General features: G+C 39.6%; 1 protein-coding gene across 5 annotated transcripts; it reads left to right on the top strand.

Annotated features, from left to right (window-relative positions):
- The first annotated feature begins 42607 nt into the window (after positions 1-42607).
- On the top strand, positions 42608-120297 carry LOC149323975 (phosphatidylinositol 3-kinase regulatory subunit alpha). Of its 5 annotated transcripts, none has more exons than XM_089494877.1 (16): positions 42608-42748; positions 53578-54312; positions 89404-89496; positions 92681-92755; positions 95118-95249; positions 96398-96599; positions 96688-96767; positions 107035-107137; positions 107930-108028; positions 108149-108329; positions 109694-109819; positions 112055-112197; positions 112303-112479; positions 112581-112649; positions 113819-113989; positions 115110-120297. In XM_089494877.1, the coding sequence occupies exons 2-16, from the start codon at positions 53979-53981 to the stop codon at positions 115297-115299; spliced, it is 2175 nt and encodes a 724-aa protein (XP_089351003.1). In that variant the 5' UTR covers positions 42608-42748; positions 53578-53978; the 3' UTR covers positions 115300-120297. The 5 variants fall into 5 exon arrangements, with proteins under 5 accessions (XP_089351003.1, XP_089351012.1, XP_089351021.1 ...); XM_089494886.1 differs by lacking the exon at positions 42608-42748 and adding an exon at positions 43303-43462; XM_089494895.1 differs by lacking the exons at positions 42608-42748; positions 53578-54312 and adding an exon at positions 85099-85335.
- The last annotated feature ends 23882 nt before the right edge of the window (positions 120298-144179 follow it).

Here is a 144179-nt window from a genome sequence, read left to right as displayed (position 1 = left end):
ATCCAGCTTAAAAATGGCCATTGTAAAACCACCGATCAAAAAGCCCTCTCTTGACCCCCTGATGCATAATAATTATCAGCCTGTTTCGCTATTGCCTTTCCTGGGGAAGGTGATTGAGAGGGCAGTTGCAATCCAGCTTCAATCGATCTTGGATGATACTGATTATCTGGACCCATTTCAAACCGGGTTTTGGGCGGGCTATGGAGTTGAGACTGCCATGGTCGCCTTGGTTGATGATCTTCGTCTGGGCATCGACAGGGGTAGCATGTCCCTGTTGGTGCTCTTGGACATCTCAGTGGCTTTCGATACCATTGACCATGGTATCCTTCTGGAACGCCTGAGGGAGTTAGGAATCGGGGGCACTGCACTCCAGTGGTTCTGTTCCTACCTCTCAGGTAGATTCCAGATGGTGCAGCTGGGAGACGTGTGCTCCGATAAGAGGGCCCTTACATCGGGTGTCCCTCAAGGAGCCATTCTGTCTCCCATGCTATTCAACATTTACATGAAACCGCTGGGAGAGATCATCCAGAGATACGGGGCGCGGTGTTATCAGTACACTGATGACACTCAAATATGTTTCTCTGTGTCTCCGACTGATGCAGTGACCAGGGATGGCATCTCTCCTCTAGATGCCTGGGCTGGATGAGGGAAAACAGACTCAGTTTGAATCCAGAGAAAACGGAAGTGCTTGTGATAGGCTCCCCCGGCCCGGGATTGGATGTTTGTCCACCTGTCCTGAACGGGGTCACGCTCCCCTTGAAGGACACCGTTCGCAGTTTGGGAGTGCTTCTGGACTCGTCACTCCACCTTACATCTCAGGTAGATGCGACGGTCAGGAGCACCTGTTATCAACTTTGGTTGATACGCCAGCTGCGACCCTTCCTGGGCCCGGGGGACCTTGAAACAGTGGTACATGCTCTGGTAACCTCTCGTTTGGATTTCTGTAATGCGCTCTACATGGGGCAACCCTTGTACCAAACTCGGAAGCTGCAACTGATTCAGAATATGGCAGTAAGACTGGACACTGGAGCTTCCAGGGCCAGTCATATAACACCGGTACTTAAAGATCTACACTGGCTGCCTATTCGCTTCCGGGCGCAATACAAGGTGTTGGTTATTACCTATAAAGCCATAAATGGCTTGGGCCCAGGGTACTTGGAGGACCGTCTCTCTCCATATAATCCACCCCGCGCTCTCAGATTGACCGGGAAGCAACTCTTGAGAGTTCCAGACTCAAAATATGCCATGACAACGCAGAGGGCCTTCTCTATCTCGGCCCCAAAGCTCTGGAACTCGCTTCCCGGTGAGCTCCGCTCAGCCACCTCTCTTGACCAGTTCAAGAAGGAGTTAAAAACTTACCTGTTTCAACAGGCTTTTCCCTACCTCTCCCCGATGTAGCCCTCCCCTCTCTTACTGTTTTTGTTGTAGTATTTCGAGCTAGCTAGATTTTGTAATTTGTAATTGCTACTGCAATTTTTAATGTAAAGTTTTTGCTGTTTTTATTATGTCTTATATTGTACTGGTATGCTGTACTGGCATGTGTATGTAACCCGCCTTGATCATTGGAAAGGCGGGCTAGAAATAAATATTTTATTTATTATTATTATTAATATTTCATCATGTTCACATGAGGCAAGTCATACTGAGCAAATATATATATATATACACAATAAACACACACTCACACACACACATACACAATACACTTAGGGATAGGAAAATTTATTAGTTTAGCTTTCTTTTGCAATATTTTTAAAAGCCTTCAGTTCTTTCTTTCTCAAAGATAAAGGATTATTTAAATATAAGTATTAGTAAATTCTTCAAGAACAAGGTGAAATAAAATTCCCCCACATTAGCATCATCCCATCTGGACTCTTGGCCATTTCAGAGCTAGTGTCTTTTTGAGAAAATGGGAAAAGATGGAGAAAAAAAATAGGTTAGAACTGGGAAAATTGGGAATGGGTATGTGTTAATATATTTTCCAGGTTACTTTCAACTGAATTGAAACATAACATTCAAATACAATTTCAGTGTACCAGATCCCTTTGCAAACTCAAGAAATAAGTTTTTCAATCATGTTAAAAATATTTTTGAATATTCTTTCAGTCTTTATGTGTGAGTTAACTTTGTTGTGCTTCAAAATATTGTGTTGCTATTAGCCACAAACCATTGCAAACAAACAAAATGATATAACACAACAAAATGACAATTAATATAGACTCAACCAAAAAATGTAAGAGGATATTATCAGCCATTAAAAGTGACCTTGTTTTCTTTATATCCTGTGATCTCCCAAATCTTTATTGCTACTCAGCTGCTTGGGGGGGGGGGGGGGGCTGATCAATCATTCTATCATACCAGAGTAGCTATGCCACTGGAAGCTAGAGAAACTTTGCTTCTTGCCTACACATCATCCCTGGGCAACAATATATACCATTCTTTCACTCAGAGCAAGGTCCAAAACACACTGCAGAAATAATCCAGTTTGAGATGGCTTTAACTGCCCTGACTCAGTGGAGGTTATCAGACAGAGGAGCAAAGCGGATTGCTCCTGTCCTTAACCCATGGTATATGTGCGATCAGAGGGAAAATTATTACACCCCTCCATGCTTATCCCATTCTTCTACCGTCCATAAAGAATAATGGGCCTGTCATTTGGTATTAATGGAAGTTTCTGTAATACCAAATGATATGTCCATTACTCTTAATGGATGGAAGATTAACAGGATAAGCGTGCGGAGGTGTGATAATCTTCCCCCCGATCACGTAAATACCATGGGTTAAGGACATGAGCCATCCACTTTGCTCCTGTCTGATAATCTAGGGAATTCTGGGAACTGTAGTTTTGTGAGACATTTCGCCATCTCTGTCAGAGAGCTCTGGTGCCACAATAAATTACCATTCCCAGGATTCCCTAGCACGGAGCCAGGGAAATTAAAGCAGTCTCAAACTAGATTACTTTTGCAGTGTGTTTTGGACCCTTGTGAACATTGTTTGTCTTCTTTGGGAAAAGGAACTAGTTCCAAAAATATTTTTACTATTATTATTATTATTATTATTATTATTATTATTAACCTTTATTTATAAAGCGCTGTAAATTTACACAGCACTGTACATACAATCTTTTAATTAGACGGTTACATTATTAGGGCTATTTAGATGTTCAAGGAACAATTAAAGGAGGAGTGAATTGTGCCCATAAACCATACCCCAACACATACCCTGAGCATTACAGATCATGGTGGCTATTGAATATGGAGCTGATTCAGCAGAGGACAGGGTCACCATATTAAGCAAAGCAGTTTTTTTGAATCCTCATTGCCATCAAGGCTATGACACAGAAGGGGAAACTGAAAGACCTTATTACAGCCAATGTTCAACATGTTCCTTACATGTTAATTTCCCCTTTGCACAGCAACTCAAAATTAGAAATACTTTTGTAGCCACAAAGTGGCTCTTTTTGATTTGGCTCCAAAGCAGATTAGAAAGAAAGAATTAGATAAAATTGCCATGAATTATCTAAAAGTCTCAGAATATTACTTTGATTTTGGTGTTGGAAATTTTGAAATTTTCTTCTATTATTGTTTGTCATATTATTCGTTACTGCCTGTGATATCATTTTGCTGTGTTTTATATATTTTGTATAATTTTTAATATTTTAATGTATATGTCATGCAGTTTGGCCAGAACAATAAATTCACTGGAAGAAGTTAAATTTCCATTATCATGAATGCTTTCATGCTTACAAGAAGCTTCCAGTCTCCTAGTCTGTACCGGGCCTTAGTCCCCACATCTAGAAAACCATTAAGGTATTTTCTCCAGAGAATGGAAATAATATTGCATCAACACCAGCTTTATTTTTAAGCCCCGCCCCCCCAAAGGCTGGTTTACTCTCTCTCTCTCTCTCTCTCTCTCTCTCAATGGCCATGAATATTGTGTCATTTTACAGTAGTTCATGGTATTTGGAGTAATTGAGTCTATTCATCTGGTTTGTGGTCTTCCTCTTCTTCTGCTGCCTTCTACTTTCCCTAGAATTATTGTTCTTTTTTTCCCAGTGATTCATGCCTACTTATGATGTGGCCAAAGTACAATGATGTGCAATAAAAATGGATTTTATCGCACACCTCCATGCTCAGGCAGGAGGTATACCATCCCTGATCTGGACTTCTCCTGTACTTTGCAAAGAATGGGATTTTCCCATTCTTTGCAAAGTACAGGAGAAGTCCAGATTGGGTATAAGATGACTCCTGCCTGGGCATGGAGGTGTGCGATAAAATCCGTTTTAAAAAGGTTTCAGCCTGCGCCTGGCTTGGGAAAATGGCCAGTGTGATAAATCCCAATGATTATGATGACGGCAATGGCAATGACATCCATGTTATGTCCCATCCTTTTCATTTCTCTGAGACTCAAGGCAGTTTATAAAAGCTACAAAACAAAAATAGATACATGTTCACATCATGTAAAATTCATAATATAACTAAAACTGTCAGAAAGATTAAAGGTAATTTAAAAGTTGCAAAGTTTTAAATAAATCAAATAATACATTACATTTTTAAAGGCTCTTTCCCCATGAGCAATCAGTTCTCAAAGTCCCATTGAAACAAAAATAGCACCTGATTATGAAAGGATACTAAGGAGGTACCAGTTTAGCCTCTGTGGAATGGAATGCCAGAGTACCCACCAAGAATGTCCTCTCCCATGTTCTCATCATATGTGCCTGTGAGGGAGGTGGGATGGAGTGAAGGTCATCCCCAGAAGATCTGAAAACATGGGCAAGTTCCTTTGAGAGGATACAGTCCTTCAGATAACCTAGACCTGAGCCATGTCAGGCTTTATATTTCATAACTAGTACAATACTTTGAATTGTGAAAAAAATCTAAGAGAACTTGTCTCTGGATAAAGAGCCAGTTATGAAATGTAAAATTAATTAGTTCAGCACTGGCCATCATTTAGTGAGTTGACTAATTAATTCAGGAATTAATTTGACACTATAATTTCACCATCAGTAAATACCCTAAAGGCACTACATCCCATCTGATCTTGGAAGCTAAGCAAGGTGAGCCCTGATTAGTTCTTGGGTGGGAGCCGGCCAACAAATACCAGGTGCTGTAGGCTATATTTTGGAGGAAGGACCGGGCAAAACTACTCTGAGTACTCCTTGTCTAAGAAAACCCAAGAAATTCATGGATTTTCCATAAATCAACAGGCATCATGAAGGGGAGAAGGTAAATTAGTTAGGTAACAAATTAGTTTCATTAAGTTGCTCTCTTTAATCAGAAAGTTTCTGTAGTGAGATGGGCTTCTGCCACCAGACACTCAGATTTTTTTGGAGTTCTTTTACCATCATTGTGACACATTAACAGCTGTCCAGTAATACAGAAAGCATTCATGTATATTGGTGACTTTTACACTTTTTGCATTAAATTGGTCATTTGAGAAGCTGGGGAGAAATATGAAGGTTGAGAATCAACTGGTGAATGAATTTTCCAGTGTTAACTAACCGGCTTGTCCAGTCCTTATAGCTATGAGGAGAGATGAGTCATTCTTTCACACTTTGATTTTTTTTTTATTGCTTCAGCACTATAAATCCATCTTCCCCACTAGCCTCACCCTGGAGGGGTGCGCTTCAGGCCAGGAGCCCCATCTAACAAGTCATGGGGATCTGGATTGCTGGCCAAGGACAGTCTGGGTCGAATTAGTTATTTGTGGGCCCAGTTCTACCATTGGTTAGGAAGACATTAATGAATGAATGACTCCATTAACGAAAGAGCTGGAATGATTCTCTGCTATATATCATCAGCTGCATCATTTGCCACCAAAGAAGCTTATCTTATGACTGTAATCATAAGCTATTGCAAACCTCAATTTATTTATGCACTTACTGATAGTGTTCAAAAACAATGAGATTCACAGAAATATATATTCAGCAGATAATTCCCCCCCCCCCCATACACCTTTAAAGTCTGACAAACAATATAGCTTATTGGTCTTCTCACATATCTCTGTCACATAATCTCTACCTGTATCCTTGGTTCCACATGAGCTCTCTCATGAAGAGGTTCTTTTTTTTATAGGGGATGAATAATCATAGACTTTGCTTGGGAGTGTATTCCAATCTCATTTGACTCCTCTGAACTAGAACTTAATAGTGTGCCTTGCCAACTGAACAATTATTAGCTTTGTTCTTGGCACAGCCATACTATAGACATTTTTTGTTGAGGTCAGATGTTGAAGGCTTCCCTGTGAAGAAAGACAATGAGAATTTTCACATAGGAATTGTGCCAGAAGGCTTGCCATGGACCCTCACATTCACATAACTCCACATCCTCTGCATTAAGTGCATTAAGCAGACAGGGGATGAGGGTAGCAACCATTACTACAAAGAAGAAAATGCCTGTAGTATTCAGTTCTTGAGAGCATGTTCACCTCATAATTTTTCAAGTGATGAAATGTGGGCATAGGCATCCACATTTGGATTTTTAGCTCAGTGGGTTGTATTACTGCACTATTAGCCATCCTCAAACAGCTTTAGCATACTCTAACCTAGTAGTTCCTATAATGGCAGAATTCACATTTATTTTTCCTTTGCAAATGCATGTTCCCAAACTCACATTTGATGAGATATTGCAACAATGGAGTTTCATGGTAAAGATTTATTTGCAGAAATTCTACTTTAACTTACCCTGTAGGTGTTTACTTGTCCCATGCACTGGCAAACACAGTCTTCCAGTGGTACTACTCCTACCTGGATCTGTACAATAGATCCTGATGTACTGTTTATAAGGCTGCATTTTTAGGCTCTGCTTCATTTTAACTCTGGAAATATGGCTAGTCCATAGTGTGAAAATGTTAAGTAATGAATACCATTTTTAATTGATACTTCTTGTGACATTATGTATTACTTCCTCCATACTATGCTCTGAAACACTCAAATAAACTGGTTGGCATCCTAATATAAACTGGCTGGTGGTTGACATCTGATGGCACAACCACACTTATTAAAATGTCTTATTACATCTGACATCTGATAGCTCAATGTCACTTATTATTATATAGGAGATTATTAAAATGAAATGCTCCACTTTGGACTATGATTGTATGATTATTGGATGATTAGATGATGGTCTAGCTATTTTATTGTACTAATGTTAGCATTTTATTAACTATATTTTTATACTGTATTTTATTATTTTATTGATGTAATCCCACCTCGATCCGCAGGGAGAGGCAGGAAATATAAATAAAAAGTATTATTATTATTATTATTATTATTATTATTATTATTATTATTATTAAAAATGTTTGTCAGACTACTATATGATGTGCTATGTTACATAACTTTATGTATGACTGGCTATATAGCAGAAATACTAAGAAATCCTTTTACTGAAGATGCAGAACAGGACAATATAGCAGTAGTCTTCTACAGGATATGGACACTATGCAACTACACAATGCCCACACAGAAGAGTTAACTTGTGAAAACATGTCCTCAACAGAATTCCAGCCAATTATGACTGTTTGTTGAAGATGCCTTTATTAATTGCATTTTTCATTCTACCCTCCCCCCCCCCCAAAAAAAAAAACCTATGGGTCATTTTATCTTCACAATCTCATCTTATCTTCATAACTATCCTATGAAGAAGGCTACACCTGGAGATTATGAAGGATGGGTAAAGTTTAGAAGCTGGGTTTCCCTAGCCATTCTCTGACATTCTAAAACATTAAAAAAAAATCAGGCTTCCATGATCCATTTTCTTTATTCCCCAAGATTTTTGCTATATTCATGTATTTTTTGTAAAAAAAAAAAAAGCCTTAAAATTAGAAAAACATTAGAGTTTGATTGTGCCAACCATAATTTGTTCATCTCTCATACAAAAAACCTGTGATCCATCCATCCAAGACTCAGAGATATGTATTTACAAATAGCCTTCAGTATCTCTGTTAGTAGTGTGACACAATATCAAAGGTACAGGGCAGAGTTGCAGCCTTATCTTTGAATGCCCATGCCATTCCTTATTACTTTATTACAGTTTTTGTGGTATAACAGATAAAAAGTGACTAGTGGAGAGACGTGTTAGTTTGCATGTGCTTAAAAATATTAAACCAATTGCTTATGCTGGGCATTACAGATATTATGAAACTGGCAACTGAATTGTTAGAATGGTTTCCCTCCCACTTTATCTCTAAAAGAAAAATATTTGTGGTATGTTGAGCTCAGAGTATTGTCTTCGTGAAATATTTCTCCACAGTGCATGGCTGACTCCCTTACATTGCCACATTTTCTGTTCAGAATGACAGAAAAAATGCCCAAAGATTCTTATGTTCAGTACAGTCTTTCACATGCTTACTTGTAAGAAAGTCCTATTATATTTAAATGGATTTTGTCCTGAATAAGTGGAGTTAAAACTGTAGCCTCGGCCTCTACAGCTTGGGGTTGATTGGTTTGTAACAGGGAGAAAGTTGAGCAGTGGAGACAGAAGTGTTTTATATGTAGTCGTGCTTCTCAGCTATCTGATGCTGGAGACCACTTATATTTTTTCCCAGTGTGCCAAGGATCGATTTGTGCCAACAGGCTACACATGCATCTTTCTTCCCTGAAAACCTGCAGTGGACCAGCAGCCAATGGTTCAGGGACCAGCATTTGTCCACGGGTTACCGCTTTGAGAAGTATTGATCTATACTGAATGGCAGGATATGGCATAGCCAGGAATATAGACACATTATACTGCTGTTGCACTTCAACCCCACTTTAACTCTCATGGCTCCTTCCTATGGAATCCTGGACTTTGTAGTTTCATGAGGTGGTTAGAAGATTGTGCCAAAGAGCTTCAATGCTATGCAGTGGGCCCTTGGTATCCAATGGGGTTTGGTTCCAGGATCTCCCATGGATATCAAAATCCATGGATGCTCAAATCTCATAGTAAAATGAGTAGTAAAATGATGTACCTTATATAAAATGGCAAAATCAAAGTTTGCATTTTGGATTTTTTTTTTTAAGAAAAATATTTTCAAGATATGGATAGTTGAATCTGTGGTTGCAGAATTTATGGATACGGAGAGCCAACTGTAGTTTAGAGAAGTGGGAGAGTGTATACTAAGCAGCTCTACATATCCTAAGATTGCATAGTATGGAGTCATGATAGTTAAAGTTGTAGCAAACTGCTATATTTGTGCAGAGTGGATACAGTTTAGGTTGTAAGCATCTACATCAAGAGGAAACTGTCAGGATGAATGTCTGCATTTCCTTGAGGCAATATTGCTTGAGGGTGTCCCTGTCTAGGGCTACTATACTGGTGAAAGGGTGACCCTTCCAATACCCAGTCCAATTACAGAGAGAAGGACTCAGGGAAACAATTTATAAATCCCACTCATTCAGAATAAATGGACTACACATGGAATGATTTGGCATCGTGCTTCTTCATCTATCCTTTAGGTTAAAAAAAAAACTATTCCTCTGAAAAATCCAGAACCACTGGATTTTTTTTTAAAAAAGATGTTGGCTGCCAGTCCAGACCATGATAAGCTTCCAGAATAAATGGTTTAGGAAAAAATCTTCTAAACTTTGTTGGTGATTTACCGTAGGTCCTCTTGGCCTCCATTACACCTCCCATGCTTAAATTTGGCTGTTTTCTAGTAGAAATTCCAGGGAAATTCCAGTGTCATTTCAAGTTGTAACAAGAGCAGTGATGGAAATGGCCCCTCACACCTCTGCAGCTTTTAGTGAAAGTGATATGTGGTTTTTATCTTTAATATATAGGTGTCAAAAAAAACCCAAAAAGACATTGAAATGATGCAGCTTTTGTCAGACTCACATCTACTTAAAACACACTTATCAAAAAATGCCCATTTTTCCAACACTATCCCTTCCTTGCAAGGTTGGTACTAATCATGATAAAAACATGCACTGTCATCAGTCATTTGCAGTATTCCACAGCAATAATTTTTCTCCTACATTTTTGCTATCCATATAGTCATTTCCCGTCTACAAACTGTATTTTTGTTTGGAAGGGTTCTAAACCAAGTATCAAGTGGAATAATCTGAAAGAAACAAAAAAGAAAGGGGGTTATGCTCTTCCAGACCTGAAGATTTATTACTGGGCTTGTTACCTGGTATGGATCCAGAATTGGATCAAACTAGAGGAGAAAGAAGTTTTGGATCTGGAGGACATACAATTGAGATTTGGGTGGCATGCGTTTTTGAATTATAATATGTTGGAGAAAAATAGGGATTTCAATAACCACCCAATTAGGAAATCCTTGTTGACTATGTGGAAGAAGGTCAAAAAGCTGTTTTATTTCAAGATCCCGATATGGTCCTCACCTCAGGAGGCTTTTTTTTCAAGATGGCTAGGAAATTCAGATATTAAATGGCTTACTTATAAAAACAGTCTAAAAAAGGATCAGTCTGGAAAGGTGGAATTGAAATCAAGAGAGGCCCTCAAAGAGGAAGGGTTTAACCTACATTGGTTTAATTATTACCAAATCAAATCACAATTTGTGGAGGATAGTAAACAGACAGGAATCAAACCTGAATTTAATGATTTAGATATTATTTGTTGGCAAGCGGAAAAGAAAAAGATCTCGAAGTTATATAAACTACTACTTAATAGAATCCTAGAACAAGAGGTTGTAAAAGATTATATGATCAAATGGGCCCAGGATTTGGGACAAGTAATAGAATTAGAAGAGTGGCACAACGCCTGGAAAAAGACTAATGATTTCATAATAGCACAGGAACCAAAGGAAAACTTTTTAAAAATTATGAATCGATGGTATTATACTCAGTGGAAACTGAAAGTATTATATAAATTGAAACAGGGTAGCTGTTGGAGATGTGGACATGAAAAGGGGAATTTAATGCATATATGGTGGCACTGTAAAAAAATACAAAAGTTTTGGAGGGAACTCCATGAGATAATCCAACAAATATTTGGAATAAGTTTTCCTTTGGACTCTAAATTATATCTACTTGACATGACCTCGAGTCTTAAGAAACAGGGTGAAACTCTATATTGGAGAATAATTTTGTATTTGGTAACGGCAGCCAGAGTAGAGATCGCTAAGCTATGGAAATCAGATAGAATACCAACATGGAATAGCTGGATTCTAAAAGTAAATGATTATAGAGAGTTAGATAGATTATCATGTAATGTAAAGAATTATAGTAAAAAAAAGGAGAAAGGAAGAATGGGAGAAGGTAGTGATATCATGGGGAAAAGATTGGGATCTAAATGTATCATATATTGAAATAAGAAGGGAAAATAAGAGATTTGGAAAAAGGATTTATTGCGGGTAATTACATGATTACTCCTTCATTTAAAATTGTTATCTTGGCTATAAAATAGGTAAACAGATGAAGAATGGAAGAAACTCCCGCTATAGCTAATTTGTAAAGGGAAAACATTAATTGAAACTGACGTTATGTTTGAATTTAAGAAGGAAAGTTAGTATAGGCGTGCTAGAAGAGGAAATGCTACAGACATAATTATTAAATGAGAAATATTTTGGAATTCGTTTGATAACTTTTGATTGTGTTTCATTATAACATATAAGCAAGCGAAGAATATGGAAAGTAATTGTTATAAATTATTGTAATATGTTAATGTATAAGTATAATGTTATGGAAGCATGGGAATCGGAATATGTAGAAGAAATGAATAGACTCAAAACCCCAAATAAAGAAGGAAGTCGTTTTATTTGTTGAGTCGAAGGAAGCAAGAAGCCAGAAGAAGGCATAGGATAATATACACACACTCACAACGTGAGGAGTGTAATTTTTAGTCTTTGTTGTTTTTAGGTGTATCTAAAATTTCTATATTGCTTGCTGATTGTTTGTTGAAACTAATATTATTTTTAAAAAACTGTATCTGTGACAAATGTGACCTTTTTCATTTAAACAATGCCATCAGTTTAGTTTATTTATTCATACTAGATGACATTGATCCACAAAGCCCACAGTAATCAAATCTGAGTGCTATCATAATCTTCCTCTTCTTCCACATGTCCAGAATTGCAAACTCTCAAATTGTCAGCCCAGCCAAATGAAAATTTGCCAAGAGAAGTGGTGATCAACTGAATTCTCACACAGAAAAAAGGATGTCACTGAGGGTGGCCAGCCAACAATAGATCTGGCTGTGGTTCATTCAAAGGTTTGTCCCGAAGCTCATCACCACAGTGTCTCAAGACATGCATGCCCTTCAAATTCTTAAGCTCATGAGCAGTGACAAACTGGACTAAATAAGAGAGTCTGGACAGTGTTCAGGAGATCATTAACCAGTAGGTTTATGGAGCAACAAGACACATTGCCAATTGATCCTAGGAGAGTGAAAACTTCCTTCTTATATTGGATGTCAAAATATGCATTATGGCCAGAGTTTATAAAATTATTTGGAAGATGTAATTAATTAGACTTTTAGTTCAAGAGTCCTTAAAGTGATTATGTTACTGTGCTAGTTGTGACTTTTAAAAAGTTAACTCTTTGCTTTCTTGTTTCTCAAAATCAGCAAAAATATCTATTTCTTGTTTATTTTTTTAAAAGCAACTTCTAATCTTGTCCTGTCCACTCCATTGTCTTCTCAATATGCATATGAAAGCATGAGGCAAAGCAAAAGCCAGCACGTGATCCATTTAATATTCTCTCCCCATTAATAAATGGGGCCACTCCCTTGAAACTATAAAATAATTTAAAATTACATCTACACCATTATCTCTCAATGAGCCAGATTGTAATGCAATATAGTTAAACCTTTGTTACTGGGCAAAGGAACTAATTACAAGAAGTTACTGTATATACTCATGTATAAGTCTAGAAATTTTAGTCAAAATGTGACCCCCCAAAACCTGGATCGACTTACAATCAATGTAAAGACTGTACTTTAACTCTTATTTTAAAAAAGAACCATCCCCTGGTAAAAGGCAAGAGCATAATCTGTCCTGGAAACATTGAACATCCAGCTTTTAGTATGAGTTATACCTGCTGGAATTTTTAAAATTTCTTTGACATTGTTTTCCTTAGCTTCATCTAAAGTTTAGTTCCCTTGCTACATGCCCCTAAGTTTTACCCTCGACTTATCCTCGGATCATATCAAAATCCATAATTTTGGCCCCCAAACTTTCCCTTGATTTATATATGAGGTCAACTTATAATCGAGTATATACAGTAGATACACACACACACACACACACACACACACACACACACACATAATTACACCCAAGTTCTGATTCTGACAGTAGGTCTAGCAGAACCATTATGTACATTTCATATAATTCTCAGGCTAGATAGACTTGTTCATAATTTTAAGAACATAAGTCAAGGTGTGTTGGATCAGTCCCAAAGGCCATCTAGCCCAGCATCCTGTTTCTACAGTGGCCAAACAAATGCTTGTGGGAAGCCCTCAAACAGGACATAAAAGCAGTAGCCGTTGCTCATGCTCTCCAGGAAATGACAAACAGAAGTACACTAGCTCTGATAATGGAGAGATCATATATCCCAACCTTCATGGATGTGTCCAGTCCTGTTGAAGCTGCCCAAAATTAGTGTCCTCACTATTTACTATGCTGACTATGGCTGATGGGAGCTGGAGTCCAACAATATCAAGCCACAGGTTTCTTATAAATTATAAGTGTTTGTACTTAAAAAATTTAATAATACAGTTTGGACAGAGGTTACACTGACTAGCCTGTAATTCTTGGATTCCCTTTTCAGCATGGGGGTTACTTAGTGTTACATTTTCATGTGGTGCAGTCTAGAGGCTGATCTTAAGGACATGTTACATATATTTGTCAGGAGTTCAGCAATTTCATTTTTGAATTCTTGGACAGGTACCAAGTGACCCTGGGATATGTTCATTTTCACTACCATTGACCTCAGTTACACAGGCTCAGTTCATGAAGAAAAAAAACACATTAATTTAGGCATGGATATCTGCTGTGTGTACATCATTTACAGCAGGACAGGCTTCTCCTACATCAATATATTCATTTTCTCGTCCTAGCAAGATTCCTGTTTCTGATATATTCAAATTAATGCTGATGTTAGCATTATTAGCAACATGTTATTTTTTTAAAAAATGCATCTCTTATCATATTTCTTTTGTAAAAGTGTTTCTCTTCATTCAAGTTAGACTTCCAGCTTCTGAAGCAGGGACGTAGCCAGGATTTTAGGAAGGGGGGGGGGGGTCCAGACTAAGTGCCAGCATTATAATGGGGCTTGGGCGCGGCGGCGCAGCAGCACATACCATTCATTTTTCTAATGGAAGGGGGGTCTGGACCCCAAGAACCCCCCCCCCCTTGGCTACGTCCCTGTCTGAAGGACACCTTCCTTTTTTAATGATTTCCTTGACACAGTTTAAAAATGACTTCTTGGATTTTCTGGTATCTCTCCTGAAATATGGTATACACCTTCTGGTACTGTGGTTTTAATTAACCCTCCTGATTTTTTTTACTTTAAACCTCTCTTTTACCAGTGCCTTCATTTTAGAATATCTTCCTCTTTTGTAGTGAAAAGTAACTGCATTTGACTTCCTTGGTAATTTTCCACTCACATGTACATTTGATAGTCCTGTGGTCATAGTTTCCATTGTTTCAGCAAAACCCACATCACATACTAGATCCTGGGTACCTTTAGAGACGAAGTCCAAAGTTGCTTTTAGCACTCTTGAGACTATAAATATTACACTACACTGTTATAGTGCTATTATTCCACTTTAATTGCTATAGCTGCCTCCTGGGGTTTGTAGTTTAGTGAATCTCTGGCTGTGAATTCTAAATGTCCCTCCCTCAACTGCAAATCCTAGGATTCCACAGTGCAATATTGTCCTAACTGAGCGAAAGAAGTTGTAGCATAAGTAGACCAAGTCTGCAAAAGTTTATGTTACTATCCAATTCCTTTCACTCTTTTAGTCTCAAATGTGCTACAAGATTCCCTTGCATATTGATATTCCAGACCACCACAATTATGTCTCTGAATTCTAAACTGAAGGCTATTTTTCTCTTGGTTTGTTTCATAACCAACTGTTCTAGGCAGAGATTGGGTATTTAGAAATTTACCTTGTTGTAATTATTGACATATATATTCATCCAGTATCTGTGACATTAATTTATATCATCTTTTACTACAATTGTTTCTCCTTAGATTACCTGCTTAGATTACCATGACCACCATGAATATTTTGACTGGGAGGTGTGATAATATGTCCCTAGTCCTAGATTATTTTTGGGACCTTGTATTGTCACTCACAGTGACTTGATGGAGAAGGCTACTCCGTCTGATGTTTCATGTTTTTTTGACAATATGCCTTCTTTGACATACAGAATAACACTGTGCCTCTATGATCTTCCCTGTCCTTCTTGTAGAGGTTGTATCTAGAAATGTCCATATCCACTGGTTTCAGTATGAGCAAGCTTCAGTTATGTTCACTGTATCTGTTCTCCTTTAAAATCAAACATTCCAACTCTCCCATCTGAGCTTGAGTGCTTCTATCATAGGCATACATTATTCCAAATATCTTTGGAATAAGCATTTTCCCAAAAACCTTTGGCTTCTTTTTCTGGCCAGTTTATCATATGCTCATGGCTTATATTCTTAGTTGGGAATTTCAAAATAGATCATCCTTATTCCCAAAAGATTATTCAGTTGGGACCCCCCTAAATTCAGTTTTGAAACTGCTCAGCCAACCTTTTGATATTATGTGCCAGCTTGTTGTTTGTTGTGTTCCTTCAAATAATTTTCAAATTATGGTGGCCCTAAGATGAAACTCTTATTGCAATTTCTTGACAAGATTATTCGGAGGAAATTTGCCATTGTCTTCTTCTGAGGCTGAGAGAAAGTAACTTTCCCAAGGTCACCCATTAAATTTCTATGGGCAAGCAGGAATTCAAACCCTGGTCTCCCAGAGTCCTATTCCAATATGCAAACCACTATACCATGCTGCCTCTCTATGCGCTGGTAGTTTGATTCAAATAATAATTGAATGTATAATTGCTAATGAAAGAGCAATAGAGAAGCATTAGCCTTTCTGAATCACACAGGTAAGTTTTATTCAATGATACTCATAAAAATACCCTTTGCTAACAAGCTAGCTAACAATTCACCTGGACTTTCACCAGACTCAGGAACTTGTTTCAAATTTATATTCTGGTGATGCCTTTGGCCTTGAAATAGAACCATTGCCATACATCACACTCCAGCTGACTTGATGGGCTATATATCATTTACTGCGTATTCACTAATCAAAGTGATTAAGATATAACAAAATGGCAATTGAGTGTTGAAGAGGTATGAATAGTCTCTCCAGAACAACTGGAGTAGTCTTCCATGCTGTAGTGGGCTCTGTGGCCCTATCCTCCAGGCAGTGTGCCTTCTCTGCTTTCCCTGATGACTGAGGCTTTCAAATACCAAGAATTCTTTGAGACAGTTATTATCCACAGCCACTGCATTGCATTCATGGGCACGTATTGCTACAGGGTCTCCGTAAGGCACAGATAAGTAGTCTTTCAAAAAGTCATACCTATCTTTTCATTGTTCTTGCACTCATATTTTTTAATAGTCTCCTTCCTCTTCTCAGAGACTTTCCTCCACTCCTCTTCATCTTTATCTACCTCTACATTGTCCCTTCTATATTCGCTCCTATTGTTCCTGGCTATCCCCTTCTTAAATGTCCCATAGTCAATATCTCACTTCACACTCCACCCCACCTTACCTGTTCCAGAGGTGTAGCCAGTGCTGGATTTGAATGGCACCCTTTGCTGACATCAGAGCAAGGTATTGCATGTTCCCATGGTCCATAGCTAGCATCTTCTGCCTCTTTGCCACCCTGGATTAAGTCTGTTGAGACTGCCATAAGCCTGATGCTTCTCTCATCTTCATACATATGCCTACCCACCATGCAAACAAAAAATATTAAATGGAAATCTCTACAGGGAGAAATTGTTCCCCAAAAAATATTAAGTAGACATCAGTACTGAATGATTCTATTGCCAGCTTTAGCCATGGCATACACTGAGTACACTGATCTCTGTAGGCTTTTTTGTTAGTTTATCATGGATGACCTGAAAAAGTGCTGCTTGTAGCACAGATATCTAAACAGTAGATTTTTATGTCTATAACATTCAAACATACAAAAAATTAATTATAAATATAGTCCATGTATTATGGTGACTCTGTTGGCAGCAAAAGCCTTATTCGTTATTTTAGAAAAAGGAGAATCTTTGTTGTCATAGTTTTAGAAGCTTGAAAATAAACACAGATGTTACAATTACAGATAATGGCAGGAATTCTGTTGGTGCACTATGCTGGTGAAATGTGGGACTGGCAATTTTCCAAGGCAGCCTTCCAAAGTGTCTTTTGCTTCTATGACCCACTCAGAGAAAATAGGATGCTCAAGATCCAGCCGCTTCCATTACCAGATGGTAATGACTTCTCTCTGCCTTTCTTCAGTGCCTTTTTAATATTGCTATTGCTGTGCCCACCACCTACATCAGCAAAGTAATGCGGGCTAACAGGACCTAAGCCATTGTCTATAATCATTTTACAATATATTTACATTGATTCTACACATAAAATTTCATATCCATGTATTTTTTTATTTATTTACATTAAAATATTTATATCCCACCTTCTATCTGAAAATCTCAATGCAGCATACAATAAAAATGAAGTTACACCAAAAAAAACAATAAGGCTTTAAAGTACTGAAAACATAGAAAATAATTTATCACTTACAACAGGGATGGGCAACAATGAAAGACTAGGGGGCTGTATTAACACCCCCCATTGCACCCAGCCGCACAAAAAAAAGACCTCATATGTGCCCCAAACATCATTTGGGGACATGGGGGCATTGTTACCATTTGGTGGCATTGCTGCACCATTTTAGCCTCTGGAAAGGCCTTTTATAACAACAGGAAGTGACCAGAGGGCATTTAGGGGCATTCTTGATTTAATAAAAAAATTATCCTGGGGGCCACAAAAATGGCTCTGGGACTATATGAGGCCCACTGGCTGTATTTTGCCTTGTTGTTGTTGTGTGCCTACAAGTAATTTCCGACTTTTGGCAAATGTAAGTCAAACCTACCATGGGGTTTGGGGCTGAGAGTGTATGATTTCCCCTAGTGAGTTTCCATGGCCAAGTGGCGGATCAAACCCTGATTTCCAGAGCCATAGGAAATTATCGCACCCAGACTCGGGATCTAAAAGATGAAAATAGATTTCATTGCATGTACCTGTGTCTAGGCTGTAGGCAGCCCGTATCCACTTGGGCAGTCCATTTGCAACTCAGATTTCTCCCACAGCTTTTTTAAGAGCGAGATTTTGCCATTCTTGAAAAAGCCATGGGTGAAGTCAGGGTTACAGGTGGGCTCCCCAAGTGGATACAGGCTGCCTACAGCCCAGACATAGGGATATGCAATAACATCCATTTTCATCATTTAGATCCCGCAGCTTTCCCACCCGGATTCCTGGGTGCAATGATCTTCATTGTCCAACACTCAAACCACTGCACCATGTAGGTTGCCATTTTCCCTACCTTGACTTAAAACGAAACAACTGAAAAACCAATTAAAATAACTAAAAATAATGTCAATCATCGCATTATCTGAACATTAGATAAAATCAGTTAGGTCCCAAAAGCCATGACATCAGTATTGATTCCAATCAGGCCTGTTTGGAGGATATCTAATAACCAATGTGCTGTAGCACAGAAGGCATTCTGCTATCAGTGGCAATGATGTTCAGAAACAGTAAAAACAGTACTTTCCTTTAATATCTGTGCATATGTTAACACAATAATAAATTAATCCAATGAACACTTGCAGAGAAATTGCTTTATTTATTTATTGTGGTTTGGGTTTGGTCATTTGTTTATTAGATCAGGGACATTAAAAATAAAATGGATAAAACAAGTATCAAAAATCATCACATTTAATGCATTGAAAACTTTGAAAAATTAAAAGCAAACCACTCTTTTTTAAACAAACAAACAAACAAACAAACAAACCTCTGTGCCCAGGCAGCATAAAGCCACTTTTATTGTAATTTCTTCCACTGCCAAATAAAAAGAACAGCTTGTTAATGGAAGGTCAGCCAGGACTGGACCAGTCTAGCCTTGTTTGGAAAGAAGTCCCAGCAGGGCCAACAACACGGCCCTCTCTTATGTCCTCACCAAACACAAGAATCCATAGAGTTGAAAGATTCCTCATGGCCATCAGATCCAACCCTCTGTTCAATGCAGGATCACCAGCTAGAGCATCTCCAGCAGGTAACTGCCCATCCTCTTTTTTGAAGACATTCGGAGAAGATTCTTTCCAGTCTTTGTGAAGTATAGTCCATCTATACCCAGTAGTCCTTCATCTATGAAGTGAAGACAAAATCCAGAAGGCAAACCTATCCTGTCAACAACATCTGTGTAGCAAGTTGTTCACCTGCAGTATCTTCCTGTCCCTGTGTGATCCTTTATCTTTCACTGGTAGAACTGATGAGAATACTGCCTTTGTCTCCAAAGTCTTCATTTTCCTGACCAGGGCTTCATATTCCAAGGTGATCTGCAAATGTGTTATTCGCAGTGGTGGTCGCGCCCACATGAATCAGAAGAAAGGAGTACTGCTCTGTGTTCTTGTTCAGCTTCAGCAACTTTTCTGTGATATCCTGAATACATGTTTCAGGAAGACAGCACACCTCCTGATTCACCTTGTCCAGCTGGCACACAATTCCCTCTATACCCCTGAGCAATGAATCTTGTAACACTGGCATCTTTATTTTCTTCTTGCTTCAGTTAGTGGTTAGGTTGGCTTCTTCCCTGGCACACAGTGTCTCTTGCTGCTGCTCTCCTGTTTTCATCTCTTCCCCACAATTATTTTCAGGATGATGTAGGAAGTGATTTCTTAGCTAGAATGGTTCCAAATTCCTTGTGCAAATTTCTGCCTGCAAGGGTTTTCCCTCAGTTATAGCCCTCTCTGTTTCCATTGGCATTTTCTTCCTGTTGGTTTTGTAGGGTCATTTCTCCCTTGATTCTGTCCATGACGTCCTTCTGTTCTCTGATGTGTTGAAGATTCTCAACACATAGCTGCAGTGCATTGACCTTTTCTTCCAAGAAAACCATGAGTTTGTACTTGCTTCAAGTGTAGTCACTGAGGTTTTCTGGCAAGAGAACAGACATGGCATCCACGCTGCAGTAGACAATGACAGATCCTTCTTCACTCCTGAAATTATTTTTCCCACTTCTTTCAGACTGTAATAACTCTCACTGATACAACTGCACATAATGCAAGGCATGCATTGCTAGCCCATCCCATTGGCCAATGGTTCTAGGATATCTCACCTTTGATGAAAACGGAATTGAATTTGATTGACAACAACGGAGGCTCCATTTTAAAGCGGTACTGCAAATGTGAACTTCAGAGGGGCAAATTGCATCGATCAAGGTAAAGGGTAGTGGGAACTTTTTTCCGGGGAGATTCGGTATCGGCTTAGCGATTACAGACCAGATCTACCCAGGGCAAATGAGCAAGTGGGAATGGAGCCCTAGTGATCCACTGCACTCCCATAGTGACACCACTGGATCCTGTCTCTAGTGCAAAGCTCCCACCAACCTATCCAACCCCGAGGAAAGAAATCAGACTGCAGTCTCACCAGACTGCAAGTCTGCTCTTCTTCTCAACCATCTCGTGGCTTGAAAGGAGAGACTGGGGTGGTTGTTTGGTTTGCTCTGGGGAGAGGGGGAGAGGGGAGGAAAGGAGAAAGAAAAAAAAATCCTTGCACTGAAAGAGGGATGTTCCAGGCTTGGCTTGGCTTGGCTCTGCCCAGTGCTGTTTGTTTGCTGGGGCATATGTATACACTGAAGTAAAAATAACCCATGATGACACACACCACACTTACTGGAACCAACCAATCCTGACCACAGCTCCACACCAGAGCACCAGCCTCACACAGGATTATCAGGATTTGGGGGGAAAGCCTGGGGGAAAAGCTGAGTTTTAAAAAATCAGATTGAAGCCCTCTGAATGGCATTCCCTGTGGATTGCCTGCAAATCATTCAGAATGTCATGTAAACTTATAGCAAGTACGAGGGGTTTTGTTCAGCAGTATAGACAAGGCCCAAAACATAATTGTACTTTTATGTTCTTTCATGACAATTATCCAATTTTTTAAGGCAGCAGCAACATCTCTAGTCTATGCAGATAGAAAATTCATTTCCGTGGATGGCAACTATGACTGTTATTGGACCTTGGCTTTTGGAATATTTCTACCAATTTCTGCTTTCTTTTCATAATTGAGTCAAAGAGCTCCATCCGGATTTTAAAACTTCACTTTATCCCCAAGTGTTTATTGCAGTATCTATATATCCATGAGACAAACATCCCAATAGGTTTTCTGAATCACCTTGCTTTATACAATGTCTTATCTACATAAACCAGCTTGCTCCAATCTGTGCCACCTCTCAGATATGTTGGCCTACAACTCTGATGATCTCTAGTAATCACAATCATTGTCATCAGTTGGGAAAGTTTAGCATAATTTAACATCTGGCCACACTGATCAGCTCCTATCCCCTTTTATTGTTGTGCTTCTTTTAGCATTTTTTTTTTTTTTTTTTTTGAGGCCTGAACTGTGCAGTTGGATGCTCTTGACAAGTCTGAGCCTGTAAGGAAAAAAATCTTCTAGAACATGGCCACATAGCCTGAAAAACCCACAAAAAACTATGGATGCTGGCCATGAAAGCCTTCAACTTCACACTGAGCCTGTATCTTTAATTCTGACTTTGGCAATATGCCAACTCTCCAAAGGCCCTTAGATTTTGCAGCACAGGCTTTTAAAAATAGCACTCTTCATTGAGTGTTTTTAGGAATTAACTTCACAATGTTGCATAGGTCTATGCATCATATTGTTAGAAAAGCCAAAACACAGTTAATGTAACTGACATAGATAATCATAAATAAAATTTCCCTTTTACTTAGGAGACATTAATCAAGATCCTACACCATGCAGATGGAGTGTACCCTGGAGATCTGGGAAGGTGATTTTCCTGGCTCAAGAACTGCAGCAACATCTTGCTGGTTGCATCCCTCATGCACTAAATGGTCATGGAGGAATTCTCTAGCACTGGGATGTTACTTTCTGCATGGGGGAGGGATTGCAGAAGCAGATACTTAATGCCTCCTTTCATGATACACCAATCTACATGTTATACCAACATATGTCACCAACAGGATTTCCAAAATTTTCCCAACATAATATTTCTTTTTCATATTGAGGAGGGAACAAGCTTATTTTCTTCTGCTCCAGAGAACAGGACCCGGAACAATGGGTGCAAGCTACAGTAAAAGAGATTCCACCTCAACATTAGGAAGAACTTCCTGACAGTAAGGGCTGTTCGACAGTGGAATACACTCCCTCGGAGAGTGGTGCAGTCTCCCTCCTTGGAGGTCTTTAAGCAGAGGCTGGATGGCCATCTGTTGGGGATGCTTTGATTGAGATTTCCTGATGGCCCTTGTGGTCTCTTCCAACTCTATGATTCTAGGTATGTATCCTGGAAGAAGCAAATCACCCAAGTGTATTTATTTATGGAGAGAGGAAGGAGGAGGGTGGTGGGCATTTATTTTTTTTCTGAAGAAGAACTTTTTTTCTTTCTTGTACAGTACTTTTTAAATTCTTTTACTGCAATTATATTAAAGAAATATGAAATATTTTTCCTCTTTGTATGTCCTTCCTCAATGTGCATTCCTGTCCTCAGTTGCCCTGGTACTAAAGACAGTGGGACTAAAATGAACAGTGAATCCTGTGGTGGGAGAAAGATGGGATTATAAATTAAATAAATAAATAAATAAATATAAAATAACTAAACTGCAGACAAATACAGTGGGCTCTTGATATATGTGAATTTAAACATCCATACATTTAAACATTTGCAGATGGCAAGCCCCATTGAATTCAACAGGTGTGTGTGGATACAGCCACCATTATGGACGTGGCTACCAAGGATCCCCTTGTGGATATGAAGGGTGGATTGTCATTTCTTCCAGCATGTATGTTTTGATGTGATCCCTGTATTTGCAGGTATCTACGCACCTGCCATTAAGAACAATGGGACTTGAGGTCCTGCATTTGTTTTATCCATAGAGAAGTCCAGAACAAATCCACTGCAGATTTGAAGGGAAGACTGCAATTTCTTCCAACTCCCTATCTATAGATGTGATCCATATATTTTCAGGTATCTATGTCATTTGTGGAGAGCCAGCACAGTGTAGTGTTTGAGTGCTGGACTATGACTCTGGACACCAGAGTTCAATTCCCAGCTCAGCCACAAAACCCACTGGGTGACCTGGGCAAGTCACACTCTCTCAACCTTGGGGACAATGGCAAACCTCCTCTGAATCAATCTTGCCAAATAGGTTCACCTTAGGGTCACCATAAGTCAGAACGACTTGAAAGCATACAACAACATTGCTTTTTTAGAGAGGATACCTCTGTTGTGCCTGGAAAACAGGGAAGGCAGAGAAATACTTCCCCTTAAAGGGGGGAAAGTGGGCAGTATACTGTGAAGAAGGGAAGTGGAAAAGGCAAGGAAGATGATGCAGTGGTAGTGCCAGGTATGAGTAAGTGGTCACAGAGATGAGTAAGTGGGTTTCTATGATTGAGCCAGATTTCAGACCATATCCTCTCTAATCCTGTCCCAACACTCAAGCCACTATGCCATGCTGACTCTTAAACCACTACACCATGCAGGGGCATGTTAGTGGGGAGTTGTGTGTGTTTTGGGTGTTCCCCTCCCCTAATGTAGTATTTTTTAATTCATGTGGCCTATGGTAGGGGGTTGCCCGGTTGTTGCATTTTGTGAACCTGTGGTATTCTCTAAGCATCACCAAATTTCCTGCTCAAAATTAATGTGATATATGGCTAAAATACATGAATTGATATTAAGGGTACAATCTTATATTCAGTTCCATAAGGAAATGAAATATTCTTTTATGACTAGTTCAATCATTTGCAGTGATTTTGTTCTGGTGCTTACAGAACACTGTCTACTGAGGAGTTTATCACACGGGAGGAATTTCTCTTAATTTTGAATGAAAAGAAAGTGGGGCCAGAACGCATTCACATGAATTGGCTAGTTCAGCGAATTTACGTGAATTCAATTGCGTTCGAACTGACTTCCCATTGCCCCAAAATAGCTTGCCATTGCCCAAAATTGTGTGTGATCACCTCTCACGCAATAAGATGAAACCCCATGATTGCATTCGGACTGACTTCCCATTGCCCAAAATTGTGTCTGGTAGTCTATCACACAATAACATTAAACCCCATGATTGCATTTGGATTGCCATTGGATTATACTTCCAATTTCCCTTGTGTGATAACGTCCAGAGAGAGAGATAGAGGGTGGGAGAGAAAACCTGTTTCTCAGAATTTAAAATGTATCCACAATACAGACTGGAAAGTTACTTTGTTCAAAAACAATTATTTGTTGACCGGCTCTCCACGAGCGGCGGAGGGAGGAGCAGAGGGGAAGAGCCCAGCGCAAGCACCAACCCTCCACAGGCGGCACAGACGCGGAGCGCGGCGGGGCCCTTAAAAGCCCCAAAGCCAAAGCCTCAACACCGGCTCTCCACGAGCGGCGGAGGGAGGAGCAGAGGGGAAGAGCCCAGCGCAAGCACCAACCCTCCACAGGCGGCACAGACGCGGAGCGCGGCGGGGCCCTTAAAAGCCCCAAAGCCAAAGCCTCAACACCGGCTCTCCACGAGCGGCGGAGGGAGGAGCAGAGGGGAAGAGCCCAGCGCAAGCACCAACCCTCCACAGGCGGCACAGACGCGGAGCGCGGCGGGGCCCTTAAAAGCCCCAAAGCCAAAGCCTCAACACCGGCTCTCCACGAGCGGCGGAGGGAGGAGCAGAGGGGAAGAGCCCAGCGCAAGCACCAACCCTCCACAGGCGGCACAGACGCGGAGCGTGGCGGGGCCCTTAAAAGCCCCAAAGCCAAAGCCTCAACACCGGCTCTCCACGAGCGGCGGAGGGAGGAGCAGAGGGGAAGAGCCCAGCGCAAGCACCAACCCTCCACAGGCGGCACAGACGCGGAGCGCGGCGGGGCCCTTAAAAGCCCCAAAGCCAAAGCCTCAACACCGGCTCTCCACGAGCGGCGGAGGGAGGAGCAGAGGGGAAGAGCCCAGCGCAAGCACCAACCCTCCACAGGCGGCACAAACGCGGAGCGCGGCGGGGCCCTTAAAAGCCCCAAAGCCAAAGCCTCAACACCGGCTCTCCACGAGCGGCGGAGGGAGGAGCAGAGGGGAAGAGCTCAGCGCAAGCACCAACCCTCCACAGGCGGCACAGACGCGGAGCGCGGCGGGGCCCTTAAAAGCCCCAAAGCCAAAGCCTCAACACCGGCTCTCCACGAGCGGCGGAGGGAGGAGCAGAGGGGAAGAGCCCAGCGCAAGCACCAACCCTCCACAGGCGGCACAGACGCGGAGCGCGGCGGGGCCCTTAAAAGCCCCAAAGCCAAAGCCTCAACACCGGCTCTCCACGAGCGGTGGAGGGAGTATCAACAACTTTCTACTTTTTTTTTTCTCTCTTTTTTTTTTCTTTTCTCTGCTCTATAGAAAACATAATAGAACTCATTTGAGGGTGAAGGAAAGAAGAAGAAGGGGAAGGAGGAGGGGAGAGGAGGAGAGGGGGAGGAGGGGAGGGGGGAGAAAGGGAGGGATTTTTTTTCTCTTCTCCTTTTTTCTCTCTCTTCTCCTCTCTCTCTCTTCATTATATATTATCTCCACCCAAATAGTAAACAAATAATAATATCTCCTCTACTAGCCGCTCTATTCAAACAGCAAGGCGCAGCGCCTTTTTGTGTTCTGGGTAACCCCTCAACACAAGGAACGTAGCGAAGTATTGCTGTTGAGAAGTCAACAGTAAAAAGCCCAATCTTGAAGACTGGGCTCGGAGTCAATTACAAACTAGGTTCTTGGTTTGTTTGTTTGTTTGTTTCTTGGAAGATTAGAAGAATTTTTCTATCCCCTAGAAGGGGGGGGAAAGAAGGGATCTTTAGAATCCCAGAAGCTATGATCTCCTAGAATTAACCGACTTCACTACGAACTGCCACAAAGGGCACAGCTTCGCCTTAATTTAGTCTATGTGTATCTTGACATTTAGAGTGAGTGCAGTTGATAACTGGGGAGTGGGAAGCCTCAATTCTAACTTTCATTGGAAATCTGAAAATACTGGAAAATTTTGAATCCCTGTAAATTTTCTCATACTGAATACTTGTTTTTTTTTTTCTTTTTCTCTCTCTTTAATGTTAATCTAGACCCTGATCCGACGGTGTTTGTAAAGGTAAAGATTAGGAAAAGACAAAGGAGAGGAGGGATTAAATAAGGAAGTGTAAAGAAAAGTGCAAAGAAAATATAACAGGGAAAAAGGGACGAGGGGAGGAAAGATAAAGGGAAGGGGGGGGGGAGTCAACTTTAAGTATCCAACTAATTAAAGGATAAAGTGTGAAAACATGTTGACAGAAACTGAACCATCACAAATAATTTTATCAGAGGGACAAACAAAAGAACCAATAGCGACCCAAAATATTAACTCATTAATTCTAGAGGAAATACAAAAATTGAGAGCAGACATAAGGGCGGAAACAAGAGCCGAACTTAAATCCGAGCTAAAAGAATGGAGGGAAGAAATTAAGAAAGAAATACAGAATGAGCTCCAACAATTTAAAGAGGGCATTAATAATATCACAGAGGAGATTCAAGAGATTAAAGGGAAAATGCAAGATTTAGCAGGTGATACAGTGGTCTTAAAAGAGAAAACAGAAAATTTAGAGAAAGCATTACAAACTGAAGAAAATTCCAGAATTTCTTTGGAATTCCGATTAAAAGGGAAAGCGCTAAGAATCAGAGGATTAAAGGAAAAACAGGGTGAAGACCTAGTTGAAAGAATCATCCCTCCTCTAGCCGAGTTCATCAATTGGTTACCAGAACAACTCGATCTAGAAATAGATAAGATTTATAGAGTTAATTCTTGGGTTGCCACGAATAAAAATTTACCGCGGGACATTTTGATTCATTTCGTAAGGGAAAGAGTACGAGATCTTTGCATTGAGACAAATTATAAAAAAAAATTCTATTTAGAAGACCAAGAACTCCAGATATTTAAGGACCTACCAACTCAATTATTGAGGAAAAGGAAACCCTACTCAGATCTAACCTTTTACCTAAGACAAAGTAATATAAAATATAAATGGGCTAGAACAGAAGGAGTGATTTTTTCCATAGGGCTCCAAAATTACCAAATTGACTCCCCCCAAAAAGCTAAAGAGTTTTTGGAAACCTATCTGAAAAAAAATGAAAGGAAAAGATCTGAAGATAAAGACTTGAATGTAGAAGGGGCCAGTAGAGGTGATTCTGGGAAAGATCAAAAAAGATATACAAAACCAGCTAGAGAAAATATAGGTAAAAGGGCAAAGAAAAAAACCCCTAAGAAACAAAGCGAGTCTGAGGAATCTGAAGAAGGGGAAATAGAGGAGGACTCTGAGGAGTCAGGATCAGAATTAGAGGATTACCCATTACGAAATACAAAAGGAAGGGTTAAAAATAAAGGAAAGAAACAGGACAACGGAAAAAAGATAAGGAGAAAAAAGGGAAAGAGATAAAACTCTATCTGGAAAAGTAAGAGTTAATTTTATAAAGAAATTTTATTTAATTTCGTTTGGTGTAAAATGTCTTGTAAATTGATATCATGGAATGTGAACGGTTTGAATTCAAAATTTAAAAGAAGTAAAATTTTCCACTTTTTGTATAAATTTAAAGAGGACTTTGTCTGTTTACAAGAAACACATATTCAAAAAAAAGATACACTGGTGCCTCGGGATACGAAATGATCGGGTTACGAAATTTCCGGGATACGAAAAAGTTGGATTGGAAAAAACTGTTTCGGGTTACGAAAGATTTTTCGGGTTACGAAATTCATTTCGGCGCGAAATTCAAATGCCGCAAAGTGCAGCGATAGGCTTTCCAGGGCTAACGGAAAGCTAAGGGGGCTGGGTTAGGGGTTAGCTTTGGCGCGAATTTTGAATTTCGTTAGCAGCAGTGATTGGCTTGAGAAATCAAGCTGATCATCTGGATTGGCTAACGAAATTGGGGGGGTGGCCTGGCTTGAGAAACAAAAGCCGGCCTCCATTGATCTGCCTTCTTTGTCTGGCCTTGTGCACTGGAGAGGAAGAGTTTCTTCTGAACTCTTTGTTCCAGTGGAGGCTTGGACTTTTTCTGGCTTTCTGCCTTTGGACTTGTTCTGGCTTTCTGCCTTTGGACTTGTTCTGGCTTTCTGCCTTTGGACTGTACAGTACTGTACACTTCGGATCAAGACCTGCCATCAGGAATTTCTCTACAGGTAGGTGGATGGATTTTTACCTTCTTCTTGTGGGGTGAGACAGTGTGACCATGCTTTTGCTGTGGGGTGGTGGGGTGCTTTGCTCATGTTTTAAAAGTGTGCGGTGTGAGTTTTAAAAGTTTGGCCTTGGTCTCATGTGGGCCTCAGAGTGTCACCATAGGGTGGCATTTTCAGATTTTGGGTTTCTGGCCTTTGGGTTAGTGTTCTTGGGTGCTTTGGCCTTGGCTGTGATGTTTTCAAAGTGTGGGGTGTGAGTTTTAAAAGTTTGGCCTTGGTCCCATGTGGGCCAGAGAGTGTCACCATAGGGTGGCATTTTCAGATTTTGGGTTTCTGGCCTTTGGGTTTGTGTTCTTGGGTGCTTTGGTCATGGCTGTGATGATTTGAAAGTGTGGGCATCCATTTTTGCAAGTTTGGCCTTGATTTGATGTGGGCCAGACAGTGTGACCTTGGGGTTGCATTTTCAGAGTTTGGGTTTCTGGCCTTTGGGTTAGTGTTCTTGGGTGCTTTGGCCTTGGCTGTGATGTTTTCAAAGTGTGGGGTGTGAGTTTTAAAAGTTTGGCCTTGGTCTCATGTGGGCCTCAGAGTGTCACCATAGGGTGGCATTTTCAGATTTTGGGTTTCTGGCCTTTGGGTTAGTGTTCTTGGGTGCTTTGGCCTTGGCTGTGATGTTTTCAAAGTGTGGGCATCCATTTTTGCAAGTTTGGCCTTGGTCCCATGTGGGCCAGAGAGTGTGACCTTGGGGTTGCATTTTCAGATTTTGGGTTTCTGGCCTTTGGGTTTGTGTTCTTGGGTGCTTTGGTCATGGCTGTGATGATTTGAAAGTGTGGGCATCCATTTTTGCAAGTTTGGCCTTGGTCCCATGTGGGCCAGAGAGTGTGACCTTGGGGTTGCATTTTCAGATTTTGGGTTTCTGGCCTTTGGGTTTGTGTTCTTGGGTGCTTTGGTCATGGCTGTGATGATTTGAAAGTGTGGGCATCCATTTTTGCAAGTTTGGCCTTGATTTGATGTGGGCCAGACAGTGTGACCTTGGGGTTGCATTTTCAGAGTTTGGGTTTCTGGCCTTTGGGTTTGTGTTCTTGGGTGCTTTGGCCTTGGCTGTGATGTTTTCAAAGTGTGGGCATCGATTTTTGCAAGTTTGGCCTTGATTTGATGTGGGCCAGACAGTGTGACCTTGGGGTTGTATTTTCAGATTTTGGGTTTCTGGCCTTTGAGTTTGGGTTCTGGGGTGCTTTGGTCATGGCTGTGATGTTTTCAAAGTGTGGGATGTGAGTTTTGCATGTTTGGCCTTGATTTGATGTGGGCCAGAGAGTGTGACTTTGGGGTTGCATTTTCAGATTTTGGGTTTCTGGCCTTTGAGTTTGGGTTCTGGGGTGCTTTGGTCATGGCTGTGATGTTTTCAAAGTGTGGGATGTGAGTTTTGCATGTTTAGCCTTGATTTGATGTGGGCCAGAGAGTGTGACTTTGGGGTTGCATTTTCAGATTTGGGGTTTCTGGCCTTTGAGTTTGGGTTCTGGGGTGCTTTGGTCATGGCTGTGATGTTTTCAAAGTGTGGGATGTGAGTTTTGCATGTTTGGCCTTGATTTGATGTGGGCCAGAGAGTGTGACTTTGGGGTTGCATTTTCAGATTTGGGGTTTCTGGCCTTTGAGTTTGGGTTCTGGGGTGCTTTGGTCATGGCTGTGATGTTTTCAAAGTGTGGGATGTGAGTTTTGCAAGTTTGGGCCAGAGAGTGTGACTATGGGGGTGGGGGTGGTTTCCAATTGTGGCTTTTGCTCAGTGCCTGTGCCTTTTGTCCTTTTTAGGCTTGAGCTATGGCTCCCAAGAAAGCCACAGATAAAAGCGGCGGTGACAAAAAGAAGAGGGCTCCCTTGTCCTTGGAGGACAAGAAGGAAATCATCGCCAAGCATGAGAGGGGCGTGCGCTTGGGGGACATTGCCAAGGAGTATGGAAGAAACCCTTCGACAATTGGCACTGTCCTCAAGCAGAAGGAGGCCATCAGAGCCGTTGTGGCTCCTGCGAAAGGCGTGACTACGATTGCCAAGCAGAGGACACCAAAGCACGAGGAGATGGAGCGCCTGCTGCTCCTCTGGATTAAAGAAAAGGAGCGAGTCGGGGACACTGTGACCACCTCGGTCATCTGTGAGAAGGCCACCACCATTTTTGAAGACCTGGCCAGCAAGGAGGCAGGCGAAGGAACTTCTTCCCAGGAGGAGCCAGCCACCCCGGAATTCAAAGCATCACGTGGCTGGTTTGAAAGGTTCAAAAGGAGGAACGGGATCCACTCTGTCGTCCGTCACGGCGAGGCGTCCAGCGCAGACCACCAGGCCGCCGAAGCATTTGTCATCGAGTTCAAGGCCATGGTGGAGGAGGAAGGCTACGTCCCGCAGCAAGTGTTCAATTGCGACGAGACGGGCCTCTTCTGGAAGAAGATGCCTCGCCGCACCTACATCACCCAGGAGGAGAGTAGATTGCCAGGCCACAAGCCTATGAAGGACCGCTTCACACTTGCGTTGTGTGCGAATGCCAGCGGGGACTGTAAGATCAAGCCCCTGTTGGTGTACCACTCGGAAAATCCAAGGGCCTTCAAGACACACAACATTCAGAAGGACAGGTTGCCAGTGATGTGGCGTTCCAATGGCCGCGCATGGGTCACACGCCTCCTTTTCGTGGAGTGGATCAACAGTGTCTTCGCCCCGACTGTGAAGCGGTACCTGGAGGAAGAGGATTTGCCCTTGAAGTGCCTCCTCCTCTTGGACAATGCTCCTGCGCACCCGCATGGCCTGGAAAAGGACATCCTTGCTGAGTTCTCCTTCATCAAGGTCCAGTTTCTGCCGCCCAACACGACCTCCCTCTTGCAACCCATGGACCAGCAAGTCATTGCCAACTTCAAGAAGATCTACACCAAGCACCTGTTCAAGCGGTGTTTTGATGTAACGGAGAGCACACAGCTGACCCTGCAAGAGTTCTGGAAGCAGCACTTTGATATCGTCGTGTGCTTGAAGATGATGGACTTGGCCTGGCAGGAGATCACCAGGCGCAACCTGATTGCTGCGTGGAGGAAGCTGTGGCCTGATGCTTCTTCCTTGGAAGGGTCACAGACCGAGGGTGCTGAGCCAGGTGAAGAAGAAGAGGTGACTGAGATTGTCTCCATCGCAAGGTCCCTGGGACTTGACGTGGACAACGAGGACGTGGAGGAACTCATCGAGGAGCACAGCGAGGACCTGACAACAGAGGACCTGAAGGCCTTGGCGGCCATGCAACACTCGGCCGTGGATGAGGACGTGCTCCATTTTGACAGGGGCCAGGAGGAGGAGGCTGCGGGGGCATTTTTGCCAACGGCAGAAATTAAAGACATTTTGCGGCAATTCCACAATGTGTCTTCTTATGTTGAGAAGCATCACCCTGAGAAGGTGCTCACCAGCCATGCCATTGCCCATTTTGATAATGTCTGCCTTAGCCATTTTAGGAACCTGCTTAAGGCCCGGCAAAAGCAGACATCCTTGGACCAGTTCTTCACAAGAGAGGGAGAACCGTCATCCAAGAAGGGCAAAGGTGCTCAGGACCCTTAAAAAAAACACCAAATTTAAAAAAAAATGTTGTTAAAATGGTTAACTTTGTTAAAATGGTTAACTTTGTTAAATTGGTTGAATTGGTTAAATTGGTTGAATTGGTTAAATTGGTTGAATTGGTTAAATTGGTTAAATTGGTTGAATTGGTTAAATTGGTTAAATTGGTTTAAATTGGTTTAAATTTGGTTTTTTGGCTGCCCCTCTCCTCCTCCTCCTCCTCCTGCCTCACTCTGAGATGCCAGGACCAGCAAAGATAAGTCAAAACCTTTTTTTCTTTATCCTTTAGAAACTTTAGAATGGACCTGCATGTCATTCTTAAGCTCTTTAGTGCCTCAGGCAACTTGTATTGTAGGGTACTTAGCTTAATAGGCCTCTATTGTACCTTTGTTTTCACTTGCAGGTTCAGTCTGAGGTCATAGAACGCATTAGTTATTTTCAATGGAAAATGTGTTTCGGGTTACGAAATTTTCGGGTTACGAAAGGAATAGCGGAACGAATTAATTTCGTAACCCGAGGTACCAGTGTATAAGACTTTTAGAAAAACCTAAATTAGGGAAAGTATTTGTAGCTGCCAGTGAAAAACATAAGAAAAAGGGGGTGGCGACTTATGTAAAAAATTCAAAATCGGCAAAAGAGTTATTTGCAGATAAAGATGGCCACTACTTAGCCGTAGAAGTTGAAATTCAAAATGAAAAAGTTATGTTATTAAATGTATATGGACCACTTGATCACAAGTCCAAATTCTACAAAAAACTACATAAAAAAATCCTTGAGTATAATTATCTAAAAGTAATAATTGCAGGAGACTGGAACGGGGTTATAAACCCATTAGTAGATAGATCATCTCATAAGAGGAAAAAATATCAAGGGAAACTCCCACAAAGTGCATTGGAAATAATAAAAGACTTAAACTTAATAGATATTTGGCGAACATTACACTGGAAGGATATGGATTTCACCTTCTTTTCAAACAGATATAAATCTTGGTCAAGGATCGATTTAATTTTACTTTCTAAGATAATGTGCAAAGAGATACAAAAAACTGAAATATTACCTAGATTACATTCAGATCACTGTCCGGTGGAATTAATTTTCAATAAAGTTAGAAGGGAGTATTCATGGAAATTAAAGGAATATTTACTGTCAGACGAAGATACAGCTTTTAAATTAAAACAACAATTAAAATATTATTTCCAAGAAAATATGTCAGACAAATTGGAAATGCGTACTATTTGGGATGCGAGCAAAGCGGTGGCAAGAGGTCTATTCATCCAACAAGAAATTAGGGAAAAAAGGGATAGGGGAAAAATAGAGAGAGAATTGACAGAGAAATTTAAAAAAAATGAAAAAGATATTTTAAAAAATCCCCAAAATAGAGAATTAATCTTGGAAGGTAAAAGATTAAAATATCAATTAACCCAAAACTCTACAAAGGAACTACTAAATAAAATTAAATATATAAAACACTATCATTTTGAAAATGCGAATAAAACTGGGAGATGGCTTGCAAGAAGAATTAAGGAAGACAGAGAAAAAAATCTAATAGTAAAGCTAACATCTAATAAGAAAGAAGTAACACATCAAAAAGATCTAAAAGACGTGGTAGCAGAGTATTTTGAGAAGCAATTTCAGATTAAAGAGGAAAAGAGTAGCCGTCTACAGGACATTCTAGAGTTTTTGAAGAAAGATACGATCCCCCAAATCTCGGATAAAGCTAAAAAAGATTTGAATGCAAAAATTACTGTAGAAGAAATCGAGAAAACAATCAATAACCTAAAAGACAATAAAGCCCCAGGACCAGATGGTCTCTCTGCAAAATACTATAAAGTATTTAAAGAAATACTTTCAACCCCGTTATTTAAAACATTTCAAGAAATTGATTCTGGCAAATATCCCATATCTTGGGAAAATTCATTAACTACGTTGGTATTAAAAGAAGGCAAAGATCCATCCCTACTGAGTAGCTATCGCCCTATTGCTCTTCTAAACCAGGATTATAAAATCTATGCCTCAATTTTAGCTGAGCGTTTGAAAAAAATATTAACTGAATGGATAAACGAAGATCAAGCAGGTTTTCTACCTGGTAGATACTTAAAAAATAACATCAGAACGGTGTTGGGCATCCTGGACTTCTGTGAACAAAATACCAACCAAAGAGTAGGCATGGCCTTCTTAGATCTTGAAAAGGCCTTTGATATGGTAAAATGGGATTTTATGAAAGAGGTATTAAAGGCAAGTGGAATTCAAGGAAGTTACTTAAATCGAATTAATATGATTTATAACAAACAGAACTCCCAGATAATCGTAAACGGAGAGAGAACAAGGCCATGTAATATAAATAGAGGCACACGACAGGGATGTCCTCTTTCCCCGTTATTGTTCCTAATGGTGATGGAAATGTTAAATAGAAGAATAAGAGGTGATGCTTCAGTGCTGGGGATCAAAATTAATAATCAAATATACAAACTACGTGCTTTTGCAGACGATCTTGTAGTTTTCCTTGCAAATCCCAATCAATGTATAAATAAGTTACAAAAAATATTGGATGAATTTGGTGCAATAGCAGGATGTAAAGTCAATAAAAGTAAAAGTGGAATTCTGACTAAAAATCTATCACCCCAAGAGACGGAAGACCTAAACAGCAAATCAGAAATTCAAACTATAAAACAGGTTAAATACTTGGGCATAAGAATAACAGGAAAAAATTCGGAGCTATATGAAAATAATTATATTCCTACTTGGAAAAAAATCAAAGAAGACTTTAAGAAATGGAATAAACAGCAGCTCTCATTAATGGGCAGGATTGCATGTATTCAAATGTGTGTTTTACCCAAAATGCTCTTTCTCTTTCAAACATTACCTATACTGAATAATAAGAAACCGTTTCTTTTGTGGAATAAAGATATTGCTAATTTTTTGTGGCAGGGGAAAAGAGCTAGAATCAAGTTTAAGGTAATGTGTGACTGTAAGGAAAGAGGGGGTTTAGGTCTACCTAATTTGGAAATTTATTTTAAATCCTGTGCACTGACATGGATTAAGGATTGGATTCTCCTACAGGATAAAAAGATAATTGATTTAGAAAGCTTTAATTTAACTATGGGGTGGCACGCCTATCTGAATTATGAAGATTGTAAAGTAAAGAAAGAATTTAATCAACACTTCATTAGAAAACCACTTTTTAAAGTTTGGAACACCTATAAAAAATATTTCTACTCAAGACTCCCTGGGTGGCATTCTACCCAAGAAGCCCTTCATAAACATCAGAATATAAAAAGAAAGCAATGGTTATGTTACAAGGCTTTACTAATTAAAACCCCAGGAGGAGTAAGAATCAAAACAAGAGAAGAACTTGAGAATGAAGGAATTGTAATCCACTGGTTTAATTATAAACAAATTTTAGAAGAATATAAAAAGGATAAAGAAAAATATGGTTTTGAATATGAAGGGAATACTGTAGACAAAATATTGATAGGCGGGGAGAAGCATATGATTTCCAAATTCTATAAGACTTTATTAAAGATTGAGATGGAAAACGAAGTCGTGAAAAATAATATGGTGAAATGGATGCAAAATATTGGAAATAATATCTCTATGGATTGTTGGGAAAGATCATGGTTAAACACCCATAAGTTTTCAAAATGCACTAACTTAAAGGAGAATTATATTAAAATGTTCTTCAGAAGTTATTTAACACCCAGTCAATTGGCAAAAATTAAAAAATCCAATAATACCACCTGTTGGAAATGTAGAAAAGCTCCGGGCTCGTTTTATCATATGTGGTGGCAATGCAAAGTGGTAAGGAAATTCTGGAGAAATATATTTAGGAATATTACAAATTACATGCAAAGTAGTGTGCCTTTCACACCTGAATTATTTTTATTGAATATAATTGATCCTGACACTTTGAAGCTGAACCAAGACGATTCTAGTAAGTTAATTTACATGATAACGGCAGCCCGCATTGTTTATGCTAAATACTGGAAGAAATCTTATGGTCCCCCAGTTAAGGAATGGGAAGCAAAAATATATGAATATGCAGTAATGGACAACCTATCTATGCTATCAACTGGTAGAACTGTACAACAGTGTAAACGTAAATGGAAATTTTTGTTAGTTAAATGAGGAAAAAGAGATGTTACCTTAAGTAACATTTAAGACACTCGTACAATTGGAAAAAAAAAAAAGAAAGTAGATTATTTCTTTTATGTCTATTCTTGTGTATTGGAAAAATTGTTTGATTGAAGATTTTATTGTTTCATAAATGTATTTAATCATGTAAGAACAGAAAACTCAATAAAAACTATATTAAAAAAAATAATTATTATTATTTGTTGTGTAACATTACAAAGTCGCCCCCGTCATTATTTTGTTTATATATTTTTCCTTCCCTTTTTGAGGGAAAATCCACCTAAAAGAATGGCCTAAATTCTGGGGAAATTTCCTTCAAAAAATTTTTGTGGTTTTTTTGGGCCACAAAAAAACTATGGGTGCCAGCCATGAAAGCCTTTGACTTCACATTCCTTCAAGATGTCCCCAAAACTTTTAGCTTCCCCAAAGTATCAAGAAACAATTATGACTGAACATTATGCAAATGTGTCGATGTCTATGTGCCTTTAAGTCACCTGTTGACTTATGGTGACTCCATCAATTTCATAGAGTTTTCTGGAGAGGAAAAGTATTATCACCAGTAGTAATTTTGTGAAAAGCTGATTTTATTGGCCTTGTTACTCTGCAGAAGCAGCATGTTGCAGGTAGTTTTGCTCCTGTATTGTATTGCTTCTCACATACAGTCCATGGGCCCTGAAAAGTCAGGACTGTAAACCACTGGTATTCAGCTGCTGATTAGGACTCCTTACTAGTTTGCCACTTTATATTATATTACACCATCACTCACATACCCTCCAACTCTCCTGATTTGACAGGGATGGACTCAGTTGATCTTTTGCTGCTCCTGTTTCTATGCTTGGCTTACCTCAATTGTTGCAAACTGGGGCTGCATCTGCATTGTAGAATGAATCAATTTTGACACTACTTTAACTACTATGGCTCAATGGTGTGGAATTCTGGGATTTGTAGTTTTGAGTGACATTTAGCCTTCTTTGCCAGAGAGCTGCAGTGTCACAATAAACTACAAATTCCAAGATTCCATAGCCATGGTTGTTGAAGCAATGTCAAACTGCATTATTTCTGCAGTGCAGATGCAGCCTGGGTTCAAAGAGTAGTTTGTTCTCTGTTAACTCAGCAGGAGAGGCAGAGAGGTGAGGATGGAGTGGAGTTTTGCTTTTTCCATTTGGTTTACATGTGGTTGTGTCTTTTTAAAGGCTTTGCTATACATTCCAGGGTTCCTCTGCTTAAAATAGCTTGTGTTTTCTTATTAGTTAAGGAATTTGACTTCTTGTTACCTGGCCACACCCTTTTGACCACACTCTGTTGTTGCTCAGCCACCTGGATCCCAGTTGACATCCATGAAATGTTGAAACACTTGTTGTTGTTGTATGCCTTCAAGTCGCTTCCAACTTATGGCAACCCAAAGGTGAAACTATAATGGACTTTTCTTGGCAAGAATTGTTCAGAGGGGGTTTGCCTATGCCTTCCTCTGAGGCTGAGAGCATGTGACTTGTCCAAGGCGGGTTACAGACTGCCGAAAAGCGGCGGTCTGCTGCTGCCGCCGGTTGCAGCATCTGGGAACCGCAGCAGCCAAATGGCGCGGTTCCCGGACGCTGCAAAGAAGGAGCGCAAAAATCGCGCTCCTTCCTGGGCCCTGGATGTGACGCCGCGAGGCACTAGTCGTGCACTCACGGCATCATATCCAGGGCGCGACGTGCAGACGCAGAGCGTCCGCTACGTAAAGATGGCGGCGGCCGTGTGGAACAGCCGTCGCCATTTCGTACGGACTCAGTCCGTGCTAGGGTTAGGGGCGTCTGGAAGAGACGCCCCTTTCTAACCCTAGCACGGACTGAGTCCGTCCTAGGGTGCCCATCTGTAACGGGCCCAAGGTTCTCCAATAGGTTTCTATGGGATTTGAACCCAGGTTTCCAGGGTCCTAGTCCAATACCCAAACCACTACACCATACTAACTCTTGAAATACTATCACAATATAAATAATGGGTGAAAAAAATATGGTGGGTTGGAAAGAATGTGTTTGAGAGGTTTGTCTAAAACCTCAGATGGGACTCAGGGCCTAGATCAGAAAAATTATACAGTAGTCTATTTTGTCCAAACATTGCAACAAAAGCCTGCAGCCCCATATTGATATATGGCCATATCTGTTCTCTTCAAAATGGACCTGGACTTAAATAAAATATTATTTAACTTCCATATATTCCCTTTGGAATTTTACTGTCATGCAAAGCAATTTCTTTTCAGTATCTTACATGCATAGTGCCATTATCATGGAACAATTTGTTTTGTTGTGTTTTGTTTTTTAAATCCACAAAGGAAAAGGTGGAAGTAGTGCTCAGTTTCACCTGGAAAGGAAACAATGGCCAAGGAAGAGTATTTGACTAAAGTAAGGGCTGTGTGTAGAAGCCAGCATGGTGTGGAGGTTTGAACATTATGACTCTGGAGGAAAGGGATCAAGTCCCTGTACCCCCTAGGGTTGCCATAAGTCAGAAATAACTTGAAGGCACACAATAACAACAAAATGCACTTAAAGAAACAGCAGGGATGTTGCCAAAGGGGGGGATCTTGGGGTCCGGACCCCCCCTTCCATTAGAAAAATGAATGGTGTGTGCTGCTGCGCTGCCGCACCCAAGCCCCATTATAATGGTGGCACTTAGTCTGGACCCCCCCCCCCTTCCTAAAGTCCTGGCTATGTCCCTGGAAACAGCCATAAGTCTAGGAAAGCTCATGCTACCAACTTCTTTCTTTCAGTTAGTCTCAAAGGGGCTGCAAGATCCCTTTGCATGATAAACAACAACAATGATGAAGCGAGTGATGCTTCAAAAGCTTCCAACGTGTATTTGGCACATTTTTTGGTTGGCCCCATAAAGGCAGTGCTACCTTGTGGGTTTGGGATGCTATTGTGCTTTTTGCCACATAGCCAGCAGGGGTCCAAAACACAGCAGAAACAATCCAGTTTGAGACCACTTGACCTGCCCTTGCTCAGTGGTAGGGGACCCTGGGAATTGTAAGTTCATTGTGGCACCAGAGCTCTAAGACAGAGAAGGTGAAATGTCTCACAAACACTACAGCTGCCAGAATTCCCTAGCATTGAGCCAGGGCAGTTCAAGCGGTCTCAAACTGGATTATTTCTGCAGTGTGCTTTGGACCTCAGTGTCAGTACCAGAAGGTGATATCAACTCAGTTAAGTTGTCCTGTTGCAGAATTATCGCTAATTTCACCAGCATTCAAACTGTTACACCAATCTGCTGGCTGGCTGCTATTTTCCTGTGTAGATGGCCACTGTGTCCATTCCCCTTCCATGTCATAAAAAAACACACTAGACTTAGGCTATAACAGTCCAGAAGAAGGGGTAATTTAAATACTGTCCTGGGTAGTATGTAGAGAGATCTTGTAGCCCCTTTGAGACTCACTGAAAGGAAGAAGTGGGCAGCATGAGCTTTCCTAGGCTTCAATCTCCTTTCTCAGATGCATTTGGACACAAACAGAAATGCATCTGAGGAAGCAAACTGAAGCCTAGGAAAGTGCATGCTGCCAACTTCTTTGCAGCTCATGCTGCAAAAGCAGGGTCCCTGTTGAGATGCAAGTTGACTTTAAATTTCCTGGACTCTGAAAATCTCTTTATTGCCAGCATGGCCAGAAGGAGGAGGAGCTGCCTGCCTGCACAAAAGATACCCTCCCCAGTATAACATCTTTACTAAGGATTGAAACAACATGCAGGCATCTAATATCTCCAATTGTTTTGTTTTTCTCCCGTTTGGTTTGTGACACCTTGCCTGAAGAAGAAGCCCATGGAGCTTCGAACGCGTGCAACCAGTATATTGTGCTTTTTGGTTGACCAATAAAGGGATCACTGATGGATTTTTGTTTGCATTTGTTCAATGGTACCCTTGAATGACTTCTTTGTTTCAGTGAGTTTCAAAGGGGCTACAAGATCTCTCTACGTACTGATTCTACAGACTAACATGGCTACATCTTTGAACCCTCCTGGGTAGGATAGTGCAGCCCCTTTGAGACTCACTGAAAGAAAGAAATGGGCAGGAGGAGCTTTCCTAGACTGAAGTCTATTTCCTCAGATGCTTTTGGACACAAATAGAAATGCATCTCAGAAGGTAGCTCATGCTGCCCACTTCTTTCTTTCAGTGAGTCTCAAAGGGGCTGCAAGATCTCTCTGCAGATTGATTCCACAGACTAACAGGGCTCTATCTGTGAATTCTCCTGGGTAAGTTTGCAATCTAAAGCGACAGGATCCAGTGCAGGCACTGCTTTTGCCCTTTGCTCAGCCCTGAGGCATTTCCTTCACACGAATCGCCCCCCCCTTCCCACTTCCCACGCCCAGGAGCTCACGTCCTTCCCCTATGTCTCCTTGCAGTTCCTCCTCTGGCTTGGCCTGAAGGGAGAGGGAAGGGGAGGGAAAGAGGCAGGGGAAACTGGGGCCAGAGAGGCAGCGTGGCCTAGTGGTGTGAGCATCGGACTATGACTCTGGAGACCAGGGTTCACAGAACTGTAGAATCCTAGAGTTGGAAAAGACCCCAAGGGCCATCCAGTGCAACCCCATTCTGCTATGCAGGAACTCACAAGCAAAGCAGCCCCAACAGATGGCCACCCAGCCTCTGTTTCAAAGGAGGAGACTCCACCCCACTCCGAAGCCCCCTCCCCATGGCAAGTCACACTCTCTCCGCCTCGGAGGAGGGCAAGGGCACCCTCTCCAGCTGAAGAAACTGGCCAAGAAGACCCCTTTTGTCATTGTTGTGTCCAAAACACACTGCAGACATGATTCAGTTATACCCCGCTTGAACTGCCCTGGCTCAGCACTCAACAGGGAATTCTGGAAACTGTGATTTTGTAAGAGATTGAGCCTCCACTGTCAGAGCACTCTGGGGCCACAATAAACTACAGTCCCCAGGATTCCCAGGGCAGTTAAAGCCATCTCAAACTGGATTGTTTTAGACCTATAACGCCATCCTACCAAACTTTTCCACCACCACCCTTTTAATCTTTCCAACCTAAATGATAACTTCCTCTTTCCGCTTTTGTGAGCTGGTTGTCTATCTTTTCTACTTAGTCTATTTCAATGCCATGTTGTTAAGTATCTCCCATTGTTACTTATGAGTAATGGGTCTTTATTTTATTTACTCCTTTCCCCCCATTTCACCTTCTTTTGGAGTGGCAATATCACTATAACTTCTTTCCCTCTCTTTATTGCCATAAATCCAATCCACACTGCAGAAATTATCCAGTTTGAGCCTGCTTTAGCTGCCCTGGCTCAATGCTAGGGAATCCTGGGATCTGTAGTTTTGTGAGACATTTAGCCATCTCTGTCAGACAGCCCTGGTGCCACAATAAACTACAATTCGTAGCATTCCCTAGCACCGAGCCAGGGCAGTTATAGCAGTCTCAAACTAAGTTATTTCTGCAGTGTGTTTCTGACCCCAAACTTTGGTCCTCCAGATGCTTTTGGACTTCAGCTAAGACTTCTGGCAGCTGAAGTCCAAAACACCAGGAGGAACAAAGTTTGTGAATCCCTATTGCAATGTATTTGTAGAGGGATCTTCTTGTAGCCCCTTTCAGACTCCTCAGATGCATCTGAGGAAGTAGACTGAAGTCTACCAAAGCTCATGCTGACAATTTCTTTCTTGCAGTGCGTCTCAAAGGGGCTACAAAGGCTCTGTACAAACACATTACAAGAGGGATTCCCAAACTTTACATTCCAATAGTGTTCCCCAACTACTTATTATTACGGTATCATCATTATTATTATTATTTTCTTATATCCCGCCTTTCTCCCAACATAGGGACTCAAGGCGGCGTGCTCTTTAAAGGGACTTTTGTACTCCAGCTCCCAGAATCCCAGACAGCAGGCCAACAAGGCTGAGGCTTCTGGGAGTTGAAGTCCACAAAACCTCTTCTAGGGCACAGCTTGGAGGGGGGGGACGCCTGTTTAAATGTAGCCCCCTTTGAGACTCACTGAAAGAAAAACGTTGTCAGCGTGAGCTTTCCTAGACTAAAGTCCACTTCCTCAGATGCATGAGCTTTTTGTGGACTTCTGTCTGCTTCTTCAGATGCACCTGGGGAAGGAGAACGAAGTCTACCAAAGCTCATGCCGCCAATTTCTTTCTTTCAGCGAGTCTCAAAGGTGCTACAAGAGCTCTCTGCAGACAGATTCCAACAGTGGTCCCCAAACTGTGCTCTTTAAGGGATTTTTGGACTTCAGCTCCCAGAATCCCAGACTGTGGGCCAACGTGGCTGAGGCTTCTGGGAGCTGAAGTCCAAAGCCTCTTAAAGGGCCCAGTTTGGGGAGCCCCTTTGAGGCTCCCTGAAAGAGAGAAGTGGGCAGCAGGCGCTTTCCTGCAGTCTCCAGTCTCCTCCCTCAGAGGCTTGGTCACCCAGTGGCTGAGGACTGGAAGCCTGGCCTCCAGAGTGGAAACCACTCAGCCTTGGAGGCAAACCACAGCCACTCCAGCCAGCCATCAGCTCCATCTTGAGCAAGGCGGGGGAGGAGGAGGAGGAGGAGGAGGAGAGCCAAGGCAAGCCAAGCCCAACGCAACCAGGGAGGCGGGGCTTTGGGCCCCCGAAGTGAGGGAAGGCGAGCAAAGGCGAAGGAGACAGAGAGAGAGAGAGAGGCAGGCAGTCGCCAGAGAGAGAGCTCCAGCCACCGCCTTTGCGAAGCCAGAGAGGGGCTATTGAGGGTGAGTGGGCTGCCTTTGATTTTATTGGGGGGGGGGGGGTCTTCGCTTTGGTCCCTGCTAGGGCTTCTTCTCCCTTTTGCAGCCTCCCTTTTCCTGCAAAGCTGCAAAAGGGGAAGAGAAAGAGGAAAAGGTTCCCCCAGGTCCCTTTTTCCTTTCCCTGCCTGGCTTTCTGGAGGGAGGAAGTGCTGAGGCTGCAGCTACAGTGTAACGTCGGAATGTGGCTCTGCCAGCCAGCAGGGCAGCCTCAACCCCGGAGGCAGGGAGGGAGGGGGGTTATTGGGAAGTCAAGGCCCCCTTTTCGGTGTTGGGGGGCACCTCGGGAGAACCCGCGTGTCTGGGGCGACGGGGCCCCTCCCCAGCCCCAGGAGGACGCCCCCCTCCGAACAAAACTGCCCAGAGACTAAAGGAACCAACAGGAAAGCAGTGCCCCGGCTGCAGGGATTTCCCCTTGACTCCATGGCTGGCTTGGGATGGAAAAGCTCGCCCTTGAGGATGCAGTCTAGACATGGGGCATCCCTGCATGGCAGGCCCCTGGATGGACATGGCGGCATCATCATCATCATCGAATACATTTTATTTCTATGCCCGCCTCTCCCGCAGGACCCAGGCGACTTATGCTATCAAATAAAGAACCAATATCCAACGCAACATTTATTGAAATGCATTCTAATAATTTCCTCCCCCGACAATACTATCAGAAAACATCATAAACAGGTATTAAAACCATTAAAATAATCAAGCCAGTCAGAGCTGCTCAAGGAATTGGTGTGTGTGTGTGTGTGTGTGTGCGTGCTTATTTTGTGTTTGCAGAGACTGCACCTTGGGTTCCCTCGTTGAGGAGGTAAAAGAGGGCCAGGCCTCTTCAGGAGAGACCTCCAAAGGCATCCAGTCCAACCCTCCCTGCCACGCAAGCCAATGCACTCTCCAAGCTTTGTTTCCTTTTCCCATCTTTGCCTTTTTAATAATAATAATAAAATTCTATTTATATGCCGCCTCTCCCACAGGATTGAGGCAGTTTACAATACCAAGTAAAATACAATACAAAAGGCAACATATATTAAAATGCATTCTACTACTCCCCCTCCACCTATACTATAATAAAATATCATAAACTATTACCAAAAACCACAGACCATTAAAACCATTAAAATAGTCAACAGTTAAGCCAGTCAGAGACAGAGACAAGGGGCCTTGCTTTCTGAAAGGAGGTGGGATCCTGAAGAGTAGAGTTTCCAATTTGCAATGCAAGGTAGGTGAAGGGTGTCTGGTTGGAGCAGGGTTTCAATCCTGGCTGGGCTGTGGGTGTCCACCCGCTGGGTGACCCTAGGTCCACTGCAGAAATAATCTTGGAGACCACTATAAGTGCCCTGGCTCATTCCTACAGAATTCGGGGAACTATTTGTGAGACACTGAGCCTTTTCAGTCAGAGAGCTCTGGTGAGACAATAAACTACAATGCCTAGGGTTCTCTAGCACTGAGCAAGTGGTCTCCAACTGGATTGTTTCTGCAGTGTGTTTTGGAGCCTAGGCAAGCCAGGTTCTCTCAGGAGAATGACAATCTGAAGAAGGCGTGCCAAGAAAACCCCTGTGATGGTTGCCCCAAGGCATGCAGCAGCAACAAGGCAAGTGGGAATCCTAGAGTTGGAAGGGACCCCCAAAAGCCATCCAGTCCAACCCACTGCTACAGTGGAAAGACACCATCAAGCACTCCTTGTGACAGATGTCCATGTAGGGTCTGTTTAAAAAACCCCAAAGAAGGAGACTCCGTCACACTTCAAGGCAGCAGTCAGGAAATTCTTCCTAGTGTTGAAGTGGATTCTCTTTTTTTCCCTTAGCTTGGAGCTATTGCTGGCAAGAGTGCCTGTGATGGGGAAAAAACTGTTCTTGAGGGGGTTTTGATGCAATATCACCTTTTCTAAATGGGAATGGCATCCCTGGGTTTCATACGGGCAGCCCTACATGGCTTGGAAGCAAGTCTCTTAAGAAGTACCTGCTTATGGAATTAGTTTAAATTCTTTGTAGAGACTGCACATTGGCTAACTAATTGGGGAGGTAAAATGGTGCCAGGCCCTTTCAGCAGTAGAATTAGGATTGGAAGTTACTCCAAGGGTCATTCAGTCCAACTCCCTGCCATTCAAGAAGACACAAAGCCCCCCAACAGATGGCCATCCAGCTTCTGTTTAAAGACCTCCAAAGAAGGAGACTCCACCACAATCTGAGGGAGTGCATTCCTCTGTTGAACAGTTCTTACAGTCAAGAAGTTCCTCCTAATGTTTAGGTAGAATATGTTCTCCTGTAGCTTGAATCCATTGCTCCATGTCCTAGTCTCTGTAGTAGGAGAAAACAAGCTTGCTCCTTCCATATGACATCCCTTCAGTTATTTAAACAGAGCCATCTTGTCACCCCTTAACCATCTCTTCTCCATTCTAAACATACCCCGCTCCCTCAATTCTCAGTCAACTACCAAGCAGTTTTTATGCTTTGCAGAAAACATATTCCTTGGCTTTGCATTTCAAAGTGAAAATATATTTCCCATCTATCTTTGGTCCTTCACCCCTTCCCCAAAGTGCTTTTTATGGACTTTACACAGTGTCTGGACTGGGTGGTGAAGGTGGTGAGGAAGCCATAGCAAACTTATTTGTTTATTTTTAAAAGCAAAGCTTGAATGGCACTTCTTGGTCTAGACAGTGTGCAATGGCATGACTGAAGCAAGGTGACAGACTAGTGCATGCTTAAAGATACCTTGCTAAGCATTGGCACTAAAACCTCATCCTCAGGATTAGTGAATCATCCACAGAATTTAATTTAGAAAAGTGCTCCGCACCATTTTCCTGGTGGGAATTTTAATTATGCATGCACTTGCATTTTTCTTGCTAAATTCAAACAATGTACTATTAGTTCAGTGGCGAATTTGCTCATATTGGAAATTTATTTTGACTCTACACATACTGTCCTCATGTCTTTTTTTTTTCCTTGAAAAAAATCCCTTTGGTTTTGATTCCTCACTAAAAAAATGTAAACAGACTTGTACCACCCTGTTTTAAGTACATGAGGGTAAAAAACTGCTTTGAATATGGTGGGCTACATAGTTGTTGTGCAGTGTGTTGAATTTATGGCATGGGTATTTCATGTAGCTTGTCTCAACTGTTTTTTTTTTAGTAAAGAAATATAGTGAACTGTGAAGAGAACTTCTTGTGCTACTGGGAGCACTGCTTTATGTTTGTGCTGGTGCATACAGATGGCACTTTTTTCTTTTTCTTTTGGAGGAATAGCTCCCTTAAGTGTATTGTGACTTTCTTGGAAATTGGAAGTGTCTGGTTCTGGGGGAACAAATGAGTGGTTGAAGAATTTCAGCTCATGATCGGAAAAGTCTTGGGCTTTCCTCTTGCCAAATCCTTGCCTCCAAGTATTGGAGTCATTGTGTGTGCAGATTGTTCTGAGAACTGTGAGGCACCAGATTGGGATACAGATTCTGACCCAGAAAATCTTTGGAAAGCAAGCAGCTTCCATCACAGTGATTTTGGCCGTTAGGTGACCCTTTGGTGCATTCTTCAAGGGCTGTTTGAAACAGTGCAAGCTAAGTTTGCAAAGCGTGGGTGCTTTTAACCTTACCTATTAATACATGTCTGTTAGTCCATACAGCCATGGATTATTATTTTTTATTTCTGATCACTTCCTACATAGCTTACTTGAATTAGTTGGGTTTGTATGCGGACATCTTTGAAGCACTTAAGCTCCAGAGAAACCCTGTCAACCAAGTAATCTCAGAGGCTTAAACTCTTACTTGTAAGACATTTATCTTTAGCATGGGGCAATAAAACCATCTTGTGACTTTGAGAAAAAGGACATTGAGTTACTCATCAAAATGAATTCAAAGTAGTAAATATACTCGTACTGGTTAGAGTAATAATATCTTTATTGAAATAAGAGAATTGAAACTGACATCCTTATCACGCGTGGAACTAGAAGGAAGTGTATTGATTTGAATAGGTTTTATTCATAAATTTTAGTATTCAGATATCAGTTGTCCAAAGAATATGAGTCTATGTATGTCAGCTGCTAAATGCTCTTTGGGCTGTCTGTTTGCTTTTCAATGTGTACATATGTTCTATCTGTATTATCTATTTCTTCTGTTTGATAACTTCTACCTTGCAACTATTACCCAAGCAGAGTAGAATCAGGATGTCTGTGGAAAACATTTTAGGTGGTTTCACATTGATTTCAGTGAAATTTTTGAGCAAAGTGTACTAAGCCTTAAATTTGGATAATGAAGTGTCTGATGGTCGTAACACCATAGTAGAGCACATGCTCTGTATATATAGTACCTCAGTTCAGTCTCTGATATCTCCAGAAAGAGAGCTAAGAACAAATCTTATTTAAGTCTTGGGGAAATCATAGTTACAATAATCTATAATGCAGCCTTTTCCCAATTTAGTGACTTCCAAAAGTGTTGCACTGCAACCCTCATCATCCCCCGGCAACATTGTTCTTCATTAGGGTTATAGTGCAACATGTCTGGAGGTCATCTGGTCGGAGAAGACTAGTCTAGAGATATTAATCATTTTCAATCATTTTCAATATGTAGTAATGTAGCTTTATACCAGATATATCCAAAAGGAATCCCAACTCAGTATAGTGGTGTGAGTGGAACCAGTTACTTCTAAGAATGCAAAGGTGGAAAAAATAGATTGAATTGATAAATGTAATGCCAGATCTATTTTTCTACCTAACAAATCCAATTTTATGTTATTTAAAACACCATACTACACTCTGCAAGCCATATTTAGTTCTTATGAATAGGTTGTTTAAAGATTTTTGTAATTAAGCTCATTCTTGGTACAGTTTATAGTTTGATTTGCTGCAGTTTACATAAATGTAGTAGAGACAAAGGCCAGAATCCAGTAGGGTCATTCCACTGATAGAAATGTTTCCATCAATGAAAGTGGAAAGTGAATAATTCCCCATTCCCTGCAGCCCTCTGTAGTCCCTTAAATCCTCCCCAGAGGGTTGGAAGACTCCCAGGAGGACATTTTATTTCAGGCAACACAGAGGATAGCAGAATAGGGGAAGAAAGTCCCTTCTCACTAGTGGATATTCACTAGTTCAGCATTGGATTTAGGCCAATGTTTTGCTTTTGAATTGAATGTCACTGGTTGGTGTAATAAACTAGTAGTGCAAAGAGTAAATATAACAACCAGGTGGCTTTTGCTTTTATTGTGTAATGTGGAACTTCATGAAGGTGGCTTAGGAAGAGCCAATAGCACTTCTGTATTTCTCAAGAAGCAGAAAATTCATAGTGCATAGTAAGGTTTTATTACTGGAAAACTTCCTATTCTTAAACTGACTGGAGACAAGAGAGTGTTCTGTAACATATCACTAGCAGATATTCTTGGCTGTCGTGAATGCTGTGATTATTTCTGTATTGTTTATTGTGGGCGTATTGGGACATTTTGGATGTCTTGATGAGAGCCAACAGTTTGCTGTCCTGGGAAATAGTATTAACAAGCAGAGGTGATCTATGCAAGGTTTAAATTTCTAACACAACCTTACAGATGGGGGGGGGGGGGAGTCATAAATGCTTTGCTTTGCTGGGTGTTGGAAATATATTATTTCAGAGGGTGTGGAAGTTATCTTTATAATTTCAGTTGCATATAGAATTGAAATTATAAGGATGATTTTTAGACACCCTATATTTATAATTTGCGATTGAGAAGATTAATAATTTAATCACTTAACAAATCTAGTCTCTCTCTTTCTGTGTGTAGATTCTGAGGCTCAAATGAGTTGCTTCTGTTTCTTCACTATTGCCAAGTCACCTCTTTTAAATGTTAATATTGACTTAGTTTGTGCTCATGCAGGAGGGTGACTGTGTTGTTTCTCACAATTGGAAGAGGGGGAAATAAGCTAGACAGATTTTTGCAGTGTTTTGCAATTTGCCAGATACATTTATGGCAGCAGTGTCAGTAGACCTCATGTTCTTGTGCAGTTATTGAATAAATATTTCAAAGCATCTGGGACATTTGGAGAAGTGTTAATTTTCTAGTACATGTTGTGTTCATATTTAGTTGAATGCTGGCAGTGTTCCAGAGTCTTAAGTCAAGGTGTGTTTAAGTGTATTTGCTTTTTGTTGTTGTTGTTGCAGAATTAGGGAGGCAAAGAGTGCACATACAAGTGACTGAAGAACAATTTAATTAATACTTAAGGTGTGTTTTCCCTTCCATTTTTATTCCAGTTCCTGCTGTCCTCCTCTGCATAGGTGTGAAAGTTCTAAAATAAGTGTTGGTGAGCTTTCCACTTTAACAAATCTTTGGTTCCATGTTGGTATGTGCTAAAGTACATGTCATGTTAATTATTATATGAACACCTTAAGCTGTTTCCTAAGAACCTTAAAATAGATGGCTAAATTCCACAAATGCAATGGCAATGCAATATAAAATATTTAATTGCTGTATCTATGGAAAAATCAATATCCCATTTTATAAAAGCCAAAATAGACTGTAGTGTAGCACAGTGTTAAACATTTGACTAAAAAGTGAGTCCCTGGGCTAGTTCATGTTGTCAAATGTCTATGCGTATGTCATTGGATGTCTGTTTTTCACAATGCAAAATCGTACTTCTTTCTGTCTGAATCTCCAAAGAAATTCATTTTTGGCCAAGTAGATAGTTGTAGTTAAGCAGCAGAGGAAGAGTATTTTATGCTTTCATACATGACTATCAAATGCAGATCCAGATACATTAACAATTCACTAAAGACTACAGTTATCATTAAGAACTGTGGTTGGGTTTTGTGTGTGTGTGTGTGTGTGTGTGTGTCTTCAAGTCATGGCAGCCTTATGAATTTCATAGCATTTTTAAAGTCAAGGAATAGTAAGAAGTGGTTTGTCATTGCCTTCCTCTGGAATACAGCCTACAGCACCTGATATTTCTTGGAGATCTCTCATCTAAGTGCTAACCAGGGCTGCCCTGCTTAGCTTCCAAGATTAGACAGGATCTGGTGCCTTCATATATCACCAGGTATTGTCTTTTTGATAACATTGCAGTATTTGTGAAGTTGTTCTTGATTATAGAACTCCATGTTTCATTAGAAAACTTTATATTCTCTGTCAAAATGTTAGTAAGAAGTTGTTGTTTTTTTGTCTATGGGAAGCAAAGAAAAAAGGCTTTGTCAGTGGTAATGATCCTGTGTGTGGGATGCTGACATGTTAAAAGTCAACATTTTGTTGTTGTGAGATCATATTTTATTCCCCATGTTTCCACAGTATGCCATAATGGGAAATTCCAAAAGCCCTATTAGAAAGCATTTTGTCTCATTCAGAAGCCTGAAGTCCATCCGTCTTTCTACTTTACCTTGTTTTGTGTGTTTTCAAGTTGATGCATTCTCCATGTGCATACCATTAGGGAAAGGGATTATTGGGAGACGGGGGAGTTTCCATGAATCCTCTTGAAGTTCTGATCTGGTTCTCCAGAGGAGAAGAATGAGGCCGAAAGACCAAGGAAAAACACAGGGACATGGAAGCTAAGTATGACAGATGCCTTAACCTGTAATGTTTGTGCTTTTTGGTGCCTACAGTAGATGAATTTGTAAAAATCTTAGCTCTTTTTGTAAGATGAGAGATTTATATTGGTGGATGTAACTGGTTTCCCTAATCTCAAGAATATTGCTTTGACACCTGCCCAATTCTTCTGTGAGACATCATAAAATCACAGCATTTTGAAAATGGTGCTGTATGTTCCCATGCACGGGGACATAATTCCCATGCAATTTCAGGACACTGCACCTACCAAGGAACATCAGAGGCAACTGTTCTCATTTTTTCAGCAAATGCCTGGTTGGTGGACTATTAGTGATGTAATATGAAGAAATTATCTGCCTATAAATAATTTCACCCGCTAAAACTACACAACTCCCTGAAAAAAATTGTTCATAATGTTGAAATGTGTTCCCTTGTAAATAGGTGTATTCACTTGTCGGCAGAGCAATGGAACAATTAGATTTTTATGTGAATTTTGAGTTTTCTATAGCTGAAGGGTGAGTAATGGGAAATAATAAAACTTACAAGGTGTCTACTGTTCTGTACTGTTAGTAAGCTAATAATTAATGTGTGTACTGTATTTATACTATTTTCCAGCAGGATTTAAATCCCTAAGCTTGCCCTTTTCCCCCCCTCAGGTATAATTTTTGTGTTTACTACTTACCCCCGTGATCCAAATAGTACTCCTTTGGTGGCCTAGGTGTGGTAGCTGAAGTGTAATTACTTAAATCTCTGTACGTATGAAAGATGTAAGTGAAAGCTTTCAGAGAGAAATTGAAACTATACATAATGAAGTTTACCAAATAAAAATTGAAGACACATGGATGAAAAAGCAATGTTGCATCTCAAAAGGAGCATTCCAAAACAAGAAGGCATGCCTGGAAGGATGCCAAATGTTAATTTGACAAAAACACACCCAGAAGATCATAGTTTAATTGGCTTCACTCACTTCTGTCCTGAGCCTTAGGGAACATAATCAATAGGGAAAGGAACATTGACTCATGGGGTGTAGCAGAATTTTGCATTAGATGAATAGTGGTAAAAAAATAGATGAGATACAGGATACCAGCAAATCAACTGTTAACGTGTATTGCTAAAGTTATCATAGTACCATCCCATTACAGCAGATATGGAAAAACATACAAACCACAACACTCAACCCTCCACATTTGCAGTTTTCTTTTGCAGATTTTATTATTCATGGATTTGATTGATATGTTCTCTCTAGGAATCTCCAGGTCCTCCAGCGTGATTCTGCTAGAGATAGAGTTATGCTGGAACACCTAGAGTTTCCTAGAGAAAACACTTTTATGGGTATTTGTAGGTCTTCCAGCACAATTCTATAGTCAACCTCTAGCAGTTGTTGGCCACAGAGTTGCACTGGAGGACCTAAAGGTTCCTAGAGAGGTGTTGTCTCAGATTTTTTAAAAAAACTGGGTTTTTTTATTTGCAGTTTTTCCACTTTCATGGGGGTCCTGTGCCCTAAGCCCCAGTGAATGTGGAGGGTCCACATTATTAAAGGAGAGATTATATGTATGTATGCTTGTATGTGTTGGCAAGAGGGGTAGTGGAATTGTCCATTGTAGTTGATGATCGGTCTCAAGAGATGAAGTGTAAACTGGCTTGTATAGAATTAATCAAGAGCAAATATGGAGGGGTGAATACTTTTAGAGTGACTCTTGTACAGTACTGGTTTTTGTTTTGTTTTGTTTGGTGCAGCTACTGCCCTGGCTTCAGTCTGCTTACATTTAGAGAATGCCTGGATTTCAGTTGTTCAGTGGTTAAGGGATGAGGGGAAACAACACATTTTTAACAGGTTTGGCAATATCATTTTTAAAATAAAGAGAGTGGTAAAGCACATGTTTTGCAGATGGAAGGGCTCAGGTTCAGTCCCCAGCATCTTGAAGTGGGAGCAGATAATCCTGTTTGAAGCCCTTGAGATGATGTAAGTCACTGCCATGAATATTTGGCTAGCTGGACCAGTGTATAGTTGAGCATAAAGGCAACTTCCTGTATTTATATATAACACTCTTCCATCGTGTAACCAGTTAGAGTAAACTGCTCTGTAAAGATTATTCAAGAGGAAATGGCACTAAATGGAAACAGGGATGTTAATTCTATTGAGGATAATTGTGTGTATATATGTATGTATCTTCAAGTCGCCTGTTGGCCTATGATTCCCCCATAAATTTCATACACATTTTTAAAGGCAAGGAATACTCAGAGGTGGTTTTGGCAGTTCCTTTCTCTGAAATATGGCCTACAGCAAGCACCTGGTATTTGTTGGGCATCTGCCATCCAAGTACTAACCAGAGTTGACTCTGCTTAGCTTCCAAGATCAGACGGGATCTAGTGCCTTTAGGGTATTTTTACCAAAATGAGGATAATCATACTATGTTAAAATTCAAAGGCACAGCAGTGGTAGTCTAGATCCTACTGCAAAGGGATATTGTAGCACGATTGAGAGTAACTGTGAAAAAGAAGTTTGTAGCATAAGCCTTTGTATATGCATCTGCTGAAGCAGACTCAGTCTATAAAAGCTTATGCTTTTTCAGCTTCAGTATTTGATGAGGGCAATCATATCACCCCTCGGTCTTCTTTTCACCAAGCTGAAAAAGCCTTCTCCATCAACCTTTCCTCCTATATTTAGTTTTTTCATATTTCTTATCATAGAATTGCTTTAGATTAGTCTTATTTCTGCAGTAAATGGTGCACAGAAGGTGGTTGTGTAAAGGACACTAGAGTGCGGTGCAATCACAGAAAGTATAGAACAATAATTTCCTATCACTCTTAAAAAACAAGATTCACTGTAGGAGCATCATCTGTGTGTCCATGGGATCCTTACCAGAGCTGACTCTCCATTGCTATTGTCTGCAATCAGTTTTTAATCAGGCTTTTAATTGATTTGTGGCAGTGGAAATGTTCCCCTGGAAAATGGGTTGGGGAACCTGGGGCCCTCCAGATGTTGTTTTGTTCCAAAGTCATCAGCTCTAGCTAACATGGTCAGATTGATGGGCTTATTGTCCTATAGCAGTGGTTCCCAAACCTTGGTCCTACAGGTGTTTTAGACTTCAACTCTCAGAAGCCCCAACCAACTTGACCAACAGTCAGACTTCTGAAAGTTAAGCAAACTAAGAAAATATCTGAAGGATCAAAGTTTGGGAACCACTGTCCTATAGTACAGTATTTGGGAGGCACAAGATTCCTGTCCTAAAACCTAAGCTTACTATAGTGAAAGCCTTTAGTGATGATTGCAGAAATTGCACTAATCTTGTGTCTGAATGTTTTCTTTTCATAGGTAAAGTATGTGTGCAGAACTCCAGCGCAAAAGTGTTAAAACAAGTGAACATTTTGTGGCAAGTACATCAGAAGGAGGTTCAGCAAGGAGTAATATTCAGTCCACCTTGAAAAACTTTGTCCATAAGTGCCAAGCAAGCCTGAAAATGAACTAGCTGGGAGCCTATACATAGATAGAAGAGTGCATTCTTCTGCTTTTTCAGTGATTAAGTGTAAAGACTTGAATACAACATCAGTACAATCACAGCCTCTGGTGCTTTTCACATATTTGTGCTACGGTTTCATAACTGATATGTTACTTAGCTGGTTTAAAAGCTCCTTTAATTGTACATAGAGTAAAACCGAGTACCACTGTGTAACTGTTGTCCATTAATATAATTAAATGGTGAAACATTTGCCAAAATGAGTGCAGAAGGATACCAGTACCGAGCTTTATTTGATTACAAAAAAGAACGAGAAGAAGACATTGACTTGCACTTGGGAGATATTTTAACTGTGAATAAAGGTACTTTAGTTGCTCTCGGATTCAGTGATGGGGAAGAAGCAAAACCTGAGGAAATTGGTTGGTTGAATGGTTATAACGAAACCACTGGAGAAAGGGGGGACTTCCCAGGAACTTATGTAGAATATATCGGAAGAAAAAAAATCTCTCCTCCAACTCCAAAGCCTCGTCCTGTTCGACCCCTTCCTGTGGCACCAAGTCCTGGAAGAGTAGGAACAGACAGTGATCAATCAGGTTAGTAGAGTTTTGTCATGATGATTGTGGCTCAGAAACATTCTGTGTCTGGAACATTCATTGAAGTTTCATGTTGCTTGGGGGAGGTCATAGAAATTACTCCAAACTGATGGCTTTAAAATATTTATTTGGATCATATTTACTTTGAAAAAAGGTATTTTCCTGTTAGGACTGGAATTGGGTTCATATTGTCCTTGCCTATTAGTTGTCCTTCTTGTGAAGGTTTACTGTAAAATCCAGAATCTGAAATTGATTTTGGAAGTGCTTTAACACAGTTGTCATCATACTGTGTACTAGGAAACACTAGGGTACTTCAGTGAAGATGTCAGTAATGTATCACTACTAGAGAGGGACATTGTGTGCCCTAGGGCCCACTTTCACATCCGCTGGGTTTAGAGATCTACCTCTGTGCCCAAGAAAACTGACATGTTTAACAAGTCCAGGGGCTCTGCCAAGCAAGTTTATGTAGAAAATTTTGAAAACTGTTGCTCCGACACAATGAATTTCAACTTTTGGCTCAAATGTTTGATCAAGATGTTTTGGACTTCCACTCCCAGAACCAAATCCAACATACCCAGTGGTTGAATTCTTGGAGTTGAGCTCCAAAATATGCAGAGAACCATTGGTTCAGAACCATTGCTGTAAAGTGGTGTTCCATGGATTGGTACTCATCCTTGAGCCATTGGCTGCTGGTCCTTGGCAAGGTTCCAAGAGAGAGAAAGAGAAATTGTACTCCATGAGATTAAATATAGCTCCAGTCCCTGGCACTTGGGGGGGGGGGGGATGGGAATGTCCGTCTTCTGCATCAGATAGCCTCAGAAACACTGTTCTAAAGTTTAGAAGGGAAGTATTTTGAAAATAAATGCTTCAACTTAGAGTGACTGGCTATGAGCTATAAAGCTCTATATGGCTCAGGTCTAGGCTGTCTGGCAGCCTGTATCTCCCTATATGAGCCTGTCTGGGCCCTGAGATGAGGAAACATTCCTCATTCAATCCCACTACCATCATCAGCACAGTTGATGGTGATGCAAGAGAGGGCTCCCTGCCCCTAGACTCTGAAACTCCCAAAGAAGGCCACCATGACACCGTCATTGCTGTCCTTCCATTGGCAAAAAGTTTTTTTATTCTGTCAGGATTTTAAAACAGTTTTCTAATGAATAGAATAAGAATGCTGTATCGATTTAAGATGCACTGTTTTAATAGCTTTTTAAACTTTGTATTTGCAATTTTATTATTTGAAATGTAGGCTTAAATTGCTTTAATAACATGACTACGGTAGTTTGTTTACTTTTTCCATTGGAATATGTCTGTCTTTTAAAATTGTAAACCACATTGAGTCCCAAGTTCAGGAGGAAAGTGGGATACAAATAAATCCATCATCATCATCAACAGGTACAATAACTAAAAAAGAAGTAGGACTCATGGAATAATACCAGCATACCAGTGATGCTCACCCAGTCCACTGGTATTAATAAAAATCTATTTTAAAACCCACAGTGATAATGTTGGACTGTGTGCCACCCTATGCAAACACCACTTATATATCTTGGTATTTTTTTTAAAAAAATCACAAACTTTATTAGAATAAATATGACTTTTCAATGTAAATTTACTTGAATGATATTTTGCAGCAAATAGACTAGTGTGTTGTGAAGTTGAAGGCTTTCACGGCTAGCATCCATAGTTTTTTGTGGGTTTTTCGGGCCTCATAGCCTCTCAACCAACAGTATATCTATCCCACTCTCTTCCATACCAGCATTCTCTGAAGATGCCAGCCACAGATGCTGGCAGAACATCAGGAATAACCTCTTCTAGAACACGGCCTCATAGTCCAAAAACCCACAAAAAATGAATGCCAACCATGAAAGCTTTTGACTTCAAACTGGTAACAGTGTTTGTTTTTGCCATTTTCTATTGATTCCTGATTAAACCCTCACCCTGTCGTAGCACTGTTGTGTTAAATATCTATGTATGATGACAGGAAAGTGATCGATTTGTTAAGTGATCGATTGGAATGGAAGTGTATTGAATCGGGTAATTCTTAACTACGTAAACCTATATGCATCTCTCTTTTTTGATATTGTCCTGTGAGAAGGACATATACAGACTAATTTTCCCCCAGGCTTTGAATTGCTGCAGCAAATGTGTGAATTCTTGAAACGACAGGATGTGGCCAGTAATGTAGATCATTTCTACCTGATTATTACTTTTGAAAGATGGCAGGTGTTTAGGGAAGGGTCCAAGTGATTTGTGGGGTTTGCAGAGTTTTACCCTGCATGTCCCAGAGTTCCTACCCCCAGGCAGCATAGCAACCTTTGGCTATGTTGAGGTCCAAAAAAACCTGAATGTTCCCTAACTTTAAAAAAAAATCAAACACATATTACAGTTGTATGGGGTGTTTTACTACAAGGATATAGTATGTATGACTAAAGCTTAACTTGAAAAAACTTAGCCTGGGATCAGAATACAAACTATGGGTTCATAAATGTGATAATGTTAAAAAAGAAGAAGAAGAAGTAATGATTAAATGATGGCAACTGATGTTGCTTTCTGATTTAGTCTTATTCATTTGACTTGCAAGTTACTAGACCTCTAGCTGAGCATTCCATCAAAATAAACAAACAAATAAATAAATATGGAAAGCATTTAGATCTTGAGTCAGTGGGAAAATATCTTAAATACCACCACTATGGCTACTGACTGTTTTATTTATTATGGAGCCCTGGTGGCGCAGTGGTTAAATGCCTGTACTGCAGCCATTCACTCAAAAACCACAAGGTTGCAAGTTCAAGACCAGCAAAAGGGCCCAAGCTCGACTCAGGCTTGCATCCTTCCGAGGTCGCTAAAATGAGTACCCAGACTGTTGGGGGCAAATTAGCTTACTTGCTAATTAGCTTACTTGCTGTTCACCGCTATGATCTTTGAAATAGCAGTATATAAATAAAACAAATTATTATTATTATTATTTGAAGCATGTTTTTTTTAAAAAACAGGGGAAATTGGATATTATGTCCCTAGAGACTGAAATAGTTATTTTTTTAAACAATCCAAATGCATGTGAACGACAAAGCAGAAAGCATTCTATGCTAATAAATTATTGACTGCACATTAGAGTATCTTTTGAATAGAAGGGGATTTTGCCATAACACTTGCTCAACTGTATTTGCTTACATTTATATGGGGTGGTTTTAGCAGTTTCAAACTGCTCTGCATCAATACATGGAGAAGAACTTGGGGAAGTGAATTTTCTTGCTGTACTGTTGGGAGTCAAATAGAAAATGAAAACTTACTAGTACAGATCATGTCTCTGCTGTGGCTTTCACTGATGTGTTTACTGTGGTAGATTTTAAATAGACTTTTTTTTTATCATGAGTGTTCTCATAAAGAAAACAAGCTTTACTAGGGGGGTTTCGTGTATTTATCAACCTTACCCACTGCCATGCCTAAAAAGTAATGCAGTTTAACACCACTTAAACGGTCGCAGCTCCATCCTATGGAATCCTGGGATTTCTAGTTTCTTGTGGCACCAGAGTTCTCTCACAGGTGGCTAAATATATCACAAAACTACAAATCCCAAAATTCCATAACATTTTGCCATGGCAGTTAAAGCAGTGTCAAACTACATTAATTCTGCTGTGTAGATGCAACCTAAGAAATCTGACACTTTATTCAGTTCTCCTAACTTAAACAAGAATTTTTTTTAATATTTGTGTGCTTATACAATATCTTTACATTGTGTGCTGTTTTTGGGATACAAAGGCCTGTTACAGACTGCCAAAATAAAGCTGCTTCTGGTCTCTTTGGAGGTATGCTGTTTAAATGATGCATGCATCCTAAGAATCCAGAAGCTGCACCAAAGCTGCACTCCAGTGCTTAGGAATGGAGTGTGGCTTTGGCGCGACCTCCGGACTCTTAGGACCCATGCATCATTTAAATAGCATACCTCCAAAGAGACCCGAAGCAGCTTTATTTTGGCAGTCTGTAACAGGCCAAAGTTTTAACACGTGGGTTTTTTAAATTTTTATTTTCAAATAATTCTCTGTATTAAATTCCACTTGGGTTAATTCAAATTCACAGAACTGACACAGCATATATGTTGAATTCTATCCTATCTGAAACTGTTGAGTGGACATTCCATTTTAGATCACAGAAACTCCAGGTAACTATGGAAAATGGAAAATAATGATTTTATGAGAAGTCACTATGTTAGTCTGTTGCAGTGCCCCCCCCCCCCAGTCCATTAACCCTGTGAGTCTTGCAAACTGGACTATTACATTAGTATATTCACATTGTTTTGTGAATGGTCACAGTTAACAGTTTGCATATCCCTTTGGCTTTATCATAATTAACACAATTTGTACTACTTTTACTTCAGTCTACTCTGATGTCACTGCTCATTGTCCTTGTACCACACTTATCCACCCAGTTTACAGAACTCTGCCCACATGGGCCAACTAGTTAAGGGGAGAATGTCATGCATCTAATAAACTCAGCTATCTGGATATAAGTGGCAGAGACTAATATAAGGTTAGCTGAGTGGTGATTTTCTGCTTTCTCCTGGTTTCTGTTCTGCAAACATCTAGAAGAAGAATCATGTGATCTAGGGAGATTGTGTAGTTGTTTCAAACACCAGCATAATTTCTTCCAGCAATGCTGACGCTGATAGTGGAAGTATGTAACCAAATTATTTTCTCAGCCCATGTGATTTCTCTTGGTGGGGTTTATTAGAGCCATGAGGGATGTAAACAACAGGAAACGGCAGCCTTGCTGCTCTGCTGACATATTAGTCAGCTCTAAATCTCTCTAAATAGGATAAAAGCAAACCATAATTTAATAGTAAAATTTGGGGACATTCTCTAATGTTTGAGATGGTTCTGTTTTGTGTGTTGTACTATCATACTCCTGCCATTTCATGAAAGTTTGTGGGGTTGGAGATGAACTGTTGTTCCTATTTCCTGCATTTCTATATTTTCTGCCAATGATATGACATTTGTATTAAAGCGATATTGTGGCTGGCCTGTTCAAATGGTTGGGAGAAAAACCATCTCATAGTACAGTGCAGAAAATGTACAATTTAGCTTCATGAAATTTACAGCATATTTTTGTCTCCTCTCACCCACGCAGAATAACATCCAGACTTCTGCTGAATATGTTACGTATCCCAAAAAATCTGGCAGCTTTGTGTTTGGTTCCCCTTCTACTTAATAATAAATACAATAGCTTCAGAAGATAAGAAATATATTTGAAAAATAACTTTTAAAAAAATTAAAGAGGGGTGTTTTGTCAATGCTGCTTAGCTTCATTAGAGAAAAAACTGACATATTTTGCAGAGTGCACATTCTGCCCTATGCTGTTGGTTGTTGAAGGGTTGCTTTCATACAGTGAAAAATGCAGTTGGGGGCAATCTTCACAGAGTTTAAAATAATCCCTGGTAAACTGAGATGCTATTCATAGAAATAATATCAGGAGCTGTTACGTATAGCAAAGTACAGAAAATGTACAGTTTAGGTATACAAAATGACAACACACTCTACAACATTTTTAGATTCTCATTTAACTGTAGGAGACTTTGCAGACAGCTGAGAATTCTTTACTGATTTGATTTCCCCCCTACAAAGAACATGTGTTATTCTACTGCTGGAAAAAAGCAATATCATAGGGTTGGAAGAGATGAAAAGGGCCACCTAATCCAACCCCCCTGTCATGCAAAACTGTACGATAGAGACAACTAAAAGAGAGAACCCAAACCACAACTCCAGCAAGGTTAAAAGAGTAAAAATCCCCTATTATTATTATTATTATTATTATTATTATTATTATTATTATCCTTTATTTATAAAGCGCTGTAAATTTACACAGCACTGTACATACAATCTTTTTAATTGGACGGTTCCCTGCCCTCAGGCTTACAATCTAAAAAGACACGACACAAAGGAAGTGGTGGTGGGGAAGGGGCCTCTTTAGTAGGATAATGCATATAAAATACATAGCAATACAGGAAATGATTCAATAAAACAGACGACACATCTCTAGGCTGCATTCACACTGCAGAAATAATCCAGTATGACAGCACTTTAATTGTCATGGCTCAGTGCTATGGAATTCTGGGATTTGTAGGTTTTTGTGGTACCAGAGCTCTCTGACAGAGAAGGCTAAATATCTCACAGAGCTACCATTTCCAAAAGTTCATATCGCTGAGCCATGCCAGTTATAGTGGTATCAAACTGGGTTATTTGTGCAGTACGGGTACAGCCCTAGATTCAAGGGAGAATACTGTAACCTTCCGCAAAATACCCAGATTCACAAACCTATGTATTTATTCATTTACTGGAATAACTCACCCTATATCAAATGATGTTGGGGCAGTGTACAAGAAAATCAATTTCACAAGGCAAAACACACACACACACTGGGAAAGAATTTAAATAAATTGGACCATATATAACAACTTGACAAGTTAAAGAAGGCTCTTATGGTCAATTAAAACAGTTTTAAATTATTTAATACCAGAATGCATACGCAGGTTTCAATAAAACCAGTTAGTTCCCAAAAGCTGTGTTGTGACATTGTACCCAGGGGCAGAATTCATGGGTCTGGCTGCTGTTAATGGTCAAATTCTGTGTTTACTTGTACCTGGCCCCAGTTTCTCACCTGTGCACAAACACACAGTTTGTAGGGAGATGCTTATCTCACTGACACCATACAACAAAGACTAAACTACATGGGCAGTTTAGTGGATGATTAAATTTTCCAGAATGAATTCAGTGAGACAAAGACTCTGTCTTTGAAAGGCCTGTCCCCTCTACAGGTTAATCCCTGATAAGCTAAAGGAGCACTATGAGCCTGGACAAGTAACTGCCCATACTCAATAGAAGTGGAGGAAAGGAGAAGATAAAGAGTATGGAGGAAGGGAGAAGATAAAGAGTAGTAAACACTTCTGGCTATTATTTAATAACTTGATAGGTGCCAGTGGTCTCTTGAGGATAGGGTGGAAGTGGGTCACTCTTTTCTGCACATAACAGAGGGCCTCCAGTGTCTTCAAATTGTTATCCTATTTATAAAAACCTGAAACTATGGCCTGTTACAGACAGGTCAAAATAAAGCTGCTTCGAGTCACTTTGGAGGTATGGTATTTCAATGATGCATGAGTCCTAAGAGTCCCAAAGCCACACCAAAGCTGCACTCCAGTTCTTAGGACCGGAACGTGGCTTTGGTGCGGCTTTTGGAATATTAGGATGCATGCATCATTGAAATACCATACCTCCAAAGTGACTCGAAGCAGCTTTATTTTGGCCTGTCTGTAACAGGCCCAAGATTTTTTAATATTTGTAGAAACAGTAGCTCTGTATCAAATTCCACTGTACCAGAGAGTTACTGATATCCCCAAATCTATTGGAATTCTTTATGTCTCACAGGTACCTCTGGTGGGAATCTGGGAGAGAGCCTTCTTGGTAGTTACTCCCAATCTTTTGAACTAACTTCCAAGAGTGGGTAGAGTGGAGCCATTTTTGCTATCCTTCTTTGTTTTGATAGGCCTTTGAGAACTAATTGCTCATGAGGAAAGGGGCTTTAATACTGTGTTATATTACCTATATTTGTTGTTTTTCTTTCTACGTAATGATGTTTTACTCCTACTGATAGTTGAATTGTATTTTAACTTAGGTATGATGTGAATATTTGTCTGTTAAATGACAAGCAGCTTTGAGTCCAGGACTGGAGGAAAATCAGGATATATTAGTAGTAGTGATAATAGTAGTATTAGTAAATACAACAACAACAGGTATACCTGTGTACCTGTGAGGCCTATTAGACACTTTTAAAGTTTGTGTAATGGGCAAGTAACATTCTGCTCTATTTTCAAACTCATATTTTAATTTGGTGTTCTTGTTGGCCCCAAGACTGTCAAATAAAACTCAGCAGCTCATAAATTGAGATGTTGGTATCCTTTAATCAACAGCCTCATCCTGGACTTTATCCCAACATCTTTGCCCATTGACTTGACATAATGTATTTTTGTTGTGAGCTGTGGACTCCACAGTGGTGTTGTGTGTCTGGATTTTATTTATTTTTTTTTAAATATGGCTGGTTACTTCAAGCTGAAAGGACCAGGAGAAATAGGTCATTAGATTAGCATTTAAACTGTACACATTTTTCTTTCCCAAAAAAGAAAACCTTTCTGAAACAAATCCAAAATGGAAATGGCAAAGACTATCAGCATCAGTGAACATTTCAACAACATACTGGTAACATTTGAACAGCAGTTATTGAAATGTTCATTTCAAAGTTTATTAATTTTGGTATTATAGTAGTTCGAAGGAAATACATAATTTCAAAATACAACCAAGCTAAAAAAAAGATACCTCTGCAGGTGCCAATGGTTGTAATTGCCAATGTGTAAAAGTGTCATCAGTAATCAGCTTGGTAACAGCAGTTTTCAGAATCTGCATAGAGTGGTTTGTCTTTCTTATACCACAGTTCCTATTGCCTGTTTCTCACCTGGGCACTCTTAGACAAGATGCCCGCTTCATATCAGAGGAGTTCTCATAGGGTTAAACAGTTGCATTTTCCAGCACTATATGGGATAAGAACCATCTCTGTTTGCTAGCAATTAGTCATTCTGTCTGTCTCTTTGGGTGTGTCTCCCCTCTCCCTTTCCTTTTGGGGAGGAAAATGGGGCAATAGAGGTGGAAACAACCAAGCCCCTGATTACAGAGGACTATTTGTGCTGTGTGGGAATTTCTATTGTTTTCTCTTTTATTACTGTGTGAATAATTTAACGATGGAAAAAAGTCAGAGAGTGAGGTGAGGTGATGTGATTTGTGAGCAAACTAGTCATGGGGGGACATCACCTTTATTTGGATCAGCTTAATCTCTTTATTCAAACAGCATTTGTTAGAACTTGGGAAAACCTGGAATCTTGGAGGGAGTCAGGGTTGAGAATTCGGATTGTTTGTGATGGTGCCTGTGATGGCATCTTGTAGTGGGTTGGGGTGTCCTTTGGAATTAGAGATTAATTCCACTGGATCTTATAGGTTCAATGGAATTAACTGCTAGCTAGAAGAAAAAGAAAGGGTTACATAGAAATAAAGGTAGACAGAAGCAGAGGAAACATAACCTCTCTCAGACAACTTAATGTTTCAGTAAGTGTGTTGGTTGCTTGAACATAAGTGTGTGATAACAGGAGTAGACATACTTTCCAGTGTTCTTCCACTGTTATAGTAGGTGCTTCCCACCATCGTCCAGAGGATGGTAACAATGGTCTCCCATCCCTCAGAGGTTGCCCATCCTTGACATATACTAATTATACTATTAAAATGATACTTTAGAATATATATATATTCTACACAATCATTTTAATAGTAGAATTAGTAATTAGTATATGGCAAGGGTGGGCAACCTCTGAGGGGTGGAAGACCATTGTTACCATTCTTAGAGAGAGAGAGAGAGAGAGAGAGAGAGCATCCTGTGAGCTACTTACATTTCATGTATTAAGGTCTTACGCGGTGGTTCGCCATTAAGAACGTAATGGATAGTGGGAATTTTATTGTAATGGGACACTGTAGTCTTAAAAGTGAGCTGAGAAATATATTAAGGAAACAAGCCTCCAGTTAAAATTTTTGACTTTTCAGAGGTATGCTTGGTCACTATGTTAACCATTTTCTTTTAAACCTTACCAAATAGCTGACTTTTTAAAGATCTGCACATCTTACTTAGCTATGGAGCCCTGGTGGCGCAGTGGTTAAATGCCTGTATTGCAGCCATTCACTCAAAACCACAAGGTTGCGAGTTCAAGACCAGCAAAAGGGCCCAAGCTCGACTCAGGCTTGCATCCTTCCGAGGTCGCTAAAATGAGTACCCAGACTGTTGGGGGCAAATTAGCTTACTTGCTAATTAGCTTATTTGCTGTTCACCGCTATGATCTTTGGAATAGCGGTATATAAATAAAACAAATTATTATTATCTCATCTAAACTATTCTTCCTTCATGTTGGTAGCTAAGTGTGGTTTTTCTAGTGAGTGAGAAAAAAGAGGAGATGAGAAACTGAAAAATGTGTTCTGTACAAAGAATGCAAGCTTTTAACTTTCATTGGAATAATGTGTGCTTAAGATATTAAAATTTTCTATTTTGGCATATATTAGTGGTTTGCATTTGAAAATTTGCTTATCTACTATATAATTTTTCACAGAAAGCAAGAGAGAGAGAGGGAGAGAGATGCACAGTACTCCGCCTCCACAGTACAAGCAAAGCTGATGAGTTCCTCTAGCTGTTGTTTGACTCCACCTGCTGGTAAATCCTCATAGTACTAGAAATAGGTGAAATGCCAGATTTATAGACTGAACTGTAAAAAAAAAAAAAAAGAAGAACCTAGCATCTCCCTCTCCCCTCCCCCCGAATAAAACAAAAAACCTACTGTGAATTGAGTGACATGAGTGCTCTATATCTGCTGTATCAACTGGATCCAACCTAGCAATGGTAATGTTTGTTGGACTTAACCCCAAACCTTGTCAGTTTGTTTACTTTAGGACAGACAATATGCCTGTCTTAAAGTTTGTGGGACTCTGGGATGCTTAACTCCTTCCAGTTGAAATCAGGAGACACAATGAATACCGATATCCATTCTTTGTCACAAGCTGGAGTAGGTTAGCTGTCTCTCTGTTGAGGGTTATAAGAGAACACATTTATATTCTGCAACATATGATTGTTTGCAACTGCCAATCCCTTGCAAAGAAGTGATAATTTTGTACCAGTATGTTCTTAAATCTTTAAGGTCCTTTACATATACAGTACATAGTTTCTTTAAAAAAACACAGATGTCTGCAGTGCAGCTGGCAGCAAATCCTTTTCTATGTGTATTTTAGTTAAAATCTTGGGTCCATGATGAATTGCCATGAAATCAGTCTGAAGGCTGAAATCTGAGGAATTACTTTATTTTAATAGCTTAGAATGAAAAGGGCAAATTATAAATGCTTATAATTTAAGCATTTAACCATGGTTACAATGTATATCAGACATTACTGTAAATTGGAAGGAGTGATAACATTTGCTTTATTTCAGTAAATCAACTAAATTCAGTAATTTCAGCTAGGCCAGTTCATTTTTTATTTCAAAATAAATCTAGGACTAAAATAGAGTATCTCAAATTATTAGTGTTCTTATCTTGGCCTGTCCCAAATACATTCCCAATAAATTCAAAGGAATTTATAAAATCAAATAAAGTGAAAATATTTAGAACAACGCTCTGCCTGAAAGCTGACCCCAGATGCCAGCCTGAACAAAAGTCTCACAGTGCCTCTGAAAAGTGCTTAGTTTTTTTGGTATGCCTCCAAGAAGAGAGGAATTCCACAGCTGCAAGGCAGCCACCAAGAACTACTTTCTCTTCCTTTTTGTTGTTTAACTATTGCCAGAAACACATCAGTGGGGTTGCTTGGCATGTTGTCTGACTTCTATTTCATGGACAGAACCTTTCCATCCCTAGACAATATTTATTTTATGTGCTACATAAATACTTAATATGATTATTCCAGTAGCTAAACAGGGTTTGCATTGATTTACTTGAATATTTATTGAAAAGCCAATAAAGCATGTTTACGGTGTAATGTCCTGTCAGAACTATCTCCCACTGACTTCAATGGGACTTAAAAGTGGGAGTTATTCTCAGGTAAGTATGTATAGGGATCCAAGCAAAACACTATTAAATTGTGCCCCCCCCCCTTTTTTTTTTTACAGTCATGCTGAGACTCCACATTTTACAAGGTGTAGCCAGCATGGTGGTGCAGTGGTTAAATGCCTGTACTGCAGCCATTCACTCAAAACCACAAGGTTACGAGTTCAAGACCAGCAAAAGGGCCCAAGCTTGACTCAGGGTTGCATCCTTCCGAAGTCGCTCAAATGAGTACCCAGACTGTTGGGGGGCAAATTAGTTTACCTGCTAATTAGCTTACTAGCTGTTCACCGCTATGATCTTTGGAATAGTGGTATATAAATAAAACAAATTATTAATTATTATTATTATTATAGTGGTTTGACCATTGGACTTTGGCTCTGTAGGTCACGGTTTGATTCCTGCTCAATCATGGAAACCCGCTGGATAACCTTGGGCAAGGCACACACTCTCAGCCTCAGAAAAACCCTGATAGGTTTGCCTTGAAGAAATGACTTGAAGGCACACAACAAATCTAGTTTCACCACAGGACAGCCTGTAAACCTCGATCTCCCAACTGCTGTTCCTTCAGAGTGGAAGTCTGAACCACACTGCTTTATGTAAGTCCTCACCACTGCAGTTAGTATAGAAGTTTCACAACTGCTTGGCCAATAGCTTTACATCATGTACAAATCTTATGATGAATAACAAGCAGGTGAACAGTAGAGTTAGCACTAGTATGGTTGCTTACAATTATAAATAATATAACTGCACTGAATACTATAATTTTGAACCCAACCCATTATTTTGAGTCTCTGTATCATATTATATACAGTTCATATTTTTATCTTTTGACATTAATTAGGATTAAAAATATGATTTAGGTCTAGGACTCAAAAGAATAAAAGATCAAAATGTTCATTTCATTAGTTCTTAAAAGTCTTTAAATATCTGTGGTCTCTATATGGTTCTTTTCAATTTAATTGAAGTTACTGTTGAAGCAACAGGTTTTTTTGTGAAAATATTTTGTAATATAAAACAGACCTCTCAAGTGTTGTTCCTTTTTTTAAAAGTCATACTTCATTGAAGTTTAAAAAATGGTTTGTCCTAACATGAGTTGCTGACACACTTGCAGAACAATGAACATGCAGGGGTAACTGTGTTGGCCATTTAACAAATCCAAACAATAATCTATTAGTGATACCTTTACTGGCCAACCAAAATGGACAATATACTTGTTGCAAGCTTTCAAAGCTCCATGGGCTTTATCAGGCAAGATGTCACAAACCAAACAGAAGAAGAACAATGAAGTTCAGCTCTCACCCTTTCAGATGGGACATTTCCATTCTCCAGAGTCATGTTTTGTTTCAGAATTCACACACAGGTGAACATAAAAGGTCTGCATTTCATAACAGTCACTTCAAGTGTTTTAAACAGTGTCCCAGATTTTAACCATCTGCCAAGTACATTCAGAGGAATTATAAACCAGAAGTGATTTTGTGCACTCTGAAGGCAGACATCTGAGCAGGCAGCCTGCTTCATCACAGGAAGCCCAGCTTGCTTACAAAATGGGGGATCATATGGGTTGAGCCACATTTCCACTCTGGGTGAAAAGTGGTAAGAGACCATTTTTTTCACCAACGTAGAACTGACAGAAGATTTTCTCATCAAAGGTCTCTAATGTACAATGGCATCATTCAACAGATATACTATAGCTGTACCATCTCCCAATACTTCTGCAGTAAGTCAGTGAATAAGAAAATCAGCAGAAAGTGCCCCAAGAATGGGAAATTTGCTGACAAGAACCACTGTTGCATTCAAGTAACGTGTTTGGTTGTATGAATAAAGACTGGTGCGTCATTGGGAAAAGTTTCTCTCAGTGGGGACTATTTTATTGTTGTGATAGAAAACTGGCCCTCCAGTTAAAAGTAATAATAATTATGAAATTGATGGGTTCGCTGTAAGTAAACAGGCAACTAGGAGAGAGGCACATGCAGACACATCCCATTAATGCTAGGTGTTCCTGAAAATAAATTAAAACAGCTGTATCCCTTCAGGGTTTATATATATTTTCTAATTTGGGGGGTTTCCAACGAGTTTTTTTTCCCAGCTGGAAATAACAATGCATTATTTTTAGGGCACAGAGCTCACATTTATCCCTTCTTTTTTTTCTTTATGCAGAAAAGGAGGCCCAAAAACAAGTGAACTTGTGTTTGCTAGGCCTCAGTGTTATGTATACCCTTCTTGGGATGCTTGGAATACTCTCCATTTTATACCTACAAACATTCCTGTAGACACAGGGCAGTTTTTATCCCTTGAAATGCATTTCTTTTTCCAACTGCTCAGAAATCACCCCAATTGTAAGTTTTTATCTGGTTGCTGGCTTGCTTGCATCCCTGTGAATGAAATTCAAAGTTACAATTATAGAATCATAGAATTGGAAGAGACCACAATGACCATCCAGTCCAACCCCCTACCATGCAGGAAGTCTCCGTCAAAGCATCCCCGACAAATGGCCATCCAGCCTCTGTTTAAAGACCTCCAGGGAAGGAGACTCCACTGCACTCCGAGGGAATGTGTTCCACTGTCGAACGGCTCTTACTGTCAGTAAGTTCCTCCTAATGTTGAGGTGGAATCTCTTTTCCTGCAGTTTGCATCCATTGCTCCGGGTCCTGTTCTCTGGAGCTTCTGTCCCCACTTTCATGGAAATATGTCTTATTGTATTCAGCCAAACATATTTCTGAATATGTTTTCATGTGGCCAAAATTACTGTTTAAAAAGAAAGAAAGAAATGAAAGGACATTTGTGTTATTGACTGTGTCTTGATTATTACTCAAGGTACATTCCAGACTTCAGGTACATTGTGGACAAAGATAATCTATTTCAAACCCAATTCCTTTCCATAAAAGAAATAAATGCTTAATCCTACCACTGGTATTTGAAAGTGTTTGACTTTGGATCATTTGCTGGGAGTCAAGGATGATGGGTTGGAGAAAAGTATGCAAATACAGTACATGCGCCTGCGGCATGTGCGGATGTGTTTTACTCAGCTTCCAGAGTACACGGAAGCCATTTGGGGGGAGGAAACAATGGCGCGTTATTTCCTATGGGGCTTGAGCATAGGCGGATATTCCCTTATGCAGGAGGATCCAGAATGGATCTCCTGCATAAGGAGAGGGCCCACTGTACAAATATTACACACATTTGCTTGTTACTTGGGAATAGACCTCACTGAACTCAAGGGACATGTTTCTGAGTCATTGGAACATGTTTCTGAAGTCATAATGATGTTCCCATGCATGTTTCTGAATGTCTTTGAGAGAAGTATGCTAATTTGTTTGCATACTTAAAGTCTTAATAAAATTCTAAAAGAGAAATTTTTGCCCAGTACATACCTTCTTGAAGGTCTGGGCTGGTGGCAGTGGTCTTTCAGCTGGAGGGAAGCCGCAGCCCGCCAAACCCTGTGGCTTCCCACTGACGGAAAAAGAAACCGCAAAAAGCAGGTTCTTTTTATGCCGCATAACGTAAGTGCTTTGTGGCGTTGTGTGGATGCCACACGGCGCTTACGTAACAATGGCAGTGCCCATGTATACATGGCAGCGCCCATGTTGTTACATCGTCATAACATATTAGTGTTAGGGAGCGTGAATCATGGCTAACTATGGGCTGGAACAGATCAGCCTGAAAAGCTGGCTTCCGTGTGGCTTGGGGGCATGGTGCATAGATGTCACCCGACCCCAAGAAACCCAGAAGCTGCCCTGGCCGACCAGATGTGGGTTGCGGCTGGGCTGCCTCAGCCAGCTTTTTACCAGCCTGAATTTGGGCCAGCTCCAGGGCAGATTAGGGATGTGGTGTGTGGTTGCCATGGCTCTGGGGCGACCAGCTCTGGGGTGATGCCAATCCAACATTTTTGGGTGGTCTGTTCCAGCCCTTACTCACCATTTTCTTTGTTTTACTTTTTCATCCTCTTTGACATGCGCGTGTTTTCTAAGCCTTGCCTAAATCTGGTAATGTCCCATGTAAATTGTACAGCCACCATGTACTGTAGTTCCTTCCACATCTATCTAGCTTTTAGGGTGATCATCACAGTTATTCTTGCTGGAATTTTGTAAGTCCTACGGCATCATTTTCCTTTGCTCCATCCTTTACATCCTTTGTTATATGCCCCTAAGTTTGACCCTTGACTTATCCACTGGTCATATCAAAATGCATAGAGTTGGACCCAAAATCTACCCTTAACTTATACATGATTTGACCTATGGTCAAATATATATGGTACAACAAAACAGTAAGTGAAATTCAACCTAAAGTGAATGCAAATTGCTGCTATTTGAAACTTAAATAGTAATTGTTATTTCACATATGGTAACAGTAGCCCATATGTAAAATAGTTCATAAAGGAGAATTTGATATTATACTAAAAAACTTCCTGATAACATAATTATTGCACAGTGCGCCCTTTTTTTACGCGGGGGATCTGTTCCGGACCCCCCCCCCGCGTAAAAAAACCCACATGCTCGAGCCCCATTGAAAGTAATGGGGCTCATGCATGTGGCGGTGGTGTGGTGGCGCAGCGGCGCACATGTGCCTCAGGCGCACGCCCATTAATCTAAATGGGACACGCCGCCCCTTGCACCCCGCACGGCTTCCTCACAGCTTTCAGCATATGCTGAAAGCCGCGTATAGTGCATCCACGTATAATGTAGGTGCACTGTACTATGGGACAAGAAAACCTGGGGATGACAAAAGAAGAGGAAGAGCATTAAGGCATGGATAAGCATACTCTGCAATGGAAGACTTGTTGTTTGAGTTGTGTACTTCAGAAGAAAGTAGCTATCATTCTTATGAATAGTGTAGAACAGTGTTGCTTAATCTATCTGATGTGGGGAACCAGCAGTTACAGCACGCCCATGCCATACATGGGCTCACCATATGCAGACTTGAGGTCATGCGGATGGTGAGCCCTAATATGGTGAATGCGGCACATGCCTGTGGCATGCGCCGGACCGCCAAGGCACACCCCATTGAAATGAATGGGGGTTTATTCATTTGTGGAATTTGCCTTACGGAACGGAACAGCTCCCCATGTAAGGAGAGGGTGCACTGTATATTTTTGAAGTGTGGTAGGAACTGGCACCATATTTATGCCCATTGGCAATAATGGTTACTTTCTTTCCTAGAAACTCACCAGGGACCATCAGCCAATGGCTTCAGGACTAGCCCTGGTCCAAAGTCCACCACTTTGAGTAGCACTGGTGTAGAGAAAATGGCTGTAGAAAGATTATTCCCTCCTCAGCCACTAGCAAAGGAGATGGAAATAGTCAGGAAATTGAATTGATTAGCAGTAGAATCAGGACAAAAGAAAGGAAGAAGTATTTCGCTGAAGTGAAACAAACAGAATTATGGAATACATTGTCACAAGATGCAGCAACCAGATTAGAATGTGTTGTTTTATTTCTTTGCTTTATACTTTATGATTTATACTTTATGAGAAACTTCAGAAATGATTATATGCTTTTGAACATGTACCAGTCTCCAGATATAAATTGAAATGAAGTTCTTGCCAATTCAATCGGGTCAGCTGTTCCAAATCAAACATAATTTATCTAATAATTGTCTTACATAAGCAGTTTTGTAAAAAGCAAATAAAAGCATTATTTTCTGGAATAATAAACTCTGAGACTTGACCTTTCTGTGGGCTTCAGAGACTTGTCTGTTAGTAGGGGAAAGTGTAGAGTAACACAATGGTAAATAACAAGAGTTGTTTGTTTCTTTTAAAACAGAAATTTAGATTTAAAAGGCCTTTGTTCAGCCAAGAAGGGGCCTCCTCAAGTGCACTGATGCAGCATAGCAATGCTTTTAAAAGTGCTGTGTTTGTAACTTGCCTTCTACAGCTTATGAATTTTCACAGTTTCCTTTCTGGGACACTTTTTTTTGTGTGTGCTGACAGAACAAACCCATTCAGTTTGAACAATTTGCAGTCCTAATCTTAACTGCTAGGTTTTTATTTATTTATTTTTTAAAAAAACTCCATTCTGATGGGGGGGGGGACACAAATATTGCAATATTCAGCTAGAAGTTTTTAAGATTACTGTTTAGAAGAAAATGCCAGTTACCTTTGCCTACTTATTCTTCAAAGACCACAGACATCACACTTCTGTTTTTGTGTACACTGTTGGTGAAGATTTTTACAGTCTGACTCTGTAACATTGATTTAACAACTCCATGTAGTTTTCAGCAGGTCAGTGTTAGCTGATAAGGAACCTTGATCTTGTTGAGCAATTTGATGAAGTAAAGAAAAGGGCTGCCTAACAGTCAGGAAGACAAGGTGTTGGCTTCTGGACACGTGTCCTGCAAGCATGTCGTTGCCAACTATCCAGTAACCTCAGATGTGTGCAGCTGAGATAAATGGGGGCTGCAATTGTGTTGTCTCCAAAGGACTGACTGACTCATTTCCTGACTCTCCCAGTACTTCCCCAATGGTTACTGGTAAAGACAAGCTTTTCTTTTCCTCTGGTTTGCATTAGCCTTGGTCTCCGGATACTTACCTGTTTGCATTTGATGAGCTTGAATGCATCTAGGTAACTCAACTTGCCATTGGAAAAAAAAACCTGTTGTACGCTGCTTTGATTGCCTAGCAAAAAGCGGGATAGAAATAAAATTTTTATTTATTTTATTTATTATATTATTATTAAAAAAGAGAGTGCTCCCGACTTTGGTCCAAAATGTTACCATACCTGGTTAACTAAAGTAGACAGTTTGGAGCAGGCTTGTAACTTTTCTGTGTTTCACCAAGTGGTTTATTTATGATTTCATATCACTACCCCCACTCCACTGTGTAAATAATTTCTGGCTTGAAAAAGAATCATTTTGTTACCATCTCGAGCAAACATGAGTCCAAATGTAATCATTTCTCCTCCTTTCCCCATGTGCTTTTTTTCCTATTAGTGTTGCCTGATGAAGAAACCTGTGGTTTCAACAGCTTGCACAGAAAATTTTATACTTTTTGGTTATTATACTGAAGCTATTAACACAATGTATATCTTGCAATTAGTTTGTGTGATGTTTTCCTGTCTGATTGTAGAAAATTCTTAAAGCAGGCAACCCAGATGAGTGGCAGTTTATGGGATTTATTTTTAAAAGCATGCTTGAAATCTTGAATCAAGTTGCTGTGGCCATCTTTGCTCTCCACACCCATTCTAGATCAAATCTACATATACTGGTTCAAGTTTATTTTAATTCACTGCAATGAGATCAGCACTTGCTGATTTTATAAAATTTATTTATTTTTGTATTTTCGATGACTGTGCCACCCAAAATGATAAAAAAATATACCTTTGGGGTGGCTGGTATGGGGACAGCTGATATTGGGAAAGAAATAAATGTTGGTTTGCAAATATTTTAAAAATTTGAGCCTCTTTACTAACAGATGATAGTATAAATTGATTTATTAGCATAGAAAAGGAAAGATAATTATAGGCTGATCTAGGTTTTTTTTCTCTTCAGGTGTTTCCTCTAAGACCCACATTTTGAGTATCATAACTAAAGAAAAGAAACTGAATAGCTAACTTTTTAAAACTGTTGCCTTTTTCAAAATTTATAAGCGTAAACAAACTCTAGTTTATAAATGACAACTACTGAAATATGGCAACCAGAACTATTTTCTCGAAGGATGCTTTTAACTTGTTACTTTTTCTTCAATATTCTATATTTGTTCAGTATAGCTAAGAAAAGCTGCCATCTTCCTCCTACCAAGGTCATTAGCTAAATTCCTCATTAACCTGGGTGAAAACAGGATCAGACGTATAAAGATTATCTGGGATTTGATGTTTAACCTGGTTATTGGGAATCCTGGCTAAGAAAGTACTATAGAATAGTGCTGTAGTCTTAGAAATTCACATTGTTAGTAGTCTTTCAAAAGAAATCCAAGTTGAGATATTTATTGCCCCATCCATAAGCTACTGCTTGTTTCTTCTGTTACATACTATCTGACATGTCCTCCTTATCTATAAACAAGGTAATGCTGTGAAGTAGTGTATTGATTTTAATAATGTACTAAACATAAGTGAGAGTACTTGGTCATAAAAATCCATATTTTCTTCCTGCACATTACAGATTCTAAAGTCTGGTTTAGATTTTATAATCTATTTCTTAAGTATGGATCTCAAATACATGCACACGCACACACACATACACACAAGACTCAGCTGTAAAGGGCACAACACATTTAAAGGTTGTGTGTACCTTAAAAAAGCACAAGGTGGATTCTGTGGAAGGTCTGAGCTCAGCACCAAAGACAAGGCCTAGAATGGCATCCAGTGTTAATTTGGTAGTTTCCTGTAGTAACAGAATAATAGACACATTTGTTGTTTTATACATTTTCATAGGCTAGGGCTAACTTCGATGATAAGTGGAGTAGGTACGTATACAGTAATTTTTAGCTCATACAAATGCATACTACAATGTTGTTGTTATGTGCTATCAAGTTGTTTCTGACTTCTGGTGATCTTAAGGCCTTATCAGGGGTTTTCTTGGCAGGTTTCTTCAGATTGAGTTTGCCATTGCTTTTCTCTGAGATTGAAAGAGTGTGATAATAATATATTTGAGTGCTAGAGCAGTCAGTGCAATCATATATGTCTATTGGGAAGAAAATCTCATTGAGTTTGATGGCACTTATTTCCAGCTAATTAGAGTGGCCATTTATCATCTCAAGGAAAATATGCACAGATTTTCATACATATAGGTGCAAGTGTAGGGATACTCATCAGATGAGTTGTGTGCCTGCTCAGTCTGATGCCAAGGTGTTAGTATACTGATATTCTGCTTCCAAGCCCCTATTCTCCCTTCTTGGAGTTCTCTGTCTTTAAACTGCATTTGGATTGTACATCTCTTTAAAAAGGAAGATTCATATTGAAGACTGCTCTCTGTAGAGAAGGACTGTCCACTTTTTCATATGTTACTTATAGGACTATAACATAAGGGAAGTTCTCTTTTGGACACCAAAAATTAGGACTAGGAGTTCTTCTAAAAGATGCAACTTCTGCTCTGCTTGGCGAAGCTAGCATACTTCCTCTTCAAGAGCAGAAAAAAATCTTGTTTGAATTACTTGTCTATATCTGCAGATATACATGCATTCATCTTCTTGGAGAGCCTCTATTTAAAGACCTCCAAAGAAAGAGACTCCACCACTCTCTGAGGGAGTGTGTTCTACTATCAAACAGCTCTTACTATCAGGATGCCTCCTAATGTTTAGGTGGAATCTCTTCCTGTAGCTTCATCCATTGTTCTATATTCTAGTCTCTGGAGTAGCAAAAAACAAGCTTAGTCCTCAGTGTGACATCCTTAAAACTTTTAGACAACTATCATATCACCTCTTATCTTCTCTAGGCTAAACACACCCAGCTTTCTAAATTTCTCCTCATAGGGCATGGTTTCCAGATGTTTCACCATTTTGGTTGTTCTCCTCTGGACATGTTCCAGCTTCCCAACATCTTTTTTGAATTGTACTGCCCAGTATTGAATGCAATAGTCCAGGCAAGGCCTGAACAAAGTGGAATAGAATAGTACTATTACTTCCCTCCATCTAGACACTATACTTCTGTTGATGCAGCCTAGAATTGCAATGTGTTTTTTAGCTGCTGCTTCACACTGTTGACCCATGTTCAACTTATACTTGAGGCAGGGTTGTGTAGTGTTCTGACTGTTGGACTAGGACTCTTGAGAACCCCACTGGGTGACCTTGGGCAAGTCACATACTCAGCAAACCACCTCTGAATAAATCTTGCTGAGAAAATTCTATGATAGCATTGCCTTGAATTGAAGTCAACTTGAAAGTACATAACAACTCATATTCTAAAGATATGTATGGCTATAGGCATGCTTCTGTAGGCTTTTATGTGTTGCCCAATGAGTGAGATGAATGAATCCCAATCATACATTTAATCTAAATTAAGAAAACTTTACCAGGTGTGTGATTGAGGAGAAAAATCTGCCGCTCTAGCTGATTTCCAGAGCATAAGTAAGAAAAAGGAAAGCCATTATTTAAATCAGACCTGAACTGTTTTTACAGTTTTAAAGAAAATATAGGCCCGTTACAGACGGGCACTTTAGTACATGCTCTGCGCGTGCTAGGGTTAAAAAGGGGTGTCCTTTCCGGACGCCCCCAACCCTAGGACACGCGGAGCACGCACAAAATGGCGGCGGCTGTTCCACACGGCCGCCGCCATGAGGACATCATGACCGCGCCGCCTCTATACGGGGCGGCGCGGAAGTGACGTCCTTGCTCCGCGCCAGGGCGTCTAGTGCGTCCTTAGCGCGGAGCAGGAAGAAGCTCTGTTTCGGAGCTCCTTCCTGGTTTGGTCCGCTGGGTGCAGCCTTCACACGGCTGCACCCAGCGGACCAAAGGAGAAAGGGGCCAAGTGGCTCCTTTCTACTCCTCCCCGCTGCCACGGGGTGTCCTTGGGGTTTGAAGCCCCAGGGACACCCCTTTTCAGGCTGTGGGGAAGCGGCGTTTTGCCGCTTCCCCGCAGCCTGAAAAGCGGCGGATCGGGGCCTCAGCGGCTGCCGTTCTGGCCACTGAGGCCCCAATACACCGGGGAAAGGGGCGGGTACAGCCCGCCCCAAATGGGCGGTCTGTAACCCACCTTAGTTCTACTACACACATGTGTATATACACACAAAGGCCTAAATTCAATTTCTTGTCCCAACTAAAGCAATGTGATTTTTAAAAAGGCAATGTGATTTACAAAAGCGATGACACTGTAGTCAGCAATTGGATGTTGGCATAAAAGTAACTGGGTTTAGGCCAGACAGAATACATTGCACACATACATGTAGCATTTATGTTTTTACCTTAGCTTTTGCCAAAATGAATTATGGCATATACAACAGAGCATTTTTCATATTCCTTAGGGTTCCCGGGGCGAGATTATCCTCCACCTCTAGGAGGTCCTTTTCCATCGCCGCCCCAGCCCTTTGGAATACGCTGCCCATAGAGCTCCGCTCAGTTACCTCCCTGGCCCAATTCAAACGGGATTTGAAGATCTACCTGTTTCAAATAGCATTCCCCGATTAAGTCCCTATAGGCCCCCCCGCCGCACAGACCGCACAGGCAATGGTTTGGCTAACCCGGGGGCTTTTGTTTTTGTTTCCATTTTTGTTTTTTGTTTTGTTTTGTTTTTGTCTGTAGTGTGATTTATGTAATTTTTGATATGGTTTTAACTTGAATATTGTGTATTTTTAACTGCTGTAAACCGCCCTGATCTTACGGAAGGGCGGTATACAAATAAAATGTTTATTATTTATTTATTATTTATTATATTGAAGGAATAAAATTAATAAAAACCAATAATACAAAAGGTAAGACTAAACAGTGAAACCAGCAGTTAAACTCTGGATCAAAACAATTAATAATACAAAAAGTAAGAATAAACAGTGAAACCAGCAGTTAAACTCTGGATCAAAACAATTAATGAACCTTTCTAAAGTGTTGATGAATGCCATTAAGGGATTTTGGGAAAGCATATCAGACTTCACATGGCATCTTAAAAATAGAAAAAGTAAATATTCCTAGAGAAGAAGTTTCAGAATTTAGGCATTCTAAAAACAAACCCCAAAAAGGTTATTATCCCAGACATTGTCTGCTTTTTCCCAAATGGCTGCACACCTCAAATAATTATTTTAATTAGTTGCAGGATTTTGGGGAAGAAGCACCCTTTTAAGTAGCCAGGCTAGGAAAGGTAAGCCTTTAGAGACTGAGACCAGTCTCTAAAGGCTTACATCTTCATTTGAAATGTATATATTGCATATGAAAAGGAACCAAAACGACAAGAGATCTTTTTTACATGTAATTTAGGACCCAAACAGACAGGCCAAAATAAAGCAGCTTCGGGTCACTTTGGAGGTATGCTGTTTAAATAACGCATGCATTCCAAGAGGCCAGAAGCAGCACAAAAGCCAGAACATGCCACATAATGATTAAAAAAAGACTGTCCGTGATTGTAGATGTGGCCTCCTATATAAACATATTTCTTCTTTAGATCCTGCTCTGTGTACAGTTTCTGCATACATGTTTGTACCTTGACTTTTTCTCTCTCTCCTAATTCATGAAATTAAAAAAAAAAAAGTGGGGAGGAAGAGTTGGCAAATGAGAGATGGATTGAACACAATAATATGTATGTTGTTTAAATACCTGAGAGATGTGCATTACAGTTTATGCGCTGGAACCATTTCTGTTGGGCTGAGCAAACATCTGACAGATTACGTGCAAGTACATCTGGGTTCGCTTCATTATTTGATTGCCTTAGGAGACTGCTGTTTAAGTTGGCAAATTGACTTATTAAAAGCAACGCTTGTCTCCTGGCAAGATTATAGCATGACCGGGGGGGAGAGCCCAAATGTTGGGGTATAATGTGTTTATACGGTAAGGAAACTATAAAGTTACCAGGGAAAAGTAGAATTAAATGTGGTTCCAATTTATTGTACTGGGCTCACGAGCCCTTCAGGATTCAGAAGTAAATGATGAAATCTTTTTATTTCTGAATCAATTATGTTGAACAAATCTGGAATTTTCATAAAAAGTCTAGAGGTTTTTTTTTCATCCTCAGTATTTCCTGAATGTTTGTGCAGTACTTAAAGTAATAATGCAGATGGTAATGGAATAGAAGGTTTTGTTTAGTCTCACTGCATGGGCTTTGCTGTGTGAAATTTAGAGCAACTTCACACAAAGTTTTAAACTTTGTAAGTTTTTGTGTGTGTGTGCTTGGAAACAGCTCTGTGTGTATTGGATAAATGAAAAAAAAATCAACAAATGAGGTAACATTGGACAAACATTAATACTGAGCCTTAAACAGACTGAAAACTACCATTGCTGTTAGGTCCATTTTTCATCAGGAGTATCCACGATTTAAGCTCTTGTGGTTCCTTCTTAGTAGGGAAACTGGAAAGTATGCAATACATGACAAAAGCCCAGTTTGTGGCTTCAGTTGAGAAATCCCAAGAGCTAGAGTTGCAGTCAGCATATTTCATTTATAGTGTTCATAGTTGTGACAAACCAGTTTCTTGCACTGGACAAAAACTGCTAAACTTATCTCATATATACAAACAATTATTATTGCTTCTGTATTTCTTTTACATCAAAGGAACAGGAAGAATCTTACTAGAGTAGTCAATATTAGAGGAATGACTGCCAGTGTGTGTATGCATGTATATTGGTACTAATACACTGGGAGGGGGAAGGAACACTGCAGTCTTATAAATGGCATTGTAGGTAATCTTGAGGCCCCTGCAGAATACAGACCTGACCCCCTCACTGAGAAGATCTACCACAGATAGTGAGAAGTGGTATCACATGTAAATGACAAAGCAGTCAGAAGTTGTTTGCATTTGAAACCACACTGAGAGTGTAAGCAGCAGTAGGTGGTTGAAAGGTGGGCAAAGGCAGAAAGAGTTAAGTGAGAATAAGACTGGAGAAGGGGAGAAAGAGATGAGAGGATGGAAGAGTAAAGGGAGAATGGGATAGTGTTTTGTGCTTTGTTGCACAAGTTAATTTTTCACAAAATTGTTCCAAAATGTGAAAAAATGTGCAAAACCTCTCATAATCACACCCAAAGTAGATAAAACTTGAAATTATCCATGCATGAGTATGTAATATGCAAATATTTACATCCTGCCTAATGATTGTTGCTGCAAAATAATACTAGATCTTGCTGCTAATACTTAGTACTTCCACTTATGTGCACAAGCACAGATATTCTTAATTTGTCCAACCTGTGGATTATATGAAGAGCTGTGGGTTTCTTACCCTTTGAAGGAGAAAAGAAAGGGAAACATTCATTTCAGTTTTCCAGAATGAATCAATAAAACATGCATATGGAATTTTCTTTCCAAATTACAGATGTCTTGCTTGAGGGATTTTCTTTCACAATTGTTAGCATTGCAGTAACTGAAAATTTCATCTAGAAGCATCTAGCAATTCAGTTTAGGCATCCAAAGGAAATGGGCAGGCAAAGTTACCAGAGGAATACAAATACAGCAATTGTGAGAATTCCAGTTTCTCCCTCCACGATGCTAGAAATTTAGAGAGTGAAGGAAAAAACGACTGGAGACACAGAATTCTTAGTGGGTGTTTAGTGCCCTCATTTTGCCCTCCTATAGCTACACACTGATACTTTCCCCTGCACCAAAGTTGTCAGCCTTTGTATTTATTTTTACACCATGCAAAGCAGATGGATTCAATAGCTTTCTCTCAAACCTGATCCTCATATTTAGAAGACAGCATGACATTTTAATTACATAATGAAGATAATTAAGACTTTAATTTCCACCCAGTCATATAGTGTAGTTAGCCAAAATGGACTTCATTTCTTGACAGAATAGGCATGCTTATACAGTCAGCCCTCCATATCCATGGATTCCTTACCCATGGATTCAACCATCCACAACTTGAAAATGTCTTCAAAAATATATAAATTCCAAAAAAGCAAACCTTGATTTTGCCATTTTATATAAGGAATATGATTTGACTACACCACTGTATCCAAAGGGACTTGAGCACCCATTGATTTTGGTATCCACAAAGAGTGTATATCAAGAGATAGAGCAGGGGTAGGCAATCTTTTTTAGCTGGGGGCCGGGTTGCTGTCCCGCAGACAACTGGGGGGGCCGAAGCCAAAAAATAAATAATTAAATAATTTTTTAAAAAATTAAATATATAAATAAACCAGAACAAATGTAGGACAAAATTTTCAAATGGAAGACACTTTTTAAAAAAAAATGGAGGACATGCAAAAAAATTTGCTGATTTTTTAAAAAATGTTAATATAAATGCATGTTTCTGAGGCTTCTATAGACAATTGCCCCCCAAAGGCCCCGGCGGCAATCGGCGGCAGGACTGGGCTGGGGCCGGTCCCAAGGCCTCGCCGGGCCGCATTCGGCCCGCGGGCCGCAGGTTGCCTACCCCTGAGATAGAGATAGAGATAGATCTGTCAGAGCAAGATGTCCTGTTGGGGAACTGTTATGAATCAAAAAAGTGGGATAAGGATCTTGAAATATATACTGTACATAACATTATCCCTAAAATGAAAAAGTAATTAAGGACCTTAAAAATGTCTGAAGCATAGTTTATTATCTCCTCTGTTGTAAGCCACCCGGATTCCCAGTGATTGGGCAGCATATAAATAAATCCTATTATTATTATTATTATTATTATTATTATTATTATTATTCTGCCCATAGCTCAGTGGCCTAGTGCTTTTCTAAGGACAGGAGCTGTTCTAAAGCATTAATCATAAATACTACAACTCAGGGGGCAACTTCAAAGCTATCAGCACTTTTATTTTAACAGTATGCCATCAGATCTTTTCAAGGACTGTTCTTTGGCATGGACAAAGGCTGAGGTTTTTTTTAATGTTTTGACTTTTTAAAATTGTAATTACTGTACTATAAAGCATTGGAAAAAATCATTCTGTAGTCCAAAATGGCAGAGATTTGCTCATATTGCCTGGCACTTGCTCCTTTTTTGTGGGGGGGAGGGGGGAACATAATACAAAATGTTACTGCCTGCCTAATTTGTATTCCTCATTGGTATTAGATATTATACGTCAAGTTAAATATCTCACCCAGCCAGGAACCTCCCAAGAAGATGACTTTGGACCACCATCTCACTGTCTGTCAGTGTGAGCTACCTCACAGGGAGATTGTGAAATGATGGGAGAGAGCCAGGTAGGGAGAGTTTCTTGGGGACAGAAATTTCTCTTCATGAACACTTATGCCAAGTACATTTTGTTGATTTTCCTACAAGAGATTAATATGGATATCCTCTTTCAAATCAGAACAAATGTGGGATATACATGTATAAGGTAAAATTGAACAAACAATGGGCCGGTACAGACCGGCCCATTGCGACGTCCTCGTCACGTGCTAGGGTTGCCTCAGGGCGCTCCGCCCACATGCCCCTCAACCCTAGCATGTGACGAGGGCATCACAATGGTGGCGCCCTGTACACATGGGCACCGCAATTGTTAGGCAAGTGCTACGCAGAAGCCACATGGTGCCGTGCGGTGCTTGCATAAAAAGAATCCGCTTTGGCGGGTTCTTTTTCCTCCGCAGGGAAGCCGTACGGTTTGGTGGCTGAGGCTTCCCTGCGGAGGAAAAATAGCCGCCGCTGCTTCAGACCATTTTACAAGTATGTACCAGGCCAATGACCCCTTCCAAATTTGCTTGCACTCCTCCCTCCTTCCCTCTCTCTAATTCCTTCTCAATATTGAACGTCACTCAGTGTTTTTGAGGGTAGGGGGAATAGAGGGCACTGGATAAACCAGCAACATAATACACAATTATATTGTTGATGATGATGATGATGATGATGATGATTTTGGCATTCTGGCACATAATGCTGTATATTTATACATTTCCCAGTCAGACAAACTGAACCCACTAATTTATTTTGTAGATGTCTTGGGTTTTTCTTTTTTAATCTTTTACAATTCTCTAGGTGTATGACATGTTTTACAATTGATGCAGAAACACTAACAAAATCTTTCCCTGCCTTACAGTTTAAAATTGTTGCTCCAGAACTTCCATTACTCATTCTGTGCCATCACAGAATTAGTTCTACATCCAGTATAGTACTTATAAAAGTTTGTTAACTTTTGTCTTATAACTTTTATAAAAGCTGTACTTAAAAAGTGGCCTATAGGGGGAGTAGAATATAACAGAAGTTTAACTACAGGGATTTTTTAAAAGTCTCAGTTGGAGCCAACAAAAAACATCTGTTGTCTTATTTATAGCTCCCGTTTCCAAGAAGTATATTCTATAGCAGATGAAAAAAGTAGATGACAGCTCATAATTCATAAAGTTACCAAAGCCTAATCTGATAGAATATCATGTACAAAACTCCTCCCTACTACAATATCACTTCCTTAATGCAAGATAGCAATGACTTTGCTGTGCATTAAATTGGGAGTTGACATAAAATTTACAGCACTTCTCAAAATAATTAAGCATTAATAAGGAAGTGTGGTATATCACTATTAAAAATGTTGGCTCAGAATCAGCATGTCACTGTTGGAGAGATGCAGTTTATCACATTCTTGAAAGTAATGCAATCCTTGTATTGTCATGTTAATCTTTTTGAAGGGACTTTTTGGGTGTGATTTCTGTCAAGGTATTGTTTTGAAAGTTGGGGGAAAAGTTGCATCTTGAAATACTACTTATTAACTTATTTGCATCTGAGGAAGTAAACTGAGCCTACGAAAGTTTAGGGTCCAACTTCTTCTAGCTTGTTAGTTTCAAACGTGTTACAAGTTCCCTTTCATACTTATTTACTAACAGTTTACCACAGCTGGCCAAAATTTCTGCCTCTCTTCAGAAGTCTGATATATATGGAAGGAGTTTGCAGACAATTAATGTAACAATTTAGCTAGCAATTTCTTTTACATAAATGAGGATATGAATAGTATTGCATGAAATCAACTGACTATACTGACAGAATGCCACTTTGCTCATTTTCATAGCTTTTTTGTCCCCTTTGATCCTATTATTTATCTATCCAAGTTAGATTTTTTTTTCTTCCTAAGCACTGATGACTTATGGAGCAAAACCCTGTGCAGATTTAGTCGAAGTTCCACAAGGTTCAGTGAAACTATGCACATCCAGTGAAGTATAGATAGTATTTAGGCTTACTATTCTTGGCCATAAGCCAGATTCGAAGCAAAGATGTTACTGAACCGATGTTCCCAGCATTCCTCACTATTGACTATTCTGGCAAATGTAGATGGGATTTGTAGTCCAACAACATCTGAAGGGTTACTTTTTGCCTTCCCATGACCTGATATTTCTATCCATAAATATGCTCAGTTACTAGTAACAGAATACATTGCTGCTATAAACATTTTAGTGCAATGCTATAAAAAGCTAAATTCCATTAGGAGCATTGGCCATAATCTGGTGAGTTTTGTAAAATATTCAGGCAACATCCTTTAATATCTTACAAACATTTCCTTTTACACACCCACATGGCAAAACACTTTTGCAATACTTCTGTTGGACAAAAAAAATCTTGCTATAGGGGAGATGAGCTGAAAGTCCTGCTGGGCATGAAAAGGACACATCTAGTGGTCTTTAAGGTCCAAAGCACACTGCAGAAATAATTCAGTTTGAGATTGCTTTAACCTCTCTGGCTCAATACTAAGGGATTTTGGGAACTGTAGTTTCATGAGACATTTAGCCTTCTCTGTCAAGAGCTCTGGTGCCACAATAAACTACAATTCCCAGGAATCCTTAGCACTGAGCCAAGGCAGTTAAGTGATCTCAAACTGGATTATTTCTGTAATGTGTTTTGGAACCAAGTCATATCCATTTTCATGGGACTGAAAACACACTTAATTTTCTAGAAATGTGTGCCCCTGCAGTCCAGATTTCTAAACATAAATGCACACATCTAAATGAATTTTCACGAAGCTATCCAAATGTCTTTTGTGATAAAACTTTTACATTGACATGCCAGAGCAGGTACAATATAATTGCTTCCTAGATGCCCATGCTTTAAAACACTTGAACTTGCATAAGTGTCTGAAAATCTTGGTGGTGATTAGGATGACTGAGTTTGACTTTAACAGTAATTTTAGACCATAGTCTTCTGTACACCTTCTAATAAATGAGTGCCTTTTTCCATAGGGTGTCTTATTACATTTCAAAGGGCAGGTTAGGCTATAATTTCTAGGACTAGGACGCTGGCTAATCCTCTAGCAGTAATGAAAGGTTTGGCCCAGACACTTGGAGAGCAACTTTCCATAGGCCTTTGCCAGGTAATAACTCTGAAAATCTCTTTTTACCAAGAACTACTCCAAAAGGTGCAGCTGTGTGCTGGTTTCGTCTTGCAGTTTGTAGCTATGTTGGCAGCCCTTAGATGCAAGGTATGTTGTCGGCTCCCACACGTTGCTGTTGCTAAAAGCTGTTCAGGCCTGTCTCTGTTAGTGGGAGAGGAGAGCTTTTGGATTGGAGGGAATCCCAACTTCTTTTTCATCTGATTGGTTATCGCCCTGGCAAGGTAAAAATAGAACTAGTCGAAAATCCAGCAGTTCTGACATGTCATCAGAAGCGTCCTCTAAGCTGAGATAAATGCTTAATAACTTGTGAGGAAGACTCTTTATGCATCTCCCGTGGCTTGCGAATTTGGGAGACAGTTGGGTTTAAAATAAAACCCAAACCGCATACTTGGTCTTATGTGTAAAGTAAAATGATTACTTTAAGTGAAAAACTGATACTGGATTGCAGCAAAGGAATCTGCAAAGTTGCCCAGATTCTTAAGAATGGACTTGGGTCTCCAAATCTCTGTACTATTTTACAGCACAGTACAAAGCAGAAGATCGTTTTAAAGTCAGGTACTGGTTGTCAAGCTTTATTATTTCTGTGTGTTTGTAAAAATTGCATATTGGAAGTGGGGCTCATTTCTCACTATAACCTGTGCACAATTCTCTGCTCTGTTGGTTCTAATCCATATTCAAAAGTTGCTTTGGCTTTGGTTGTTGGAATACTGACTTTTATTCCATGTTGCTGTAGTATGTTTTTAAAGATTAAAACGTTATGAACAGACGTGGATTCAATCTTAGTGCATCTTGTAAAATAGCATTTAGTTCTAAGAATGTTGAAAAATGTTTACTTTGGCTGACAAATGTTTCTTTAGGTCTTTCCTCCCTGTCTTGTTTAAATTATTGTGATTTTTAGTTTTGTCCCAAAGGTGGAAAGTTTACTGCTGAAATGTACCAATTGCAGCATAATGATATCTGAACTTTTTTCAGAATCTTTGCAGAAAATAGCTGGTCCAAAACATACACTTTCAAAAAAAAAAGAAAAGAAAAGAAAGAAATCTATGAAAAGTTTTATTTTCTTCTTAGTTCAGTAGTTAGTTGAATGGGTGGAATTTTTACATACAGTACTCAAAAATCTTGATTTTTCATATTAAGCATGTGCATCGGATAGCAACCTGAAAGTTATATTTTCTATAATAAACCCAATGTATTACAGGTGTATTTCTAGGAACTATGAAATACAGAACAAGATGAGAGAAGTCTCTCATTTAAAATGTTTTAATTCTTATATTCTATAAAATTCTGTTGTATATGTTTATCAAAATGTTCAGGGCTTTTTCAAATGAAGTACCATAACGGTCATTTGCTTTGCCTTCAAACTCCTGCTCCCCCAGATATTAAGTTGTTAAAAGTAAGTCCATGTACAGAAATATTGAATGACCCGGCAGGAAATTATATTGGAGTAAAGTTGAAATGGAACGGGGGAAAATTGTTGATAGTAGGGATGTATGGTTCCCCAAGACAACAAGGGAGTAGTTTATCAAAAACTCCATAGAGAAATTGACGAATTAGATTACGATAACGTAATATTACTAGGAGACTTTAATGGAGTGGTCAAACTGAATGTTGATAGAAAGTCAGAAACCCACATAAAACCCAATCAAGGATCTTGCCATCCTAGAGTTGCATGGTTGCCAGAGGTGGTCCTATTTTGGAGCAATCCTTGTTTTAATCCTGTAATAATAAGTTGTCTTCTAGGGGGTATTATTATTATTATTATTATTATTGGTACTTCTTAAAATGTTCAAGTACAGTAAGTAGGAGAGCCACCTTTGGTCCCCTCTGGGAGAAAGGCAGCATACAAATTAATTAATTAAATAATGGTTTGAGTATTGGACTATAATGGCAAACCTCCTCTGAACCAAAAAAATAAAAAAAAAAACCATGATAAGTTCCTCTTTGGGCCGCCATAAGTTGGAAATGACTTGAAGGCTCACACCACACCATGCAGTGGGTAGACAACTTGAGATAAATTGATATTGCACTTTCTGAAAAATAAATTATGTCTAGAGGGAAATATCACTATATCGGCTTTAGTTTGAAAAGAGACATGATCTGGATTTTGTATGTTAGTTTGTTAACCATAGATCAGCATTGCTGGAATACATGTGGAATAACATACAGAACTGGGCTCAAGGAAATAGAGAATTTCTCCAATTTGTTTTCCTCCCAGAAAACGCTAGAGGGAGCAAGAGAGATGAGTTAGTGTATGGTGGGTTTTTGTGGGGGGGGGGGGATTTGGTTCCATTTTGCCTCGTTTATAGCTGTTCAGTTATTTAGTTTGCCACTATTCTTCCTGTGAAAAATACATTTGCACTTACATATGTATTGATTTGAAAGATCCTGCTAGTCAGACATAGAGTGATTCAACACTGATTTGTCTAATTTGGAATAAATATATATTTATATGTCTTTCAGAATGGTTGATTTCTAGCAATAAACAAAGCTGCTTATTTTATTTAAAATTATTCTATGTTGGAAAATACAGATTTACTATCCAATGTCAGAAATGCTTAGGTCCAGAAGTTATATTATATAAATTAAATTTCTTGGAGATGGGGACCCAAGTCTGAACATTCATTTATGTTTCATGTACACTTTATACATATAGTCTGAATATAAGTTTATACAATATTTTAAAGTGATTTTGTGTATGAAATAACGTTTGTTTACATTGAACTTTCAAAAAGCACAGGTGTCACTATCTCTCTATCTCAGCCAACTATGACAAATACTTTGGATTTGGGGGCATTTTGCATTTTTGGATAAACCTGTAACATATTTAGAACTACAGTACTGCTTTTAGCTGTATTATGGTTTGTTTGTTTTTATAAAAAGAACATCAATATAATTGAGTTTCTTATGTGTAAATGCATTTCCAATTAATACTGCAGAGTTTGCTATTTGAGTCTTGTTCTTATTCAGTGGCAAATTCAAACAATTACTCCAAGACAATTTTATACTGACTAAGGGGGAGGCTTTGTTTTTTAAAAAATATAGGGTGTTGATTATTCTTGTAAAAATTACTTGCCTTGTGAGTTCTGAATTAGCTGTTCTGCAAGGCAATCTGTATAGCTCCCTCAGCAGGTGCTGCAGGCTTTTGTTTTAGGCCCCTTTTACACTGTACATTTACAGTAATTTGATACTGCTTTGCCATGGGTGCATCATATACAGTCCTGGTTTTTATAGTTTGGAGAGGCACTAGAGCTCTCTGGCAGAGAATTGTAATACCTCATGAAACTTCAAATCCCAGGATTCTGCAGGATATAGCCATAGCAGTTAATGTGGGGTGTGTGTGTGTGTGTGTGTGTGTGCTATTTATTTATTTCCAGAAAATAAAAATAAGGAATGGTACATTATCCATAAGCCAGTATCATAAATACGTGTAAAATATTTTTATGAAACTTCTCGACAACACAGTCTTCACATGGTCACCTTGTATTCAAAAAGTACTTGTTAATAGTTTGCTTTTAACAAGCAGTTAACATGGTATCAAAGTGCTGTCATGGTGAAAGAAACCATATTCGTTATTTTGTGAGAAACATGTGTATAGTGTAGAGTTCATCTCTGCAGTATAGACCAGAAAATCCTCTCTCATTAATCACATTGACAAGAGGGAAGTACGGTAAGCCTACAGAAAACATGGAAGGAAACTTAAATAGGACAACATTGGGACATGTTCCACTTTCCAGGCTGTATGCAAGATGTGTGCCAGTTCCACAGCACTGAGCACTTTTTGAGAATCTGCACATAGTAGGTATCCCCTGAGAGCCATAGAATAGTGGGGAGTAAGTCTTAGTACTCAAGATATTACAAAAATCCAGGACTATCTCATTACTTTATGGAGATTCACACATAACTGGCACTTGCTCACCTGATCTGAATTAGCTTTCCAAGCAAATATCTCAATCTTGCAGAGATAGCATTTGGTATCAGGTTGGCTTTTCTGCATGAATTTGATGGTGGTATGCTAACCTCAAAGCCTCCCTAAGATATGGTTGCAGTTCCTCTCTGCTGTAGTACTTAAGCAAAGTTACCACACATTGCTTGGTGCACAGATATCAGATTAGGTTTATGACCTTTGTTCTGTTTATATTTCTCAAAGGCAAATGTATGGTATCATAATGTAGTTTTAGCTATTGCAATGAAAATGATAAAATAAATAATGATCAGTAGTTACCTGAGAAGATCACACTGTAGTGATAATTAATTAAAAATGCAAAGGGTGAAAAGATGTTCTGAAATAGAAGTTTATATTTCTGAAGTTGAGTTTATGATTTTTTAAGGAAATGTATCATGGAAGGAAACTAACTACTGAGACTATACTATATGTGTCCTGAATTATTTTCATTTGGTTAACATATAAAATCTTGATATTTTAAATTCAAACATATATTTTAAAAAAAATGTTTATGTGGAGTTTTAATATGTAGGTAAGGACTGACAAGTAAACTGTTTGCATTGACTTTGTCAGCTGATAAAAATCATTTGTTCAGTGTTTAAAATTTAACCAACTGCCTAATACAGCTAATGGTCTTCAAAAATTGTAACTTTATCTCATTTATTTATTTTTCATCACAGGTTTTACACTTCCAGATCTTTCAGAACAGTTTTCACCACCTGATAATGCTCCTCCCCTCCTTGTCAAGTTAGTGGAAGCCATTGAAAGAAAAGGTATGCAGATTATCTATCTGGGAAGAATATTTATTAAGTTTTTATAAATAAAGTCATACACATGGTATATTTTAAGAGTCACATTTTGCATTGTAAACAGCATGCGTGAATCTCAGGATCTCCAATAGGTAATGCTTGGTCTTACTTAGTTACTCTTTTCTTGCACAACAGTTTTTAGAATTGCCCTAAAGTCCATGAGTTTTCTTTTGAAAAAGCAAAACATTTTCAGCACATCTTATTCAGACTGATCCTACCAGTATGGAAAAGCCAGATTCATGGTCAGGGTACACTGCTGGTTTTAATCTTTTAAAGAAATAACAAAGCTTGGAACCATGCTGAAAGACCACCCATCCCATATCCATCTACACAGAACTACTTCTTCAGAAGCCTGCTGAATACCTAGGCAAATCAGTTGGAGAAAGTATCCACTGGAGAGAGGATTTGTAGTGGTACCCCAGTTATAGAACAGACCCCCCCCCCCCACCCGGAAGCCTGACTTTGTAGTCCTTTTTAGGCCAAATGGATATATTTCTGTTCATACAGGCCTTTAAATTATTTTTGTAGCCAGGGCCACTGATTTCAGTGTTTGTCTTTCAGTTCTGAGACTTATTTTTGTTGCATTTGTGCTGGCTTTGATATTATATTCTTATCTTTTATCTTGTATAGAAATTATTTTTAAATAGTTTTTATGTCCCTAACTATGCATTAGGTTTAACTGTAATAGGCTCTTTCACAGTAGTCAAAACAGCCAAACATCTTCCACATGAAACTTCAGAGGATAACAGATAACATCTGTTATCTGCATATAATACTTCAGAACAAAGCAAGGAACATTATTGGCCCCAAAGCAAGGAAGGTAACTGCCCACCATCCCAGATACAGATTAAGACAATCAGGAAAGCAAGCAACATCTGCTTGATTTATTTTTAAACACCATTTTGTTAGCCTGTCTTTCATTGATGGAAAAAAGCCGTTCTTATAGTGCATTTTGACATTAGTCCAAAGTAGGACTGACTTACCATTGGTGGAGGTGGAAAAACAAATGAGCTCTAGGTCATTTACTGAAAAAGGAAACATTCACAATATGCTCAAAAAAAGGAACAAATTCATGAAAAGGCATAAAGAGCAATATCACATTCACAGTAATATCCACACGAACAGCTATAAATACATATGAAATCCTGTTGTAAGAGTGATAGTACCATGGAAAAAGCAAACTGGCCAATAAACTTTCCATTTCGGCTAAAAAAATCAAGTAAAATCAGTGAAGCTTATAGGCTGAGAAAGAATCCAATAATATTCAAAGTAGCCAACAAACAACCCAATAGATAAAGTAGTATCTATTAGATGAATTATTAACAAAGCAAAATAGTTAAACTGGTTCTGTAATACCCAAGAGACTGCAGTCAAGATATTAGAAGAAAACTAGGATTGGGAAGGCCAGCTATGAACAAACTGAAAATATCCTTAAGTGTGAAGATAGAACACTGATCACTGTAGTAAGGATTATCCAAACCATCATGTTCCCCATCACTATGTATGGATGTGAGAGCTGGACCACTTCATGAGAAGTCATGAATCACTATCATAGACAATGATGCTAGGAATAGTGGAGGGCAGTAGAAAGAGAGGAAGACAACATGCCATATGGGTAGACTCAATCAAAGAGGCCTTGGGCCTGGGCCTACAAGACCTGAGCAAGGCAATGGAGGACAGGGGGTCTTGGAGGTTTCTCATCCATGGGGTCCCCATGAGTTGAGGTTGTCTCAAGGGCAGTTAACAACAACAAGCTGTCTTGTTCTTTTCAGATTTCAATTGAGATCCAATTGCTTTGTTATCTCTTGCATTCTTTCGTGTATTTTTACCTGTACATGCTAATATAATTGTGATATGCCCCTTAAATATTATTCTTATACATGTATAGCTTTTTTGTTGATAATATTAAGATTGTTCCATTTTTTAATACGTTACGGCAAGTTTAATAGCTGAGTTTGGCTCTCCCCCCCCCCCCCCATCTAATGTTTGATCCTTTCCCCTATTACTTTTGAGGGTCTTTCCTTCTTTTGGGTCTCGTAAATAATAACATCAGCACTTCTTATGGGAAAAAAGTAGCGCCTGTACCTAGAACGGCTATTTCAAAAATGTTTGGACAGTAGTTTTAAGTCCTGCCTTAATATAACATTCCCTGACTTTCTCCTCCTTTTACATTAACCTCTAATTTGCACTTGGTTTTCTTTGTCTCCAGATTCACTTTACAGAAGGAAGCTAAATAAAATGTCCATAGATAATATTAATCTGAGATTTCGAATTCATTTATTTCTGAAATGACAGGATAACAGTGGATGCAGGTTTCAAGAAAAACCTGAAAATCAAACATAGATTACTGTATTCCTCGCCCCTCTTTCCTTGCATACCTCTTGCTACCTGACATGCTCAGTGATATGCCTGACAGTGCAGAGAAATGTGAAATTGCTCTCTGTTCCACTGAGAGGCAATCTCCTTTTGATTCAGGCAATTTATAATTGGACCTTATTTTTTATTATTGTTGTTCATTACTTTTTAAAAACATATTTAAAAAATAAGTGGCAGAATACTTAAACTGAATCAGAGCAGCAGGGAGCTACAGAAGATGCTAGCCAAATTCAATTGATAGTTCTAAGTAGAGTAGTACTATTAAATCAGTGATGTTTATAGTTTATTGTTCAGCTATTGATTCACTGGATTTACTCTTACTGGGATAGCATTTGGATTGATGCCATCGTTCCTGTTCTAAGTAAAGTTAAGGTCAGCTGTGGGGGGGGGGGAGAGTATTTCAGTGTATTAATACTAAAGTTCTGCTGCCTTGAATTAGTCTCCATGCCAGCTGCTTTTAAGTGTATATGTTATTTAAGTCAGGAAATATGATCGTACATCTCCTAGTTCTTGTTTGGTTTGGCCTTGATACATATTTCCCAAAGTCAAAAATTTGGAAAGCTTGGCCTAAATTTCTAGTGTTCCTCAGCCAGTAGTATGCAGATAGATTTAGTAACTTTAATTGCTATGTGGTGCATTTGTTCATGTGAGATTGAGGACAGAATCATGTACCAGTTCCTAAGACAAGGTGGTGCATGGGTAAAATATAAAATACAAAAATCAACAGGAGATGTTTGAGTTCATAAAACCTTTCTGTTCGTTTATTTTAAAGGTCTGGAGTGTTCAACTTTGTACAGATCACAAGGATCAAGCAGCACCAGTGAATTAAGGCAAATTACTGAGTGTGGTAGGTACAACAGTTTTTCTTTTCAGTAGACAACAGAATAGCTTTTGAGTTAAGTTAATATATTTATTATGCTATTTATTCTACACAATATACATGCCCTTACTCAGTCAGCCCTAGTGGCTCACACTACTACCAGTCTTCAAGCATTTCTACAGGCAAGGGTTTCAATCCTTTTGTGCTTGTCAAAGCATAACACACAATGCAAAAAAATGAGCTAGCACATAGCACAGTGTCCAAATCCATGGCAAAAGGCAAGATTGCCTCCATGGACGAAAGGTGAAGGGAGGGAAAGTTATTTAAGAGGAGGGCTAGGATGATCAGCACACATTTGACTTATACACTCTGAGAACCATGAATGGTGAGTCTTCTCACCATTCAGGGAAAACTGAGCAGAGTGAATAGAAGCCTTTGGTTTTGAGCTGGACAGATGTTTTGCCTGTCCCTACAGAGTGCTGTTATGGAAGTAGCTGATCAGATCTTACCAGAGTGTGAGAATGGGATCCCTACATATCACTCCCAACAACAAATATGCAATTCATTTGGCAGGACCAGAGCTTTTGTTGAGTAGCAGCTGGTAAGGTACAGATTCTGAAAGGAAAAGACAGTTGTGTGGTTGCTGACCAGTTACCTAAGCAAGGCTTCTGTGCCTTGGCTCAGTAAGATGGTAGAGTAGCAGGTATAGTGCCCTTTATTACTGCAGCTCATCTGTTGCATAACTTTGTGTCCTGGAGTTTGGCATATGACAGGAATCTGCATGGTGTTAAGTAGATTAACTCAGAATGTAACTGCTTGGGAGTGTTCTGGTCACTGCAGCTGGTTATGGGTTAAGTTTCATTCATAGACAGCACACAATGGGGGTGAATTTTGTACCTTTGAGGAAGCCACTTGTAGAAAGCGAGTAGAGACACAGATGAATAGGCAGTAGCCACTAGATTAGTCAGTGACAATGAACACCCTTAGAAGTAGTCTTCCTATTCCTGAACTAATTTGCTCAATCTTCAGAAAACATTTAGCCATTTCTCTTCAAAGCTGGATTTCAGTTATCAAATCTATAAAAGTTTAACAGACACTGTTACAGAAATAATTATAAATCTGAGTTACTAATTATTCAGAACATGCAATTCTGGTAGATGTAATTGAAGAACACTTATAGTAACACCCCATATAGAATTTTTATAATGGTATTTCGTGTTGATATGTTGTAAAACTGCTGTAGAAAATATTTGAAGGGTAGGATATAAATTTCTTAAATAAAATAAGGAATTGCAAATTTCCTTAAAAGGTTGTATTCCACATGTGCAAATCAAATGCCCAGGTGCTTTCAGGGCTGTCTACATGCAAATATATGCACATTTTGATACAGACTTGTGTTTTCAGAAATGTAAAAGTCAGTTTCAATTCCAATAATATACTACATTTTTTCACAGTGGCCTTGACTGTATTATTTTACTGTCCTGCTGTTTACACAAAATATTAGTATGTAAAACATACCTCAGTTAAAAATACCTTGGATTCTTAGAAGGCCTCTGGCATTTTGCCTGCATTGCCATAAGTAGTAGAGGCAAGCATTTATATCTTTCTGAGCCAATGTAGTGTAGTGTTTGGAGTACTACACTAGGACTCTGTGAGACCAGGATTTGAAACCTCAACACAATCATAGAAGACTCATCAGGTCACTTCTCTCATCCCGAGGAAGTCAACAACAAGCTCCTCTGAAGAATTCTTGCCAAGGAAAGCCTAGAAGAGGGTCACCATCAGTTGGAGATAACTTGAAGTCACATAGTGACAAGAACAAATGTACATCAAACTAAATAAATATGTGAGATCTGGCCATTATAAGATACTCACTGTGTGATGCCTTATGTACATTTTGTAATGTTTAAATCTTTTAGATTTATGATAATATTAAAAAATTGTGTGAAGACATCCTAAACATTTCAAATAGATGCAAATAATCAGTAGTCCCAAGGGGTGAGGTGGGGTAGGGAAAGGAATACGAAGCCTGGCAACAGAAGACCTAGGAAAAGAAGACCTGGTTGTCATCACCTGACAGATTGCTGGAGGCCCAGCTGTTCTACCTGGCACTCTCTCTGTGTGTGTGTCCTTGGATGGTATGAAAAGGTCTAGAGTCCTGGGGTGAAGGAAGGATACAGTGGATATTTTATGTAAGCATGGATTCTGGATCAAAAGGCAGGATGGAAGTCAAATGATTAAATAAATTAAAGTCAATATTTTGGTATCTTATTTTTAAAAATTTTAAACCAAATTGAGGTGCAAGCCTTCTACCTCCTTTGTGTGAGGTAAGCACTGGATGTGTACAAAAGGCAAAGAGTAATTCATTGTCTTTCTCTCTCTCTTTCAGATGTTTCTACGGTGGATTTTGATGTCATTGATCTTCAGATTTTATCAGATGCTTTGAAGAGGTACTTTCTCGACTTGCCAAATCCTGTCATTCCAGCATCTGTTTACAATGAAATGATTTCCATAGCACAAGGTATGAATGTAAAATTTTTCATTAGCACAAAACTGGGTTTCTTAGGATCATTACAACTTACAGTTCAGAGTTTTGATTCTGTTTCCATTATGGTTGGGATATAGAAAGTTTTATATAACCAAAGCACAATGGTTACATATATTACTTGAACTATCACTCCTGCCTTTAGGTTTAGCTTTTCATATTATGTGGTGTAAATGTAATGGGAATCGTGTACATCTAATTTAGGTTTCTTGGCACCTATACTATTATGGTACATGGAGCTGAAAGTGTGTATTTTATGTCAGTACTTCCCAAGCTATCTGATGTGAGGGACCAGCAATTCCCCCCCCCCCAGGGACTAGTACCATATATGTGCCCAACAGGTAAAGTTTGTATTGGGTTTTTTTTTCTGGAAAGTGCCAAAGAACTGGCACTACTACTTTGACTAGCACTGTTTTAGGTAATGTACCAACCTAACATTTTGAGGTGCGTATTTGAAATCTTTAAAACGTAATGTACAAAATGGATCTTAGTGTTAAGAACTCAGTGAATCTTGGCAAGTACAATATTTGTACAAACATTGGTTAACATATCAAGGATTTGTCTGTATGCAGAGAAAGCTAATTGTTAACTTTTTATCAGTGTTCATGAGGTAAATGTATTTAAAAAAGGCAAGATTCTGAAGTCCATTGGCAGTTATGGGATAGAATGTAATAAATGCATATAGATAAGGCTTGTGTCTCTTAATAGCAAATTCAGTGGGGCTAAACCTTTTCGGTGACAGTTTTGACATTAAGTTGCAGATGCTAGGCACAGGATATTATTGCTGTTATAACCTTCAAAGTTAGAACAGCACCTCTTGAGGCTTATCTTTTCCATCTCAGAATTACCCAATCATGTGTGATACTAAACAGAAGGCAGACCTCTATTCCATTCTGTGGTTTTTAACCAAGTGATACTTCTGTTTCACTTTGACTTCTGTATCATTGATCTTCCCCCTAGTACCCACATTGCTTACTAAAGTTCTTGCTGTTTCAACGAAGAAACAGAAGCTTGGGATTTACTAGAGAGGTTAATGTTTCTAATTAATACTTTTGTAGATAAGGATTTCTAATACAATTGTTTGAAGATTCTGGGCTCATAAAGAGATATTTCTTTCCTTGTAGAAGTGCAGAACTCAGAAGAATATGCTCAAGTACTGAAGAGGCTCATAAGATCACCAAATATACCTCAACAGTATTGGCTGACACTCCAATACCTACTCAAACATTTTTCCAGACTTTGTCAGAGCTCTACCAAAAACCTTCTAAACGCAAGATCCATAGCTGAAATTTTCAGCCTCCTCCTGTTCAGGTGCCCAGTAGCAAGGTAAGTAATGCATACATGTATTTGGTGACTATACAGAATGTTTAAGTTATTCAGCATGCATTTTAATAAATGTTAAATACTTTTACAGCTCTGACAATACTGAACACCACATAAAAATTCTGGAAGTATTAATTACAAGTGAATGGAATGAGAAACAACCTGCACCAGGTAAGAAAATCTATGTTTTGCAAGTACAAACTGCATTTTATATTAATGATATAGGGGAAAAATTAGGTTTTTAATTTTTTTTTTCATATTAAAGTGTCTCCCCTGCCCCTTAGCACTTTCTAACTCAGCTGGAGTTTCTTTCCGAAATGGGAGGCAAAAGATTATTCCTTCCCCGATGGCTGACCAACTAGTTAACAATGGTTCCAGCTGAAAAACCAAATCACCTGTTTGAATTGCTTTTAACTGTTAGGAATGAGTGTTTCTTATGGTTTTTCAAGTGTTTCATATGCTATCCCCATAAGGGAAAGCAGTAATAAAAACTGTCCAGAAGATAGCTATGAGGAATTAAGGACTGTTGTTATTGTTGTGTGCGTCCAAGTAATTTCTGACTTATGGCAACAGTAAGACGAATTTTACAGTTATTTTTAAAAGATCTATTCAGAGGGGGCTCTGAGCCTGCGTGACTTGCCCAAAGGTACCCAGTGGGTTTCCATGAGCAAGTGTGGAATCAAACCCTGTTCTCCAGAGTTGTAGCCCAATGCTCAAACCATTACACCATGCTAGCTGTCCAACAAAGACTGTGCTCAGTAGTAGAGGAGTGTGCTGGTATGCCAAGGCTGAATGTCACTGCTTATCTTGTTTTGTGATAAAACAGCAATACAGGAATGACGGGAAGTTTCTGTGTAGACATACTCACCACTTATTGTCATTGTTTAGTTGCTTTAAAAAAAAACAACTTAAGGATTATCAGACTTCTTATTCTGCTGCCCACTGACCTTGGTACTTGGGATAGTATTATCTGTTTAAAAGGTTGTACTTTTATCTCCTAAGAATGAAATCTTTAGCATTGCAGCCATGATCTTGTGAAATTCCCTCCCTGTTAATATTTATTTGTTTATTAAATTGTTCCCATTTTTTTTGTTGCAAAATTGGCATCCAACACAATGCCCATAAAACACAATGGCATTAAAACACGAACTCATCAGTAAAAAGAGACACATACAGACAGTTCCAACTTTTTGGTTATTGGGTATGGGTATGTGTGTTCACTCAGGCTTTTCGTGAGGTGTGATAGAGCAATATATGTTAGGTTTTTAAGTGCATGATTGCTCTTGTTTTGCTTTTGTGATTGTATTTTATTTGTAGACTGCAGTGGTATTTTTGTGTTCAGTGGTAGTACATTTGTACATATAAATAAATAAACTGTCAGTCATTTCAGGAATATATTACTTCACCATCAAATTCACAAAGGTCAAAAACACACTGCAGAAATAATCCAGTTTGAGACCACTTTAACTTCCCTAGCTCAAAGCTAGGGAATTCTGGAAATGGTAGTTTTGTGAGACATTTTGCCTTCTCTGTCAAGAGAGCTCTGGTGCCACAATAAACTGCATTTCTCAGAATTCCCCAGCACTGAGCCAGAGCAGTTAAAACAGTCTCAAACTGGATTATTTCTGCAGTGTATTTTTGACCTAAATTAATGATATTCTGCAAAACAGAACAGATGTTGCATGGAGATAAGATAATTCTACATTCAACTGACATTAATGAACTACCAAAAAAGTTACACTGGGGTGTGCAAATGTTTGTTCGATTTTTTTAAAGTATTTTTCTGAGTATCTACTTGGTGTGTTTGCTTTCCTTAGAAAGAGGATGTCATATATGGTTTCAATATCTGCTTGAGTTTAAGAGAGCAGTAGCATTTTAAGAACTATGTGTAAATATAATGTAAATGCATTCTCTCACTTTGTTGTTGTTGTGTGTCTTCAAGTCGTTTCTGATTTATGGTGGCCCTAAGATGAATTTATCATGGGGTTTTCTTGGCAAGATTATTTCAAGAAGGTTTGCCATTGCCTTCCCCTGAGGCTGAGGGCATGTGACTTGTCCTTGGTCACCGAAAGGGTTTCATGGCCAAGCAGGGAATCAAACCCCGGTCTCCAGAGTTGTAGTCCAACACTCAAACTACTATGCCTGACTGGCTCAGTATTAATATTGGGAATAATGATAGTGGTGTACATTATATAATTATTATATGGATTAGTAAAATAATGTACAGAAGAAGGTTTGCAGTATTAATCAGTTACTTAGCCAGCTGAAAAACCTTTGGATTGATGAGAAAATTGGCTGGAGTTAGCCTGACAACCCACTTCATTTTAATATAAGTAGATACCAAGTGCCATTCTAGAGAAGGAATTTCTGCTTTACCCACAGACAGTATGGGATGTCCATGTTAAAATAGTGCCTGATATTATTGTATACATGCATAATCTAAGAAATATGTATCTCCTCAGAAATATTCTAATTTTTATGCAAGTTAAGTAGTCAAGTGACAGCCCTAATATGAAGTTATTTGAACATACGGCCATGACCAATATAGGTTTTCAGGAACAAAACCATGGCGGGTTACAGACCGCCATAAAGTACGCGCTCTGCGCATACTAGGGTTAGTAAGGGCCGTATTAGGGTTAGGAAGGGTCTTACCTTCCTCACGGCCCTTCTTCCTAGTACGTGCAGAGCGCGTCCTTAATGGCAGCGCCCATCCACATGGGCTCCGCCATTTTGACATCTTGGACGCATAGCATCCAGACGTGTCGCGGCGGAAGTGACGCCGCGAGGGTGCGCTTCGCCCCTTGTGGTGCCACTTCCGCGTTTTGAAAAGGAGCGCCATTTCGGCGTTCCTTTTTCGCTGCGCTGGGAAGCCTCGCGGTCTGGCTGCTGGGGCTTCCCTCCGCAGCGAATGGCAGCAGCGGGGAAACGGCCGCTTGAGGGCGGTCTGTAACCCGCCCATGAGAGGCCAAAATAAAGAAAGCGGACCCTTATCATAGAATCATAGAAGTTGTAGATTAAAGTCCTTTCCAACCCTATCTGAAGAGGCCTGGATTTGGACCTGGAGCCTTCTACATGCAGTGTGTGTTGTTATAGCTCTTCTCATGACCTAACATTGGAAGAATTGCTGGAGGAGATAGAAACAAAAGGAATTGGTTCCATAAAGATTCTGAATATTTTATCTTTCATCTTCCAGTTGTGACAGCTCTTATCAAAAGAGGAAGGGGTACCGGATGGCACATCTTTTTATACTAGCACAGGTTTTGCGCAGAGCTGCAATGGCCTAGCAAAATCTAAAAGCACAAAACAGCATATTTTTATTACATAGCAAATTTGGAACAAGAACACATAAATAAGCCTCATCTTACCTTGTACAGTCCGTCCTCGCCTTATGCGGGGGATCCGTTCCGGATCCCTCCGCGTAAGGCGAATTCCGCCTATGCTCAAGCCCCATTGGAAACAATGGGGCTCGTGCACGGCGGCGCGGGCGCACGCGCCCATTGAATTGAATGGGACGCTCTGCCCTGCGCGCGCGCCGCGGCTTAACCGCATACGCTGAAGTCCGCGTATGGCACGCCCGCGTATGGTGCAGGCACACTGTATACACAAATGTTCCGTTTTCTCTTGAAACCCCTTTGCCTGTTAAAAAATTAGAAGTATTCATAATTCTAGGATGTATTTCCTATGCATACTTAGTTTAGAGTAAACACCCACTGAATACAGTGGGACTTCTCAGAAATCATGACTAGCATTGTATTGCCAGGATCTGTAGAAGGGCTAAAAGACCCCATACCAAATATTAAATACAGTCTATCCTCCCCATATGCGGGAGATCCTCCCCACGTATGGGGGAAAGAGCGTATGCTCAAGCCCCATAGGAAATAACGGGGCACGTGCTCGCAGCGGTGAACACGGCGTGCGGCACAAGTATGTGCCCCATTATTTCTGCCTGGGCTTGCCTTCCGTGTGAATTCAAAGCCGCGGAAGGCAAGCCTGCCTATAAGAAGGGCCGACTGTATATGCAGCTGTAATTGATGCTTGCTGCAAGTGAAATAAATGAAGCTGAGCAGTAAGTGCAACAGGGTACTATTTTGATATCTACTTGACAGGTTTTATTATAGAGAATTATAAGTACATTATGACTGATAATTCTAAGCTGTCCCTGTATAGATTCCCATATAAAGATTCGTCACTAGTTACCTGTGCTTAGAGAAGATTAATGAGTCGGAGTGGATTTGGCACTGACGTCATAGCTTTTATATCTGTTCTCCCACAGTAGATTTAGTAGACCCAAATTTTAGCCCAATCTGCATTCTAGTGTTTGCCCAACAGAGGGCTCTCACTCTAAGCAAATAACATGCAAATGTTACAATGTAGAGTGCCGTATCAAATTGTCAGTTCTTGTTACTTCTGAAGTAGAAATTTCAGTTACTCCTTAGCATACGTTTTATAACCACATGGACAAGCACTCACTTGGATGTAGAGATGTTCATATTCTAACTGTCCTTTATGCATCTAAGAAATATCAAAACCAAATGATGCAAGAATTGGATTTTACAAGAGAGAATAAGGTAAGCTTCAGGATAAGGCGCAACCCTTCCCTGGATCCATTGTTTGCTATGCTCAGAGTGCATTTGAGTGCATTCTCTTAGTTATTCTGCCTAGAGAGGTACAACCTCTGTGTGTGTGTTGCCCCCTGTAGTAAAAGGTATAGTTTGGGATTTTGATAAATACATGATGAATATCAGTTGCAGCTATAAGTGTAAGCACTGGTTCTTGCTAATATCCTTGCATTCTAAAACAGATAGTAGAAGAAAAGTGACTATTCTATGAATTGGGAAAGGCAAAAACTATATACTGTATAATTAATAGCATGTTCTGTAGAAATCTGAGCAAGGTACGCAATAATTTATTATGGCATTAAACTGCATTCACCAGGAACTATAAATGTGTCCCTTGGTAATATTTTTGTTCCCCATTAAAAGAATGGGAATGTCATCTGATTACTTTTTTTAGTAAAAGGCAATGAGTGCGTGAGACAACAATATATCCTGAAAGTTGCATTTCTGCTCAGATTCAGAACTTCTGAGTCTGTGACCTGCTGACTGCTTAATCCCAGGTCATGATGTATTTGCTTGAGACTGTATGGCAGCCCTCCTTGAATACCAACTAACATATAAGTACAGTGTCAGTACAGATTTCAGATTTTAGCTGCAAGCAAGTACAGTCAGTTCAGCACTTGTTGGTGTTTTTATAAAGACCTTCTTTAGTTGTCTCAACTATAAAAACTAATCAAGTACTGTTGTTCCTTCTGGGTAATTTCCCACGCACACATGTCTGTGCTGTACAAGGAGAAGAGAGGGAAGGGCTGGGGTGAAAATGGACTGTAGCTTTTATTGGAATCCAAATAGTGGCAGCTGTTGGTTCCCATGTTAGGTGGCGGATCCACTCTGGCTTTTAGAGAAAACTTTAAAGGAGCTATGCAAGACGCTGATACCATTTCCCAAATAACCTGAACACCTTGGCCATCTCCGTTAAAGTACAGACGTAACTCTGGAGCAGATTTACTGCCCCGTTGACATGGGGAGTTACCACTGAACCCAACATCATAATTATGAAACAAACTCAATTGTAGGAAAGATACAAGAGATATTGAAGGAGAATGATGCTACTCAGAATTCACATGGATTGATGATAATCTTAATCATCAAGAGCTAAGAGAAAGTTTGTCAATCTTTATCTGCCTCAGAAACATTTTGTGGCACATACATTGCCCATCCCCAAGGCTCTTAAGGAGAATTTTTGAAAAGGTTTACCAGAGCAGCTTCTCACTTTCCCCTCCTCCAGCTCCTGCCCTTTAAGTATTGTGGAAGTAGCCAGTCCTGGCTCCAGTTCACCCACTTCCCATATCTTATCTCCAGCGTTACCCCACTCTATGCAACCATATCAGCATTGGGATGAAACTCCAATAAGGTTTTTTTGTGAGAACCTCATAACTGTGCTCTATGTTACACAAAAGCTCTGTAGCAGTCAGTGTACTAAACTGAAGGAAGCGGGTGTTTAGGGAGGAGCTGGACTTTCAAGTTGATTTTAATTTGACTCAGCAGTGCAGGACTTCATTTTATAGATCTGCAAACAACACCTGTCGTTGTGGCCCGGTGGAAGTGTGTGGAAGGTGGTGCAGTGAATGCTAACAAGCTTCTGCACTCGCTTGTGGTCTCTTGGAGGCACAGAACTTTACAAGGAAGGCTTTCATTCTAACGCTCACCCCCCTCCCCAACTAGCTCAGCCACTTCCTCTATTTGGCTGCTTATAATGCTTTTCTTGATAGTCATCTACTTCAATACTGCATGCAGCCACCAGTTGTAGGGACTATTTTAAGGTTACTTACAATGGTCTTCTCATTTACTTGGCTAAAAGGAGACCAGTTAAGTCTCGCATTGGCCACTTGTTAGCTGATGACAACTCTGACTTTGACTCTGGTTCCCCTCCCCCACCCAAAAATCCCTTGCTCAGCAAATATTTGAACCTGGCCAAGTTAATCATGAAACTGAGATCTTTATCTTGGAGAGACGTGCGCGCTACAGAGGACTTAAAAAAAACCCTTTTAAAATCAGTGATGAAACAGAAATGAGAAGATAGACCCAGTCAGCACAGAAGTTGATTCTTTCCAAAGGTAAAAGGACTTGAGGTTTTTCTGATTCTGTAGCTTTTTCTTCTTGGTTTAAGGAGCCACACAGATTGACAACACCAGTAAAGATACTTCTTGGTTATTTCAGGAAAGCCTTTGGATTTAAGGATTCTGGATTTTATTTTATTTTTATGTTGCCCTTTATGTTCTGTGGAGTTGGGCAGAGAGCAAGATTGTGTCAGATTGTCATATACATGTATTTAAAGGGGTGAATGCATGTTATACATGCTATACAAAGTAAGTAGCTTTTAGTTTGACTAGAAAGAGAGATGCAAACTTTTTCAGTCCTTAAGAGAAAGTAGTGTGTGCTAGGAATGTATCTACATGGACTTGTATGAGCTTATAAATTGTAATATATGCGATAGTTAAATTTATATGCTTTAAGTGAAGCTTTCATGGTTTGGTGAAAGTTAGTAACATTCAGTGTATGCTAGAACAGTGGAAAATCACCTGTTTGTCATTCTCTTGCCCATTCTGGTTTGCCACATGGTGTCACAGCAAGCTAGACTAGTTTGGGCTAAGCAGTAACCTGATCATACAAGTGTGTATATCCAGAAATTTGCCAGAAACTGTCTTAGTAGAGTTATGCAGAGAGAGAGAGAGCATGCTTTTATTTCTCCCACTGATCCCCCACTTTTTCCATTGGACACTGTTTGAGGAAAATGCAAATGAACATTGCAGTAACTGCCTCATCAGACTACAGCAGCTTGTTATATGTGTTTTGTGTCTTTCATAAACTAATTTAAGCAACGTACCTTGGCAACAGAGCTGTTTGGATAGCAGGTGGGCTAAACCCTCAAGTTCAGTGTTTGGACTTGTGTCTGGGTCTGCTGAAGTGTCCTGTTACCCGAGGCAAATGGAAGGAATCTCCGGGGCATGTCTACCTAAATGGATAGGGGTGGGAGGCTACTTGAGGATGGCTTTAAGCATGGCTGTTGTAGGGCAATGTGTGTGTGAATGTTTTTGCTGCTGTTGATGCTGTAACCAAGTCCTTGCATGCTCATACTTGCCTGGAAGAATAGAACTGGTCAAGAGGTTATTCATATGTGTAGTGCTTAGAGAATGTAAATTAAATTTTGTTTGTGGCTTTCTGCAATACACATTCCACAACAGTTTTAGTATAATGATTTGGTGGTAACGGTAGAACGAATGTGTTAAATATTTTGTATTCCTTGCTTTCCTTTGGTAACTGAGTAAAATGTATAAATTCCATCATCCATCTTTAGCAAGTTTTTTTTTCTGGAGAGGTAGAGTAAAATACTACCTTTTTTATATAAAAAGACTGTTCTGGCTTGGTTTAATGGGGAAAGGTCTCAGATAGTAAGAGATAATATCAAAGCAGATATGGAGAAGGCTGACAAAGAAATCTTACTCTTTAGGAATTTCCAAAATGGGAAGCACTTGATGAGAGCAAGCCAAGAGAAGCTGTGTGAAACAGGTGTCCCAAAATATGTCTTTGCCCTTAGCTAAGTATGTAATGATTGAGAGGTTGACTTTAATTAAAAAGAAATTGTTTGGTTTCCATTCATTACAGTGTAAAAATTTCATTGTTGTAGTTCACGTTAGGAATGTTTGATCACAGATTTAAAAACAGCAAATTAAAAACAAACTTTATCAAAAATCAGATTATTATATTTGTCAGCCTTAGTGGAAAAAGGCATTTCATAGTGGCATTTTCTTACTCCAAGGCACTGTGAATGCTTGAAATAATTTTCAGTACAAAATTTTGCAAGATAAATTTTTATAATATCTTACATCATTCAAAAATGTCCTTTGGCTTGAAAGGTAGATTTCAAATGTGCATAAAACAATGCACACTAGTCCATATTAAATAGTAGAACACTGTGACTTGAAAAGTAATCCAGCTCTCCGTATACTGAGAAATCTACTGTATTGAAAGAAAATGCTTCCTGCTGCAGCATATCAGCCTTTTGTCAGACTGCCAGCAGTGGAATGTACCAAGCAGCAGACAGAAAAGATTAAAGGGGGGGGGGGGGAATCAGCGTAAACTGAGAACATGTTCAGTGTTCTTAATAAATAAGATCAGGTGCTGATCATAAGTGTCTGTTCTTTCTGAAATGACAATTTTTGTAAGATTAACAATGAATAACAAAAATGATGAAACAGGAGTGGTCCAGTGACATTATTTTTGACATGATTGGCTGGGGATTATGATGTAATAGGTTACAGTGCAGCCCCTTATAGGTTTTAAAATGAATTCCAAGACACCATTACAAAGAGATCTTGACTGTTTCCTTATAACTGAGTTTTCTCACTGAAACTCATACAATGTACACCACTGTCTGGAACATGGAAGAGCTGGACATAGACTATCCTAGGACAGATATAAATTGTGGCACGGACTTGATGTTTTACATAGAAATGGACCCACCAGGTAATGCTGCAGAGCTATTGTTGAAGACTTGCATATTTTTGGATGTTACAGCAGCTGTTCTTTAAGCAGAATCTAATGCTTAGGGTTAACATACAGTATTTTGTTGCTGAATTAAATTGTTTTTAGCACAAGAAAAAGGGGAATCAGGAAGGGGTTTTGTGCAAAATAATTTTCATCTTCTTTAATGAATTGTTATGTGCTTGCTGTTTTAGTTTCTTCTCTCACCTGTAGGTCTGCTTATTATAATAAAACTAGTCCTGTTTTCTGTGTCACAGCAGAAGCATAATCATGTTTCCTTGAAACAATGGTGGCATTTTAAATTATTGGAATATTGTTGTAATGGTTATATCTGATTATTTTGACTTGTAATAATTTTGGAATATCATTAGAGTGCATGAAACCTGAACAATGCAACATTCATTTTTATGTACTTGTTTGTTTTTTTAAAATATATGCGCTCTATATGTGTGTGTGTGTGTGTGTGTGTGTGTGTAGGACTGAATCTACCAGTTGAATTAATTTTTTTTAAGAATAATAATCTTGATTCCAGTGTTTTCCTGCTTTAGCTAGTAAGCAAGGAATGCTGCAGTATCTTCTTTGGCATCCACTGGTGTATAGATGCAGTTTTGACATTGAGCAGAATGAATGTGTTTTAAAATCAGTGTTATCCTATAGAATATTAAGATTAACAGCTGGGTTATGTGGGTCACAGATGGGTTGCTTGAAGTGATTTTTGGCAGATTATTATGCAAAATGCAGAGGATCAGAGAAACCTAGTTATTTCCCAAAAATATATAGCAATACCATGAATCTGATGGTTTTGGTTATTACTCACAGCAGTGTTGGGGCTAGAAAACAAAATCATTCTTTCTAGGTGATTAAATAGGGTGGAAGTGGGGAAAGGATATGGAAAAACTTCATTACATAAAATGATCTAAATAAGTTAATAGAAAGGATGGGGAGTGACATGGGGGAAACTTCAGTTTATATCTTTTGAAGTACAAATTGCAGCTTGTCCTAGATGGAAAAGGGGAGGAGCTGTTCTCCTTGGCTGGGAACATAAGACCTTTAAGTAATCCAAGCTGCAACCCTATTCACACTTAACCAGTGAAAGGCACATTAAACATAGTAGGACTTGATTATTAATACAAATGTTAGGGTCCAGTCTACTTGCAAAGGAATGGATTTTGTTTACTGAGATGGAAGGACAGGCTTAAAAATGCTGATCCTGAAAAACAAATTAAAAAGCTCCAAAAATCACCTGCTTCTGAATAAATATTATAATTAATTATTTGAGGAACTACATTGCATGTTTTGTACAGAAAAACTAAGATCTTATTTCCTTTCACTTGCAGCACTGCCTCCTAAGCCTCCAAAGCCTAATACTGTAACAAATAACGGTATGAATAACAACATGTCTCTGCAAGATGCTGAATGGTACTGGGGAGATATCTCAAGGTAAGGGCAAAAGGACACCTTTTATTATAATGAATGTGTGTGTGTGTGTGTGTGTGGTTTTGGCAGGTAATCTATTTAATGGGAACTATTGAAGTATTTTTAAATTTTTAGTAGCCTTGTCATAAGTGTCCATTTGTAAAGCATTAAAATATATGGCCAAAAGCTAGTAATGCATCATAAAACACAAGTGTGCTAAATGTTTCACTGTCAATTTACTACTGGGCAGGGGTGATTTTAGAAACATGTCAAGAGTAACAACATTTTAAAGCATCTAACACACTGTTACTACAGAAGACTGAGAAGTGGCATTATTTGTAATGTTTGTATTTAGGTTAAAAAATAGGATGACATAAGTATTTTTCATGGTATAAACATCTTAGAACAAGTGGGGGAAGCACTATCCAATATAATAACTGTGTTAGGCAAGGCAAATAACTAGAAGAGTTGATCTGTGGATTCTAAATGTTTGCACTCTGCAAAATTATAAAATAAAGTGGGCAAAAAGTATGTTCCTAGTAAAAGTCTAGTATTTTCTTAGTATTTTTTCTGATAAAAGCGTAGTATTTTTTTTATCTTAGAGATATATATATATATATATATATATATATATATATATTAGCTGTTTGTAGTTTTACTTGTATTTATTTTTTATTTTGTAAGCTGCCTTGAATCCCACACTTGGAGAAGAAAAGCAGGTTATAAATAAAGGGATTGGCTGATTGCAATGATAGGTTGTTGTTGGGATTTCAAAATAAGAAGCTGAACTAGATGTTGCCTTTGGTTCCATTGCAGGGAAGAAGTCAATGAAAAGCTTCGTGACACTGCAGATGGTACATTCCTGGTACGCGATGCCTCCACCAAAATGCATGGGGACTATACGCTTACACTAAGGTGAAGACAACTGAATCAAGATTTTTCATTGAAGCATTTTAAAATATGTCTGTATTTAAGAAAGGCTTTCAGTGTAAACATGTTTAACTCTTTTTTCGTCCCTCTAAATTTTACTTACAGGAAAGGAGGAAATAATAAATTAATTAAAATATTTCACCGAGATGGGAAATATGGCTTTTCGGATCCATTAACGTTCAATTCTGTGGTTGAGCTAATAAACCACTACCGGAATGAGTCTTTAGCTCAATATAACCCGAAACTGGATGTTAAATTGCTTTACCCTGTATCCAAGTATCAACAGGTAAAACTTTGTTCCTGGGTGGTGTTTGAATTACAGAAAAAATGTAAGCTTATCTTCTGAAGGATTAGCCTTAAATTAATCTGTGAGGGCATTTTAAATAAAGGTCTTTAAAAACAGTGACTAGAATCATGTTCAGTAGTTATGAGATCATAAACTGGACCTATGATCTCATAGGTGCTGGGCAGTTACATTTACAGTGGACCCTTGTTATACGCTGGAGTTTGGTTCCAAAATCCCCCATGTATAACAAAATCCATGTATGCTCAAGTCCCATTAAATATGACATAGCAAAATGGTGTCCCTTATAAAAAATGGAAAATCAAGGTTTGGCATTTGAAATTTATACTTTTTTTGAATATTTTCAAACCATGGATGCTTGAATCCATGTATACAAAATCCGTGTATAAGAAGGGCCGACTGTACACTTGTTAACAACTGGACATGACTGCCAAACCCTACCTTTTAAACCTGGAAGCACCCCAACCAAGCGGTTTCCAAGGGGTTACAGATCTTGACACTGGGAAATGACATGTGATCTACCAGTCAGTGATCTACCAGTAGCGTGGCATCTTGAGAGAAGTAGTGGCAGGACCCCAAGACGGTGGGGTGGGGGCTTTCCAGCTCTCTATTCTAGACATGTGCTGCAGATGTCCTGTTCCAGTTCCCTGGTCTGCAGTGCTTCAGAAGTCCTCCAACTGGGGCACTGCCAGGCTGAAAAAGTATCTTATTGGGGAAGTTGCATCATCAGGTGTAACTACAACAATCCTGATAATGCAGGATCTCAGCCATTGTTTCTCTTGAAGTCACCTTTAAGTGTTATGCCTAATTATCGCTAGAATATGTCTTTCACTTCATCAAATGCAAAAATAGGGTCTTTTCTACATCAAGAGACTCATGTCACAATGTGTCTGTTCATATAAACTGATCACAGGATTCTGTGTACTGCTTTTTGCTATAACAAAGTTATTTTCCTACAGTATGCATTAACATCCAAATCACTTTTTATTTATAATCATGACTTCTTTGCATAGATAATAATTTTAAGTAACAAAAAAAGGACAAACTTATGATTCCTCATGGTATGAAAGTTTTGGGTTAGGCTAGAATCTATCGTTGCATCTGATGGTCAGATAAGCTTATTCCACAATAAAATGTGAGTGTTGTACATCTGCTTTTGGTGCCAATATTATCTGCAGTGCACTTAGTCTTGTGTGGAATCAATTCCTCATGTTGTAGGAAAATTTAAAGTGTGGATATTAATTCTTTTACAAATGATAATACTTGCTTGATGATTATTTTATGGAAAACACCCATACTGCAAAATGTTCTTCACTAGGTCTGTTTGTATGTATGTCTTCTTCCAGGATCAAGTTGTGAAAGAAGATAGCATTGAAGCTGTTGGAAAGAAATTACATGAATATAATATCCAGTTCCAAGAAAAAAACAGAGAGTATGACAGACTCTATGAGGACTACACAAGAACATCTCAGGTGAGCAGAGTTCAATATCAGTCACATACCGAACCTATACAGTGATCTACCACATTAGGACACATGCTAACAATTTTCAGAGTTCAAAATTTGACATTTCAGAGATTTTGATCTGACTGCTATGATCATATTCTCCATATGCTGAGTACCAACCAATTTGCAAATGTTCTGCTCTCCAGTCACTTGCAGGTGCACTAATACGATAGTAATTACTGACTCAAAATAAAGAAAATATGCTGATTACAGCAGGGAAATGAATGTTTAGCGTACTGCACTGATGTCGCAGTCACTGATTACATCAGCAGGGTTGAACAGCTAGGAATCTGTTTCTTGCAAATGGTCCCCATAGTATATCTAGAAGAAACAAACTTTTTAGGGAAAATATTTCAGTTGATGAATTAGTGTATGGTTCCTTGTTTAAAAAAAAAAACTCATCCTGCATTGTAGTAGAGTTATAGAATTGGAATCATAGAGTTGGAAGTGACCTCATTTGTCCAGCCTCCTGCACAGTGCAGCATCTCCAGCTAAAACATCTCTGAAGTAGCTTCTGAGTTAGCAGGATTGTTGCGTGCAAACAGGTTTGTTATTTTATGACACGTGGCGCTTTAATGCTTTATTGTAAGGATGACCACCTTGTATTTTTTCCAGCAAGTAAGAAGGGAGCTGTTTTTGATAAGGATATTGTTGTCAATTCTGTTTGATCAAACAGAATTATGTAGTTTGCAGTTGTCTGAATTCTGTAATTTTGTTAGTTAACTATAAAACTCTCTCTAAAACAAGACTGTTTTAAAATTAAGAAAATGACTTTATGGTCAAACCGTGTTAAAGTGCTTATGGAGAGTTATTGTTGTTGTTGTTGTTGTTCATTCAAGTTGTTTCTGTATTATGGCCACCGTAAGGTGAACCTATCATGGGGATTTCTTGGCAAGATTTGTTTAGAGGAGGTTTGCCTTTGCCTTCCTCTGAGGCTTGGAACATGCCCAAGCTCATCCAGTAGGGTTCATGGCTGAGCTGGGAACCAAACCCTGATCTCCAGAGTCATAGTCCAACACTTAAACCACTGTGTCATGTTGGGGAATTAGCCAAATTTAAATTGGGAAAATTCTTAGATGAAGGTAATACTAGAAATAAATGTTCATAGTATTAAAAGTAGTGTAAATGTTGATGATACATTAGATGTATGTATGTTTATAAGTTATCTTTTTTGTAAGTTTGCATATATGCAGTATATGGCAGAGAACCTAACTTCTAAAGAATGTCATCAAGCATGGCCAAAAGCAAAGACAAGTCTGCATAGGATTTATTTTTCTTTTCTGTGCCATATCACAGATAACAATCTATGTAAACATATAATTTCAGAAGAAATTTGTTGCAAGGTAGTTGTTGCATGTGAAGAGTCCCAGGAGGAGATCCTGGCATCTCCAGTTAGGGCACGGAAAGAATATGGTCGGCTTTCCACATTAGCTGCTTTGATTTTCGTAGATTTAATCATTCATGGATTTGATTCATATCTTCTCTCTTAAGTTCTTCACTACAACTCAATGGCCAGCTTTCACCAGACGTTGCTTTGGAGTACCTAGAGATTCTTAGAGAGAATACTTCTCTAGGCATTTCTGGTGGGTGTTGACCATAGACTTGCAGCCTTCCCACTTTCACAGGAGTCCTGGGTCCCTAATTCCAGCAGATGTGGAGGGCCCACTGTACTCTTTGACACCCTGCAGGGTTTCTGCCAATTAGTTTAGATAATGCCAACTATCAGTCAGATGAATGATCTGATTGGATGAGTTCCATGATCAAAACTGATGTTCTGTACATCAGAGAGAATGACGGAGGGATGACATGATTGTACTCTTTAAATATCTAAAGGACTGCCACATAGAAGAAGGTGCAAGGTTGTTCTCTGCTGCCTCAAAGGGTAGGAGCAGGTCTAATGTTTTGAAGCTGAACTTTACAAAGAGATGCTGAACAATGGAACCAATTACCTAGTGAGGTGCTGGGGTCTTTTTCTCTGGATGTCTTCAAAAAGAGGTGGGACAACTACCTGCTAGGGATGCTCGAGTAGGAAGTTGAACTCAATGGCCTATGGGGCCCCAACCAGCCCTATGATTCTATGTAGGCAACCTCTCATGTTGGTTTATTGGTATTAAAAAGAATCTTGCTACCAATGTACTTTAAATGCAGAATAACCAATCATTTTCAGAGCTTTACTGATGTTGCAAGTCTTCTCCTGTTTAGGAAATTCAGATGAAAAGAACTGCTATTGAAGCATTTAATGAAACCATAAAAATATTTGAGGAGCAGTGCCAAACACAGGAGCGATACAGCAAAGAATATATTGAAAAATTCAAACGGGAAGGAAATGAGAAAGAAATACAAAGGTTGGTAGTAACTGTATTTTCAATTATATAAAATTGCACTAAAACTACAAACCTGGACAGTGCCTGAGAATCTGAGCAGGTTATAACATATATTTCCCCCCCTAGAATTATGCACAACTATGAAAAATTGAAATCTCGAATCAGTGAAATTGTGGATAGTCGGCATAGACTAGAAGAAGATTTAAAGAAGCAAGCTGCTGAATACAGGGAGATTGATAAACGCATGAACAGCATTAAACCAGACCTTATACAGCTCAGAAAGACTAGAGACCAGTACTTGATGTAAGTAGCTATAGCTGACAGATAAAAGTGCAGTCCTTCCACAGAGTCCAGATTTTATAACTATTACCATAACTAACCATGTCTTCAAAATTACTTTCCAGGTGGCTGACTCAGAAAGGTGTTCGGCAAAAGAAGCTGAATGAATGGCTTGGCAATGAAAATACAGAAGAGTGAGTATCCAAAGTCCTTGTGAGCTTTATGTCAGTTAAATTCTAGTTGAGCACAACATACTCAACAACAGGATGTAAATTTTCTCATAGGCTACTGCAAGATGCCTTATGGTGCCTTGTTCTACAAGGACACCTAGGCATCATGGTTACTTTTTCTGACAGCAGGAGCCTAAGAGATGAGTCCTCAATCATTTAAGATAAATAAATAGATTTCAAAAGTGAAGGCTAACATTTCCAGTTTTCTCGCTACCTTGATACTTTAGGCTTGTATCTTTTGACTTCAAAAGACTATGGGGAAAGGGATATAGCTTTTATATGTCATCTACTTCTCCTTCGAATTTGGGTTCAAGATGGATATTATAATGCTGGTTGTTAAGCTAGACATTACCTAAATGGGTGGTCTTTAGTCCTTTCTTTTCTCTTCAATAAAGGGAAGCAATCACTGTCCATACAGCAGTTGCACACAGTTCACTGGCTTATGTACCAGACCCAGTGTATAAAAGGGCCATAATCTTCTGTTGAATCCACACTTGTGACTTAAGGTAAACATACCTGTTAGGAACAGCAACTGAGTGAAAATGCAACAAGTTTTAAGCATTCAGCAAAAGAAGACAAATAACAAAATCTACAGAGAAAAACACAGGGGGACTCTAGTGCTGTTTCACTCTGTTTACAAGAACAATTTGCATTGCTCCCAACTTGTTCATAAGGCAATTTTCTGGTATTGATTGATAGCAATATCTGTTTTCAGTCAACAAGTAGTCTGTGTGAAATAATGTTTGCTACTATCTTAGTGCACCCCAAATCACCTCATGTTGAACTGTTCAGCATTGTCACCAGTGTAGCAACCTTATTAGTAGCCATACAACAAGTACTGCATGGCATATTATTTTTCTTTAATTTCTTTATTGTTATAATGGGTAGCTGATAATAATTTTCATATTCTTAATGAATTTTGACATGCAAAGTTTGGAATAGCAGATATACAAGTTTGAAATTTTAGTTCTGCTTTCCTAAATTTTGGAAGATAAATGAGGGAACTATGATTAGGAAATTGATTGTTTCTAAGCCTGCAGAACTTTGCTTGAAAATGCTAAATGAGCTATATTAATGCTAAATGAGCTATATTTTCAAGTCATTAATGAAATTAATTTGTGTGTTTTAAATAGCCAATACTCTATGGTGGAAGATGATGAGGATTTGCCTCATCATGATGAGCGCACATGGAATGTTGGAAATATCAACAGAAGTCAAGCTGAAAATTTACTACGTGGAAAACGGGATGGAACATTCCTTGTTCGTGAAAGCAGTAAACAGGGCTGCTATGCCTGCTCTGTTGTGTATGTATCTAATTGTTTTTGTCTACTTATGAAGCAGTAGACTGAGCAATAAATCAGTCTTCCTTTTCCCCATCCTATCTCAATCCCACTCTTGTCTAGAATAAAATTTAAACAAAAAACAATTAAAGATATTGTTTTAAACTAGCCTCCTCCAGTATGATGCCTTCCAGTTGTGATGATTGACCATTTTCATCATCCCCAACTAGCATGCCAATGGCTGAGGAAGATGGGTATTGTCATCTTACATATCTGGAGGGCACCAGTTTATATAACTGTTAATTTCTTTATCCTAGTGGTTGCTAAACATTTTGGTGACATATGTTACAAACCTATTTGTCCCACCAACTAATCTAGAATATTTATATGCTTATCACTAGTCTCAGTTTCTGTCAACTTAGCAGTTAAAAAGCATGTAAAAGTGCAAGTAGATAAATAGGTGCCCCTATTTAGGTGATGGGAAGGTAACAGCGTTCTGTGCAGCCATGCTGGACACATGAGCATGGAGTCATTTTTTATAATGCTGGCTCCCTTGGCTTAGTAACAGAGATGAGCCCCCTACAGTTGGACACAATTAGACAACCTTGTCAAAGGGGAAACATTTACTTTTATTTAACTTAACCCCCCCCCCCTCCCAACTTCACCACCCATCAAAAAGAACCTCCAGAAACTGAAATCAAAAGTGACTTCTGGTTACCTCTGAATTGGGTAGAGGACTGATTTTGGGGGAAAGGCTGTGGTCTTTGAGGAGGAGGCCATGGAGTGAAATTTGGTATGCACTCCCATCAGAGTTGCCCTTCCCCGAGTTACTAGATGAGAGTTCAGTTATGATGGTGGAGGGGCACCAGTAGAATACTATTCTCCCAGGTAAATGTACAGTATATAAGATTAAAATCTGAAGATTGATAAGTATTCTGAGAGATGTGGAAGTGTAACAAAAAAGAGGGGATTTTATATAATGTAGTAGTGAATACAAAGTACTGAAATATTGTTGGTTCAGCACAAATATGTCAAGTTGTTTTTGGCTACACAACAATCACAAGTCAAAGCATATTTTTCCCATCTTATTTAAAAGAGAAACAAAGTGTTGGCAACTTAAAAACAACTTTTTTTCTTCACTTAGGGTGGATGGTGAAGTGAAGCACTGTGTTATCAACAAAACACCTACTGGTTATGGATTCGCTGAGCCATATAACTTGTACAACTCACTGAAAGAACTGGTGCTACATTATCAACACACATCACTAGTGCAGCACAATGACTCTCTCAATGTCACACTAGCCTATCCAGTATATGCACAACAGAGGCGATGAAGATGTTAATACTCTTGGGTTTGTCTGTTTTTATTCAATGCCCACAAAGATAATTCAGCAGCAGTCCTGAGGCCTCTGGATAGTGAATGCTCTTGAGCTGGAGCTAAGGTGTCAAAGCCATCTGTCTTTGGATGGGACTGAAGTTTCCTTCACAACCGCGGTGGAGAAATAGCTGTGTTGAGAGCTGTGGACACACATTTCTAATCTAAAGTGCTTTTTTGGTGGGGGAAAAACCCTAAGCAAAGGAAAAAAGAAGAAAGAAGTGCTATACCTGTCTCGCTGCAGGGACATAGAGGCCTTTAACCATGGTGCTTGTTGACCATTTCCTTGAAGCTTTAAGAGCTCAAATGTTGGAACTCTGAAGACCCCAAAGTGCAGCAGGGGCTGTATAAATGGCAACATAATTTCTCAGTTGTGACTTGGGTGATGCAGCTGTATGTGGTGGGTGCAAGATGCCCAAAGCTGTGGATTGCTGATTTTCTGAAGAATATGTAGCAGAATGGCACTTTTGTTTTTAAGGGACACTTTAAAAGACTTGACAGTGTGTTTGTCAGAAAAATGGATATTGTAACAGAAGTGCCAGGAAGTGTTTTTGTTTAGACATTGAAAATCCTGTTTTGAGAAGATATTTAAGACTGAAGAAAACTGGACTATTACAGCCTATGCTATATAATATGTACATAGTTCTGGATGACTAACTATCATAGATGGATACTGTGTCAATACCAAACTCATTCTGTTCATTATTTGTTTCTGTTTTTTGTTCCTTTTTTGGAAAGCTGAATCCTTACACTGCTATGCAATACTTCATTTTCTATAGGCTGTTACTGGTTCAAGTGTAATTAGGGGATAAGCTTTTTTCTGTTTTTTTTTTTTCTTCTTTTCATCATCTCAAAATGTTCTCTTAACACTTATTTTTGTGTTAATTTTCATTTTGTTCAATCTCTCCCTCCTCCCCTCTATTTTAAAAAGAAATGTATAGACCGTCAGTAAAAGCTGGCTTCAAAATTAAAACTATGAGCTATTTTAACAGGGTTTGTCCCCCTTTTTATATAGTATTGGGCTGCTAGCTCAACGTTAAAATTGAAAATTTCCTTTTTAACTAAAGATTTTGTTGGGCAGTGCCTGATAACCTTCAAAGCTGCTTTATTCAATAAAAATATATAAACATTGCAAAGTATCACTGAGTCCAACAATATTGTTTGGAAATTATCTTCAGATGTTGGCATCCCACTCTGTATTATCCATTTTTAGATTTGTGTCCTAAGAGTGTTTATATTTGGAAGAGGACATTTACTTTGAAGGAAACAGATGAAAACAAAGACTGATAGTGTAATTAAAGTAATTTTAATTCTTCAGAGAAAATCATGTGAAATTTTGACCAATCATTCTGAACATGGCATCAATTTACTTTTCACATCACACAGAGTAACAATTTTGGTTGTTTTATTTTTTTAAATATACATTCATTTGGCATATATATTTCATATTATATAACAGAAGAAAAATAATTTTAGGAAGCCCTATTTTGGTGACACTTATTTCCCACAGTTAATTTTTGGTTACTTTTATGTTTCTGTGAAATAAAATAAGCAAAGATTCTCATCTGAACAGACAAACAAATCAGGTAACAATGGGGCAAAAATAATGATAGAAACACAAAACTTCAGTTTTAATAGTATTTTACCAAATTCTGCACTTCTTTAACAACATTAAAAACATGGTTCTGTTTTCTGTTTTACAATTAGTTAAGGAACCTTTTTTTAGTAAATAAGGAAAAAGATATATCCTCTGGAGCTCTTTATGGTTTTCACCTGTTAGGCAATCTGTGCTTCTTAAAATGAAGCATTAAGGACTACTTGTACATATATTTTTTGTATCATTTGCTAACATTATAGGTATGTTAGTTTTGTTCCCTTTTTTAAAAATTTACCAGTATCTTTTGTATTTGATGCTGTGTGAGGCGATTGTTTATATGTTGACTTTTGCTTTCCTGAAGAATGTGGTTTATTTCAGCATACTTTAGAGTTCAGTTCAAACTCCTCTGAAAGTCAGTGGGAATTTTGCCAGCCTTCAGAAAAAGATTTGGAAGGATAGTTTTTTGTGGCTTTTTCAGGCTATGTGGCCATGTTCTAGAAGAGTTTATTCCTGACGTTTTGCCAGCATCTACGGCTGGCATGTTCAGAGAATGTATTTGGAAGGAGTTAAGGCTATAGCTGCAAGTTAGAAACTTTAATTCTCTTGCACTGAATTAGTCTCACTACAGTCAATGAAACTACATTTATTCAGGAAGAAGTAAACTAAGACCTCATCTGCGCTGCAGAAATAATGCAGTTTGACACTGTTTTAACTGCTATGGCTCAATGCCATGGAATCCTTGGATTTGTTTTGTGACATATTTTACCTGCTATACCAGAGATCTCTGGTACAAGCCGCAGGATTCCGTAGCATTGAGCCATGGCGGTTAAAGCAGTGTCAAACTGCATTATTTCTGCAGTGCAAATGGGGCCTAAATTGCATTTCATCTCACAACAAAGAGCAACCCAAAATGTACACCGGTTTTAATCAGGTTCATTTATTCTTCCCCACTAGACATCTAAAGAGTAGGAAAACATGCATTATTGTTTGTGATGGGCAACTTATGACTGGTCTTTGAATAGCAAGTAATTTCTTGTAATATAACCAAAATGCACTTTGATAGAGCAACATGAATGTGCAGCAGTAGGTTCTCATACTTCGCTTATTGTCAGAGAGACAGTTTTGAAAAATTTGGAGGGAAGAGAAAACTGAATTTAAAACTCTTGTTAAAGAGGAAGATCTGGGGCCCAGATTTAGCCCTTCTGTTCCTGTAATCCCCCAAAACAGTCAATCAGCACTTTGATTTGACAGTATTGATCATGTGTTTGGTGCTGTGAGCTGTTTCCAGTCTTGATTTAGGAATCATCTATCAGCCTGTAAATCTGAATTGGATATATTGGCTGAGTCTTGAAAATTACATACGCAGTACCATTTCTACTAAATGTTCTCAGTCCAGCAGCAGATACACATGCAAAAGCCTGCTCCTGTGCATGCATCTCCCTGTCTGGTTGAGGATGCAGAGAGGCAAAACCAAAACTCCTGAACTACAAAGATAACATAACAGGGCTTCTAGAATATGAACTGTGATGTTTATATCATGATAACAACTGCTACAGACAAAACAAGTTATGGATTCCTTAACTTGAGGCTTAGACTTGCGGTCTCTTGATATATTTCTATACATGTGTATGAATGAGAGAGTGAATGGCTGTACTCTAAATGCAATTTTCAGCGACTAAGCATGTGGTGAATTTTTTCTTCAGATTTTCCAATTGTCCAAACAGGCTGGATGTGATGGGCTGGGAGTGTTCCTAATTGTATTTTAGTGTATGGATTTTGTTGGTACTTGTGTTGCTAGCTGCCCTGAGGGCTCTCTAAACCGTTCAGCTGGAGATGCATTAAAAAAAACCCAAATAGAATCATAATTGGAAATTTGTATGAATTGGGAGTGCTCTTTGTATGGAGATAAATTTGATTCAGATATATAGGATTTGTTTTTTGTAAATTACATTTGCAAATGGAGGAAGACAGTTCTATGTGTAGTCATTATGCTAAACTAAACATGTTCTAACTTCTCTAACTTGTGTTGAAAAAAGAAGATACACACTTTCCCCCCCACACACTAAATCTTCAGTCTTGAAGAGTGAATGGTATGGGTGCATCTGACTTTAAATTCAAGTAACTGAAAGGCATAGGGAGCTTGGAAAAGGTCATGTTTCTAGAATTTGTTTTAATGTGTAAAGCCAAAATTTATGTTTCAGTGTCAGCTGTTATGTAGAAAAAGTGGCTTTGTCTTGTAATTTAACAATGAGCTATGAAGCTTTTTTGGGGAAAGTATCATTTTGATCTTTTTCATTGGGGAGAATGTTAGTTCAATTTAACACAGTGCTTTTGCTATGCATGGTATTTGTTTAGAGAAGCGATTCCTAAGGTGGCTTTTACTCAGAATCGCTTTCAGAATGGGCAGTTCCAAGCACAATGCCTTCTATGGGACATAATTCAAAATGCAATATTCTTTTCTTTTGGGGGGAAATAATTTTAGTAAGATCTGGTTAAAATGGGCAGATAAAAAATTAGGGGGAAAATAACCTTAACATTGATTTTGTCCCTACAAGATTGCATTAGCTGCCCAAGATGCTGCTATTTTATTCTAAGTTCCCCCACCTTAAAAAAAAAATCTTAAGCTCTTTTCTGTTAAATAAATGTGTTTTTAAAACATTAAAATTTCTTTGTTTTAATTTTTTAGGGAGGCAGAGGCTAAATGGATCAGTTGTACATTGCCTTTAAAAGGCAATATTAACAAATGCGCCTCCTTAAAAAATGTTGGCTTTCTAAAATTGATGGAGCTGTTGTCCTGTTTTTAAGTCGCTTTGAAAAAAAACTGTACTAGGTTCTTCAACCAGAATAAAAGTGGTTTTGAAACTACACCTGATGTGTGGGCTCCTCAATGAAGGCACTGGCATATAGACTTGCACTTTTTGTATGGGTGTAACATGGAAACAGCGATAAATAAAGAATGGTAGCACAGAAGTAAGTGTAGGAAGAGATATTCCAGCCACCTCCCCACCCCTGTCCTGTTGGTGTGAGCATGGAATGATTTACCTGTCTTTCTGCCATAGGTTGTTCTGACCATTTCGCACATCACAGTAGTGTGATTAACTCCACTGTATGATATGGGTACACATTTCTGTGTGGCTACTGGAGATTAATCCCAGATCATATCTCCTGCAAACTGCATTCTCTTTTTCTTTTCTTTTTTTTTTTAAAAAGCTGTGCAGAGACAACTTTTTAAAAAAATCTGTTTTTAAAACCTGATTTTTAAAGAAACATATAGCTTCTGACATTGCTACCAATATTTGATGTGGTGAGTACAAAATGGAGCAGATGTGCCCCCAATAAAAATGTTGAATAAATCGTCAATCTAGTCATGTGGCTCATTCACTGCTATTCAATCCATATATTGCTATTTGATTGAAAGATTAGGAGGGAATCACAGCTGCACACACTTTGCATACAGAAGATACCACATTCAGCCTCAGTAAAAGGTCAGGTAGCATGTGATGGAAAAAGCCACTGCTTTGGACCGAAGATGATGATGATGATGATGATGATGATGATGATGATGATGATGATATTTATATACCACTATTCCATTCGATCACAGCGGTGTACAACAATTGCAATAACGATACAATACAAGATAAAAATTGCAATAGATAATTAAAACTTACAAAACAGTGCACAGTATACATAAAATCAACATTAAACCAAGCCAGCAATATACTCTAAGATGTTAATCATATGGGGGGGGGGGCACACATATCACGGAACATCATGGAAGGCTTGATGAAACAAAAAGGTCTTCAATCTCTTTTTAAAGAGATCCAGGGAGGTGGCGGTGCGGAGCTCCTCAGGGAGGGTGTTCCAGATCCCAGGGGCCAAGATGGAAAATGCCCTTTGAGTGGCTGACCTATATCTTGTAGAAGGGATCCTCAATAAACTCTTCCCAGATGACCTGAGTGTGCAGGCGGATTATATGGGGAGAGGCGGTCCTCCAAGTACCCTGGGCCCAAGCCATTTAGGGCTTTATAGGTTATAACCAACACCTTGTATTGTGCCCAGAAGCGAACAGGCAGCCAATGGGAGATCATACAAAATTGGTGTTGTATGGTTGGATAGTTTCTGTAGTTAGATAGTAGCTAGTTCATTCCTATTAAGAAAGTAGGTCTGGTGGTTCTCCGAGAGAAACCAAGCAACATTAGTTCCTGGGAAATATTCTGGAGGTCTGTGTTCTATAAATGCATAGGTTGCTCAGTACACAGCAGAAGAAAGTTGCTTCTGCAAAAGGAGTCATAAATCAAAGGGGGAAACCTGTTCAGAATAAAAGAACTGACCATTAGAAATATATTCATATTTATTACAGTTATTAAATCTTATTAAATTATCCATATTTATTAAAGTTATTACATTTTAATTTATTAAATGTTCTCTGGGCCATGTACAGCATATAATAAGGCAGTGCTCAAGCTGCTTTCAATAACTTCATTAAAGCTGGAGAGAAGGCTAAAACCACACCAAACAGCTTGTTGTGTGCCTTCAAGTCATTTCTGATATAGCAACACTAAACCTATCACAGGGTATTCTTGGCAAGATTTATTCAGAGAAGGCTTGCCATTGTCCTCTGAGACTGAGAGAGAGTGAATTGCTCTGGGGTCACCCCATGAGTTTCCATGACCAAGCCATGATTCAGATCCTCATCTCCTGGAGTCCTAGTCCAACTCTCAAAATCACTACACCATGCTGGCTCTTTACCAGCAGATATTCAAATCACATGCCTGAAACAGACCACAGTGTAAAGCCGTTCTTTAAAAAAAGAGAGAGACTGGAAAGGCTCTGAACTCTGAAAGGCATATGGAGAAAGTCTTCATGCATTCAGTGTTAAAGAAAACACTAGGCAAGCTTCTCTGGAAAGGCATTTCATAAATGAGGGATCAGAACTAATAGGGCCCTTTCTCTTATGGTCTCCTACCACATCTCACTTACAGGTGGGCCAAGAAGATATGATTATGCTTTCCAGAAGCAGGCATTAACCAGGTGGTCCTCTGCCTTTTTTAAAGTTAAGCAAGTGTTCAAATTGTTGGAAAAGAGCATTTGAAGGATAGAGGGGGAAATGCTGGTTCCCATCACTGACAATAGGGAGATGCCAAGAAAAGAGGTGCTGCCACCTCCTGAAAATGGCTTGGTTCCACCATGTCCAAAACCTGGCCCAATGGCCATGCCAGCTGAGCATGATGGGAGCTGCTTTTACTGAGCCCTGTTGTGGTTTGCTTCTCCATACCCACCTGTTATCTCCCACTTGGATATTAGGTGGAATATCTGAAAAAAGAACAAAACGTATGGGTTGATGCTTCCATAGCTGTCTCCTGTTTTTCTTTTTCCTTCACACTGCAGCTTCTCAGTCAACCTCCTCCTGTTTCAGCAGTAATGTGGTGATGACATTGATAATTGGCATTATCCTGGTTTAAGCCGAGGTAGCAATACAGATAATGGCATTCAATGAGGGAAGGGATGAGAGTGGCTTATTTATTTATTATTTTATATATTATATCCATTATACCTTTCTGTCCAGAACTTAACACTCTCAGTAGATTAGTTTGTTAATTTGACATGTCTTCAACCCAGGGGAAGCTTAAGCTGCTGGTGTCTCTCTACGGCTTTTATTGCCATGTGACTTAATGCCATCTATTTGGCATGCATAGGATTACTTATGGGGCTAATCTCCCCTCCCTCTGGGTTTCATCTCTGCATTAAATTCTCAGTCCATCCAGTGTGCTTACCTTGTAATAAGAGAAAGTGTCCCTTCACATCTGTGGGATATTTAATTTCTTTTTAAGCACATGATATACTTGAAGGTATATTTTGAGTGGGAGCGGGGGTAGACTGCTTTGGCAAGTTTGGCTGGACTAACATGTCAAAACAGTTACATTAGTTACTGTAGCATTTTAGGTTTTGGAGCTAGGGAGGCGAGGGGGGTGAGCCAGGATTTTGCAAGTGACATGATTCCTAGATGGAGAGCAGCCTCTGAGTTTTTTTTTGCCAGTGGGTGGGAGCAGAAGGACTTAAGAATCACTGTTGCAGATGTGGAGAGAACTGCTTGTGAAGACAAGAGGAGGCTAAACTGAGCATCATCACCACCACCGACTAACAGATGCTCTGCTTCTCCTGCAACTAGAATTCTGAGACAACTGAGCCAATGAAGGGAATTCCTCCTAAGAGTTTCATTGGAGTGAACAATGGCAAGAAGCATTACTAGCCCTCTCCAGTCTTACCAGGTGAGATGCTAGGAAGCTAAATCAGTGTTGGAGATGGCTAGTTTCAGAGGGATTCTTGTCCGAATGGAGGTATGTGGATGCTCCAAGGAAGATCAAAGAGGAGTATTCTTAACCCAAGCACACGGTTCCGTTTCATTACCTTGTCCTCAGGATAAAATCCAAGCTTACAACATTGCTCTTTGAGTGTAATGGAAGTGATGCCACAGTACTTCTGATTGTCATTTTCCTTCATTTTTATTTTATGTTATTTGTGGTTTGCATTTTGTTTGTTTGTTTTTGCATTGGGGGACAGGATAGCTCAGAGGTGGTGAGAAAGTAAACTGCCACCCATGTTTGGAACTGGTTTTGACTTGTTTTGGCCAGTTTTCAAGCAAACATTTTAAAAGAGAGAGAGAGATGGAGGGCTAGGCAGATCGTTAGAGGGGCTTCTGGGTCATAAAAGCAGCAGTCAAGGGTTGCATATGGCCTGCACACTGCACTTTGCACACTCCTGGATTAAAGGAACCTCAGGGATGACTCATTTTACATCAGTGTCTTGGGCTGGTATAAAATTTAGCAAAGTGCCTTGCTCAATGAGTGCACAGGTATACTCATCACAACAACGCTGAAGGAAGCTGAAGAGGATGAGGGGGGAGGAGGAGGAGGAAGAGGAAGAGGAAAAAATAAGGATCCAAAATAAAGATAAGGATTGAGTGCTTCCAACTAAGCATTCTTAGAAACCATTCTTGTAATATGCAGCTGACAGATGTCCATCTCTCAATGGATGGTCATTACAATGGGCTCTTGAAATCCACTGGGGTTTGGTTCCAGGACCCCCATGGATTCCAAAATCCATGGATGCTCATGTTCCATTAAATGCAATGGAATAGTGAAATGGTGTCCCTGTTAGAAATCAATCACCTTATAGCCTCTCACCTAGGAGCCGCAGCAATGGCCCCAATCTGGCCCATCACCACTGTTTCAAAGCAGTTTCTGAAAAGGAGTCTTTTTTTACCTGTCCTTTTCAGGGCAGCTTTTTTCAGACTGAGGCAACTTGGCGGCAGCTTGCAGGCAGCTTGAGGGCATGTGTCATGTGATCACCACATCCCCAAGCTCCCTGAAGCAGGCTTTTTTTTTTTTCCTGTCTGTTTCAGGCCTTAATATTTCCAAAGAGTGGATGGTTGAATGCATTTATAAGAAATCCATGGCTGCAGAGGGTTGACTGTATATTGCTAGATCTGCACCTCCTCATTTGACAATGAATAGCAGAGGGTACGAAATATATCCCCTGGACACACCCATATTCTTAGTTTCTTGTTAAGCAACTGTGTGAGAGATAATAATTTATCAAAGAACACCAAAAAGTTGTTTGGTCAGCATAGATGTTGAACCATGTTTCAGGTTTGCCCTGGAATTCATCATTCCAGATTATACCACTGCTCCCCTGCAGATTCTTTCTGTGGAATATTTTATATCTATGAGGAGCTTAGACTAATAATTGCAGAGAAAGCTGTGGAGAGCATTAGAAAGGCTATGGAGAACCACAACTAGCACAAAGCTATTAAGAATGAAAACAGCTGTTGATACCCTGGGAAAGGATAATGCATGCAGAAAAAATTTGAACTTTCCAAAGCTCTTGAAAGTCTAATAACATTTGGATCCTGGGCTTACTGGAACCATCCAGGGACGATCCTTAGAATGTGTTAATTGTTTGTCATTGTGCTGTGCTAGGCAACATCTGAAGCTGAAAATCCAAATGGTTCCTACGAGCCTCAAAGGCCAAGATATTTTAGAGACTTGAACTGATGTTTGTTTGTTTTTCTTCCTCCCCTCTTCCTCCTCCTCCGCTTCTTGTTCTTGTAGTTCTTCTTTAAACTGCAACCAGATTTTACAGTGTACAATCTACAATGTACAATGAATGTGTCCATTATTGCTTGGGGGCTCTGAAAGCATTTATAGCCATTTTGAAGACAATTTGTCTCCACTACCATTCTCCTGCACACACGCATGCACACACAGAGAGACACAGACACAGACACACACAGACACAAACACAGACACACACACACGCGTACATGCTTATCCACGTATAGGCCATGATTGTTGATCTGGCAGTTTTAGTTAAATATTCTATTATTTTATTATATTACCAGTGTAACTGATTTTTGACATAGTTGTTGTTCTATTGGGTTTTGCTACTACAGTACATGCCACTCTGGATTTTTTTTTAATGGAGTGCCTAAATTTAATCTCAAATAAATACATCTTCATGGCAGCTGCACTTCCCCATAAGCAAGGCAACCAATGCCAGTGGAAGTGGAGAGATTAGGAGGAAAACTCTGAAGAAAAAGTGAGTTAAAGAGCCTTCTGCCTCAGCTTACATCTTGCAGAAATGGATCAAACTCTAGAGCCAAAGACAATAGGGAAATAAATCTTCACTTTTTCTATGCTTTTATGTAAGAACAAAATATTTCAACTGTTTTCTCCTCATTGTAAATACAACAGCTTCTGAGTAATTTTTAATTATGGCATATTTCTTTTAAAATTAAGTTCTGCTTTTTAAAAAAGCATTTTACACAAAATGTTGCATTTGTGCAAAAAAAAGTTTTTCTGTGCAGTCTTTCCACATTTTCTGCACAAAACCATGTTTGTGCATGCTTTTGGGGGGAATCCCAAAGTGCAAAGAATCTGGACGCTATTCTCCATTTTTTCCCCAAAGGGTTGTCTCAGTGGATCAAGACACTTCTTTTTTCATCAAGAATAAGAACATCTGCAAGTATTCTTTACATCTCTAAAATGTGGTGGCCTTTCTGTGCTTGATCAGTGCAAAATATGGCAGTTGTTAAATATGAATTTCACATAGATCAGTGCCAAACATATTTGACCATTTTAAAAAGTTACATGAAAAAAACTGTGTATATTGAATGTATGTACTGATTAGGCTGTATGTGTGTGTTTTTAGCAACTTTGTGTTCTTGCACAGCCACTGTGGAAAGTGATTTGAATGTTAGATTCTGGGCCAAAACAGATGGCCCTAAATGGGTGGCATGATGCTGCCCCTTTGGGCACTTGATCAGGGCCACGACAACCGCAAGCTGTGGCACCAATCCAGCTATTTGCTGCATTTTTTTGGAGTCGGCAGAAGGGCACCTTTTCAGCCATAGCAGCAGCTTTGCAGCACACCTGTGGTGTGTGGTGTATAAATGCCACGTCACCGGAGCATTGCAATGCTGCCTGCCATCTGGTCAGGCTGCTCTGTGATGCTGGCTTGGGGGGCAGCATCAGGGTGTGCATCATCTAAACGCCATACCCCCATGCCACCCCAAAGCTGGCACTTACAGCCAGTCTATTTGGGACCTAAAACTCTAAGAGACAAAAGGTTCAACTACCTGCTCAGTCATGGAAACCCATTGGATGACTATGGGCAAATCATACTCCCTCATCCTAAGAGGAAAGCAGTGATAAACCTCCTCTGAATAAATCTTGCCAAGCAAACCTTAAGGTAGAATCACTGTAATTTAGAGTCAACTTGAAGGCATGATAAAACCACCACCACCACAACAACAACATTAGATTCTTGCAGAGTAGGGAGAAAATCATTTTTAAAAAATCATTTGTGCCACAAGAACAAAATAAGCCACTTTGTATCCTATATAAGAAGGAAGGCGGGATATAAATAAAATAAATTGTGAAATAAAACAAAATAAATTAAACAAGCAAAGCTGTATATCCCTGGTTGACGATAGAGATTCATTGCCTTATGAGGTTCTTTGTCCTTCCCCCAATACAACAGAGCATCTGTATTTATTTTTTGCTATATAATATGACTCTACCTCTATACTAGTATTTCATGTAAAACATGGACTGCTGCTTTTCAAAGGTAACTAGTTGTCATTCTAGGTTCCCTCAAATATTAATTTGTTGTGATTATTATCTTTAAAAAAAGAGAGAGAGACCCTTTCCCTGCTTTATGAAAATAATGAAAAAAATGCCTTATAGTTATTTTCTTATCTAAATATGACCAAAATGTAGTACAAAACACATTATCTTTTTATTCTTCTCATTGCCACCTCAGCATCCACAAAAGTATGTAAGGCAGCAGCACAAGACAACACTTGAATGTGGGGTATTTGTCATTGTGGCTGTTGTGTGCCTTCAAGTTGTTTCTGACTTATGGCAACTCTAAGGCAAACCGATCATGGGGTTTTCTTGGCAAGTTTTTTCAGAGGTGGTTTGACATTACCTGAGGCTGAAAGCATGAGACTAAAAGTTTCACAGGCTGCCAAAAGAGTAAATTTACCCTCATGAAGTTACAAGTGTCATGATATGCAGTTGTAACTCAACTATTGGGGAAAGGAATAAACTAGTTATTTGTCACTGATTACTTCTGTGCTCTGTGTTATTGCTGTTGTTTCTAAAAGTGTAGGGTACCCCCATTTTGTATATAGCTGGCTCGTTTTTCTTTATGTGCTGCTGACTCTGTGAACTTAAAATCCCCTTTGCCTTACAAGCCTGCATTTTATGAGTTGCTATGTACAGGAAAGAACTCTTTTCTCTGCTTGCCAAAGCCAACATTCATATAAAGGTGCTGACGTTGATTTATCCGTACTTTGCCCTTGTCTGGGTGGTGAAATGGTTGATTGTCATCCAATGTAATCAAATTTACACAGCATTGCACCAGAACTAGGAGCAAATTTAGACACTAGTGCTGCACAGAGTTTCTGCAGATCAACTCTGACTCTGTAAGGAATCCTTTCAGTGTGGGTGAGCCATAGCGGGCAGCTGCTGAATGTCTATGGACATTTTCTCTAGATTGTTTTTCTTACAGATTGAGAGACTGCCCTGTTTAGGTATGAACGCATGCCAGGTTAGGCATCAAGAGATACTGAATACACACAACAGTGGATCTACATATACAGATTGTGCTACAATACTAGGGAATGTGTAGAGGTTGAATCTCCCTTCTCTGAAAAGCCTGGGATCAGAAGTGTTTTAGTTTTCAGAGTTTTTCAGATTTTGGAATATTTGCACATACAAAATGAAATAACTTGGAGATGTGGCACAAGTCGAAACATCTAATTCATTTGTGTTTTGTATACACCTTATACACATAGTCTGAAGGTAATTTTATGCACAATATTTTTTAAATAGTGTTATTCATGAAATAAAATTTGTGTACACTGAACCATCAGAAAGCAATGATGTCACTATCTCAGCTACTCATGTGGACATTTTTGGAATGTTTCAGATTTCGGAATTGGAGGCTCAACCTGTATTATATTGTCAATGCAGAGCTTGGAGATAATGCATTAAGAACAACATTACCTGTACCAAGTTACTTCTTGCTATAATGAAGGCATAATATATCCTCCAACTGTCCTAATTTAGTAGGTACAGTCCAGATTAATCCTCTGCTGTCCCACTTTTACATTTGCTTTTAAAACGTCCCAGTTTCTCTGTCCCCTTTCCACTTTCACTCTAACTCGGCTTACTTCCATTGGTGCAAACTGAGTTCGAAGTACAAAAGAAGTTTTCACTCAGTTCAGTCAGCAAGGGGGAGAGGAGAGGATGGAGAGAAATCTTGGCCTTCTCTGTAGACTCAGGCAAAAGCAAACTGCTTCAGCCTCTCCTCACTTGTATGTTCATTCCCATTATTTTTGGCATCTTAAGCACACTCTGATATTGTTTGGCTACATGTGTCCTGTTTTTCATGTGTGAAATTATGGGGGGTAGGACATAACAAAGTTGTTTTTGCAAAACAATATAACTACTGATAATTTTACTTATTTCCATACAACATTTACTTGTCTCTTTTTCTCATGACTTTTGGAAAACAAAAAGGCTTTGGGGGCCACTTTGAGTGGATCTCCCCCCACTCCTATTTTAAGCCCTTTTCTTACAACAACAACAACAACAACAATAATAATAATATTTATTTGTATACCGCTATTCCAACATTAGATCATAGCAGTTAACAACATTAATACAATAAAAAAACATAATACATATCCCCAACAACAAATATCCCCATCCCCCCCCAAAAAAATCACCATACTATACAGAACATCGTTAAAAACATTACTATTTACAAGACAACAAAATTAGCTGGATAGAAACAGTTGTGTATTGGGGGGAGAACAAGATGGAATTAGAACACATGAGGGAATGCTTGTTGGAAAAGGAAGGTCTTGAGATTTTTCCTGAATAGATCTACAGAGGAGACAGAGCGGAGCTCTTCGGGAAGTGAGTTCCAAATCTGAGGGGCTGAGGTAGAAAATGCCCTTTGCATGGACGAGACATATCTCGTCTTAGGATTATTATTATTATTATTATTAAACTTTATTTCTATAGCGCTGTAATTATACACAGCGCTGTACAAAGTCGGTAAAATTAGGAGTAAATAAAAGCCTGCCCAAGGTGTACATTCTAAGATAATAACAATTAAAAGAGGAATAGATAAAATTACCATATAGAAAGGAAAAAACAGATTAAAAACATCAAATATCAAACAAATCACATCACATCAAATATTGTCAGACAGCCAGATAACAATCACAAATTCCCTGAGAACGCTTCCCTAAACAATATGGTTTTCAGCTCAGCTTTAAAGCTGGTTAGGGAAGTGATGAGCTGTGCATGCAGAGGAAGAAGGTTCCAGGAATGAGGGGCAGCTAGAGAGAAGGGACGGATCCGGGACGGGGCAGAGGAGATCCTGGGTTGAGAGAGGAGATTTTGGCTACCAGAGCGGAGAGTGCGAGTAGGGATGTAGGGAGAGAGAAGATCAGTTAAATAAAGAGGGGCCAGCCCATGCAGAGCTTTAAAGGTGAGTAGCAAAAGTTTGTACCTGATGCGGAAAGGAAGAGGGAGCCAGTGAAGGGAAGACAACAGAGGGGAGACATGATCATAACGGCGAGCGAGTGAAATAATGCGTGCAGCTGAATGCTGAACAGAAATTAATGGGTGGAGGTGAGAGAGAGGAAGCCCTGCCAGGAGGAGGTTACAGTAGTCTAATCGTGAGACCACTAGGGCATGGACCAGTGTCTTTGCGGTAGAAGCTGAGAGATATGGACGGATTTTGGTGATATTATAGAGAAAAAATCTGCAGACTTTAGCTGTAGTCTGGATCTGTGGGATAAATGACAAAGAGGAGTCAAAGATGAAACTGAGACTGCGGGCTTCCTGGACCGGCTGGATCGAGATATTATTGACGGAAATATAAAAGGAATAGTGAAGGGTGGGCTTAGGAGGGAAAACAAGAAGCTCAGTCTTGGACATATTGAGCTTCAGACGCCGATGGTGCATCCAGTGGGAGACAGCTGTTAAACAGGATGACACTTGCTGCTCTAGCTCTGGTGAAAGATTAGGGGTGGAAAGGTACAACTGGGTATCATTGGCGTAAAGATGGTAGGAGAAACCAAAAGAACTGATAAGTTTGCCAAGGGAGAGTGTGTATAAAGAGAACAGAAGGGGACCCAAAACAGAGCCCTGAGGAACTCCAACAGATAAGGGGACAGAAGACGAGGTCTGACCACCCGAGACCACTGAAAAAGATTGATCTGACAAGTAAGATGTGAACCAATCGAGAACAAGGCCCGAGAAACCAAGGTCAGAGAGTACATCTATTAGGAGACAGTGGTCCACGGTGTCGAAGGCCGCAGACAGATCGAGTAGGACAAGGATAGAATAAAGGCCATTCGCCTTGGCCCGCAAAAGATCATTTGAGATCTTAGTAAGGGCCGTCTCTGTGGAGTGCCGCGGGCGAAAACCAGACTGGAAGGGATCCAGAATGGAGTTGGTTTCAAGAAACTCAAGACAGCGTGAATAGACGACTCGTTCCAACACCTTGGAGAGAAAAGGAAGAAGAGAGATTGGACGATAGCTAGCCAAGGAAGAGGGGTCGAGAGAGGGTTTTTTCAGGATAGGGGAAACTAAGGCATGTTTGAAGACTGAGGGGAAGGAACCCGAAGAGAGAGAGAGATTAAAGATATAGAGGAGGGAGGGTAACAAAGAGGGGGCTATAGAGATTAGAAGACGAGAAGGAAGTGGGTCAAGAGAACAGGTGGTAGGTTTGGATGAGTTCAGCAGCGAAGAGAGTTCTTCCAAAGAAACAGGAGGAAACACAGAGAGTTTATTAGTAGGAGGGGCAAGGAGATTAGTGGTGGGAGCCAAATCAAGAAGAGTTAACTCAGAACAAATGGTAGTGATCTTTGTAATGAAGTAGTTGGCGAAGTCGGAGGGAGAAAATAGTGGAGAGACGGAGGGAGGAGAGGGTTTTAACAGTGTGTTGAAACAGGAGAACAAGCGCTGCGGGCGCCTCTCGTTGGCGCAGATCAATGATTTGAAGGAGTCTTGTTTTGCCATCGACAGGGCGTGTGAAAAGGATAAAAGAACGAACTTAAAATGGATAAAGTCAGCCCACTCCCTAGGAACCCTCAAAAAATGCTGCCCGGTTGATCTGAGAGTGCGGGGCGGACTATATGGGGAGAGGCGGTCCTCCAAGTACCCTGGGCCCAAGCCATTTAGGGCTTTATAGGTTAAAACCAACACCTTGTATTGCGCCCGGAAGCGAATAGGCAGCCAATGTAGATCTTGCAAAATGGGTGTTATATGGCAGGTCCTGGAGCATCCAGTGACCAGCCTTGCTGCCATATTCTGTACCAATTGAAGCTTCCAGGTTTGGCACAAGGGTTGCCCCATGTAGAGCGCATTGCAGAAATCTAATCGAGAGGTTACCAGAGCATGTACCACCATTTCAAGGTCCCCCCGGCCCAAGTAGGGTCCCAGCTGGCGTGTCAGCCGAAGCTGGTAACAGGTGCTCCTGACCGTCGTTCCCCCCCCCCCCCCCAGGAGGAACAGCAGCAGCAACAATGACAATGACAAGTAATAAAAAAGCAATTTATATTGTAACAAATAACACCATTACTTATTTTTTAAATGTAATATCTATGTCAAAGAAGTTACTTTCTGGGGTTTCACAAGTTATAGAACAAACTACTTTTGGAAAGTAATTTCTCAGATTCTGTGTCCATGCACATGGACAAGGCCATGCTCTTTTAGAGTGTCGGTGACCTTTTGCAGCAAAGGTAACACATGCAAGCTTAATTTCTCACAGTTTCAGCTTTTCCGGAGAGATGTTAAGAGGCTCAGTTTTGAACAAGATTAAACATGTTCACAGCTGAAATCTAAATGGGTTCTGCATCAGTGCTGAAATGGTGTGCTTAAATGTTGATCCCTAGCGCCGTCGATGTGCAGCCCACAGCAAATGTTCACCCCAGCTGCTGTCCTTCCCATTAACAGAAGAATTAAGGAATCACCCTCACTAAAACAATCTGAAGCCAAGATTTCAGTAGCTGTCAGTTTGTAGGCGGAAGACTATAATAGATTGGATACAGCCAAGAATGCTAACCTCAGGTCAGCTCCTTTGAACACAATCATAATTTTGGGTGCTTTCCCCCCCACATGCTGCCTGAATTATATTTAGAGTCTCACTGTAATCATTTTATTGTCAGTCTTGCAATTTGGCTTGAGAAGTCCATGTACTATCAGACACCAGTGATAAAGTAATGTGATGTTCTTTTCAGATGCCTCTTTAAGTGCAACCCACTTTGCCAATGGCAAATGAGATGTTAGTCACATACTTTAGAAGAAATAATGGCAGTTGCTAATCTTCTGCTCGTGCAGAATTGATCAACCCAATTTTTTTTTTGATCTTCAGAAATGACATAGGAGCATCTTCTGTTTCCTATTATCCCTAAAGCAATGGTCCGCAAACTTTGGTCCTCCAGAGATTTTGAAGTTCAGTTCCCAGAAGTCCCAGCCAGCTTGGCCAACAATTAGGAGTTCTGAGAGTTGCAATCCAAAACGTCTGAAGGACCAAAGTTTGGGAATCACTTCCCTAAAGCAAAGGACAGGAGCCTGATTTTATGGGGGGGATGGGCACGCAGATGAGGAGTACTGAGGGCTACCAAGGCCCTCTGCCTATGAGTTATTTCCCTGCTGCTCTTCCCCAAGTACACAAGTATACATTTATTGGAACATATTTTAAAAGCACAAAATAACTTGAAATTAAACTCTGCACAATAAAGGTAAATTCCATCCAAACAACAGAGAAATTACTAAAAGATATAAGAAATGAATTTTCCCGGGGAAATGAATTCCTTCTTATACACCTTTCTACCTCTTTGGTTCAGTTCAATCAAACTGAAAAAGTGCCTAGGATGGACAGATGCAGTGAAATAAAATCTGAAGAGATGAAACACACTTTTGGATCCTGTCTGCTCTTCAGAATGGACTTTAACACATACCTCCAACACACAGTGCGGGTCTCGGTTAGCAGGGACCCTTTCACACAATTATAGCTGTATGGTTTCACTTTAGTTGCTGTGGAAACATCCTATAGAATCCTGGGATTTGTAGTTTGGTGAGACACAGGAACTCTCTGAGAATTCTAAATGCCACTCTCTAAACTGGAAATCTCAGAATTCCATAGCAGGGAACTATGACAACTAAAGTACAGCATCCATGGATTTTGTTATCCACGAGGGATCTTGGAACCAAACCCTAGCGTATAAGAAGGGTCCACTGTAGAATCATAATGTTATAATTTTATTGTGCAAAAAGGACCCTGATGTTTTGGACTTCAACTCCCAGAAGCCTCAAACAAAGTGGTCAGTGGTAAGAGAATGGAGGATTTGTAATTTGTAACTTCTAGAGGACCAAATGTTCCTCAGCCCTTTGGGGTAATTGAGACAAAAGTGCAGTTGAACCAACTATGGTTGGTCTGCTGCCCTCATATCAACTAGAACCTGATGTAGAATTTACATTTTTAACTAAACCACCCAGAATTCCATAGTTCACTTGTCAATTAAACATGCTGGCTATAGGATTCTGGAAGGTGTAGTCCCAAAAGGTAGTTTTTCCAAGCTCTATTCTAGTCCTTGAGTCATATGGGTGAAACAAAGGTCAGAAGTCAAAGACAGATAACACAAAATAACTTGGGTTACAAAACCTAAGGTAATGACAGAGATGTGTTAACACCTAAGAGGTCATGAGACACTGAACAAGTATATTGCAGGATATATTGTCCATATACTAATATGTACTTAGTGTCATCTCTTCATCTCCCAAATAAGAATTTCCTGTTTGGATAGTAAAGCAGTCTCTCAGTGGCTGAATTCATACTTATCTATTTAATCAGATAAGATACAGCTCCTAATGACACCCTGGCTGTAACACAGCCAGTATATTTTGCTCCAAGTGTTCCTTTAAAAAGCAAGGATTCGTATATTCTTCAAAGCCATTTTGCATACTTCAGATTGGATATGGGAATCCATGCAGAGTTCAGTGCATGGAGAAAGAGTTATCAATTAACTTGATGTCCATATCTCATCCTGGCAGTCATGCAGTTCTCCAGATTTTCTTGGACTACATCTTTCTGAATTCCTCACCATTGGCTAGGCTGAGTAGGTTGACTTGCAGTCCAACTGTATCTGCTGGGCTATGAGTCACAAGTGAAAATTTTCAAATGCTTACAACAAGATTTTTAAATTAAAGTAGAGATAATGTACAGAGCACTAAGTATGAAAATAGAAAAGTCCCTTATACAGTAGACCTTTGTTATCCAATGGGGTTTGATTCCAGGAACCCCTCAAGCATGGATACCAAAATCTGTTAATGCTCTTGTTCCATTAAATGCAATGGCACAGTACAACAGTGTCCCTTATAGAAAATGACAAAATCAAGGTTTGATGTTTGTTTGGAATTTATATATTTTTAAATATTTGCAAGCCAGGGATGGTTGAATCCATGGATAAAAATCTATAGATACAGAGAGCTGACTGTACCATTTAAGATCATTGGTTCCCCTCATCAGACAGCTCCCAAACTCTCCCATCCACTGGGGGGATTCAGGAAGCTGTAATCTAAAAAGTTAACCTTTTCAAGCTCTTCATCTAGTACATGATACTTTATTTACACTGACAACCATCAGCTCTCCAAGGTCTCAGACAAAGATCTTTTCTCATCTCCACTGGACATGCTAAGAACTGGATTTCAGCTCTGCTGAAACCTACAGCCCTTCTCTCTCCAAAAATATGCTTGGCTGCATTTAATGCTATATTGGATTGTGGCCAATATATAGCTGAGATATTGATTTCTGTGCCATCTGACTCCATGTGAGAGCTTCCATATGCACCAGTCTTGCTGTAAGAGATTATTGCACATCCATTTTCGCCCAATCCAGGCACAGGCTGGGCATGGCTTGAATGAGTGAAAACGGATCTTATCACACACCTTTTTGCCCAACTCAGCCTCATTGTGTACCTAATCCAGACTCCTGGCCTACTTTTTGAAGGACGGGAAAATATTGTAGGTTCAAATAGTACGCAGGAGTCTGGATCAGGTAGGCAATGCAGCTGAGTTGGGCAAAAAGGCGTGCAATAATCTCCTTACAGTCAGTGGAAACAGTATCTGACATGCCACAAGGTATGATGAAAGTGAGCCTGTTTCATTCTTCCGACCAACACACATCAAGGTTTCAGCACATGGATTTTCTCGTGAAAGATTCTGGACATCTCACAAAACCAGTGGTATTTTCATGTTTATTTAAGAATGAGATATCTGCTTCCTGCTTAACTGACTGCAATCCTAAGCACACTTACCCAGGAATAAGTCCCACAGAACACAATAGCATATGGTCCCCAATAGTAATCAAGATAACCTTGAAAACCCCACAATTATCTATTGCCAAATTTAATGCCTCCTTTGTGATTTCCAATTTGCTTCTTGGCTTAAAAAAAGGACTTTCCTCGGGTCTCAGCCAGTGTTCCAGGCAAAGTTGCCCCCTAAGGCGGCATCCATACTGCAGAAACAAACCACTTTTGACACCACTTTAACTGTCATGGCTCAATGCTATGGCATTCTGGGATTTGTAGTTTTTATCCTTCTCCATGAGAGTGCCCTGGTGTCACAACAAACTACAAATCTGAGGATTCCATAACATCTAGCCATGGCAGTTAGAGTGGTATCAAACTGGATTATTTCTGCAGTGAGATGTAGCCCAGGCCCCCTAGAATGTATGGATAGCATTTGAGTTTTAAACATTTGTTTTAAAAAACAGAGGTGGGTGCAGCAAGGATGTGTGATTTCCCAAAGGGCAGGGAGACATAGTTGGCTCCTCACCGTCTACCAGTTGCCAATCTCTGCAGTAAGAACTGCTTCCAAATAAACACACAAAAGATTGAGCCCAATGAATATAATCTTTTAATGTATTCTTTCCTCTTCAGGGTTCACCATATGTGTCCAGTTTTATGCAGATAAGCCACTCTGATTGTCTTGCTACAGATAAGCAGGATATAAATATATATATTATTTAATTATTATTATTATTAAAATACATAAGATACAGCCAATTTTGTTTCTCAGCACACGTCACTGGAGGAAGACTGGTGATCCAGACTTGTGAATCTCAGTTTGGCTTCAGGAACTAGATTCAAAAAGATTGGGGCTGGCTTGAATCAAGTTCAGATCCAAATGGCTGATTTGGGGTCTCAGGTGAACCAGAGGCCCTATGTTTGTAGGTGATGGTAATGTAAGAGAATTTATAGTTTCCTGGCAAGGTTTTTAAATGCAGGCCTGCAGCAGGGTCTCTCCTAGGAATCATGCAGTACTCCAAATGTTGAATTGTATCTGTATGTCCCAAGAGCCCTAACCAGCATAGTGAATGATGAGGAATTGTGGTAGCCCAAGGGCATCTGGACACACATATGATTCTTAATATCTGGAAAGCCACATGATTCTAGGTCAAGGAGATCACTGGACTGGAGAGAGAGAAAATGGAGCCTGAAATGTGCTACAGAAAACAGTACAACACAAATGAATGCCACAGTAGTTATGCTCTCTGTTTCAGTACTCCCTTAAGTATACAGTTCTCTTTGTTTAAATATTCTGCTGGCCTCTCCTTTGTCTTATTTTTCAAAATAGTAATAAACCTTTCTTCACTTTACTCTTTGTTTCTCTCTTAACCTATAATTTACTTATAATTTGGCTTTTTGGTTTCTCTCTTCTTCTCCAGTTAATTATTGCATCCTTTTTTTCCTTCACCACTTCCCTTCTTTTGTTCTGCAAAGGTTTGCTCTCTCCCTCCATGCCATTTCTCCCTTTATTTGATGTTGAGGTTGTGCCAGGGGTGTAGCTATGGAGTGTGAGGTGAAATGAGGACACTGTGTCCTATAAGAATTCTGCCTGTCCAAATGAAATTTTCCTTCCATCCCCAAATTTCTAACATTTCAGTAATTTAAACTTCAGATGAGCATTTAGAAATAAATTTTAGGCATCCAAAGAAAAGAGGCAAGCACAGTTACCAAGGGAATGGAAAAACAGCAAATATAAGAGGTCTAGGTGTGAATGATTTTCCATGTTTCGTTCTCTGCAATGCTAGAAACTTGGGGATTGAAAGCAATATCATGGAAGGGGAGCAGAGGTCTTATGTGAGGGAAGTGCTTTCATTTTGCCACCTTTCATAGCTACACTCCTAATAGGAACACCGAAAACATGTTGTGCCTCATAAATTCTATACAGTTGTTGTTTGTTGTTAACTGCCCTTGAGTCAACCTCAACTTATGGCAACTCTGTGGATGAGACATCTCTAAGACCCCCTAACACCACCACCCCCGCTCTGTTTAGGACTGGCAAATTCATATCCATGACCTCCCTAATAGAGTCTTTCTCTTCTTTCTACTGCCTTTACTTTTCCTAGCAGTATTGTCTTTTCTAGTGAGTCATGCCTTCTCATGATGTAGCCAAAATATGACAGCCTCAATTTGATAATCTTAGCTTTTAGTGGTATTTCAGGGTTGATCTGTTCAAGGACCCATTTCTTTGCCTTTTTCAGTATTTTTCACTATAAATGTTCTTTACTGTCTAGCTCTCACATCCATACATAGTGATAGGGAATATCATGGCTTAGATGATTTAAACTTTAGTACTCACTTCCGTATCTTTGTTCTTTAAGATATTGTCCAGTTATTTCATCACTGTCCTTCCCCTTTCTAGCACCATTCTATACAGACCCTAGCTTATTTTATTACTTTATAAATCATCAAGACAGAAGTGTATGGAATAATTTGTGACAAGATTGAAGAACATGCCATGAAACTAGCCACCTCCAGTGTCATTTTTAGGCAGAGGAGTAGGATATGTTGTTGTTATGTGCCTTAAAGTCATTTCTGACTTATGGTGACTCTAAGCGAAACCTGTCATGGGGTTTTCATGGCAGAATTTGTTCAAAGGGGATTTGCCTTTGCCTTCCTCTGAGGCTGAGAGTGTGTGAATTGCTCAAAGTCATGCAGTGGATTTCTGTAGCTGAGCAGGGATTCAAACCTGGTCTACAGAGTCCATCGTTCAAGCCATTACACCACACTGGTATACATGTAATAACAGCCTAAGGGAAATGCAAGGCAACTATGTCCTACACTCCTTTGCTACATCACACTGAGCACGGGACTTGCTTGTGACTTCTTGCAGCCTAAAGTATCTTCATCTTACTTAAGTCAAGGTGCGTAATACCCAAGTCATCCATTGCTGCTGGGGCACTTGAGACAGAACATCCCATAAGCACTTCTCCTCATCCTTGGTAGTAAAAATAAAAAAGTAACAAAGTAAGTTAACTTTAAAAGGGAATAGGAAGAGAAAAGGATATAGTTAGCAGCACCTTTAAAACTAACTGATGTATCATAGCACAAGCTTTCATGGTTTTCAATCCACTTCTTCAAACATAGTGATAGAGTTAATATCCAGTCAAGTAAATAAGGATTTGCTGTCCTTTTATGACATCTCAAATCTGCTCTTGGAGGCAGTTACCTCACTTAGGGCCTGATCAGATAGGCCAAAATAAAGCTGCTTCAGGCCACTTTGGAAGTGTGCTGTTTAAATGATGCATGTGTCCTAAGAGGCCGGAAGCTGTGCCAAAGCCACACTCCAGTCCTAAGGACTGGTGTGCAGCTTTGGCACAGCTTCTGGCCTCTTAAAATGTGTGTGTCATTTAAACAGCATACCTCCAAAGTGAGCCAAAGCAGCTTTATTTTGGCCTGTCTGTTCGGGCCCATAGTCTAATTGTAGCGCCAGCCCAGGTTCACCTGCAAGTTCCAGTTTTGTGCTTACCTTCTCCCTCTCAACAGAACAATTCTTTACATGATCTATCATTCATAGCATTAACTTATATAAAAAGTAATCACACATCATTTACAGTTTAGTCACCTCCTTTTCTGGGCATCTCCTGTTTTTACAGGAACTGATTTCTTTATTTCTTTATTTCTTTCTTTTCTTTTCTTTTCTTTTCTTTTCTTTACTTAAACCATAAAAACCTGACATTAAAGGGTACATTTACAGCTTATCTCACTGCCTATTGCTGCACTGGTTCCCCATTAACAACTTTATTATTATGTGACGACAACTCAGGCTTTAGTTCAGAATGCAAATTAGTTCACTGAGAATGGCAAGCGCAGTATATAAAAATTATAAGATGGGTTCCCCCTACGGCTACAATACCCAGCTTCACCATGAAAATAGATCTTTGCTTCTGCTAAAGATTAAAGACAAAAGCAAGTAAGCAGAACATAATCCTTGGAGAGGAAAGAATTGAGAGTGACATGAATGCCAGGAAGGTGAGTTTATGGCATCCAAGTTGCTAATACCAAAGTGATGGGCAATATCTGGTCCTCCAGATGTTGCTAGACTGCAATACCCGTTAGTCCTAGCAACTATAACCAAAGTTGAAGGATGCTAGGAGTTACAGTTGAATAATATTGGGAGGGCAACATGATCTTCATCCCTGCAATAGCTCATCTTTCAAAGTGCTTTCTTATCTGGGCTGACATTCCCTTTCTTTCTTTCTTTCTTTCTTTCTTTCTTTCTTTCTTTATTTATTTATTTACTTACTTACTTATTTATATAGTTATATCCCACCCTTTATCCAAAGATCACAGTGTGGCTTGCGATTAAACCACCTTTAAAAATAATTACAAAAGTTTAAAATATTAAAAAATATATTAAATAGTTTTCAATTTGTGAAGTCGAAGGCTTTCATGGCCAACATCCATAGCTTTTTGTGGGTTTTTTTAGGCTATGAGGCTGTGTTTCTGGAAGGGTTTTTTCCTGATGTTTCACCAGCAGCTGTGGCTGGCATCTTCAGAGAAAGTTTTAAATTTACATGCAGGCAATTTAAAACCAGTTAAAACAATTTTGAATAATGTAACTATAAAACATGTGCTTCCTGGATAAAATCAGTCTGGCCCAAAGGCTTTAATTAAAAACCTCTGTTTTTAACTTGGTGTCAAAATGATTTTAATGTTGGCACCAACTGGGCTTCCAGAGAGAGGGAATTCCACAACTAGAATACCACTGCAGAAAAGGCAATCTTCCCATGTTACTGCTGTGTGCCTTCAAGTCATTTTTTTTTTTTTTACTTACGGTGACCCTAAGGCAAACCTATCAGGGAGTTTTCTTGGCAAGTTTCTTCAGAGGAGGTTTGTCACTGCCATTCTCTGAGGCCAAGAGAGTGTGATTTACCCAAGGTCACCCTGTGGGGTTTGATGCTCAAGCAGTGATTTGAAACCAAGTCTCCAGTATTGGTGTCCAATGTTCAAACCACCACACCATTCAGACTCTCTTCCCATTCCTCTCCCAATGCATTTCCCCTACTGATGGGACATGGAAGAAGGCCCCTCCAGTAAATCTGAATTTGCAGGTAGCAAGAACTGAGTAGAACAGCTGAGGACAGGGTGATTTGGAGGTCTCTCTTTCATGGAGTCACCATTGAAAGCAGTTAACATCAACAACATACAGAGAGAGAGGTGCTGCCCAGAATAACATCCCAAATCCACAAGACAATGGTGCTTTCCAGACCGGTGCTTTGCGCCGGCCTGGATACATGCTAGGATTGCCTTGGGGTGTCCTTTACCAGTGGCTTGATAATGGTGGCGCCCTGTATACATGGGCACTGCCATTACACATCATGGCCATGCTGCAGCCAAACAGCGCAGTGTGGGCATGATGTGCTCGTGCTGCTGCAGGGTGCTTGTGGTGCCCTTTTGCTGTATCGCTGGTGCAATCTTTAGACAGCTGTGCCAGTGATACGGAAGAGAAAGGGGCTGAGCGGCCCCTTTCTCTCTTTCCCCGCAGCTATTGGGGTATCCTTGCGGCATGAAGCCCCAAGGACACCCCTTTCCAGACCAGGGGGAAGCGGTGTTTTGCCGCTTCCCTGAGGCCTGGAAAAGCGGCGGATTGGGGCCTCTGGGATACCCAGGCCCCAATCCAGTGGGGAAAGGGGTGGGTGCAGGACACCTCAAAGGGGAGGTCTGTAGCCTGCCAAAGATACCTTTACTGGGTCAACCAAAAATGCATAAAATACATCATGCAAACATTCAAAGCTCCACTGGCTTCTTTATCAGGCAAAATTGTTAATCATACAGGTAGAAGAAGAAATGATAACATCTTGTTCTCAGCACCTTGGATTGACCCTCTAAAATTCATACTAAAACCTGAAGTAGATTCGTTTTCCCACTGACATCAGAGTCATGAGCTGCCGCTGTTGAATCTGTTTTCTCATAGTTTCCATTTATGAAACAATATTTGTGCAATCGCAGTGAAGATTTTCACATGCATCATGATTAAAGATGACTTAACCAGGGAATAAGCAGCAACATATCATTCATGGGGAAATCCCATAAATAATTTACTGCTGGTTATTCCCTGGTTATTCCTGGGATAAGTCATCTTTAATCACGATCATGTGAAAATCTTCACTGTGGTTGTGTGAATATCGTTGGATAATGCCCATTTAAACTCCCGATTTTCCCTGTGTGATAAAGTCCCTTGCTGTTATTATGGTTAGCTGTCCTCAAGTTGGTTATGGCGACCCTGTGGATGAGACTTCTCCAAGTTTTCCTATCCTCCACTGCTCTGCTTAAGTCCTATAGGTTCAAGCTGGTGACCTCCCTAATTGAGTCCATCCATCTTACATGTGATATTTCCTTCTTTCTACTGCCATCCACCTTTCCTAGCATTAATGTCTTTTCAAATGATTCATGCCTTCTCATGATGTGGCCAAAGTATGACAGCTTTAGTTTTATCATCTTGGCTTCTAGGAGAGTTCTGGTTTGATACGTTCAAGGACCCATTTGTTTGTCTTTTTTGGTGGTCCATGGTATCCTTAGCACTCTTCTCCTGAATCACATCTCAAATGAGCTGAATTTTTTCCCTATCCACTTTTTTCACTGTCCAACTCTTACATCCATACATGGCAATGGGAAATGCAATGGCTTGGATGATTCTGACTTTCATGCTCAATTTTATATTACTCTTTAGGATCTTACCTAGTTCTTTCATAGCTGTCTTTTCCATCTCTAGTCTTCTTCTTTCTTGGCTGCAGTCTCCATTCTAGAGACCTTATAAAACTACATACCCTAGGATTCCATAGGGTAGAGCTGCAGAGCTTAAAGTGGTGTCATACCGCATTATTTCTTCAGTGTAGATGCATCAAAAGTCAAACATTTTAACCACTACATCACCCTGAGTCCAAGGAACCTAAACTTTCCAAGCATATACATGACTTTATTCTTCACTATGGAAATGAACAACTAGGCTGTAGTCTTTTCTTTCTTTCTTTCTTGCTTTTCCCCCTTTTTAGAAGACTTTTGGATCTGTGATAATCAATATAATATACACTTCTTAAAGAAAATGTATATAAAATCGAATCCCGAAGTCATGTTGTGACACATATAATAAGACATAGCGTAAACAGTTCAGCAGCTAATTCATGCAATGACATCTAAATTATCCCAACACAAAAGCCTTTGGAAACAATTCTATGGCAAACAAGAACAATAAACAGAGGGAACATTGTGATCTGAAATTATACCAAAAAAAAAAAAAACCTAGAGGAGGGAAGAGGACACAATGCAAGGACCATTGTTATTCATTCTCAATGATATATCTAGCATGATTCCCATATGGCTGACTCTTGACTCCTTCTCTTATAGCAGTTTAATTGTCCTAATGCCTTATCAATAGATGTCTGTTCAAGATCATGTGTTCCTCAAGTGTCAAGCAGGGGGATGTAATGTTTGTGGTAGATTCATTTTTGATCCAGGTCATGCTTGTTATAATGGGTCCAAAACACACTGCAGAAATAATCCAGTTTGAGATTGCTTTAACAACCCTGTCTCAATGCTAGAGAACACTGGGAACTGTAGTTTTGTGAGACATTTAGCCTGCCCTGTCAGAGAGCACTGATGCCATCACAATTCCAGGATTCCCTAGCACTGAGCCAGGGCAGTTAAATCTCAAACTAGATTATTTCTGTAGTGTGTTTTGGACTCCAGACTAAGTATAATAGTCCACTCCTGGTTTTCTTTCCGAACAGTTAGCCTGTACACTTGGACAATGAAGGAACAACAGAGAACAAAATGCTTTCTGCATCCAAATTGCAGGGAAAAAATCCAGGTTGACACCACTTTAACTGCCATGGCTTCATGCTATGGAATTCTGGGAAGTTTAGTTTATTGTGTAGGGAAGTGTAGAGTTTCATGGCTGAGCAAAGATTTGAACCTTGGTCTTCCAGAGCCAGAGCTATAATTCAGCACACAAGCCCCACTGCACCACACTGGCTCTTTCCTAGCCAAGACAGTTTACCCAATATATGCAATGATAGGATACTCTTCAATCTTAGATTGCATCTGCACTGCAGAAATACTAAAGTTTGACACTGCTTTAACTGTCATGGCTCTATCCCATGGATTTGTAGTTTGTTCTGACATCGGGAGATGTCTGATAGAGAAGGCTAAATATCTCACAAAATTACAAATTCCAGAATTCCATAGCATTGAGCCATGGCTGTTAGTTACAGCAGTGTCAAACTGCATTAATTATTCAGTGTAGATGCAGCCCCAGTCAACATAACTTACTCAACACCCAGAACTTATCCACATACTTTTT

The sequence above is a fragment of the Sceloporus occidentalis genome, unplaced genomic scaffold, assembly GCF_023333645.1.
Source record: "Sceloporus occidentalis isolate IW3139 unplaced genomic scaffold, rSceOcc1.0.p SCAF_1, whole genome shotgun sequence".
In the NCBI taxonomy this organism is placed as follows: Eukaryota; Metazoa; Chordata; class Lepidosauria; order Squamata; family Phrynosomatidae; genus Sceloporus; species Sceloporus occidentalis.
This window is presented reverse-complemented; position numbering and strand designations above follow the sequence as displayed.

Coding starts and splice junctions, on each gene's coding strand:
- LOC149323975 (XM_089494877.1), top strand. CDS start 53,979: ATGAGTGCAGAAGGATACCAGTACCGAGCTTTATTTGATTACAAAAAA. Junction 89,497..92,680: donor GGAAGCCATTGAAAGAAAAG/GTATGCAGATTA, acceptor TTTATTTTAAAG/GTCTGGAGTGTTCAACTTTG. Junction 112,650..113,818: donor GGCAATGAAAATACAGAAGA/GTGAGTATCCAA, acceptor TGTTTTAAATAG/CCAATACTCTATGGTGGAAG.